The sequence below is a fragment of the Archocentrus centrarchus genome, unplaced genomic scaffold (assembly GCF_007364275.1).
Source record: "Archocentrus centrarchus isolate MPI-CPG fArcCen1 unplaced genomic scaffold, fArcCen1 scaffold_57_ctg1, whole genome shotgun sequence".
NCBI classification, from domain to species: Eukaryota; Metazoa; Chordata; class Actinopteri; order Cichliformes; family Cichlidae; genus Archocentrus; species Archocentrus centrarchus.
The window spans coordinates 1453445-1597623 of NW_022060278.1; the positions used below are offsets into that span (position 1 = coordinate 1453445).

Sequence of the window (144179 nt, forward strand, 5' to 3'; positions counted from 1 at the left end):
ATAATGAAACTGTACTCAGTGACTCTGAATGAGACCAGCTTCTCTGCACAATGAAAACATGAGGAGTGAGTGAGTGAGTGAGTGAGCTAGTGAGTAATTAGAATTTTACGGCATATGTGAATAACATGCAGACACAGATCGATCACTCTGCATATTAAAGAGTTTATAAGTTTATCCTGAAGCGTCAGTGCATTAAAACCCAAGAGAAACAGATCAAGAGCTGCATGAATGAATGGGTGGCTTTCAGGCAGGCAAAAATAGCCTCAGTAAATAGTGCAGCTGCTGCTGTGGGTGTGAAACAATATGGCTGCCGTCTGTGGGTCATTTGTCACAGTTGATGATGTCACAGGTTGGTTCGTTTTATGTTTTGTGCGCTGACTCAACCTTTGACCAGCTGCCAGGGAGTCAGAGAGGAACAAACCATCCAAATGCAGATTTTTGTTGTTGCTGTAGTTTGTGTTTGTGTTGTGGAACAGATAAAGGAACAGGGAACATACATGATGATGTAACTGCCTGTTTATTGCTTATTTGTTGCTTATTTACTGCTTATACAAGTTTCAGTACCTATTAACATTCAGGTGGTGGTTGTGATTCTTCAAGATATGGAACCTAAAAAACCTGAAAACATACAGAAACTTTTGAAATGTCTGTTTTTCTACAGATGCTTAAAGGCAGCTGCATTTCAGTGTGTGACGTATTTTCACAGCTTCACAGGATGTCACTTTCTTTCTTTAGTCCAGCATGTGTCATCACCACAGTGACTCTACTTGTGTCTGTGTTCACACAGTGTCACATATACTTTAATGCAGCAGTGATAATTATTACTATTATTCCAGGACAGGCAGATCATATAAAGTGTGTGATGCACACAGAGAGCAAAGTGAAATTCTCACTGTGTTCTTTGTGTTCTTGTCAAATCTCTGCTGTTTGCTGATAACAGAAAATAAGACATCTGCTAAATGGAGACTTTTGGCTGAAACCACAGGCTGCATTTCCTCTGTTCTAGGTGGTTCACACAGAAACAGTGAGGTCTGTCAGTGGATCAAAATAAACCTGTGGCAGCACAGACAGTAACCAACAACAGCCTTTCACACACATGTAGGTGTAACAGAGAGAGAGAGGACCTTTACAAAAGGGTGGACAGCAGCTAAAAGAGGGATGGCAGCAAAGAAGTACAGAGACCAAAGTAACTGTTAAGAAAATGTCATTTATTTACAATAGATGAAATTCATAAACTCTAAAACATGTCTGAGGCTGGATCCAAAGAAACAGCTCCATGTCTGTCCTGCTGTGCTGAACCCCGTGTTGGCCTCCTGTATCCATTTCTTTAAAATGGGGTTTCAGGGCAGGTGGACCTCAATGTGTTCACTGGAGAACAAACATGCAGAGTATAAAATAAAGTTTACTAATAAGAGCCACAGCATAAAAACACAGGGGAAACCATAGAAGTTATTATTCCTCCTTGATGAAAATGTATTTATTGGATTTTTGTGTTTTAAAGTTTTGCATCTATTAGAAAGTAAACAACATTTCCATCTGCAAAGAAGTTTATTCAAAGACACAAACAGGTCAAAAATGATCTGATCTGCTGCTCAGCAGCTCTGAAGTTATCAAACCTTCAACTGAGCTTGTTGAGTTTGACTGAACGCTGCGTATTCTGACACATGATGGCAGCACTGCCAAAAAAAGAAAAAACAGCAGTGAGAAGACTATACACACACACACACACACACACACACACACACACACACACAGTGAAAACTACCAATGATTCAATCATTAATTTAACTTTATTGAACTGAATTATTGCTGAGACAAAATGAGACAAACACACAGAGTAATTACAGTAAACTGTGAAGAGCTGCACACATGAAAACTTCAGACAGCAGTGAGTTCATATCAACAGTAAATATTTCTGTCATTCAACACATCATCTGCAATCATTGCAATATTTGATTATTATTTTAAAAACATTCATTTAGTTCCAGCTTCATCTTTAAGCATCATGTTACTAAAGAGTCAAAGTGAACAACTGTGTGCAACACAGACACACAAAATGCCAGCTCACATCCTCTGATGTCAGAGCTGAGACTTTTCTAGTGTCCATATGTAAACACAAACTCTCATGAGCTATTTTAGCTGCTTTAGCCTGCCTGCAGCTGCTGTGCATCTGAAATCACCTTTCAGCCCACCTCCACCATCTCTGAGTTTGTGCAGAATCTGCAAATCAGCACAGAAGCCTGATGTGATAAGATTTCATTTTGTGTAAACCACAAGAAACAAGCTGATATGTTTGCAGCTGACTGCAGTTTGTAGCTGTATGAGCTGAGTTTGAAAGGAAGGAAGAACAGAGGCTAAAGAAATATTACTCTTGCAACAGAGAGCTCCATTAATGAGCATCCCACTGCCCCCTACTGACCATTCTTGGTATTACCAGAAGAAATATCACCACATTACGTGTGTGTGTGTGTGTGTGTGTGTGTGTGTGTGTGTGTGTGTGTGTGTGTGTTTTGCTCCCTCTCAAAGAAAACTGTCTCACAACATCACACACTAGCTTGGTTCTACATTTATGTTCAATTGTGAGTCCTCAGTTTCCCACAGACACTAAAAACATGTTTTCCCTCCTCTGATACACACGCCTTCATTTTATACTCATGGCCACCTTTTACTGTCACAGACAGGTTGATACTTTCTGTGGATGAATGAAACTGCTGTGAAGAGCCACAAACACACTTTGCACAGTGATGTTGGAGCTCACACAGTACAATCCATAACCATTCTGTAAGGATTCACTGATACTCTGTCAAAATAATACTTCCTCCTCCTTCACTTCATAGACTCATCACACTTTGATTTGTATCTGAACTTGTTCTTTAGGCACAGTTTCAGCTACATTTACAACAGACAGGGATTTTTAGCTTCTGCAACACACCAAGACAAATCATAGTCTCTGAAGTCAAAGTCTTTATTCTTTATTATCACAGCTCTGGGAAATATTTAACACCCAGCCAAGCAGATGAATTCATAACAATTAATGAAAAATGGCGAAATTGTGCCCTCTGCTGGCTGCCAGCTCTAAACACAACCCAGTGATTCCAGTCCACATCTTATCAGAACTGTTAGCTGAAGGGGGAGTTTGAGTCAGCCCCACAGTAGCCCCGCCCCCCCCCTCGCCTCCGCGGGCTTCCTCCGTCCCTGCCCCTCCCCACCCTGGTGCTCCTATGCTATATGCGCTTACTGCAGGGGTTTTTAACCTCATACGCTGCCCCCTACTGGGCAGAATATGAGATGCTTTTTTTCCTCACCTGTCCTATCGTATTTTGCTTTGTTTCCCTCTTTTGTAACAGCAGCGCCTCTCGGTGATGGCAGCAAGGCCGCAGACACTTATCTCCCTGGGTTTGTCTGGTTGTTTGTCTTTTCTTGGATGGGTGTTCTGTTAACTATAATTTCCCCATTGTGGGATCAATAAAGTATCATTCATTCATTCATTCATTATATTTGAGTAGTTTTCTCTGTGAGAAATGTGATCTGATGGTTGCATGAAGAAAAAATTCATTCACGTGTGATTTTGTGGGTAGAGAGAGTGACAGATTCTCTAATAATTTCAATGTTACAGAAACATTTACAGCGTGTTCATGCAAGACCTTAAACAATGACCTGAAGTCTCTGTGAGACTAAATACTCGTAATAAATAACTTCACATGTTCTTTAACTCATCGGGGAGCAAACAAAGTGAACACAGAAGGACTAAATGAGAACATCATAAATCAACAATCAGGAAAAACTAAAAGTACAGTGTTCTCCATTTGCAGCCACTTCAGAGTGAATTTACAAACACACAAAAATCACCTGCATTCCCACTAGTACTGCACACACAGGAGTTTAAAGATGCTATCATTAAGATTACTTTGCATATTAATATTCAAAGTCATTTTAATGATGATTTCACTGGCAGCCTATAACAGCGCTCAAAACATGTCAGCCGTCTCTCTCTTGTTGCTAAGAACATCTCGTGAACCCACAATGACCCACAATTCAGTGCTGATTAATTTTGCTAAGAATTATCTCCTGTGACATGTGACTCATTTTGCCAGATCGGGTCACATATGTGATCATCCTAACAGATGAGGTTAGTGATCCAGCAGAGGGCGCTGCTGAGGAGACAAACACAATGAAATACAGGGAATTCCAACAATCCTGCATGTTGAGGATCTCACATGCTTAGTGTATTGTTTTGTGTACTCTGTGGATCATAAAGTATCCTTTTTGTGTTACCTCTAGGAGTTGTAATTATCAGAATCTAAATATAAAGATGTGACAAATCCAAGTTAAGACAAGATGATCTGAACATGTTGAGACACAATGAAGCCCCAGAACATGTGAAGTTCCCCTTTGCAGTGATTCTACTAGTTTGTGAAAGTGTTTTGATGTGAGGGAAACCACAATGTAAGAATGAAGAGCACTGCTGATTCTAATGTCAGAAAGACTGAGCCACCATGAATGGAGGAGAGCAGATACAGAGCCTCAGAAACAGCTTCACTGCTTTGTGACAAAATATTTTCCATCAGTTTGTCTTTTAAGAGACATCAGTAACAGGTGATCAATCAAAGGCCTGATCACATGGATTGTTCTACTATTAGAGTTTATTCTTGCTTTGAAAAATCTGCAGCTGGCAGATCTGACCATGTTCATGTTTGATCACATGCTGCCAGCACTGCAGTGGGACACACCTGCCACAGTGGCTGAGAAAAAGAGGGTTAAGATCCTGTTGGATTTCAAGCTCCAGACTGACAAGCAGCTGCTGACTAACCAGCCACACACAGTGGTGACTGACAAGGAGCACAAGACAGCAGCTGTGACAGATGTGACGTTCCTGGATAACAGGAACATCAGAAAGAAGTAAACCAGCAGCTTGATGAAGTATTGATGAAGTATTGATGAAGTAGGATTTTTACTTCAAAAAACAAACGTTTTTTTGGGCTTGTTTTTTTGTTTTTGAACGTGAAGTTGCTTATTTGGGATTGACTTTCTTTCAGAGTGAAACTCCTTGAACTCCATACTAAAGCAATTATGGGGCGGTAGTTTGTCTCTTCCAAGCCCCCGTTTCCTGTTTATCCCTCCCGCCCAAGTTGACCGGGTGCACAACCAACCAAACACTCATAACATCCCAGAGTGAGGAGGCAGCATAATGAGTTCCTGTAAGTGGGGAAAATATAGAAAAAATCGAATAAAGAGTGGGAGAAAAAGAGCGAACTAAAGAATGGATCTGAGCTCGGATGGGAGTCTGGCGTGAAAAGTGGATATGCATTATGCAATGCATAGGAGCGCCTCACAAGAGGTATATGTGTCCGCAAAAACCTCAGAAAGTAGCTGCAGTCCTGATGGGAGACGTATGAAAGGCACTCTGCAGATTTTGCAAGTGTGAATTATGTGCTCACCATGCTGATTTAATTCAACATGCTAATACTGAGAAGCACACACACAAAACCTGTGCACCCTTCTCTTCTATGAGGCTAAGAAACATGGCTTTCACTGCTCCAAAACACACAGACAAAACAATAAAATGAGCTATACTGCTATAGAGCTATACTGTTTAAAAGCGGCCTCAGTTTTACACGATGTGGTGGGTTGCCAGTTGGGCTTTTTTTGGGCTTGTTTCTATTGCAAGATCTGGCAACACTGGTGACAAATTAAATCTGTATTACATGAAAGTACAGGCCGGACCTCCCTGAGAAAACTGGGAAAACACAGTAAAAAGGCGTGATGAGCATAACGTCAGAGCAGCTGTTACTTCCCATCATGTTGATAATTTTAGTTCATTTTAGAACATTGTGAGCTGTTTAACAATGAGTGCCTTTAAATGAACGCTCTCTTTCAGTGGATTCATGCACAACACTGAACAGCTGTGAATGTACTCACTCTGACACACAACAACAACACACTTTATTTATAGAACACTTTTCTTAACAAAGATACAAAGTGCTTATTTGCAAAATCAAAGAAATAGTTAAAACATAAAAACAGATCTACAGCACATTAAAATGCATTAAAATTATGATCGACAGCAGGAGTGTCCAAACTTGTCTCATGGAGGATTTGACAATGTGAAAGTGCCCGAGGGCCAACAGTCCCTGATGACGTTATTTTAAAGAATCAAAGATGCTTATAAATAGTGTTATTTAATACTTTCATTTCCATTCAGCAAACAAACATGAAGTAACCAAATGTAGAGCATAAAGCTCTGAATTTCCAACTGAAAATTAAAACATACAGAAACTGTAAAAAACTGCTGTGTAATCCTGATAACAGAGCAACAGGTAAGATACTGACACTACTGTGAAGGACACACAGGTACACAGCGCAGGTCTGACTCCAGAGCAGTGGTAGATGTGTGTAAAATGTCACGTAGGTGGAGTCACTCAGTCTGGATCTCAAGCAGTTCTTGTTTAAGTTCAGAACAGAGAAAATCTGCATTCACAAACATGTGGAGCCAAACAAGACGAACATTTTCTATGCAAATGTTCATCTCTGGAAACTTGATCTTATCCAGCTGCTGGTGTTGTGCCAAAAAGTGATGTTTTTATGTTTTTGATGTATAATATCTCTGCTTAAATTGGTAATTAGACTGTAGTCAAGAGAATTTATGAAGGCCTTATGAATAAAATAAAGAAATGCCCCATTTTGCAAGCATCTTTATGACTGTGTTACTGTAGCTACAATATAATCAAGCTGCTCCTTTTTGTCCTCTTCAACTATCTTTATAGAACCGTGATTTTATATGTGTTGTAACTTCTGCTGCCCCCTTGGCCAGATCTCTATGAAAAAATTACTTTTTCTTTCCTGATAAATAAATCAATTTATTTATTTAACACATTTAAGCAGAATAAACCAAAGTAAAATGATCAAAGAAACAATACAAATGATTTAACAATAAAAAGTAATGATTTAATAAATAATACAGTAATAAAAAAATATGAAAATAGTAAATTATAATAAAAAGTAAAATAATGATAATAAATGAGATACACTGACACAATAAACAGAAAGTAATCTGAAGCTGAAAAGTTGATGAGAAGAAGCTTGTTTTCCACTGGGATCTGAAGAAAAGGAGGACGATGACCTAATCCAGAGTTTCAGAGCTGTGAGTCAGAATGAGTGGTCACCTACGAGCCAATCAGCAATTAGGAATAACTAGAAGCTGCTGATCGATGGAGCTAAGTGAGCAGCACAGGACAGGATTATAGAAGATCTGATTGATAACCTGGAGCAAACCCATGCAAGCACTTCCTGTCATTCACAGAATGAAAAACATGATCAAGCTCCCAGATACCTGTCAGGAGGCCAGCAGCAGCATTTGGATCCATCTGCAACTGTGATATTACTGTTATGGTCAGTCCAACATATAATGAACTGCAGCAGTCTGGATGTAATAAAAGCATGAATGACTTTCTGTGATAGAAAGACCTGGTTTAACTTTAGTTAAAAGTCTTAATTGAAGAAAGCCTGATTTGATCTGTGAGTCAAATTTAATATCAATATTTTTTATTTGAGGTTTAACAAATGATGTCTGGGCTCAGGATCTGAGGGGCTCATTGAAAGTATAATTGCCTAAAAATTAAGTTTAAGTTGCTGCAAAACTTGGCCTCGCATGCTTTTTAATAACAGACCAGTACAAGGAGCTCCAGGATGGAAGAGGTTAAGTTCAGGTCACAAAAAGCTTCCCTAAACCAAACCTTCATCACAGTAAGGAAAAATATGGGGTTTTTTGGTGCCATGTTTTCATTCTTGATAATGAAGCTCTTCACATGTTCAACAAGCAGCTGACTAAATTAGATTATTATATTCATTTTTATATGAGGCTGCTGTAGCAGTGAGGTGTGGTTTGAGCACAGCTGCAGGAGGAGAGGTGGAGCAGAGTAGTTCATGGAGCTGCTGAAGGGATATTCATGGTATATGCCACATATATATCTTATGTACATTTACTTCCCTGACAAATTTGTCTGGAAAATAAACATAACTGATTAAAAATACAGACGCTTATAGTGTTCCATGTTATCATGAACTTTGTGTTCTGACTGTACAATGAGCCACACTGATGGAGACTACACAATGATAGAAATGGAGACTTTGAGGTCACCCTGTTGTTGAAATTCTCTGTTTTCCACATTCTGTTTTGTATAATGATGTAACCAAGACTGATAAGCTGTGACTATATGACACTGTAAGCTGAATTACTATGTGCCAGTACTTCATGCCATCTCACATGGGTATGGCATGCAGTCTGACCCAGATTAATCTGTAAACTCTTTGAAATGGTTCTCTGGCTGATGAACTCAACATCTTTGCGCGCTTTGAGTCGGGAAGCCGACAGCCCGCTGCGCTCCGTCCCTCACTGTGACGGAGCGCGACGTGAGGAGGGCGTTTAGACGTGTAAACACCAGGAAAGCGGCTGGACCAGACGGTATTAGTGGACGTGTCCTTAAGACCTGCGCTGACCAGCTGGCACCTGTGTTTACACTGATATTCAACCTCTCACTGAAACTGTGTGTGATTCCCACCTGCTTTAAAAAGTCCATCATAGTCCCTGTCCCAAAGAAACCACACCCCAGCAGCCCCATTGACTTCAGGCCCATAGCACTCACCTCTGTGGTGATGAAGTGTTTTGAGAGACTCATCAAGACATTCATCACCTCCTCACTGCCCACCACCCTCGACCCACTACAGTTTGCATACCGGCCAGACAGATCCACAGATGACGCCATATCCTTCCTCCTCCACAAGACCCTTTCACACAGTGACACTGGTAAGGGGAACTATGTGAGAGTGCTGTTTGTAGATTACAGCTCAGCATTCAACACCATAGTTCCCTCCAGGCTGGTCTCTAAGCTGCTGGACCTGGGCCTGGGCCCATCCCTGTGCAGGTGGGTTCACAGCTTCCTGACCAGCAGACCACAGGTGGTACGAGTGGGTCACCTCACCTCATCCTCCCTCACCCTCAACACTGGATCCCCCCAAGGCTGTGTGCTCAGCCCTCTGCTGTACTCACTGTACACCCATGACTGCGAGGCCATGTCAGAGTCCAACGTCATCATCAAGTTTGCTGACGACACTGCTGTTGTGGGACTAATCTCTCACAATGAGGAGACAGCCTACAGGAGAGAGGTCTCCCGCCTGGAGAACTGGTGCCAGGAGAACCACCTCCTGCTCAACGTCAGCAAAACAAAGGAACTTCAGCAGGAAGCAGCAGAGGGACTACCATCCACTTGTCATCAGTGGTGCTGAGGTGGAAAGAGTGGACACCTTCAAATACCTGGGAGTGACCATCTCACAGGACCTGTCCTGGACTCATCACATAAACATCACTGTGAAGAAGGCCAGACAGCGTCTCTACCTCCTCAGGCGGCTGAGAGACTTCAAGCTCCCACTCAAGGTGCTCAGGAACTTTTACACCTGCACCATCGAGAGCATCATGCGTGGGAGCATCACCACCTGGATGGGAAACTGCACCAAGCAGGACTCATGGCCCTAAAAAGGGTGGTTCGTTCAGCTGAACGGACCATCAGAACCACCCTCCCCAACCTGCAGGACATTTACACCAAGCAGTGCAGGCTGAGGGCCATGAAGATCCTAAAACAGCCCAGCCACCCCGGACACTCTCTCTTCTCCCTGCTCCCATCAGGCCGGTGTTACCGCTGCCTGAGGGCTAAGACTGAAAGGTTGAAGAAGAGTTTTTACCCACAAGCCATCCGTCTGCTCAACTCTGAGCCCTAACTGGACCATTATTGCACAGTGTAAATATTATATTTTAAAAAGTGTGTATAGTGTATAGTATATAGAGTATAGTGTATAGTGTGAATTACTTTTTTTTATTTTTATTCTTCTTATTTATATGTGTGTGTATATAAGGTTGCAGGTACAAAATACATTTCACTGTGCATTGTACTGTGTATAACTGTGCATGTGACAAATAAACACTATCTTATCTTATTATCTTATCTTATCTTATTAAATTTAATAATTGGACTCCTTATTCCATTGTTTTGTGTCATTCCTGGTTGATAAACGAACATGCAGAAACCTAAAGGCTTAAGCAGCAGGCACTCTTGTTATTTAAATTACTTCACTGTGCACAGTGCAGGTAAAATGGTGCTTTAGTGAGATGCCTAAAATTGTCAGAAATTCACATTTTTTTTCTGTGTAGCATCATAGATTTACTTTACATACAGCAAAGCTGGGACTAATGCTCATGTGATGTCTAAATCACTAAAATGTAAGAAGAAAATGTATAATAACATACCCTGTAGAGTGATGTTGACTGCACTGCTGAACTCTCCTGATCCAGACTCACACCAGTACACTGCAGTATCTGACTGTGATGTGTTGATGTTACATGTGGATCCAGTCATTGTCCTACAGTCAGAGTTCAGTCGGCCGTCCTCAGTGAACTTCTTCACTCTCCACTCAGTGAAGTTTCCCTCACAGGTCAGTGAGACAGAGTCAGAGGTGAAGTGTTGCACTCTGTCAGGACTCACTGTGAGAGACGCTGCTGAATGAACATCTGGAAACATGCAGGGAGGAGACAAAGCTCAGAGATGTTAGGATTAAAATATCACAGTGAAAATGTTCATTTGCTTCCTGAAGATCAGAGCTAATATTTCAACAAACTGCAAAACTTGCTTGAAAACCAAATAACATTATTTTGTCCATCCATTCACTTATCCTGTTCAGGGTCACAGGGGGGCTGGAGCCTATCCCAGCTGTCATAGGGCGAGAGGCAGGGTACACCCTGAACAGGTTGCCAGCCTGTCACAGGGCTAACACAGAGAGACAGACAACCTTTCACACTCACATTCACACCTATGGGCAATTTAGAGTAGCCAGTTAACCTAACCCCAGTAAGTGCATGTCTTTGGAATGTGGGAGGAAACCCACGCAAGCACAGGGAGAACATGCAAACTCCACACAGAGAGAGGGAGAGGCCTGGGCCAAGGTGGAATCAAACCCTTCCAGATGGTATTCTAACTGTGAGGCAGCAGTGCTAACCACCGCGCCACCGTGGTGCCCAACATTATTTTTTGTATTGTTTAAAATTTTTTGTACATTCTAAATAAACAATTTTATGATCTGTTATTTGTTAAATGAGAATCCATTATCTTTTTACCTTTGTCAGCTTTTTGAAAGGACAGAGAGAAACAAACTGAGCTGCAGAGCAGACAAACTTTGGTTCACTGTGATCAGTGTGATACTCTGGGTCTCCTCTTCCAGCTCTACAGCAGGGTTATTATAGTTAATGAAAACGAATGAAATAACGAAAACTGAAATTGAAAAAACATTGTCGTTAACTGAAATAAATAAAAACTATAATTAAAAGGAAAAAACGATAACTAATTAAAACTGAATTGTGAGTTTACAAAACTAACTAAAACTAACTGAAGTTATCGATAAACTGACTTTCATTTACTTTTTTTTTTTTTTTTTTTTTTTTTTAAGTCTTGTGGATTGATATGAAATCATTTTTTCCGCTCTCCGAGTTTAAGCTGGGAGTGCCATCGGACAACTGTGTGAGTGCGCATGTGCGTGCTCACCGCGCTGGTCCGTAAAGTAATGGCTGCGGTCTGCCGAGAAAGAGTCCCGTATGGAGGTTCTTTGAGTACAAGAGCACAGATAGAATCGAAAGTCTTGTTGTGGATGATGAAAAATGTGTGGAACATTTCTCAGTCAGGAAAAACCAGCAACATCAAAATCCAGCTGAGAAGCACAACGGCTACAGAAACTGCTCTGATCCTACGAGGTAACCTGGCCTGCGCCTCTGGAGAAACGGGACTGCTTGTCGGGTCCATGCAGCCCAGAACGTTGTGACTAAACTGTTGCGTCCTTGTGCGTTTCGGGCTACTTTATCAGTGAGAGAATAACAATCAGGAATAATAATCAAAGCATCAATATAAGGACTCACAACTGTCAGCAAATTCCTGGTAGGAGACTGCTGAAACTATCGAAATGGACGTGAAGGAATGAAGAAATTGAAAAAAACAGGGACAAATATGTTTGCAGCCAAAAAACTGAGCACAAAGAGCGAGGACCGAAAAAGAAGCCCCAGCCTGAGCCGCATATAAAACACCTGCACACAACCACAAGGTAATTAACACACACAATCCAGCTACACAAGCATAAATGCGGACATGAGGTCGGCAACTTCCACATGTAGCTGTTGTTAATCTGCTGCACTGATGCTGAACTTTATTGTGGAGTTTATTGTAGAATTTATTGAGTTTGGGAATTCATGTTTTTCTTTGTTTCTCCCTGTTGATGTTCATGTGTGTCCTTAATATTACACACATTTAGCATGTCTTGGTTGTTGAATATATTTCTTTAAACGGTATCTTTTGTCAAGTTTGCATTACACAATAGTCACTTTTGCGCCTTGAATCTTGCACCCGATTAGGTATGAAAATACTAAACTAATACTGAAACTAACTGAAACTAAGCATGAAACCAAAAATAAAAACTAATAAAAATGAGAAAAACCACTCTGAAAACTAACTAAAACTAACTGAATTAGAGAAAAAAAGTAAAAACTAACTAAAGCTGAACTATAATGTAAAATCCAAAACTATTATAACCCTGCTCTACACACATATCCTGCTGTGTGTATATGTCCATCAATGATGTAGGAGTCCTGTGCAGTCCCATCAGGTAGCAGCTCATAACTGTAGGATTTCTCTGATAGATCAGGAACAGCTTTATACCAGTAGAAGCTCCATCCTGCAGACGGATGTTCAACCTCACAGTTCAGAGTTACTGAGGCTCCAGGACTCAGCCATGATGGAGACACAGTGACGACAGGTTCTGTTGGAAAGTAATTAATTGTTCACTCTCATTATTTTCTCGCTGCTCTTTTCATTGGTTGTTGTTTCTATTTGAAGACTTTTATTGATTCTATTATATTTTAACCTGGTGTTGCAAAACAATTTTATGAAATAAAAAAAGATTTTTTTGCAAACAGTTTTGGTAACTATTAACTAGTGATTGATTACTACTAGGAACAGTACCTGTCCCCAGTATAACCATTTATAATCAGATCTAATCTCAGCCTTCACTGGTTGATGATGGCTCTCTTACAGCTATAGCAGAGAAGCTTTGCTGAGTTACTGTTAATAGTCACAGCTCAGTAATAATAATTGTTTCACATGTAACTCCAAGAATGCAGAGCAGCTTTCTGGGTCTGTAATGAATGTAATGTTTTACCAGGCAAACGTGTTAAAAGAAATATTTTCTAGAGCTGGTCGGTTCCTGAATCACCAAAGTTAATGAGTCAAATCTTCCTGAATGTGAATCATGAATCATGAGTTGCCATTGTTCCCAATTGCTTCCACTTTGTCATAATACCACTAACAGCTGACTGTAAAATATTTAGTAGTGAGGAAATTTCATGACTGAATGTATTGCATCCTACCACACTGCCACGCTAGAATTCACTGAGCTCCTGAGAGCGACCCATTCTTTCACAAATGTTTGTAGACGCAGTCTGCATGCCTAGGTGCTGGTTTTATACACCTGTGACCATGGAAGTGACTGGAACACCTGGATTTAATGAGCTGGATGGGTGAGTGAGTACTTTTGGCAATAACGTGTATTTCTGAGGGTAAGCATCATACCTAGTGGGAGGAGCAACTGGTTTAAAGGGAGGCTGTTACAGCAAGGGTAATTTGTGTATGGCCACTAAAAGGCTGCTGAGTTATGAAGGAACTCAGTTCAGTAACTTTGACCTTCTATATAGAGTATATATAGTGTTTTTCCCCACTTTTAGTTTTTGTCAATTTTTATTTATTTATTTATTTATTTGTAAATACTCCTTGTTTTACACTGAGAGGTGACAAAATAAATGACATGCTAAGAACATCGTCTGTGCCTTCATTCTTTGCTTCACCTGTTGGGAGAAGTTTAAGAAAGAACCCTGCAGCATCCACACTGGATCAAAATTATACATACAGCCCCAAATACATACACAGCCACTAAAATTTGGTTAAATGCCCCTTAGTGAGTTGCACCCTCAACCAGACACTTTTGGTAGCCAGCAAGAAGCTTCAGGCACAATTCTGGATAGACTCTTGTCATTGTGGCCAAATAGCTCAATCTTTCTCATCTGAACATAAGATCTGACCATCTTTAGAAAGCATTTGGCTCGTCCATGTGAGCCGCTGCTAATGTCAGTCAAGCTTGAAGGTGTTGATTTTGAAGCAGGAGCTTCTTTCTTGATCAGCACCCTCCCAGTCCATGGTGATGTAAAACTCACTTCACTGAGGGCAGTGATGCTGGTGTTCCAGCAGATGAGCATTGGTGGTTCTTGGGTTGTTCCTACATCCTAAACAAATTTCCTCTCAATTTGGGTTTTCTTCCAAAGCTTGGCAAAGTGGAACTACCAGTTGGAGTCAATCATGATCACTAATGAGAAGTTAATAGGCCTTGGCCAGTTCAAAGAAATTGTTAAAGCCGCCAAACTACCATGGCATTCATGCCCATGAGGAGTGATGAAACCTTTTGATCACAATTGTAAGCTTTCATAGAGCTATCTAAGGCTGCAACAATTTATCGAGTAACTCAATTATAATAGTTTAATGCACAACTCTGTAGAGCTCACCATGTAAACATGAGTCTTTTACATACATTAGTGACTAAAAAATGAGCTGCAATAATGTATTCAGGGACATGCGCATGAATAAAGAGTATTACAACATTAAGCCCATGCAGCCTCCAGTTTTCCCAACCAAACAACCGATAACACAACAGCAGTAGTGAAAATGCTGTTATAGTTTAACGTGGAGTCTGTTTACACACAGACGGTGAAGAGCAAAGATGTGAGCTCAGGTGGAGTGATCTAGTGTCCAAAACAGCAGTGCCTGTTCCTGTAATCACCATTAAAACCTTTACTGGGGGGTTGCCAGGTTGGCTCAGCGGAGGACCATGCATGCCACATGCCAGTGGTGCCTGCGGCCCAGGTTTGTGTCTGACCTGTGGCCCTTTCCTGCATCTGTATGTCTCTCCCAACATTCCTGTTTAATTTTAATTTTAAAAATTCAAAGTTTAAAGTCTTCCTCAGCTTAGCAGTTAGCACAAATCACATAATGATCATCAGAAATATAAGAATAAAACTCACCAGTTTCTTCCACAGTGATTTCATTGCTGTCCACAGAGAAGAAAGCTGGATCTCCTCTCCCTCCTCTGCAGTGGTACAGACCTCCTTGTGAGACTCTAATATCTCTGTTTGCTTCATTTCCTCTCAAGAGCTGAGCTTCAGAAGAGACTGAATCACGTCTGAACCAGTCAAACTTCCAGCCAGCAGAGCCCTCCACAGAGCAGCTCAGTGTCACGCTGCCCCCTGCTGGTATGATTGAGCTTTGTGCTGTCAGTGTGGCTCTGGGTTTACCTGCTGCTGTTGAGTTGAAAGGAAAAAGGTGATTAGATTGTCACTTGGATGGAGGACTGCATCATATTTACACCTGCCCTACGTGCACACATCATTTTTAACTTTGTCCATCACAGATTTTTTGCTGCACAGCAGAGAAGTTGCTCTGACTTGTTTTGCTCTCTTCACTGTGAATAAAAAGCTCTTCTTAAGGTTAAGTTGTTGCCAGAATTAAAACAAAATAGTTTACCAAGCAACAAAAAAAGAAAAACTACAAAGTTGTAATAAGTGGCCTTATTTAGATAATTGGGATGAAAAATCTCCAACTTACACGATACAGTCAGTGTGATGGTATCACTCCACTCACAGAGTACACAGAGTCTTAATACCATGTAAACAACTTAAAGTTGTAGGCCTTCATAAAATGCTCTCATATTAAATATTGTTTTTATTTCTCTTCTATAAATGACTCATTTTTTTGGGAGTGAACTAATCTGATACTTTTATGACTTTCTGGAAAGTGGATCCTCTGTTCAAAGAGGCTCACTGAGTTCAACTTTAAATAAAGTGTATCAAACCGAAACAGAGTGAGGATGTGATTTAGAGTGGTACAGGAGACGGGAAATTAGAGAACAATATTATACATATTTTATAAAAAGAAAGCACAGAGAAAAAAATCCTCACCTTTATCATTTCCATAGCAGAGTGTACTGAGCACTGAAACAAAGATTGAAACCTCATCTGAGATTATCAGAGATGAACTAAAACATCTTTTATAAATGAATAGTTCATGCTCATAAAAAAATGTCACTGCATATGTATTATAATTTGGTGGATAGGCTGAAACATGAAAACAAATATTAATGATAAATTTATTAATCATAAAAATCACAAAGACGCTCAGATGAAGGTCAAACAGGTGATGCTCTGAAAGTCTCACAAAGGAGAAACATGTTCATGAATCAGTGCCATTCAAACCATGGCAGGAATCTACTTACTCAATAACCCCGTCATGCAGAGCAAAGAGTGCCCCATCCTCACATCCACCCTGCTGCTCTCTGATCTCAGTGTTCTACTTTGCATAAATAATAAAAGGTGAACAAAGACGAGCTGCATTTCTTCTTCTTCTGTCTGTATTCTCTCTCTTCTTCTTTTCCTTTCACGCCCACCTCAAACAGCTCCTGTGGCTCTGACCGCAGCAGCTGGGTGATGTTTTTACCTTTCCTGTTTATTGCAAGCATAAATGTTGTTACCGTTCTCTATAATATACAAAGGTGTTTTCAGGTCACAGTTTTCAGTTTTCTTCTTTAGAAACTCTTGTGTGATTTTTGAAGTGTCCTGTGAATCATTATCATGCTGCAATATTCCTCTTCGGCAGGCTTTGGGAGTTCTGGTATATCCACAGGCATTCATGGTGCCATCTATAAATGTCATCTCCCCAACACTCAGCTCCTTGTACCTCCACTTATGGTCCTGTTCTGGACCCCAGCTGAACAAATTAATTTTGGTCTCATCTGATCAAAGTGTGCTCAACGTTCTTTTCATCTTCTTCAGTAAAGCTCAGTGTTACAGGTTTATTTGTTCTTTGTGTGACCTGTCCAAGAAACACTTTTGCTTCCATCAGGCTGCATAAAAACATGTAGGCTTGTATTTTATGTGACTGTTCGCTCAAATATTATCATGCAGTACCATCATATGTAACATACTTTACATGTCTGGCATTTAATTTTCAAATGTTTTGTCTTCCATCCTTTTCTCAACTAAAATAAATAAATACATACTTAAATAAACAAACAAGATTTACAGCCTAATATTTTAATTATTGGAACATCTTCTAAGTTTAAACATTTGATGTTTTCTGTGTTCTGTTGTGAATAAGATTTGGGTCTATGACATTTGCAAATCATTGCACTCTGTTTTTATTGACATTTTAAACAGCGTGCTGATATTTTCTGAATTGTGTTTGTATTTTGATGCAAACATTTGCACATCAGCAGGAATGTGGCACTACATGCTCCAAAAATAATAATAATCCAATTAAAGAATTTTGTTACTAAATTGAATCAATAATCATGTCCTCACTCCATCCATCCATTCTCTTCCACTTATCCCAGCATATTGCCCTGTGACAGCATTATCCCAGCTGTCACAGGGCAATAGGCAGGGTACACCCTGTACAGGTCGCCAGCCTGTCACAGGGCCAACACAGAGAGACCGACAACCATTCACACCTGTGGGCAATTTAGAATGACCAGTTAACCTAACCCCAGTAACTGCATGTCTTTGGACTGTGGAAGGAAACTGGAGTACCTGGAGAAAACCCACACAGACATGTGGAGAACATGCAAACTCCACACAGAAAGGCCCGGGCCAAGGTGGATTCAAACCTAGACCTTCTATCTGTGAAGCAGCATTGCTTAACCACCAGGCTACCGTGCTGCCCCATGTTCTCAATATAAACCAAAATAAATGTAATAATCAATTTTTAAGTTTTGGTTTTTTTTAACCATAATCATGCAGCTCTCATTAATGGTGAGTATAGCAATTAAAGTACAATTCATATAACACAGTACCCACCCCAAATCTTCTATGTGCCAATTCTACGCTGGAGTAGATACCACAGAGAGTTATCATACTCCATCATAAATTACTAGATCAGAAAAACTTGATATTTTATTGTTTTTTAAAAACTGTAAAAGATGATTTTATATTTATTTTAAAAATTAGATTCACAGAAACAGATCATATAATCTGGATATATTTTATTCAGTTTATGTACTCTGATAGCATCCACTATAAAAAAAATGGAAAAAAAAGAAAAACATTTGAAGAAATATGAATTATATGTGATTTTTTTTTTGTTTGTTTGCAAATGCTGAAATACTATGAATGCCACAAACATAGCAAATAGTGTGAATAGCACAACTTTACATGGGGATGAGAAGAAATAAGGGAAGTATCTCCATGTTGTCAGCAGAAGCAATGCCAGGCTACAGCACACGACAAGCTAACTGATTTGACAGTAAGATGCATTAACCTGCCTATCAGATCATTGTGGCCCAATATAACCCCAACCTTGTGTGTGTGTGTGTGTGTGTGTGTGTGTGTGTGTGTGTGTGTGTGTGTGTGTGTGTGTGTGTGTGTGTGTGTGTGTGTGTGTATGTGTGTGTCAGTTGCTGCCAATATGAACCAAAATCTCTGAGGACTGTTTCCAGCTCCTTGTTGAATGTATGACATGGAGAATTAAGGCAATACTGAAGGTAAAAGTGGGTCCAACCAGTGAGCAAAGTGTACTTACTAAAGTGTCTGATGAGTGTGTGTAAATAAACCTGAAATATAAAAGATAAACAAAACTTAAAGCATGTTAAACAAGGCTGCGACATTCATGTTCATCTCGCTCTCTGACTGCAGAGCTGGGAGGCTTTCACACCTGATTTCAGGCTGAATTTAAAATAATTAACGGTGCTGCTCTCTGATACTCTGAATTCCACAAACCAGCTGCCTTAACACAAACAGTTTGTCCAACACTGAAGTTTAACATCAGCCTCCTCCAGTGGAAGCTCTTGTTCACCTCGAGCCAACGCGTGTTGTTACAAACTGTTTCAGTGGCTGTGATGTTGGTTTGTGGATCATTTTATACAGCAAACCAAAATCAGCCACAAACATAAAACGTTCAAATGTTAAAAAATGAAACTTTCCACCAAACTACAGATGTGTAAAGTGGTTAAAAAACACGCAAAAAACATTAAACATATTCATCAGCTTGCATATTACAGTAATTATCATGTTCCTTTTTACCTAATGGAAATCTTTAGACAGATACAGTAAAACTATTTGCTGGTATTCATACTAGTACTTCCTCACTTTGGTCTCACTGCTGTTGGAACAGGATACACTCAAAGTTTTAAAATAGAATAGTAAATCTAGATGACATTATCCTCTAAGTATAAAACAAATGTGTAGCCATCATCAAATTAAAAATGAACTAATATTTTTTCATGAAATATTAAAATATCTCAGTTTAATCATTGGATATGTTTTTATGTTCTCTTGTGAATAAAATATGAGTTTATGAGATTTGAAAATCATTGTTTTTGTTTACAATTTGCACAGCATCCAAACATTTACAGAATTGAAGCTGTATTTATATTGATTTTGTAAAAATAACAATTGTGAAAACAGCTGCTGATGAAATTCTCACTGTGCTCCTTGAATTCCTTGTTTCCTCTCTGCTGTTTGCTGAGAACATAAAACATCTGCTGAACAGAAGACTCAAACATACATATAAAATACAAAAAATACAAAAGCTTTAACAATGACATAGAAAAACAACTGACTGTAGAACATGGATTTCAAATTCTATAAGAGTACTAAGTCTATATGATTATTTAATATTATCTTCTAACCATAAAACAAACAAAACGCAAATTTCGTTATATGTTTACATATAATGACAATAAAGTCTTTTTGAATCTTGAACAAACAAAACAAAACAAAAAGATGATGTCTGATATTTGTGGAGCAGAGGAGCCAGAGCGGCTTCATCAAATGCTTCTTTTGGCTTTTCTGCTGCAGCTCTCCTCACTGACCTGTAAGACAACCACAAACAGACAAAGTGATTTCCAGCATGTAAAGATATTCTGGGCTGAAGCCGTTTAATAATGTGAAGAATAAATCAGCCTGCATGGCAGCATAATTACAGAGAGAGCTTCCTGATTGGACTTCAGAATAAACGTCTGCATCAGCTGCAGGACTCGATGTTCCTGTGAATGAAAAGATCATTTAAAACAACTGACTGTAAGATCATAATTAAACACAATAATATAATTATCCAGGAGGAGGACGACTGATGTCTCCACTAATGCAGCGCAAAGGACACTCAGCAGATCACATCACAAACTTTCTATGTGATGGTACTACACTGCAATAGATACCAGTCAGATGAATTATGAATACATAAAAAGAAACTACAAAATAAACATACTGATAAGTATTCAGTGGAGGTGATGCAGACTTTACTCACCTGTTTTCTTGTTGTTCTTTTGTTTTTTGTTGACCTCAGCATACATCAGCCTGTCCTCTAAAAGAGAAGATCAGACCTCAGGACACATTTGTTCAGCAGGTTTATGACACAAAGCTGTTGATGCTTCTGGACTTAGAGGTGGATTCAAACTTTTTACAACAACAACACAGTGAAAGGAATGAAAATGACAATCAGTTGTTACACTGACGCCTCAGCTTATGTGTCTGATGTGCATGTGTGTGTTTTGTGACTGTGGTTTGGGTCCGAATCTGTGGATGATGTGATTCAGTAAATCCAGCTAAACAATTGCAGGCAGATATCACCAACTTAAAGACTCACCAAAAACCTAAATGATTGCAACACTTGGACAAACAATACCATCCTGTACAACAACAACAATATTCTGTATATAAAGCAGACAAACTCACACAAAACTCTCAATGGGCCTCGATGTGTGTAAGATTCAGCTCTGCTGATGTGCAGTGGTCCTATGTAGTAGCTAAGATTGATAAGTAACTAAACTCCATGTTGACCTATAATTACCTGCAACTGTCATATGTGTATGTGTGGCAGGCAGAGTTGGACCCAAATGCAGGAAGTATGAAGCAGAGCTGGACTCAAAACAGCTTTAATGCTGAAATCTTCTCACAAGATACAAAAACTCCAAATACAATAACTAATCTCAACCAAGGCTGTACTGACATCAAAATAATGAGCCTGGGTGAAAAAAGGGGAAATCACTAAACAGGGGAACACACAGCTGAGTGAGCACAGACAACAACACAACAAAGATTTAAACACTGAGACTTTAAATACACACACGCACACACTAGGTAATCAGGGAAAGAGAGAGACAGCTGCACAGGAGAACAAAATGACACTAATGACACGAGGAAGCAAAACTAAACACAAAGCACAGGGCTGTCAAAATAAAACAGGAAGTGACCAACAAAGACACAAATGCAGACTTGACACATGAGGAGGAGAGCATACTGTGTTTTCTGTGTTACTTTTCTGTGTTGCATGTGTTTTGCACACTCACTCTTCTTTCCAAAGTTTTTCAGTTCAATCAGAGAGTATGTGACACTCTGGGGTTCATCTGCACCTGAAATGTAACATTTGTAGTTACAGGATTGTAAACAGATCACCTGCAGTCAGTCTCATTAAATCAAAAAAGCTCTCGAACAGCTCAAAATATATACTGTACAATTTACACTTTCATTCATAGAGTTTAATGAAAATAAAAAAACAAATAAACCAGGATTAGTGTAATTATTTTAATTCTATCAAAATATCAAATTTTTCAAAAATAAGAGCAAAAAAAATCTGAAACTGAACCTGAGAAATTTCAGAGTTAATGCAGACTGAATGAAGAGTCAATATTAATAATGATAATAAAGATCAGTTTAAGTGCTGACCAGGATGAAGAGAGTCGTATTCATGAGTTTCATCCTGGTTGACTCCATGATTTGTGGTGGAGCTCGAACTGTGACTCTCAGACTGGATCGACCTGAAACATGAAAGAAACACAATAAATTCAAAATAACTGATGCAGGTTTAAAATAATAATAATAAAAGGTTTTATACCAACCTGGTGAAGCATGAATCTGTGAAAGAGACACATGTTATTACACAATGACATCAGAATGATGTTTATGTCTGAATAATTAAAGTGTGTGTAGTAAATAAAATATCTGATCCAGCATCAAAAGAAGAGGCTCTCACACTTGGACTGTCTGCAGCGATACAACAAGAGCAGGAGAATAATGAGGAGAGAGACTCCACAAACCAGTCCAACAATCAGCCACACAGCTGCTGACACAGTTACTGTAACAACACACAATTATTAATAAACTGTAATTATATTGGATATTTTCCTTCTCAGTCATCAAAATCATTTCCAAATATTCATCAAATCTTTGATCCTGCTCACCTTTAACTAACATCCAGCTCTGTGGTGACTCTCTTCCTGAGTATTCACACTTGTAGAAACCTTCATCAGACTTTGACACTGCAGAGATCTTCAGCTCCTCTCGGGTATCATTTTGAATAAGTTTGTCATTGTGGTAGAAAAACACATTGGAAAGTATTTTTTGTGTCCTCAAACTGCAGCTCAGACTAACAGAAGCTCCTTCAGTCACAGGATGAACAGGACTCACCAGGATAGGAGCATCAGGATCATCTGTGACACAATCAAACACAATTGTTTCAGTCACATCAGCTGGTGCAGACTTTTAGAAAAAGCTGACACACAATATTAAGAACAGATTGAACAAATGCTTTTCACCATTAAGATCTAATATCTAATCTTGTATATTTAAAAACTTCTGTATGTGTCCTATTGTTATCAAATAATTTCTATAGTACTTGTTTTAAGTTGTGACATGAAACCTTCTCCTCTTAAGGTCTGGGTTATTGTTGTTGCAACAGGAATGAAGCACAACAAATGCTCCATTCATTAAGTCACAGTAGTGCTATACAGCCTCCTCAGTAAATGTGCTGCACTCAGCAACCTGCAAAAACTGGCCTCACGTGCTTTTTAATAATAGACCAGTACAAGGAGCTCCAGGATCGAAGAGGTTAAGGTCATATCACAAAAAAATTCCGAAAACCAAATCTTCATCACAATAAGGAAAAATATGTCACTGAGTTCTCTTTGGAAACTGTGATGGTGGAAGTTTTCACTGGGAAGATGATGATGATGATGATGACGATGATGATGTAATGCAACCACATTTAAAATTTTGGTTTCTGCAAACTAAAAAGTTACCCAAGCTAAAACTATTTAAATGATTCCCCAGATTATTCAAGTTTGCTGAGATCTGAGCTACATAGAACAAAAAGGTGTAAGACAGATACAGTACAGAGTGCAGATACACAGTAGAATAAATACAAAAATGCACACTACAATATATACGGAAGAGTTGCCATTTCAATTCCTGTATGTATGTGTGTATCAGAGTCCGCCGTAAGTGTGTGTGTGTGTGTGTGTGTGTGTGTGTGTGTGTGTGTGTGTGTGTGTGTGTGTGTGTGTTTGTGTGTCTATCACTTCAGGTTGGAGTTCAGGAGCCTGATGTCTTGTGGAATGAAGCTGTTGCACAGTCTGATTGTATTTGTGTGGTAGCTGCAGTACCTCCTCCCAGAGGGCAGAAGAGTAAGAACTCCATGTGATGGATGAGATGGGTCAAATACAGCATAACCTTTAATACAACTGCACCTTTTTACATGATACATTTTGATGACATCTTGAGCTACTTTGTGATATAAAATATGCATTTGATAGTTTTTGGTAAATCTCTTTAAGAAAAAATGACTAAAATGATAACAAAAACTAAGAATATTATGTTGTTTTATGAGATGCATAAAATTGTCAGAAACTCTCATCTTTACTTGTTTTGCTTCATAGAATTACTCCACATGATATCCAAATCATTAAAATGTAAGAAGAAAATGTATAATAACATACCCTGTACAGTGATGTTGACTGCACTGCTGAACTCTCCTGATCCAGACTCACACCAGTACACTGCAGTACCTGACTGTGATGTGTTGATGTTACATGTGGATCCAGTCATTGTCCTACAGTCAGAGTTCAGTCGGCCGTCCTCAGTGAACTTCTTCACTCTCCACTCAGCAGAGTTTCCCTCACAGGTCAGTGAAACAGAGTCAGAGGTGAAGTGTTGCACTCTGTCAGGACTCACTGTGAGAGACGCTGCTGAATGAACATCTGGAAACATGCAGGGAGGAGACAAAGCTCACAGATGTTAGGATTAAAAACAGCATGTTAGAAATATTTTTCTACTTTAATGTTTATTTTGTTTCCATTTCTGAAGATCAGTATTAACATTATTTAGAATAAACTAATTTCAGCTGCTCTTTTTCCACAAGGGGGCGCCACATGCTCCACATGTTTGATTTGGCAGTTTTATGCAGGATGTTCTTCCTGACACAACCCCAAAGAGGATTTGTTCCTTTGAACTGGAATCAAACCAGCGACCTTTCATTTGCTAACCACTACACCACTGAAGGGATCTTTAAGTTTATTTTATATACAACTAATTAATAAACACCCTTTTTCTCCTTAATGGGAAACCAAATACTTTATAACCTGCCATCTGTAGTTGCTGCTCTCGAGCTGTTGCTTCATCTTTTTCAATAACCTGCCTGCTGACATCTTTGAGTTTTTAGTTTCATGTTTTGACTGTTTTATCTTTACTGACTCTAAGCTGAGACTCTTAGACCTGCATAAGTAAAGATAATTAATACAAGCAGCAACATGAAGAAAGAGATTTACTGCAACAGAAAACATTTGAAATCTGACATCATGTTTGTTTTAGTTATCAGTGCAGTGTGTCTCAGTATGAATAAAAATGATGACATAACATCAGCTTATTGAAAGGATAGAAACAAACTGACCTGCAGACCAGACAAACTTTGGTTCACTGTGATCAGTGTGATACTCTGGGTCTCCTCTTCCAGCTCTACACACATATCCTGCTGTGTGTGTCTGTCCATCAATGATGTAGGAGTCCTGTGCAGTCCCACTGCCATCAGGTAGCAGCTCATAACTGTAGGATTTCTCTGATAGATCAGGAACAGCTTTATACCAGTAGAAGCTCCATCCTGCAGACGGATGTTCAACCTCACAGTTCAGAGTTACTGAGGCTCCGGGACTCAGCCATGATGGAGACACAGTGAGGACAGGACGGGGTTCATCTGTTCAATAAAGATTTTATCTCAATGTTTATTCTCTGAATACTGAATTCAATTTTGCAGCAATATTGAATCCCAAATATTTAATATGAACTTTAAGAGTGAGACTACCTAAGCATCTAAAATCTCTCTAATCTCAACATGTACTAACAAAAACACATTTTTACAGCCTGACATCAAAATCAATTTCAACAATTTTAATAAAACATTGATCACACAACAAACATGACTTACTTGTTACTGACAGTGTGAAGGCTTCACTCCACTCTGTTGAAGAATATGAGTCATCTCTGCGTCGACTCTTACACATGTAGTCTCCACTGCTGGACTCAGAAACTCTGAATGTCAAAGAATTATTGTGTGTCCACTGTGTGGTTTGCCTGGGTCCTCTCCATCCATAATACCACTCAGTGGGTTCACCTCCTTCCTGCACCTCACATGTCAGAGTGATCGTCTCACCGCTGAATATCTGAGGCCAGTTGTGTTGTTGTTGTTTTACAGCAACTTTATTGGAAACTGTTTACAGATGTTAACAGTTGAGATACAAACAGAAACATGAAATCAACAGAGAAAACTTAACATTGTATGTTTGCTAATCATGAGTGAATGTTTCAAACTAAATTACTGAACTCACAGGTTATCTCAATGATGAGGTCAGCGCTTATATAAGTGTAGTAAACTGAGTTTCCTCTTCTTCCTCTGCATCTGTAGATTCCTCCTTGAGATACTCTGATAACGCTGTTTTGTTGATCATCTCTTCTGATTGGAACTTCAGTGGTTCTTTGGGTGCGTCTGAACCACTCATATTTCCACTCAGCAGAGCTCCCCACAGAGCAGGTCAGTGTCACACTGCCCCCTACTGGTATGATTGTTGTTCCTGCTGTCAGTGTGGCCCTGGGTTTATCTGCTGTTATGAAAGAGAGGGAAAAAATGCACACAGGATTAACTATGAATCCAAAAATTATTCAACAATTAAAATTTAAAGTATGTTTTAATGTTATGCAACTTCCCATTTGCAGCAAATCTAAACATTTCTTTACTTTTTGTTTGTTTTTTCTCTGCAGTTTGAGATCATTTGAATTTCTATCTCAACATGGTGACAGAACTACAGTAACTCAGGTTGTAGATCTGTAAATAAACCCAGTTTAACTGTTTGTCCATTCTCTGACCTGAAGAAGTCACACTGAATGTAAACTAATACAGTTCACTGAAGGACACACAATAGTGGGTTAAGGGGGCTCTGTGTGGATAACAGAAACTTCAGTCACCTAAAATTTTATGAAGATTTTGATGTTTCCTCTTTTCTTCTTCTTTACTTATTAATTTAATTTTATCCACAGTTGTTGTTTTACATTAAAACACACACATGTAGTAATGATGATCACAGAGTCTGAGTGTTTTAGTGCTGTGTACACTGTGAGCAAAGTAACAGGTAAAATACAGACGTCCTGGTTAAAGTTTCACAGCATCAGAAAAAAGTTTCCATGACAACATTAATTTTTTTTTCTCTGTGTTTATAATTCAGATTCAGAGAATTTGAACAGAGATCATAAATTTATACTATTGGCACTGAGGACTGATACAGTTACAGAGACAATGTTACTGCTCTCTGTATAATTTGAGCCCTTCCAGTTACCAAAGCACTGATATTCACAACTGTAACCTGTAGATGTAATTTCTAATCTGTAGTATTTGTGTTTGTTGTAGGGGACAAATTCTCGACCATCCTTGTTGAGTTTGTAATACCAGTCAGTGTCTGCTCCTTCATTCATGTCACACATGAAGGTAACAAACTCTCCAATGAAAAAACTGGAGCAGTTGGGTTCAATAGTTAACACAGCATCTAGAATCCAACACAACCACACCATTAACAATCTAACACACTATTATGCACTATAGGAGGCAACATCTGTGTTTATACTGTATTTTCAAATATTAAATAATATTTAATGCAGCAGGCTGAGATGAATCTTTATTACTAAATAAAAAGAAAGAAATGAAAAAGTGAAAGTGTTCAGTCACCTTGAGCGTGTCCAGTGCAGAGGGGCGTACAGAGCACTACAATAAAAGCAGAAACTTCAGACATCATCAAACTAAAGACACACTCAAATATGGCAGAAATAAAACACTTGGGCTTTTAGCAGTGGCTGCTGTGATTGGCTGCATTTTAGATTAAGGTGCATTAAAATGCATCAAATGATCACAGATGCAGAAACAAACCTTTCTTAGATAAACTAAAGCAGCTCCACTCTAATCTGAGTCAGTGCACTAAAATCTAATCCAGGCTACAAACAACCATGTTGATAACAAACATGAGAGTCCTCTGTTCAAATGAACTGAAATGCTCCAAATGACTGATACTCTGTTCTTCTCACTGAAACATGTTTATCAGTCAGTATGAATCAAACTATAGAAGTCAGTGATGTACTCACAGAATAGGCCCAGCTCACAGAGCAAAGTGGGTCCCATCCTCACATCCAGCAGCGACACGTCTGAAGACTTCCTGTAAAGAGAAAGAGTGAAGCAGCAGCTACGAGAAGTAGAAGCAGAAAAAGAAGCTGCGTTTAATACAGACAAGATCAGAGTTTGTCTCAGACTTCTTCTTCTGGCTGCAGCCTCTCTGTGCTTCCTTCCTTTTACACCCTCAAACAGCTCCTGTAGCTTTGACCGCAGCAGTTGGTGACGTGTTTACATTTCCTGTCCACTGCAAACATGTAAGCTTCTTTCTGTGTGTTGTGTTCCTACTTTTCTCTATGATATGCAAAGGAGTTGTGCTACTTCAAGTCAGGTGACATATTTTCCAGGTCATAATTGTTTCCTCATTTTTCTTTAGAAACTTGTAAGTTATTTTTAAACTGTTCTGTGGATCAGGATCATGCTGCAGGGTTCAATTTAAGGTGATTTTATTCATGGTTTGAAATGACTGTAAGGTCGGCTGCATGTCCTGTCCTCCTCTTATCTTGCTCATAAAGTGTGATGGCAGTATTACAATCATTTATCTTCACTCCTGTTCACGGTGTGTGGCCAGCTCTTTATTTCTGACACCTGCAGAGGAAGCAGATGTCCTACAACCTGTGGATGGTCCTCCTTGGTCCTCTAGTGACTGTTCTGAGCACACAGCAGGGAGGACTGATTGAGGTCACTTGTGGGTGTGTGTGGTGGAAAACTGGCAAGACAAGGCATCAGGTTTTACATTTCAAGATTCTGGGCAATAAGTAATGACAAACCTGAATCTTTCAAAGAAGGGACCATCGTGCTTGGCGAAAGTTGAGTCATTCGGCTGACTGCAAGTATTCAAGGTTCTTATGATCGGTCCAAATCATGATGGTTGTTCTGCTCTCTTCAGCCAGTGCCTCCATTCTTCTAGGGTTAGCTTCACTGCCAGCAGTTTTCCATATCGTACTTGCATTCTGCAAAAGAGAAACGACCAAATTAAAAAGGCACATGTATGCATTTTGTTATTAACTACCCAGGACAAGATGGTGCCCACCTCATAGTCTGATGCATCTATTTCTACAATGTTTTCTAGAAGAACGTGCCAACTTGTTCTTCATTTTTTTTCCACAAAGAACAACTTGGCACCAACTGGAGAAGAGGGAGGTCTGATTATCCTGGTGGCTCGGGAATCTGAGATGTAATTTTCCATTGCTTCTGTTTCAGGACTAGTGGGCACTGTGGCTGCTGGAAGTAAATCTATAGCACAAAGGAGAGCAAAGAGCTTCAAAAACAACAAACTGTATTAATTCATGTTGATTTCCAGAAAGGACAAGGTCAGCTGGAGAAGTTTGGTGTGTTGGCATTCAGTGCAGAGACAAGAAGAGCTTCAGAGAGACTTTCTACTAGGATATTAAGCTGTGAATAAGCCTAGAATCAATAAATTGAGGCTGTGGTGCAATTACCTTCTGCTGCAGCTGCCTCTGAACTCCTGCGATCCAGAAGTGGTTGTGGAAAGCAGAGTCCTGAGGCGTGCTGCAATCTTGGGTTTTGCTCCCTCCTCCCACAACCTGTTATCTAGTTTGATGGGAATCAGTGGTGTTAGTGTATTTTGAGGCTAACTCATTGTTCAACTGTTCACTCAAACTCTGACAGAATGACTCTTACTGGGCCTCATCTTCTGACACTGTCCCTGATGTAATGTTGTAGGGGGCAGAAGCATTGTCAGGTTTTAGAGAGTGATCACAAACTGCTTTGAACTACAAAATCATTGGCGGTAATAAAATGCTAATTAATTGTTTAAAAATCATACAATGTGATTTTCTGGATTTGTTTTAGATTCTGTGTCTCACAGTTGAAGTGCACCTACGATGAAATTACAGAGCTCTCCATTCTTTGTAGGTGAGGAAACCTGCAAAGTCAGCAGCGTATCAAATACTTCTTCTCCCCACAGTATGACTGCACATCTACTGAGTATGAAATTGAATGTCTACTAAAAACACATTAGCTGTGGTGTGTACGAAGCCTTGTTATTGCTGCCACATCTCTGCATGTGTAAAGGGGAACTGGACATTTGCTCTGCTTGCTATAATACATGTTTTTGTAGTGCTTTCTTTTTTCTCAGCATGCATTCAATTTACTGTGGAAACATGGGTAGATATAAAGAGATGATAATAAAATGACTGGCTTGCATGAGGAAGTTGCTGATCAGTAGTGTTTCATGTCTGCAGCAGCAGCAAAGAGCTGATCTCTCTCTCTGCTGTCAGCTATCAGAGCTAAACTCTGTTCTCTGGAAGGCAGCACACATTTAGTTTCGGTTGATCATCCTTATTTTAGTTCAGCAGTTCATGAGATCATGTTTCATTTCTTTATTTTTAGTGAAGAGATGGTACAGATAAGCCTGTAGCTAAGAGGTAACTTAAAGTTATACCATACTAAAATATCAGTGCTGTTTTTTTGAGAAATGACCCACAGGTCGTGAATGGTTGTCTGCCTCTCTGTGTTTGCCCTTTGACAGACTGGTGACCTGTCCAGTGTGTACCCTGCCTGTCGCCCTATGACAGCTGGCCTTCAAGGGGTGGCTGTAGCTCAGGATGTAGAGCAACCCACCTACTAATAGCAAGGTTGCTGGTTTGATCCCTGACTGCTCCAGTCTGCAAGTAGTTTGTGTCTTAACACATGAGCATAATTTAAATGAACAGGTGCAGTTATTTTGTCGTATACTGCAGCTTTGAGTATTCTAGAAAACTGTTCCTAAAGTGTAAACACTGAGTACATAAATATGTTATGTTCTTTCTAAAAATATTTTTGTTTGGTTTTGGTTATTTGGTTAAATTAATTCATCAAACTAATAACAAACTTAATTATGGTATTTATTGACTTATTACATAGTTATACTACAGTAGCTCCACCTTGGATGGCATTTATGCTACATCACTGCAATATTGGTTGCATCTCCTCCACCACAAAAACCAGCATCAAGTTCATTAATTTGGTGGCACCTTCATCCAAACTAACATTAAAAGCTGCTCTTTGTGGTTTCAGAGCTGCAGCAGCTGCATCATTGTCCTCCTGTGAGAGCATGGCCTCTGCTGCAGAGACACTTCAGATCAGCCAGGCTCAGTTTACATCTCACTGGGATGTTTTTGTCCTCCTCAAATACAAATTCAAACTGATGGTTCATTGACTTAAAGGCTGCTGTTATTGCTATAATGTTAGCTGAGCCACAGTGACACACAGAATATAAACCAAATGTAACCCACAACAGAGGTAGACCAAATGATATGCAATGGAAAATAAGTTAATATTATAACTGTACGCAGAAGAACTGTCCTTTGTGGAGCCTGAATGGTGTGAACAATGAATCACTCAAGGAAACAAGATGTTACTGTGATCACAGATGTAATTTTGTAGACCAACAACAAAACAAAACAACAAAGACACACAATAAACAGTTCACATTGGACATATCTTCATTCTCATTCAGATGTTGGAATCACTTTAGTCCATCTCAGTTCAGTGTGTGCACCTTTGCAAAGTGCGAGTGGAGTCAGTTCAGTTCAAGGTTCTCTTATTAGAAAGACAGGGAACAAAGTCCAAATCCCAAAGGAAATACAAATATTCCTACCAGCACGCCATCCAATTTTCCCCACTTGAGCTGTGTCTTGAAGCATGCCCAAAAAAACCTGACCACTGAGTATTTGCACAATGATTCTGCAGTTGAGTTTCCACGTCAGACAACAGAGTGCACCAGCCACAGCAGGAGCCAAAAACCCAAACGTAGACCTCCCTGCTAGATCTTAGCGTGCCGCTCAGCAGTGACAGCAAAACAGGAGAGCCAACCGTTTCAGCTGAGGTGTGTTATGTGCTGCGTAATCATGTCAGCTGAAGTGTGCCATGTGCTGCGTAATCATGACAGCTGAGGTGTGCCATGTGCTGCGTTCAAGGTAACAAGGGTTACATGCCCCCCCCCTATCTCAGGTGCGTCCCTGCACCTGACAATGGTTGCTGCTGTACTACAGGCTGCCTAGTAACACTAGCTAGACACACATCATCTTCCCCTAAAATGGGAACAACGGCCATGGCTAGACCATGAAACAAGGACTGTATACTTCTTAGAAGGGGTTCCCCCAGGTTACCATATTGTAATCGATCTGGTGGCTTTCTAACCCGGGTGGACCTACGCACAGGTGATTCAAGGTGAGAATTCGAGGTATCTGGGGTGCCAGATTGCTCAGAGGAGAGGGAACCAGGAGATTCCAAATTGGCACCAACATCACTGGTTTGATCAACAGCTAAGGATGTACTCTCTGGTAACTCGGCCTCAGGCATATCATTGATCTCAGATCCAGAGTTAGAAAATCTCTCCAGGGTCACACCCACCCCGGGCAGGGGCTCCCCTTGCTCAGATTCAGAAAATTGAGCCACAGGTGGTCTTTTCACAGCGGCTGGAACGACTGTCGCTGGACTGGGAAAATCAACAATTGTAGTTACCCTGGCAGGTTCTATAGCAGGTAAATCATACCAGTGATATGGGATCAGGTCATCATCATCATCTTCACCTGAGCAAGGCTGTGCACAATCCTCACCCGGAGAAATGAATGATGCAACTTCCGGTGCTTTCCCCTTCTTTTCAGGTGTTGATGGTACAGGTAGGTATCCACATGGTAGCAAGAGATTACGATGTAATGTTCGGACTGGTTTGGCTTTATTTTCTGGACGTACCATGTACACTGGTAGGGTTCCAGCTTGCTTGATCACAACATAGGCATCTGGTTCCCATTTATCTGAAAGCTTGTGCTTGCCCCGAAGCTTCACATTACGAACCAATACTCTGTCACCGATGTTGAGTTTAGATGGAACTACATGCTGATCAAACCGCATTTTGTTTTTCCCCATCACTTTCTGTGCATTCTCACTGGCGATCCTGTAACTCTTTTCCAAGATGGATTTAAGGTTTTGAACATACTGTGAATGACTCAAGGTACCGTTGTTCACAGGTAGTCCAAAAGCCAAGTCAATGGGGAGACGAGGTTGCCGCCCAAACATGAGCTCATATGGTGAATATCCAGTGACTTCGTTGCGGGTGCAGTTATAAGCATGAACCAATGGTTTAACAAAATCTTTCCAGTGGCTTTTGTCTTCAGTAGATAATGTTCCCAGCATATCCAAGAGTGTTCTGTTAAATCGCTCTACCGGATTACCTTGTGGATGGTAAGGAGTTGTTCTGGTCTTCTGTATGCCTGTCATCTTACAGAGTTCTTTAATGAGTCTGGATTCAAAATCTGGCCCTTGATCACTATGTAGTTTCTCAGGCATGCCATAATGGACCAGAAAACTGTCCCAGAGACATTTTGCAACAGTTTTAGCCCTTTGGTTGGAAGTAGGGACTGCAACGGCATACTTTTTAAAATGATCAGTTATCACCAAGATGTCTTTGGTGTTACTCCTATCTGGTTCTAATGACAGAAAATCCATGCACACAAGTTCAAGCGGCCGCGCGGTACAAATGTTGATGAGTAGCGCTGCTCTTTCAGGAAGAGCCTTGCGTTTTATGCATCTCTCACAGGTTTTTATTTTCTTCTGAATGTCAACAGCCATTTTTGGCCAATAAAACCTGCGACGCACCAAATCCAGTGTGCGCTCAGTGCCCAGATGTCCCATATGGTCATGCAGGTTTGTCAATACTTCATCTCGGAATTCCTGAGGTAAAACAAGCTGATGAAAGATTTGGTCCCCAACTATCCTCCTCCTCATGAGAATGCCATTTTGGAGCTCCAACCGATTTGTTCTTGAAGGAGAAAGGGCAGTTCAGGAAGCTCAGTCCTTGAGGTGGATGGTGGGGTGTCCCCAGTTTCTAGCAGAGCTATGACATACCTCAGGGCCTGATCTTGTCTTTGTTTATCAGCCAGTTCAGCAGTAGATAATTGAGTGATCCAGGGAGAAGCAAATTGAGCTTCATTTACAAAACTATCAGGCAAACACTCGGCCCGTACTGAAAGCGAATGGACAAATGCAGTGATAGACATTCTATCATGATTGCTGTAAACAAGCTGGTGGTCACAAATCGCCTTTACGGTTTGCTGATCAATGGCAGCGACAGATGCATCATCCAGGTGATGTTAAACGAACTTCAGGATTCTCTCCTTTTCTTTTTGAGACATTGGGTCATTAGTCAAGTCGCCGTGTGGCCTGCGTGAGAGAGCATCAGCATCAACGTTGTGTCTTCCATTTCGATATAATAATTTTGAACGAAAAAGTAGACAAAGCTGACAACCATCTATAACTTGTGGCATCCAGTTTAGCTGAAGTTAACAAGTATGTTAATGGATTGCTGTCAGTAATCACGGTAAAAGGGATTCCATATAAGTAATCATGGAATTTATCAGTGACTGCCCACTTAAGGGCCAAAAATTCCAGTTTATGTGCAGGATACTTAGACTCACTCTTGGAAAGACCACGACTTGCATACGCGATAACTCTGTTTTGCCCTTGTTGCTCTTGGTACAAGACAGCACCTAAACCAGTGGAACTTGCATCAGTGTGCAAAATGTATGGCTTATGAGGGTCAGCAAAGGCAAGAACTGGGGTAGAAGTGAGCTTGTCTATAACAGATTCAAAAGCTTTTTGACAAGCGTCAGACCAACGACTCGCAAATGGCTCCTTGGGATTGTGATAGCGTTTCCAACTGACAACAGAGTGGCTCTTCTTTTGCAATGGCGGATACCCCGCAGTAAGGTCATGTAGAGGCTTAACGATTGAAGAATAGCCCTGTATAAATCGACGGTAATATCCAGCAAAGCCTAGAAATGAGCGCAACTCTTTCAAGTTCTTTGGGACAGGCCACGATTTGAGGGTCTCGATCTTATCAGGGTCTGTTTGCACGCCATCTTTCGACACAACATGTCCCAAATATTTCACAGATTTCTGAAAGAACACGCATTTTTCTATGGACAGCTTAAGGCCAAACTCTTTTAAGCGATGCAAAACTTTTAGTAGCCTTTCCTCATGTTCTTCTAGTGTGGGTACAAACACTATGAGGTCATCAATGAAAACTAAGACTTCTCTTAAATTCATGTCCCCCACACACTTCTCCATAAGCCTTTGAAAGGTACTGGGTGCGTTGGTAACTCCCTGTGGCATTCTGCTAAATTCCCAAAATCCTAAGGGACACACAAAAGCTGTTTTGCATTTATCTGCCTCATCCACTTCAATCTGATAATATCCAGATTTAAGATCAAGAACAGAGAACCATTCCGAACCAGAAAGAGCAGTGAAAGTGTCCTCCAACTTTGGCAGTGCATATGCATCTTGATGGTTTGTAGATTCAGTTTCCGATAGTCAATACAGAGCCGCACACTTCCATTTTTTTTCCTCACAACAACAATCGGAGATGCAAAAGGCGACTCAGATTCTCTGATGACACCAGCCTCAAGAAGCTCCCTCAGATGTTGCCTCACTGCATCCAGATCTTGGGGATGAATTGGTCTAGGACGCTGCTTAAAAGGGGTGGGATCTGAGAGTTTAATCTAATGTTTCACTTTGTCAGTTTTTCCAAAATCAAGGTCATGCCTGGCAAAGACTTCTGGGATGTTATTCAACCTCTCACTTATCCAAAACTTCCACTCTGGTGATAAAGGAGACTCCCCAAAATTAAAGTTAAGTCTGGGAGTTGGAGATTCAGAGGACAAAGCGTCAGGTATGCTCTGTTCCTTGCACTGAATGGACTGAATTGCACTAATCTCAGCAATGGCAGCCCTAGCTCCAATGGGCACATCATGGTCGGATTGATTAGTAATAACAACAGGCAAGCAATATGGTGAGTGGCGAGGAAAATACACTACACAAGCCTGGACTAACAAACCCCCTGGCAACGGAAAACTGGATGGATGCTCAATAAGAACTGATGTTTCTGGCTGGAGGAGACGTGTAACGGCTAAACCCTCCAAAGCAACAGTCTGCCCAGCTGGTATAACCTGCGGTGTTTCAGCATGCAACTTCACTGTGCCATGAAAATCATCAGTTGCCAGTTTATGTCTCAGTTCCAGTATCTTGCATACAGACTTATAGCCATAAGGGGCAGGGCAAAACGACTGATTGTTTGCAACATGGCTGTCATACACAAGATCGAGGGTGTTTGTGTATGGATGGTTCTGATGCTCTTATGTCAGGTACTACTAGAGCAAGTGTGTCAATGTCAATACAACTCCCCAGAAAAGCAGGTGGAAAGGCAATATTGACTTCCACATAGCCCAGATAAGGGACAGCCTGACCATTTGCCCCTTCTATTTGTAGAAGATCATTAAGGGGATGTATTACTTGGTCTGATAAGTAATCACTATAAAAAGAGTGTGATATAGTGGTAACTTGAGAGCCAGTATCCAACAAACAGTTGAATTGAGTTCCTTTAATTGTAACTTGGGCTGTGCTTTTGGCACCAATCAGTCCTTTTGGCAATGAACTGGAATATGGGTGGAAGGATCTTGTCATGTCCTGGGCCGTTGGCCCAGCGTTTTGTGTTAATTTATTTCCTGAGTTTGTCCTCCCTGTATGTTTGTCATGTTCCCAGTGTTGTGACTTGTCTGCGTGTTCCTTGGTTTATCACTTCCTGTTTTATTTTGCCAATGTGATTTCCTTGTGCTTTGTGTTTAGCTTTGCTTCCCCTGTGTAATTAGTTTCATTTGCCTCACCTGTTGTTCCCTGCTGTTTCCTCTTGCCCTGATTACCCATTGTGTATTTAAGCCCTCAGTTTTCATTTGTTCTCTGTCGCGTCGTTGATGTTTTGTGCCCGCATGTTCCTGTGTTCCCTGTGCCTGCCCTTCGTCTCCCTGTGCCTCCCTTCCAAGGTTTTTGTATTTGTGTTTCCCCGTTGAAATAAATCCCCTTTTTTAGTTATGTTTGCTTCTGGAGTCCTTCATGTGAGTCCTTCCTCGTCCGTTTCCTCCCCGGCCATGACAGAACGACGCGACCATTACAAAACCCCCTCCGGCTCCAATTTTTTCGACGGCACTCGTCTAGCGCTGGGGGGCCCGGCGTCTTTGAACAGTCCCCGTCATCGTCACTCACCTGCCTCCCCTTTCGCTGATCCCTCCCTTCCTCGGCAGCCGCGGAGGAGAGGGAGTTCCCGGCAGCAACGGCGGAAGGCACCCCGAGACCCGAGCGGTATAACGCCGCGGACCGCTTCACCACTTCACACCCAATCCTCCGTTTCCGTGAGTAACACTGGCTTCAACGCTACTATGCCTGCGGACAATTATTCCCGTCACCCCCCTGCCTTTCCCCTCCCTGAGGTGGCAAAGCAGACCATTATCTGTTGGGTGGATTCACTGGTTATGGACCTTCTGGCTGACCCATGTGAGCAGGAACAGCAACAGCTCACGGCCCAGCTGCAAGGGCTAGTCGATGATTACCCTTGGTTATTTGGCTCTCTGCATGGGTTAGTGCAGGATTTCTTAACCTCCACCCTTCACCTACAGCAGTCCCCAGTGTCAGCTCATTCTCAGTCCCCAGTGTCAGCGCATTCTCAGTGCCCGGTGTCAGCTGTGTCTCAGTCTCCCCAGTCAGCTGTGCCTCAGGCTGCTTCCACGCAGTCAGCTCCTCTCCCTAGCTCACAGTCAGTCTCCTCGCAGTCAGTCTCCTCGCAGTCAGTCTCCTCGCAGTCAGTCTCCTCGCAGTCAGTCTCCTCGCAGTCAGTCTCCTCGCAGTCAGCTCTAACGCCCTTAGCTCCTGCTCTCTCTAGCTCGCAGTCTGCTCTTTCTGTCTCCCGGCCTGCTTCCACGCGGCCAGTTTTGACGTACTCAGGCCCCTCTAGCCTTCAGTCGGTTTCCCTAATGTCTGTTCACCCTAGCACTCTGTCAGTTCCTCCAGTGTCAGTTCCTCCAGTGTCAGCTCCTCCTCAGTCGCAGTGTTCCCAGTCAGCTGTAGCTCCAGCTCCTCCTCAGTCGCAGTGTTCCCAGTCAGCTGTAGCTCCAGCTCCTCCTCAGTCGCAGTGTTCCCAGTCAGCTGTAGCTCCAGCTCCTCCTCAGTCGCAGTGTTCCCAGTCAGCTGTAGCTCCAGCTCCTCCTCAGTCGCAGTGTTCCCAGTCAGCTGTAGCTCCAGCTCCTCCTCAGTCGCAGTCTCAGACCCCTCAGTTAGCTCCAGCTCCCTCTGCTCACCCTGCTCCCGCTCCCTTGGCTCCAGCTCCCCCTGCACCCGTACCTGTTCCGCGGGTGGGGGCAGCCACGGACGGGCTGACCTCTGCACCCGTACCTGTTCCGCGGGTGGGGGCAGCCACGGACGGGCTGACCTCTGCACCCGTTCCTGTTCCGCGGGTGGGGGCAACCAGGTCCAAGCCTTCGCATCGGTTTTCTGTGTTAGCTGCAGCAGCAGGGTCTCAGTCAGCTCTAGCTCCAGTCGCTCTCCCTCGCCTTCAGTCAGCTCCAGTAACTCTTCCTCGGTCCCCAGTGTCAGCTGTTTCAGTGCCCTCTCAGTCAGTTCCCTCAGCCCCTGTCTTAGTTCCTTCGGTTTTGGTCCCAGTTCCCTCAGCTCCTGCTCCTTCTGTAGCTCCAGTAGTGTCAGCTCCCTCTCAGGCCCCAGTGTCAGCGAGCTCTCGGTCTGTCTCCACGCAGCCAGATCTCCCTAGCTCTCGGTCTGTCTCCACGCAGCCAGATCTCCCTAGCTCTCGGTCTGTTTCCACGCAGCCAGATCTCCCTAGCTCTCGGTCTGTTTCCACGCAGCCAGATCTCCCTAGCTCTCGGTCTGTTTCCACGCAGCCAGATCTCCCTAGCTCTCGGTCTGTTTCCACGCAGCCAGATCTCCCTAGCTCTCGGTCTGTTTCCACGCAGCCAGATCTCCCTAGCTCTCGGTCTGTTTCCACGCAGCCAGATCTCCCTAGCTCACAGCCCGCTCTCTCTGGCTCCCGGCCTGCTTCCACGCAGCCAGTCGTCTCCCGGCCTGCTTCCACGCAGCCAGTCGTCTCCCGGCCTGCTTCCACGCAGCCAGTCGTCTCCCGGCCTGCTTCCACGCAGCCAGTCGTCTCCCGGCCTGCTTCCACGCAGCCAGTCGTCTCCCGGCCTGCTTCCACGCAGCCAGTCGTCTCCCGGCCTGCTTCCACGCAGCCAGTCGTCTCCCGGCCTGCTTCCCCGCAGTCCCCTGCACCTCTGCTATTCCTCGAGCAGCCCCTGCTGCTCAATAAAGCAGCAGTGTGCCCGGTTCCGCGGTCCCCGCCTACGCATCCGGTGCCTCACTATGTAGCCCCGTTCAGCCCATGGGCTCAGCTCACTCCAAGCCGATGGGGGTCTCCGCTCATTCCGAGCCGATGGGGGTCTCCGCTCAGTCCGAGCACTCCGCGCCAGAGGGCCCCGCTCAGTCCGAGCCGATGGGGGTCTCCGCTCAGTCCGAGCCAGGGGGTCCCGCTCAGTCCGAGCCGATGGGGGTCTCCGCTCAGGCCGAGCGCGCCGCGCCAGAGGGGCCCGCTCAGGCCGAGCGCTCCGCGCCAGAGGGTCCCGCTCAGTCCGAGCCGATGGGGGTCTCCGCTCAGTCCGAGCGCTCCGCGCCAGAGGGTCCCGCTCAGTCCGAGCCGATGGGGGTCTCCGCTCAGTCCGAGCCAGGGGGTCCCGCTCAGTCCGAGCACTCCGCGCCAGAGGGTCCCGCTCAGTCCGAGCCGATGGGGGTCTCCGCTCAGTCCGAGCGCTCCGCGCACGAGGGTCCCGCTCAGTCCGAGCCGATGGGGGTCTCCGCTCAGTCCGAGCGCTCCGAGCCAGGGGGTCCCGCTCAGTCCGAGCCGGTGGGGGTCTCTGCTCAGTCCGAGCGCTCCACGTCACCCGAGGGTTCCCCACCAGAGCCCGGGGTCGCCCTTCTCCGCCGCCGCATGCCCCGCGGTCGGCCTCCAGTGTCTGCTCCCCGTCGCCGCCGCCGCACGCCCCGCGGTCGGCCTCCGGTGACCCCTCCTCGTCGCCGCCGCCGCTGGGAGCGCGGTCGGCCTCCAGTGACTCCCCCTCGTCGTCGCCGCCGCCGCTGGGAGCGCGGTCGGCCTCCAGTGACTCCCCCTCGTCGTCGCCGCCGCCGCTGGGAGCGCGGTCGGCCTCCAGTGACTCCCCCTCGTCCTCGTCGCCGCCGCCGCTGGGAGCGCGGTCGGCCTCCAGTGATTCCTTCTCGTCCTCGTCGCCGCCGCCGCTGGGAGCGCGGTCGGCCTCCAGTGATTCCTTCTCGTCCTCGTCGCCGCCGCCGCTGGGAGCGCGGTCGGCCTCCAGTGATTCCTTCTCGTCCTCGTCGCCGCCGCCGCTGGGAGCGCGGTCGGCCTCCAGTGATTCCTTCTCGTCCTCGTCGCCGCCGCCGCTGGGAGCGCGGTCGGCCTCCCTCGTTGGGATTTTGCTTTGTGGCCCCTTGGCCTCTGCGGCCTCCTGAACTGTGTGTTTTTTGTTTTTGGATTTCCCACTGACTCCCCTGAACTGTGGACTGTTTTTTCCCCTGCTGTTTTTTGTTTTGTCATAGCTCCTGGACTGTTCCTTGTTTCGGCCCCCTGTTTTGGACATTGGAGCTCTCCGGCCTTGTGCCGTCGCTTTTTGTTTCATCCGGTTGTTTTTTTTTTTGCTTCTCGTCCCCGTGTTTTGTTCTTGTTTGGACTGTGTTGCCTCTGCTCTGCCTCATTTTGATGCCCCCTGTTGGACTGTCTCCGGCCTTGTGCCGTCGCCTTTTGTTCTGGTCCTGTGTTTTGTTTTCTTCCTGTCCGGGTTTGATTTGTTTTGTTCACACCCTGTGGTTTCTGTTTTGCTCCCTGTCTTTGTTTTTGTTTCGGGCCCTCCCTCCTGGTCCCCCGCCTCCCGCCCTTGTCTGGTTTTGTTTCTGGTTTTGGCCGTCGGGAGCCGGCCTTGAGGGGGGGGTACTGTCATGTCCTGGGCCGTTGGCCCAGCGTTTTGTGTTAATTTATTTCCTGAGTTTGTCCTCCCTGTATGTTTGTCATGTTCCCAGTGTTGTGACTTGTCTGCGTGTTCCTTGGTTATCACTTCCTGTTTTATTTTGCCAATGTGATTTCCTTGTGCTTTGTGTTTAGCTTTGCTTCCCCTGTGTAATTAGTTTCATTTGCCTCACCTGTTGTTCCCTGCTGTTTCCTCTTGCCCTGATTACCCATTGTGTATTTAAGCCCTCAGTTTTCATTTGTTCTCTGTCGCGTCGTTGATGTTTTGTGCCCGCATGTTCCTGTGTTCCCTGTGCCTGCCCTTCGTCTCCCTGTGCCTCCCTTCCAAGGTTTTTGTATTTGTGTTTCCCCCGTTGAAATAAATCCCCTTTTTAGTTATGTTTGCTTCTGGAGTCCTTCATGTGAGTCCTTCCTCGTCCGTTTCCTCCCCGGCCATGACAGATCTAGGTATGGGACATGGTTCAATTGCAGCCCCTGTATGTCCCCCTGCAGAGACTGCTTCTAGTTTGAATGTTTCGAATTATTCACGTCCCATGCTTGCTGTCTTTGCTGCAACAGTTTCCTTTTTTTCAGAACGAGGGCAGGATTAGGTGGGTTACTGCAGCCTGCCGACACATGGCCATCATTTCCACAATTAAAACAATAGCCTGGTCTGGGTCTTGTAGTGTCAGTATTTCTGCTGCCGGATTGTGATTTGAGTTGTCGCGGCTGGGGTTTCTGGGAGAGCAGAGCTGACATTTGTCGCTGAAGTTTGTCCATTTGGTCTTTACGTTCATTTATGGCTTTAAGCTCAGAGTGACCACAAGCGCACATGCTTTGGGAGTGAACATCAATACGTTGCTTGCTTGAGGTTAAATGCTTTTTCATAAGGCACTCCTTAGCTAGCTGCCGATCCTCCTCACTGCGGAGCAGCAGAAGTAAATCAGGGAATGCTGGCGGATTATTTTTTTTTGTTCTAACTGCAGTTTAGATATAACAGCATTATCCCAGCAACCTCTGCAAAATTGTTTTAACAAATGTTTATCAATATCTTGAGCCGAGACAATACCTCTTTTGACCACACCACTCAACGTGAAGTGTAACCGCTGTAAATAAGCAGATGGCTTTTCACCCGGATTCTGTAATGTGTTCAAAAACTGAGCAAACAGCTCATCCCCATCGTGGACTGTGGCAAAAGCTGAGTCCAGGACTCTTAGATAAACTAAAGGCAAAGTATCTGGGCCCAGTCATTTTACTACATCGGCTGCAGGGGACAATAGACTCTCCAAAATACGGTGGGTTATGTTCAGAGGTGATAAATTTGGGTCTGCCAGCAGCAGTTCAATGTGTGATCTCCAGGTTTCATAGTCTGTTTCATTACTAGGTCTAGGAAATTTTCCAGAAAAAAGGAAAAAGCCTAAATGAAGGGGAAGCATGAGAAGTCAAGTCACTTGTTTTTACGATATGTTCCACAACTACTTTTTGTACCTCTGGGGGGTGTAGGTCATTATGAGACAGGGAGACTCTCTGCAATGTCCCAGGTGACCTCTGCTGATCAGCTACAGAAATTACAGGAGTTGTATCTAGTTCATCCTGAGACCCCCACTGGCCAGGTAGGGTGCCTACAGGATCTCCTATCTGTACTGAGGCTTTCTCATCTTTTGCGTCATTACATTGCCCCATTAACAGCAACTGCTTGCTTATTTCTCCCATCATGTCTTTTAAAACCTCCCCAAAACTCGTCCCACTAGATTCAGCAACCTGCTTCAACTCACTAATATAGTCAGAAGGGCTTAGAACTCCTACCGTGGCTGGGCACTCTGCAGCCAGTGCTTTCACACTAAAACTCAACCCAGGACAATTCACTGACTGAAAAACGTACGGTAAAAACTGACTGAGAGCATTTGCGCAGAATAGCTCGTGTACTCAACGATCAGGTTTTTATATAGAGGACTATCTGAATCATCAACCAGAATTATTTTTTTTTTAGAGACCCATATCTGGCTCCACAATGCCCCCACCTCTCGTCTCCTTCTGCATCCCCTCCCGCCCTGACCTCACCTACCGCCGCTGTCCTTGCTTTACATGTGCAAATGCTTTGCTAAGGTGGTTTTTTTGGACCCTGGTATAGTGCTCTTTTTGAGCACTGTACCAGATGACTTTTTTTTTAACCTAACTTCCCCATGATGTGTTGTTTTCTCCTCCTGCCAAAGGTAGCGCCGTAAGAAACGGCTGCATGACCCAAGGACACATATCCCCCTATGTGTGTTGTGTTTGTGTATTTGGATGGTGTTCTGTAACTGCAATTTCCAATGTGTGAACTTGTTCACCCACATGGCAATAAAACTTCATTCATTCATTCATTCATTCATCTTTTTAACCAGTCAATTATTTCTTCATCCTTCTCAGTACTCGTCACACCCGACACAACAACAGCATGCAAAATGTTAATCCCATTCTTCACAATAAATTCCATGTTTCACAAAGCATTCAACCCTCACACACAGCACCAGGCTCCTGGCTGGCTCGCCACTTTGTAACCCACAACAGAGGTAGACCAAATGATATGCAATGGAAAATAAGTTAATATTATAACTGTACGCAGAAGAACTGTCCTTTGTGGAGCCTGAATGGTGTGAACAATGAATCACTCAAGGAAACAAGATGTTACTGTGATCACAGATGTAATTTTGTAGACCAACAACAAAACAAAACAACAAAGACACACAATAAACAGTTCACATTGGACATATCTTCATTCTCATTCAGATGTTGGAATCACTTTAGTCCATCTCAGTTCAGTGTGTGCACCTTTGCAAAGTGCGAGTGGAGTCAGTTCAGTTCAAGGTTCTCTTATTAGAAAGACAGGGAACAAAGTCCAAATCCCAAAGGAAATACAAATATTCCTACCAGCACGCCATCCAATTTTCCCCACTTGAGCTGTGTCTTGAAGCATGCCCAAAAAAACCTGACCGCTGAGTATTTGCACAATGATTCTGCAGTTGAGTTTCCGCGTCAGACAACAGAGTGCACCAGCCACAGCAGGAGCCAAAAACCCAAACGTAGACCTCCCTGCTAGATCTTAGCGTGCCGCTCAGCAGTGACAGCAAAACAGGAGAGCCAACCGTTTCAGCTGAGGTGTGTTATGTGCTGCGTAATCATGTCAGCTGAGGTGTGCCATGTGCTGCGTAATCATGACAGCTGAGGTGTGCCATGTGCTGCGTTCAAGGTAACAAGGGTTACACAAACACCAAACTGAGCGTCGCTTTGGGTGATTCTGAGTGACTTCATTTGCCGAAGTGTCGCCATCTTACTTTGCTCCCAAAGGTATTGTTGTTCTGATCATGAAATCTGATCACGTTCTGATTGATGAAATATTCTGATCTGGAGAAAAACAGAGAAATCAAAACCAACCTGCCAGGATAAACACTAATATACAAGTGTTTATCCTTATCCCAGACACAGAGACGTGTGCATACACACATTATTCCATTCTTTCAAATTATTTCAGAAATTCATACAGAAAGGACATGGAAAATGATACATTTTGTTACCTAAATGGAATGAAATCTAACTTTGACATCAGAGCAGTCTGAGCTTAATGAACTACTTTATGATCAAGAAACCATAATGAAACTGTACTCAGTGACTCTGAATGAGACCAGCTTCTCTGCACAATGAAAACATGAGGAGTGAGTGAGTGAGTGCAACTGCTGGATACTCAGTAAAGATATTAAAATTAATAATCAATGTCATAAGTACATCCTAATTTAATTTTATGGCATGTGTGAAAAACATACAGACACTCAGATCGATCACTCTGCATATTAAAGAGTTTATAAGTTTATCCTGAAGCGTCAGTGCATTAAAACCCAAGAGAAACAGATCAAGAGCTGCATGAATGAATGGGTGGCTTTCAGGCAGGCAAAAATGGCCTCATAAAATAGTGCAGCTGCTGCTGTGGGTGTGAAACAATATGGCTGCCGTCTGTGGGTCATTTGTAACACTTGGTAATGTCACAGGTGTCACGGTCTGGGCCGTTTGCCAGCATTTTGTGTTTTGGGGTTTTGTATTTCCTGAGGTTTTGTCCCCAGTATGTTTTGATTCTTGTTCCCTTTGTCCCTGTCTCCCCCCCGTATCTATGGTCTTGTGTCTGTATGTCAGTTCCCCTGTTGAGTCAGCATGTACCTTGGTTTGTCACTTCCTGTTTTATTTTGACAGTCTGGTTTTCCCTGTGCTTTGTGTTTAGGTTTGCTTCCCCTGTGTAATTAGTTTCATTTGCCTCACCTGCTGTGCCCTGCTGTTTCCCCTTGCCCTGATTATCCATTGTGTATTTAAGCCCTCAGTTTGTATTTGTTCTTTGTTGTGTTGCTGATGTTTCTGCGTCTAGTGTTCCTGTGCTGTGTCCCTCCCATGTTCCTCAGTGTTTCCCTTTTTATCCTGGTTTTCTGTGCTGGTTTAGTTCCTGGTTCCATTCTGCACCACATCCAATAAAGTCTGTTTTTCCACCTACCTCGTCTGCCTTGGGGTTCCCTTCCTGCCCGTTACACAGCGGATCCGTGACAACAGGTGGGTTTGTTTCATGTTTTGTGTGCTGAAACAACCTTTGACCAGCTGCCAGGGAGTCAGAGAGGAACAAACCATCCAAATGCAGATTTTTGTTGTTGCTGTAGTGTGTTTGTGTTGTGGAACAGATTAAGGAACAGGGAAAATACACAATGATGTAACTGCTTGTTTATTGCTTATTTGTTGCTTATTTACTGCTTATACAAGTTTCAATATCTATTAACATTCAAGTGGTGATTGTGATTCTTTTGAAATGTCTGGTTTTCTACAGACGCTTAAAGGCAGCTGCATTTCAGTGTGTGACGTATTTTCACAGCTTCACAGGATGTTACTTTCTTTCTTTAGTCCAGCATGTGTCATCACCACAGTGACTCTACTTGTATCTGTGGTCACACAGTGTCACGCATACTTTAATGCAGCAGTGATAATTATTATTATTATTCCAGGACAGGCAGATCATATAAAGTGTGTGATGCACACAGAGAGCAAAGTGAAATTCTCACTGTGCTCTTTGTGTTCTTGTCAAATCTCTGCTGTTTGCTGATAACAGAAAACAAGACATCTGCTAAATGGAGACTTTTGGCTGAAACCACAGGCTGCATTTCCTCTGTTCTAGGTGGTTCACACAGAAACAGTGAGGTCTGTCAGTGGATCAAAATAAACCTGTGGCAGCACAGACAGTAACCAACAACAGCCTTTCACACACATGTAGGTGTAACAGAGAGAGAGAGGACCTTTACAAAAGGGTGGACAGCAGCTAAAAGAGGGATGGCAGCAAAGAAGTACAGAGACCAAAGTAACTGTTAATAAAATGTCATTTATTTACAATAGATGAAATTCATAAACTCTAAAACATGTCTGAGGCTGGATCCAAAGAAACAGCTCCATGTCTGTCCTGCTGTGCTGAACCCTGTGTTGGCCTCCTGTATCCATCTCTTTAAAATGGGGTTTCAGGGCAGGTGGACCTCAATGTGTTCACTGGGGAACAAACACGCAGAGTATAAAATAAAGTTTCCTAATAAGAGCCACAGCATAAAAACACAGGGTAAATTATAGAAATGATTCTTCCTTGAATGAAAATATATTTATTGGATTTTTGTGTTTAAAATTTTGCATCTATCAGAAAGTAAACAACATTTCCATCTGCAAAGAAGTTTATTCAAAGACACAAACAGGTCAAAAATGATCTGATCTGCTGCTCAGCAGCTCTGAAGTTATCAAACCTTCAACTGAGCTTGTTGAGTTTGACTGAACGCTGCGTATTCTGACACATGATGGCAGCACTGCCAAAAAAAGAAAAAACAGCAGTGAGAAGACTACACACACACAAACACACATATATACATACACACACACACACACACACACACACACAGACAAACACAGACAAACAGTGAAATCTACCAATGATTCAATCATTAATTTAACTTTATTGAACTGGATTATTGCTGAGACAAAATGAGACAAACACACAGAGTAATTACAGTAAACTGTGAAGAGCTGCACACATGAAAACTTCAGACAGCAGTGAGTTCATATCAACAGTAAATATTTCTGTCATTCAACACATCATCTGCAATCATTGCAATATTTGATTATTTTAAAAACATTTAAGCATCGTGATACTAAAGAGTCAGAGTGAACAACCGTGTGCAACACAGACACACAAAATGCCAGCTCACATCCTCTGATGTCAGAGCTGAGACTTTTCTCGTGTCCATATATAGACACAAACTCTCATGAGCTATTTTAGCTGCTTTAGCCTGCCTGCAGCTGCTGTGCATCTGAAATCACCTTTCAGCCCACCTCCACCATCTCTGAGTTTGTGCAGAATCTGCAAATAAGCACAGAAGCCTGATGTGATAAGATTTCATTTTGTGTAAACCACAACCTCAGCCCCAAAGTCTTCACTGTATACACCCACGACTGTGTATCCAACATGGACAATACCATCATCACAAACACGCTGATGACACCACCATCCTGGGCCTCATCAAGGGTGGGGACGAGACCGGGTACACGGCGGTGGTCGACAGCACACTTTCTTATGGAGAGGAAAACGACCTCATCTTCAACATAGAAAAGACTACAGAGATCATCACTGACTTCAGGAAGAAAGCCCCTCCACTGTACCCCCTCACCATCAGGGGCACTGACGTGCAGAGAGTGGACAGCCACAAGTTCCTCGGCCTTCATCATCTGCCCTGAGCTGGTCTACAAACACTGCAGCCACTGTGAAAAAGGCTCAGAAGCGACTTCACTTCATGAGGCTGCTAAAGAAGGCTGGGCTGAGCTGTACCATACCAGACCCACACCACCCTGCCCACTTTCTCCTCAGGCCCAAACACACAACATACAGCCTGAGGAAAAGTAGAGCAGACAGCATCATCACACACAGGACTAGATTCTGTAAAAGCTTCTTCCCTGCCACAGTCAGACTGATGGCAGAGTAAAGGTCTGTTCACAGCCAAAATCCACTGTGCACTACTCCTCACACAGCTAAAACCTGATGTGCAACATTTTCTTTATTCAGTTATTAAAATAACTCTTGTTGGTGCAATATCTGTCTACATGTGCAATTTATACTGTGTTCTTTGTAACACTAAGTGTGCAATAACTGCTGTTCAGTATCCATCAACCTTCCATCTTAAGCAACTGTTTTTGTATTTTTGTATGTGTGTATATACATATATATTTATGTAAATATTTACATATTTTATTCTATACTTTTTTTTTATTATATTTTATTTTATTTTATTTTTTTTTTCTACACTCCTACCCGAAAGCTCTGCACAAGAATTCCTATGTACCCAAACCTTGCGTGTGAGTACAAATGGCAAATAAAGTCTTGAAGTCTTGAAGAAACAAGCTGATATGTTTGCAGCTGGCTGCAGTTTGTAGCTGTATGAGCTGAGTTTGAAAGGAAGGAAGAACAGAGGCTAAACTAAAGAAATATTACTATTGCAACAGAGAGCTCCATTAATGAGCATCCCACTGCCCCCTACTGATCATTCTTGGCATTACTACAAGAAATATCACATGACGTGTGTGTGTGTGTGTGTGTGTGTGTGTGTGTGTGTGTGTGTGTGTGTGTGTGTGTGTGTGTGTGTGTGTGTGCCTCCCTCTCAAAGAAAACTCTAACATCGCACACAAGATTAAGAGATTAAGATTAAGATTAAGATAGTGTTTATTTGTCACATGCACAGTTATACACAGTACAATGCACAGTGAAATGTATTTTGTACCTGCAACCATATATACACACACATATAAATAAGAAGAATAAAAATAAAAAAAAAGTAATTCACACTATACACTATACTCTATATACTATACACTATACACACTTTTATAAATTATAATATTTACATTGTGCAATAATGGTCCAGTTAGGGCTCAGAGTTGAGCAGACGGATGGCTTGTGGGTAAAAACTCTTCTTCAACCCCTCAGGCAGCGGTAACGCCGGCCTGATGGGAGCAGGGAGAAGAGAGAGTGTCCGGGGTGGCTGGGCTGTTTTAGGATCTTCATGGCCCTCAGCCTGCACTGCTTGGTGTAAATGTCCTGCAGGTTGGGGAGGGTGGTTCTGATGGTCCGTTCAGCTGAACGAACCACCCTTTTTAGGGCCATGAAGTCCTGCTTGGTGCAGTTTCCCATCCAGGTGGTGATGCTCCCACGCATGATGCTCTCGATGGTGCAGGTGTAAAAGTTCCTGAGCACCTTGAGTGGGAGCTTGAAGTCTCTCAGCCGCCTGAGGAGGTAGAGACGCTGTCTGGCCTTCTTCACAGTGATGTTTATGTGATGAGTCCAGGACAGGTCCTGTGAGATGGTCACTCCCAGGTATTTGAAAGTGTCCACTCTTTCCACCTCAGGACCACTGATGACAAGTGGATGGTAGTCCCTCTGCTGCTTCCTGCTGAAGTCCACGATCAGTTCCTTTGTTTTGCTGACGTTGAGCAGGAGGTGGTTCTCCTGGCACCAGTTCTCCAGGCGGGAGACCTCTCTCCTGTAGGCTGTCTCCTCATTGTGAGAGATTAGTCCCACAACAGCAGTGTCGTCAGCAAACTTGATGATGATGTTGGACTCTGATGTGGCCTCGCAGTCATGGGTGTACAGTGAGTACAGCAGAGGGCTGAGCACACAGCCTTGGGGGGATCCAGTGTTGAGGGTGAGGGAGGATGAGGTGAGGTGACCCACTCGTACCACCTGTGGTCTGCTGGTCAGGAAGCTGTGAACCCACCTGCACAGGGATGGGCCCAGGCCCAGGTCCAGCAGCTTAGAGACCAGCCTGGAGGGAACTATGGTGTTGAATGCTGAGCTGTAATCTACAAACAGCACTCTCACATAGTTCCCCTTACCAGTGTCTATGTGTGAAAGGGTCTTGTGGAGGAGGAAGGATATGGCGTCATCTGTGGATCTGTCTGGCCGGTATGCAAACTGTAGTGGGTCGAGGGTGGTGGGCAGTGAGGAGGTGATGAATGTCTTGATGAGTCTCTCAAAACACTTCATCACCACAGAGGTGAGTGCTATGGGCCTGAAGTCATTTGGGCTGCTGGGGTGTGGTTTCTTTGGGACAGGGACTATGATGGACTTTTTAAAGCAGGTGGGAATCACACACAGTTTCAGTGAGAGGTTGAATATCAGTGTAAACACAGGTGCCAGCTGGTCAGCGCAGGTCTTAAGGACACGTCCACTAATACCGTCTGGTCCAGCCGCTTTCCTGGTGTTTACACGTCTAAACGCCCTCCTCACGTCACGCTCCGTCACAGTGAGTGTCTCCACCCCTCCGGCCGGGAGCGCAGCGGGCTGTCGGCTTCCCGACTCAAAGCGCGCAAAGAAGATGTTGAGTTCATCAGCCAGAGAAGCGTCGGCACTCACCGGGTGTGTGTGTGGTGCTTTGTAGTCTGTGATGGTGCGTAGTCCCTGCCACAGTCCCCTGGAGTCAGACTGTTGTAGTTGCTGTTCCAGTCTGCGGCCGTAGCGATGTTTAGCCTCTTTCACCGCTCTGCGGACGTTGTATGATGCAACCTTGTAGTCCTCCATGTTCCCAGAGGCGAGGCCGGAGTTGTAGGCAACGGTGCGGGACCTCAGGGCGTCGCGAACAGATTTATCCACCCACGGCTTCTGGTTGGGAAAAGTCCTGATGGTCCTCCTAAGTGAAGTGTCATCAACAACTTTCCCAATAAATCCCACAACAGTTTCCGTAAACTCCTCGATGTCTCCGCCCGCGCTGCTGCGAAACATGTCCCAGTCGGTTGAATCCAACGCACCCTGCAGAGCGGCCTCTGTTTGATCAGACCACCGTGTCACTTCTCTCACAGCAGGGGGTTCCTGCCTGAGCCGTTGTTTGTATTTCGGCATGAGAAGTACAGAGGTGTGGTCAGACTTCCCAAAAGGCGGAAGAGGCTTTGCTTTGTAGCCATCTTTGAATGGAGAATAGCAGTGGTCTAGGGTCCTCTCTCCTCTGGTGGGGCAGTCGATGTGTTGAATCAATTCTGGTATCACCTTTTTCTTTTTTTTTTTTTTTTTTTTATTTATTTATCTTTTTATTTAGTTATTCATGCCAAGTCTGACAGGCAACAAGGAAAGGGCAAGAACAAGAGGTGGGGGGGAGAAAAGGGGGGGGGGGGGAGAAAAGGAAGAAAGGAGATAGAAAAAAATATATAAATAAATAAATAAATAAAAGGGGTTGATATACTCACACACACACACTAGTGTTGTAGTACTCGAGATTGGTCTTGGTCTCGAGACCGGTCTCGAGACCGCTTTTTGATGGTCTCGGTCTTGTCATGGACTCGACCGCATTTGGTCTCGGTCTTGTCATGGACTCGGACCTTGCGGACTCGGGATTTTATTTCAAGACCAGTCAAGACCACAGCTGTGGAAATATCACTAAATTGCCAGAATACTGTCCAATTTATTTGTTAACATCTTTGCTTTTATTGGATGCAAAACGTACTGATTCAAATCCCACAACGATTGCGCTCCTCTGCCTCTCAAAGGAGCGCACCTCACAGACTCCGCCCCGGCTAGGTCGCTGCTATTATCGCTGCTTACGTCTGTATCATTTCGCCGCAGTTTGCAATCTACCACAGAGCACGGACAGTTTCATTCACAATGTGTATGTTTGATCTCACTATGGTCACGCGTGTGCTGCATAAATCGAAATAACCGCATGAACACGAAGAGAAGTAAGAGGGAAAATGAAGATCAAAGGAAAATTTCAGGCTTCCGATTCAACAAAAAATCCCAGCATGAAAGGTAAATACCAACCTTCATGTATTTTGATACACAAACTAAAAATTTAATGCAAGTTTTAGGGCTGCAACGATTCTTGGAATAACACAATTCGATTATTAAAAATCCTCGACACAAATTTGTTGCTTTGATGTTTGGTTTCAGCTCTGCAGCTCAGGTGTCTCTGTGTAAGCGGAGCATTTCCAAAAAAACAAAAACAACCCTTTAACACGAGTGGATCGCTGAGATGTTTTTTCACGCCCCTACTTCTCTGTGCTGTGAGTGCGCATGTTTGAATGTGCGCGCGTGTTGTGCAGAGGATGTCAGCTGTTATTTTTTTCTTTACGTCAGCTGTAGCCACCAGAACAGATCTATAACCACAGTGTACTGGGGAAAGGGGGGCTGCCATTAGCACTAGCAATCGTTCGGTGCCCCCTCCACCACCATCAGTACAGAGGGGCTCCTTCAAAATGTTTTTATCAACCACCTGATCAGCAACATGAAGAACAGAGAACTTTGTAGCTGCTCCATCCACCCTGTTTGTTTCACACAGAGAAACATCTGCAGTACGGAAGTTAAAATATGCTGATGAATTGTTAAAATGAAAAATTATTTCTTATCCAATTACTTGATTAATTGACGGAGTAATCAATTAAATACTTGATTACTAAAATAATTGATAGTTTATGCTCACAATATGGTGGCTGATATTCAAATGTAGGAAATGCTATTAGCAGCCGAGGAATCTGGATTATGTTTTTGTTGTGTATTTTTTTATGTGATTTCTGCAAACACAGTGGAAGGAAACGGCACTCTGGGACACATTAAATGCGTGATGTATAAACGTAACTTTTCTGGATTATATGTAAAAATGATCATTCTATCAATCTAATAAGGCCTGATTTAGAGTTCTGCATTGATCCTTTGTGTATAACTGAAAATCCTCTCTGAAGCAAACCTGACATGCACCTCGAGAAATGTAACTACACGTCCAAAAAAACTGATTACTGCTTTCTGGTTATGTCTTAGGCCCCATCACTCAATTAACAAGTGGGAGCGGCATTTAGTGGTTAGTATTAGCTTACTAATTAGCATTAGCATTAGTGCTGGGGTGAGAAATATTTCTTGCTAGAACCCGGAAGTTACCATGGCCACCACCAATGGTAACAGCAGAGAAGTAAGTAAGTTGTTTCTCCGCCATTAGTACATTGAGCTAGTGGTGGGCAGATTGATCCTGATATCGATAATATGGATGCCAACGTTGTATTGGTATTGATCAATATCAGTGTGATGAGATCGATACTTTGGCTTCAGTTTCTCTCCTGTATGCAGTGCTGCGGTTTCATCAAAGATGCGAGCTGACTGTCTAAGTGTCGCTCCTGTCACAGCACAGAGCACTTTGCTCCTCCCCTCCCCACAGTGTTTTGTTATACTGTCATGTGATGCATAACATATTTTATTTGGGAAAAAAAAGGATTTTGCTATGAAACATTTAAATCAAATTTAAATGTAAATTTGTAGAAAATTAGTGAATGAAGGAACATTTTTTATAAAATTTTTTTATTATACTTTCTGAAAAATCTACCTGGAAAAAAGTTTGCATTTGTTCTTGAGTGATGATTTTGTACACTTAATTTATGAAAAAAAATTCCAGACATCAATGTATGGGGAAAATTGTTTTATTCTATTGTTTCAGAACAATAACTTTTATTTTGATAAAGTATTTTCTACTTACATATAAACTTTGCCCAATTCTATCCTGGGTTTTAACTAATTAATGATCCAAAGGAAAAAAATCTCAAACCAGTTAAACTTCATGGAAATTCTTCATAATTATTAAAAAGTATTGGTATCAGTATCGGTGATAATGGCCCTGTGGCATAGGATCGATACCAAATTATGAAGTGTTGCACACAACTACATTGAGCAGCATACACCAGGAGTGATTGACAGTGCTAAGACCCTCCTCCTGGCTCTGACTGGTTGTTTTTGACTGGGAGCGGTTCAGGGAGGAGGTGGAGGAGCTCCATTTTTTTCGCAGATTATCGGTCTCATACTGTCTGACATGGTGACAGTTTTAACAAATATGTAAAAACCAGATTTTTTATAAAAGTTACATCCTGCAGCTTTAATCTGTATAAGATTAAAGGCTTTAGTTCTTACTGTCGATGAGTGTTTGCCATTTTTTCAGTTTTACACATTTAGCTATGTGGTTTTGAAAAAGCACCCATTTTTACAAAGGTTGTTGGTTTAAAAACAACACAACTTTATGCATAGTTTATGAAAGGCAGAGAATAGTTAAGACTATTGTGATGAACTATGAATAATTGTTTTACATTCTGTGATAAATGATCTTTATTTAATACCCAGGAGTATTAAATAAAGATGGTTATATTTATTTGAGCTGTGAGTTTTTAATATCAGGGTAATTTTATGGGAATGCGGATCTTTCAGATCAATTTGAGAAGTGATTTTGATCATTTTTCACATTTTATTGTGTCATGTAGTGTCAGGCACTGGTCTTGGTCTTGTCTCGGTCTCGCCCCCCCTCGGTCTTGGTCTCGACTGGTCTCGGACCCTAAAAGTCTTGGTCTTGTCTCGGTCTCGATACCCTCTGGTCTTGGTCTTGTCTCGGTCTCGGGTTAGGTGGTCTTGACTACAACACTAACACACACACACATCCATACACACACCCATATGCACCTACATATACACACACACACACACACAAGTTTATTGTTTGTATTAATGTGTGTGTATGCGCCTTTGTCATGCAATGTATTCGATAATGAGGGCGAGAAACTGCAACCATGCCCCCCGCGATCCAGAGGCAGATAGGGAAGGACCCAGGGAACCCAGGCCATCCACAGCACAGGAGCTCAGAAGACTTGGGGCCACACATCCCGATGGCAACCGCGTACACTCCCCAGAAGAGGAAGGAGGGAGGCTACAGACGGAACCCCCACAATCCAGGGGCTAGAGTCCAGAGAGCCAGAGGTGACGGGCAGCCCACCCCCCCCGGCAGGCCGGCACCCCCAGCACGGGCCAGGCATGCGGCCCCCGAGGCCCCAAACGCCCGAGAGCAGCCCGACACCCGGCAGAGCCCCCCCACGCGCCAAAGAGGCCCAAGCCACCCCCAGGCCACGGCCGCCAAGGGAGCAGGCCAAAAACCATGCCGAGACATCCGGCCACACACCCCGGGACCCACGGGCACCCACACCCCAGGGGCGGCAGTGATGACCAGCGAGGAGCAGCGTGGAGCGGTAGGGAGGGGTAACTCCCACCCTCCGTGTCCCACAGGTGCCAAGGCTTGGCAAGCCACCAACCCAGGCCCAGCTGTCCACACACACACACTCTCACTAGCACGCACGTACACACACACACACACACACGTACCAGTCATTCCCTCATGTACACACACGCACATACACACGCACGCACATTCGCATGCACCAGTCACACACTCATGCATACGCACATGTGACATACCTGGACACCTAATGTGGGAGAGCGGGTACCAGCACCAAGCCAGCGGCAACCCAGGGAAGCAGCCAACCCAGCCCCGAACAATGAGCCAGTCCCCATCCCTGGCGGGGTGCATGGAACTGGGGTGTGAGAAGGCCTGCCCGCCCCCTCCTCCCACTCAGCGTGTTGGGGGGGTGATGTGAGTGTATGTACTGAGAAGAATGTGTATGGCTGTGTGAAAACTACAGTGCTTTTAAAATTGGAGGGACAGATGTAATATGAGCACTGAATAACAGCGCCCATCCACACTGTCCCCCCAAGGCCCTCAATGTCTAAAATGTAAATAAAATTGAGGTGCAGGCAGCAGTGAACAGACAAGCGGGGCCACCTCAGCAGTGCCACCCACTAACCACTGTGTGACACACCTGCCCCCCAAGGCCCTATATGTACTATGATGTGTTGTGAGCTGTATAATGCAATTAAAAAAGGAGGAGTGGGACATCACGCAGCACAGCGAGCAGAGCCGAGGTGATGGCCCTACTCACTGCAGCACTAGCCCCCCTCCCCCGAGAACCTATGTGTGCATAATGTGATGTTAAACTGAGTGGGAGGAGGGGAGGGGCCAGGATAAATATGACCGGGAGGCAGAGGACTACCCCCCGGAGGAAGAGAGCCAGCTAGCTACTGGCTCACTAGGCACCCCAGTTCCCTACACCCCCCCGCAGCCCAGGGAAGGCAGGTCCAGGGCCTGAAGTGACCGCACCCCCAGGACGCCACCGTACTCCAGGCCGGCACCCACTGCCCCCCACTGCGAACAGGACACAACACACACCCCACATGCATACAAAGGACAACAAATATCGCACACACACACACACGCACGTACGCACACATACACACGCACGCACACACACGCACACACACCCAGACACACACCCCCACACACATACTCACACATACACACACACGCACACAGTGGTCCTGAGTCAGAACCAACCGGCCCCGTGTGGGGCAACTGCTGCTCCCTCACCTGAGCGCCCCACCACCCCATGGGGGAGGGCACCCAAAACTCCCGCAATGCCAGCCAGACACCCCGACGCAGCCAACCCACCCCACATGGCGGCGCGCCCAAGGGGGCACAGACCCCTCCAGCGCAGGGAGGGGCCCAGCCAGGAAACGGGCAGCCCCGGGCACCAGGGCCCCGACCCCCACACCCCGGCCCCCACAGAGGAAGCTGGCCACCCGGACGGGGCCAGCACCGCCACCACGGGACCCCGAGCCCCACACCCCACGACCATAAGAGCACCATCCAAGTCCCCACCACCAACAACCAGGGCCCGGACACAGAAACCACAAAACGGTAGCCACCGCCTCCAGGCCAGAGCCATCAGACACCCAGGCCCCCCCGGCCCACCCCCAGCCACCTACCGGGTGCGCCGCGAAACTAGACCACAGCTCGTCACCCCCATCATGCGATGGAGCTGATCAGTGGGGACCAGAGAGATTCAAATTTTGCCAGTTGATTTTTAGAGGTGGCAGACATTCTTTCCAAACTAATGTGGTCTAAAAGTAGATTCTTATAGTGAGTAATGCATAAATCATTTTTTGATTTCCAATTCATGAGGATAGTTTTCTTAGCGATGCATAAGGTAGTAAGAACTATGTGTGATATATTTGTTTCCATGTTTAATTCACTTAAATCACCTAGAATGCACAGTTTTGGTGATGTTGGGATATCGCAATTAAAACATGTGGATAATTCCTCACATATCCTCTGCCAGAACCTCTGAACAGGTGTACAAGACCAAACTGCATGCATATAGTTTTCAGTATGGTTGCCTGAACAGTGGATGCATATATTTGTGTCTCTGAGGCCCATTTGGAACATCCTGTGTCCTGTATAATGTATTCTATGGAGAGTTTTATATTGTATAAGTTGTAAATTCGGACTTGTAGTCATTTTGAAAGTGTTTAAACATATCTGTGTCCAGAAGTTTTCCTCTGGGTTAATGGAAAGATCTCGCTCCCATTTTGTAGTTGGGAGGGATACTGAATCATTAGAAGAAGAAGAAGAAGAAGAAACAGCCTTTATTGTCCCACAGAGGGGAAATTTGGGTGTAACAGCAGCCGCAGTTATTATAAATATAAATAAAGATATAATAATTCACACTATTAAGAAAAGAATATATATAAAATCAACAAACAATATTAACCTTAATACTACTAATAATAATAACACTATATACAATGTGCATGATGTGCCGGACTATTTACAGTATATTATATATTATCCTACATTGTGTAGGCTATTGTGGTTTTTGTTGGGAGCAGTGATGGTTATAAAGTCTTACAGCTGCTGGGAGGAAGGATCTGCGGTAACGCTCCTTTGTGCATTTAGGATGCAGCAGTCTGTCACTGAAGGAGCTCTCCAGCTCAGCAACAGTTTCATGCATGGGATGGGAGACCTTGTCCATCAGTGATGTTATTTTGGTCAGAGTCCTTCTGTCTCCCACCACCTGCACTGAGTCGAGAGGACATCCTAGGACAGAGCTGGCTTTCCTGATGAGCTTGTCTATCCTCTTCCTCTCAGCTGTAGACAAGCTGCTGCTCCAACATACTGCTGCATAGAAGATGGCTGATGCCACCACAGAGTCATAGAAGGTCTTCAGGAGTGTCCCCTGCACTCCAAAAGACCTCAGCCTTCTCAGCAGGTAGAGTCTGCTCTGACCCTTCCTGTAGAGCGCATCAGTGTTATGAGTCCAGTCCAGTTTATTGTTTAGGTGAACACCCAGGTACTTATAAGAGTCCACTATCTCAATGTCCACTCCCTGGATGTTCACCGGTGTCCGTGTGGTGGGTCTGCGCCTGCGGAAATCCACCACCAGCTCCTTGGTTTTAGCGGCGTTGATCAGGAGGTGGTTCCGCTGGCACCAGTCCACAAAGTCCTGAGTCCACTGTCTGTACTCTGAGTCATCCTCACCTGTGATGAGGCCAACTATGGCAGAGTCGTCAGAGAACTTCTGCAGATGGCAGCGTGGGGAGTTGATGGAGAAGTCTGCAGTGTAGAGGGTGAAGAGGAACGGTGCCAGCACAGTTCCCTGTGGGGCCCCCGTACTGCAGACCAGCCTGTCAGAGACACAGCCCTGTGTCCTCACGTACTGTGGGCGGTCAGTGAGGTAGTCCAGTATCCACTCGGAGATGTGGTGGTCCACTCCTGACAGTTCCAGCTTGTCTCTCAGAAGTCCTGGCTGGATGGTGTTAAAAGCACTGGAGAAATCAAAGAACATGATCCTCACAGTGCTTCCAGGCTTCTCCAGGTGGGTCAGAGCTCGGTGCAGGAGGTAGATGATGGTGATGATGATGATGATTAATTTTTAATAATAACTTATATATTTTTGATAATAATTTAGGGGTATAAAGATTTTGAAATTCTGTTACCAGTACAGGGGTTTCTAATTTTAAATTATTTAAATTAAACCTTGCCTGTATGATAGACCTCAACTGCTGGTATTCGAGAAATTTGCTATTGCTAATTTCATATTTGGAAATAAGTTCTTCAAATGAAATAAAGGTCCCATCGTGAATAACATGTTCTAAATTCTTTATTCCTTTCTCTTGCCATGTTGAGAAGTTCAGTACTGTCTTTTTCTGACATATATCTGGATTGTTCCAAATGGGTGTCAGTTCACATGGGATAAGTGAAGACTTTGTTATCTTTAAGAATTCCCACCAGGCTGTCAGAGAGGTATTTATGTTAAGACTTTTAAAACCGCTATGATGTTTAATACTGACGCTAATGAAAGGTAAGTCAGAGATTTTCACTTTTCCACAGAGTTTGTTCTAAATCCAGCCATGGGCTGTCTAAAGGGTTTGATTTGATCCATCTTGAAATATACTGTAATCTATTGGCTAAGAAATAGTGATAAAAGTTTGGGAGTTCTAGACCACCACTGCATTTTAGCTTTTGTAAAGTTTTTAAACTTATTCTTGAGGTTTTATTTTTCCACAAAAATTTTGAAATGTTTGAGTCCAGAGATTTAAACCAGGCAACAGAAGGTTTATTAGGGATCAGTGAAAACAAATAATTGATTTTAGGCGAAATCATCATTTTTACTGTGGCAACTCTCCCCATGATAGATATAGGTAGAGAGTTCCAACGTGTGAGATCATCCTCTACTGCTTTTAATAGAGGAATATGATTCAACCGTACCAGGTCTGACAGCCTGGGGGAAAAATTAACACCTAAATATTTAATATTGCCAGATTGTAGTGAGGTGGTCGTGGTGTTCTGAAAATTACAATTTAGAGGTAAAACGTTTGATTTACTCCAATTGATGGAGTAGTCTGATATAGATGAGAACTTATCTATAAGTGTGATTGTTTTTAGAAGAGAAGTTTGTGAGTTCTCAAGGAAAAGTAATACATCATCAGCATAAAGGCTTATCTTATGGTCTGTGTTTTCTGTTTGAATTCCTTTAATATCTACATTTTGTCGGATTGTTGCTGCTAGTGGTTCAATGAAAATGACAAAGAGTGAAGGAGAAAGTGGGCAGCCCTGTCTGGTGCCTCTCTGCAGACTGAAGCTTTGGGAAATAAGATCATTTGTTCTAACACATGCATTTGGAAAGCTGTATAATGTTCTGATCCAGTTTTGAAGGATGAACCAAATCCAAATTTGTGTAGAACTGCTAACAGAAATTTCCAATTTACCCTATCAAATGCCTTCTCTGCATCCAAAGAGACAACTGTGGTTTCTAATTTATTAATAGAACAGTAATCTATTATATTTATCAGTCTGCGTGTATTATTGGCAGAGTGCCGACCCTTGATAAAACCTGTTTGGTCTGGATGTATAATAGATGGAGTGATTTTTTCTAACCTTCTGGCAAGGACTTTGCAAATTATTTTAAGGTCTACATTAATCAGAGAGATTGGCCTGTAGCTGGATGGGAGTGTGGGGTCTTTGCCTGGTTTAAGAAGTAGACTAATGTTAGCAGAGTTCATGTTTGGAGAGACCGCATGATTGCTCTGAATCTGAGCCACCATTCTGAGAAAAGAGGGTCTTAGCACAGACCAAAATTCTTTATAAAACTCTGCTGGAAAACCATCTGGGCCTGGGGCTTTATTATTTGGGAGATGCTGTATTGCTTCGTAAAATTCAGATGATGAAAGAGGCGAATCAAGAGTCGCGGCCTGTTCATCATTTAGTTTAGGTAAATTAATGTTATTAAGATATTCTTCAATTTCAGCATCAGATGGATTAATCTGCGATGAGTATAAGGCTTCATAGAAGTCTCTAAAAGAGTTATTTATTTGTTGTGGGTCGTGGGTAATATTACCAGTTGAGACTTTAATAGAATAAATGGCTGTTTTTTCTTTATTTAGTTTTAACTGGTTAGCCAAAAATTTTCCAGATTTATTTCCATGTTCGAAGTTTTCTAAACGCAACCTCTGCAACATGAATTGTGTCCTTTTATCAATTATTTCATTTAACTCCAGTTTTAGTTTCCTCATGTTGTTAATTATATGTTCTTGTGGTGAAGCAGCATAGGCAGTTTCTAAAGATTTAATTTTCTGTTCTAATTCTAACACAAGTGTTTTTTCTTTATTTTTCTTATGTGAGCAGTAAGATATTATTTTGCCCCTCATTACTGCTTTTCCTGCTTCCCAAAGAACACATGGTGATATTCCAGGAAGATCATTATTTTCTAAATATGCTGACCACTCCTTTTTGAAATAATTAATGAAATCTTGTTCTTTAAGTAATGATGTATTAAATCTCCAGTTCCTGATTGGTGGTGTGACTCTTTTCTGTGTCAGAGACATAGACACCGGTGCATGATCACTGATAGTGATAGGATGAATCTGAGTGTCTGTGATATCCATCATCATGGAGCTGCTAACTAAAAAGTAATCTAAGCGGGAGTGAGACTTGTGTACTGGTGAGAAAAAACTATAATCTTTCAGAGTGGGGTGATGTGAACGCCAAGCATCACAAAGACCAAAATCCTTCATGTACTGTTTAAGAATGTCTGCAGACTGCCAGTTCCTTTGACTCACTGCTGTACTGAGCCTGTCAATATCTGCATTAAGTACCAGGTTGAAGTCTCCTCCTATTATAAGTGTGGTGTCAGAGTGATCGGACAGTAAAGTGAAGCAGGTATGAAAGAAGGAGGGGTCATCAACATTTGGCCCATATATACTAGCAATGCATAAATCTATATTTTGAATAGTTAAATTGAGTATTATAAATCTACCTTCTGGGTCTGATGTAGTATTTCTAATGATGCAGTTTATCTTTTTGTTAATCAATATGGCTACACCTGTTTGTTTGGAGTTGTAGCAGGCTGAGTACATGTGAGGGAACTGTGGAGAGGAGAGTGTGTGCGCAGATGTTCTGGACACATGTGTCTCCTGTAGAAACACAACGTCAGCCTGTAAATCATTTAACCGATTAATAATTTTCACTCTCTTTTCCCTTGAACCAACTCCGCGTACATTCCATGAGACAAACTTGAGTGTGCTCATGTTTAGATTAACCGGTGAAGTGTTGTGTGTTTACTAAAGATGTGTGCGCGCGTCCTCACATGTGTCCTCCATGACCTTGTGTGCGCATGTGTACGTGTCCTGCATGACTGTGTATCCTGTATGGCAGTGTGTGTGCTGTATGTCCGTGTGGCAAACATGTTGGGTGCAAAAAAAGAAGAAGAAAAAGGAGTGTAAAGTGAGAGAGAAATGAAACAGTGCAAACACCAAAGAGCCAAGCATAAAAAAAGAAAAAAAACAACATGATAACAAAACAAAGCGCTGTGCATTAATTGTTATATACAGACCTGTAGACCGGCCGCGGTTTAAGTTTACCTCTTATCTAATCAATTACATGCTTTAAATTAACATGAAGTTGCTCCTAATAAAGCCATGGGGTAACCTCCCGGTCCCTGTACAGCTGACCGTTAACATAAAGCTTATCTACAGCTACCGTAGCTCTGACGCCCTCAGTGATGTATTTCTTCCTTATTGGAAATAATACTCGCCTCCGATCGAGAATCTCTTTTGGAAATTGTTCATTAACACTGTAGTGTGTTCCACGCAGCTCTCTGCCCCGACTCCTGACCTGCTCTTTTTGCTTGTAATGCTCAAATTTAGCTACAATTGGCCGAGGCCGTTTGTTATCGGGCTTCTTACCTCCGAGCCGGTGAACACGATGGAAAGTTATATTTTTTACCGCTTCACTCGGGAGTTTCAGCTGATGCTGGAGGAATTCGCGAACCGAGGCTTCGGCATCCTCCTCTGCTTGCTCTGGGATCCCGGAGAAGATGAGGTTGTCCCGCATGCTCCGAGCCTGGATGTCCAGAATGGTCTCCCTCATTTTCTTGTTTTCCCCGGTCAGCTGTGTCATCCCATCGGTGAGTTGTTTCACGGTATCCCTCAGCGTTTGGTTCTCGACAGCGAGCGACGCCACCTGCTCTTGGCTAAACTCCAACGACACCCTCAATTGCTGGAATTCCTTGTGGAGAACCTCCACCAAGGCAAGTCGGGCATCTAGGCTAGTTAGCTTCTTGTCGATGGAGTCCAGGACATCAGTGAAGCTTTTCTCTGGGGATAATGTGGATGTGCTTGTTGAGCACTCGGAACGAGTGCGTTTAGAAGTTGGTGTGGCCGTGGTAGCGGGATTTTTTTGAGGTTTGCCCATCACGAAGTTAACAAAGCACTCGTCGACGTAGCTCTCCAGGCTGTCCAATGTTTCCTCGTCCAGTTTGTTATATTGAAAGAATTAATAGGCAGAGGTTAGTATTAGGAATAATACTATTTTGGTATAAATATATTGGTTTGATTTACCTGAGTTGCACCGGTTTGTTTAATATACCGCCATATTACTTACGCACAGCTCTCGCGTGATCTCAGCAGTGACGCATCTCGACTTCCTCTCTGAAAGCTTCCTTAACCCCTTAACTGGCAGCAAAAAAATCACCTGACAAAAACTACATAACGCCTTCTGGTCACTATTGGCTCTGAACAACCCATTTCATAGCCTATTAATCGGCTGCGTCTGGTCCGCGGGCCGAATGAAGTGCATTTATATGGCAGGCTAGACCCGCCCATTTTGACTGACACCTCATTCGGCCAATCATGTTAAGAAATGGGTTTCCCAGAGCCAATAATACTCAGAGGGCGTCACGTAGCTTTGTCAGGTGATTTGGTGCAGCCAGTTACATGATTGGCCGAATGACGTGTCAATAAAAATGGGAGGGTCTAGCCTGCCATATAAAAGGGACTACAAACGGCCCGTCACCGGGCCCTTGCCAGTTAAGGGGCTACAGTGACAAAAAAAAAAGGTATCACCTTTTTCAAGTTTGCACTGTTAAAGTCCCCGGCTACGATGAGAGCCGCATCACGCTGGTTAGCCTGATAGGTGGAAATCGCCTCATGTAGCTCGGATAGTGCAGTGTTTGTGTCCGCCTGAGGTGGAATATAGACGGCGCTGAAGATGACCGAAGTGAACTCGCGGGGCAGGTAGTGGGGACGGCATTTCAGGGTTAGGAGCTCCAGGTTAGGTGAACATGATTGTTTCAGAAGGACAACATTCCTACTGTCACACCAGTTGTTATTAATCATTAGGCACACACCTCCTCCTCTTGATTTTCCAGACTCACTCGTTCTGTCCGTGCGATGAACACTGAAGAACTCCGACGGCTGTACGGCGTGGTCCGGTATGAGGGGGGTCAGCCATGTCTCCGTGAGACAGATGATGTTGCAGTCCCTTATGTCCCTCTGAAACTGTATCCTGGCCCTGAGTTCGTCCAGCTTGTTATCCAGTGACTGGACATTAGCCAACAGGATGCTCGGCAGTGGCGTTTGGTGCGCTCTGCACCTCAGCCTCTCTCTTACGCCGGCTCTTTTCCCTCGGGGCCTTGTCCGTGACCTGGGTCCTTTGTTTGAGCTGGCCCACTGGAAACGCAGTATTTCCTGAGGCCAAGTCGGGTCGGGAGAAAAAGGTGTCAGAATACAGCCAGAGTGCTGTATTCTGATATTAAAAAGAGTCTGTCTGTCATACGTGATATGACACAGAGCAGGCGGAATTATAAAGTCCAAAATTAGAGCTAAACCTAATATAAACAAACAAAGCGTAGGAGCAGGTACGACGGCTGCTGACCTCACCGGCGCCATCATCACAAGCTTGGGTCTACATTTATGTTATAAATAAAACTGCTGTGAAGAGCTACAAACACACTTTGCACAGTGATGTTGGAGCTCACACAGTACAATCCATAACCATTCTGTAAGTATTCACTGATACTCTGTCAAAATAATACTTCCTCCTCCTTCACTTCATAGACTCATCACACTTTGATTTGTATCTGAACTTGTTCTTTAGGCACAGTTTCAGCTACATTTACAACAGACAGGGATCTTTAGCTTCTGCAACACCATGACAAATAATAGACTCTGAAGTCAAAATTTTTATTCTTTATCATCACAGCTCTGGAAATATTTAACACCCAGCCAAGCAGATGAATTCATTACAATCAATGAAAAATGGCGAAATTGTGCCCTCTGCTGGCTGCCAGCTCTAAACACAACCCAGTGATTATATTTGAGTAAAGTGTTCTCTGTGAGAAATGTGATCTGATGGTTGCATGAAGAAAAAATTCATTCACGTGTGATTTTGTGGGTAGAGAGAGGGACAGATTCTCTAATGATTTCAATGTTACAGAAACATTTACAGCGTGTTCATGCAAGACCTTACACAATGACCTGAAGTCTCTGTGAGACTAAATACTCATAATAAATAACTTCAAATGTTCCTTAACTCATCGGGGAGCAAACAAAGTGAACACAGAAGGACTAAATGAGAACATCATAAATCAACAATCAGGAAAAACTAAAAGTACAGTGTTCTCCATTTGCAGCCACTTCAGAGTGAATTTTCAAACACACAAAAATCACCTGCATCCCCACTAGTACTGCACACACAGGAGTTTAAAGATGCTATCATTAAATTACTTTGCATATTACATATTCAAAGTCATGTTAATGATGATTTCACTGGTAGCCTATAATAGTCCTCAAAACATGTCAGCCGTCTCTCTCTTGTTGCTAAGAACATCTTGTGAACCCACAATGACCCACAATTCAGTGCTGATTAATTTTCTTAAGAATTATCTCCTGTCACTTGTGACTCATTTTGCCAGAGTGGGTCACATATGTGATTGTCTTGTGTACTCTGTGGATCATAAAGTACCTTTTTTGTAATTATCAGAATCTAAACATAAAGATCTGACAAATCCAAGTTAAGACCAAGATGATCTGAACATGTTGAGACACAATGAAGCACCAGAACATGTGAAGTTCCCCTTTGCAGTGATTCTACTAGTTTGTGAAAGTGTTTTGGTGTGAGGGAAACCACAATGTAAGAATGAAGAGCACTGCTGATTCTAATGTCAGAAAGACTGAGCCACCATGAATGGAGGAGAGCAGACACAGAAACAGCTTCACTGCTTTGTGACAAAATATTTTCCATCAGTTTGTGTTTGAATTATAATAGTTTAGACTACAGGCCGTCTAACATGTCACTAACTTACAGGAGTTAAAGCTGAAGGCACTCTGGCAGCATCCAGCACAACCAGTGTGACACTGAGCTGTTATATGAAGGACTCTGCTGGCTGAGAGTATCAGAGGTTCAGAAACAGCTCATCTTAAGAGACATCAGTAACAGGTGATCAATCAAAGGCCTGATCACATGGATTGTTCTATTAGAGTTTATTCTTGCTTTGAAAAATCTGCAGCTGGCAGATCTGACCATGTTCATGTTTGATCACATGCTGCCAGCACTGCAGTGGGACACACCTGCCACAGTGGCTGAGAAAAAGAGGGTTAAGATCCTGTTGTATTTCAAGCTCCAGACTGACAAGCAGCTGCTGACTAACCAGCCACACACAGTGGTGACTGACAAGGAGCACAAGACAGCAGCTGTGACAGATGTGACGTTCCTGGCTAACAGGAACATCAGAAAGAAGTAAACCTGCAGCTTGATGAAGTATTGATGAAGTACTGATGAAGCAGGATTTTTACTTCAAAAAACAAACATTTTTTTGGGCTTGTTTTTTTGTTTTTGAAAGTGAAGTTGCTTATTTGGGATTGACTTTCTTTCCGAGTGAAACTCATTGAACTCCATACTAAAGCAATTATGGGGCGGTAGTTTGTCCCTTCCAAGCCCCCGTTTCCTGTTTATCCCTCCCGCCCAAGTTGACCGGGTGCACAACCAACCAAACACTCATAACATCCCAGAGTGAGGAGGCAGCATAATGAGTTCCTGTAAGTGGGGAAAATATAGAAAAAATCTAATAAAGAGTGGCAGAAAGAGAGCGAACTAAAGAATGGATCTGAGCTCGGATGGGAGTCTGGCGTGAAAAGTGGATATGCATTATGCAATGCATAGGAGCGCCTCACAAGAGGTATATGTGTCCGCAAAAACCTCAGAAAGTAGCTGCAGTCCTGATGGGAGACGTATGAAAGGCACTCTGCAGATTTTGCAAGTGTGAATTATGTGCTCACCATGCTGATTGAACTCAACATGCTAATACTCAGAAGCACACACACAAAAAAACTGTGCACCCTTCTCTTCTATGAGGCTAAGAAACATGACTTTCACTGCTCCAAAACACACAGACAAAACAATAAAATGAGCTATACTGCTATAAAGCTATACTGTTTAAAAGCGGCCTCAGTTTTACACGATGTGGTGGGTTGCCAGTTGGGCTTTTTTTGGCCTTGTTTCTATCGCAAGATCTGGCAACACTGGTGACAAATTAAATCTGTATTACATGAAAGTACAGGCCGGACCTCCCTGAGAAAACTGGGAAAACACAGTAAAAAGGCGTGATGAGCATAACGTCAGAGCAGCTGTTACTTCCCATCATGTTGATAATTTTAGTTTATTTTAGAACATTGTGAACTGTTTAACAATGAGTGCCTTTAAATGAACGCTCTCTTTCAGTGGATTCATGCACAACACTGAACAGCTGTGTATGTACTCACTCTGACACACAACAACAACAAACTTTATTTATAGAACACTTTTCTTAACAAAGGTACAAAGTACTTATATGCAAAATCAAAGAAATAGTTAAAAACATAAAAACAGATCTACAGCACATTTAAATGCATTAAAATTATGATCGACAGCAGGAGTGTCCAAACTTGTCTCATGGAGGATTTGACAATGTGAAAGTGCCCGAGGGCCAACAGTCCCTGATGACGTTATTTTAAAGAATCAAAGATGCTTATAAATAGTGTTATTTAATACTTTCATTTCCATTCAGCAAACAAACATGAAGTAACCAAATGTAGAGCATAAAGCTCTGAATTACCAACTGAAATTTAAAACATACAGAAACTGTAAAATACTGCTGTGTAATCCTGATAACAGAGCAACAGGTAAGATACTGACACTACTGTGGAGGACACACAGGTACACAGCGCAGGTCTGACTCCAGAGCAGTGGTAGATGTGTGTAAAATGTCACGTAGGTGGAGTCACTCAGTCTGGATCTCAAGCAGTTCTTCTTTAAGTTCAGAACAGAGAAAAATCTGCATTCACAAACATGTGGAGCCAAACAAGATGAACATTTTCTATGCAAATGTTCATCTCTGGAAACTTGATCTTATCCAGCTGCTGGTGTTGTACCAAAAAGTGATGTTTTTATGTTTTTGATGTATAATATCTCTGCTTAAATTGGTAATTAGACTGTAGTCAAGAGAATTTATGAAGGCCTTATGAATAAAATAAAGAAATGACCTGTTTTGCAAGTATCTTTATGACTATGTTACTGTATCTACATTATAATCAAGCTGCTCCTTTCTGTCCTCTTCAACTATCTTTATAGAACCGTGATTTTATATGTGTTGTAACTTCTGCTGCCCCCTTGACCAGATCTCTATGAAAAAAATGAAATTTTTCCTGATAAATAAAAATATATAAAAGCTGCTTAGCCAAAATTTAATTGCAGCTTCTACCTGTGACAGGATTTGTTCTCACTCAGAATGAATTGATATCATTCATGATGACGATGATACTTTATTGATCCCACAATAGGGAAATTACAGAATGACATATGTTTGACAGATTGGAGCCAAAAAGTCATTTACACCAGTTTAAATACATCGTTTTTTGTTTTTTATTGGCACTTTCCAAAAATCACTTTTTGGAATTACATGCTGAGTTGAATTCATTGCTTGGGCCGATGGGCCAAAAATAACATGTATGGACAAGATGCATGGGCCATAAAAAAATCTGAGCATGGGCCATGTTTGGCCCGTGAGCCATAGTTTGGACTCCTCTGATTTAAAGGAAGATAAACGAGCGAAACACACTGAGGGATTCTTTCTGAAGGAAATATAAACTCAGGCTATCAGGATCATTGCTTTGAATGAAAAATCTGCTCCTTTTCACTCAAAGTGACGTCAAGTTTTTAAGTTCCTTTAAAGAGAAAAAGATAAAAACAGCTAAAGAGCTGCTGTTAAGATTTTAGAGCTGTGGCTGAATTTGGATTCACATTATAGTAGTCAGAGCTCTCCTCTGGGTCACCACGTTGTCCTGTTGAGGTGATCAAATGAAAACATTTAAAAACAAACACCCTCTGTTTGCATTTATTATCAGTCAGAATAATTAACAATGTAGATTTTACATTTCAAATCTCAGAGTTTGTGCACTCACTCGTCTTGTTAATGACTTTGAGCTGAATCACAGATATAATAATCATCTTATTGACTTTAATGTTAAACACAGTTATTGTATAATCATCCAGCTTCCACAAACTCTGTATTAATGAAAGTGTGTACTTTACCATTTTCAGTGTTTTCAGAGCCTCTGATTGTCTCATAGACACAACAATCACCTACAGGTCAGAGAAAATCAGTCACCTCATGTCTGTGATACTAATTTAAACACAGTTTCAAACAAGTATTCTTGTTTCCTTCAACAGAGTTCAAACTGCAGCAGATGTAATAATTACAGTCTGGATGCAAAGAGCATCAGAATATTTTAAAGTAGATGAAAAACTAACCATGAAGAAGAGAGGAGTACACTTGCTGCTGATGTTCATCCTGATTCACCGTCTGCTCATTAGCAGGACCTTTATTAAAAATGGAAAGAAGACATTTGCTTTCACAGACCTCATGATGCATTTGTGTATCTGAATGAATGAAGAGTTTGTAGTAAGTAAAGGAAAAGTTCTCACTGTTGGTCGTTCTGCAGCGATACAACAAGAGCAGGAGAATAATGAGGAGAGAGACTCCACAAACCAGTCCAACAATCAGCCACACAGGAGCTGAAGAGCTGTCAGCTGCTGACACAGTTAGTGTAACAACACACAATTATTAATAAACTGTAATTATATTGGATATTTTCCTTCTCAGTCATCAAAATATTTCCAAATATTCATCAAATGCTTTGATCCTGCTCACCTTTAACTAACATCCAGCTCTGTGGTGACTCTCTTCCTGAGTATTCACACTTGTAGAAACCTTCATCAGACTTTGACACTGCAGAGATCTTCAGCTCCTCTCGGGTATCACTTTGAATAAGTTTGTCATTGTGGTAGAAAAACACATTGGAAAGTATTTTTTGTGTCCTCAAACTGCAGCTCAGATTAACAGAAGCTCCTTCAGTCACAGGATGAACAGGACTCACCAGGATAGGAGCATCAGGATCATCTGTGACACAATCAAACACAATTGTTTCAGTCAGATCAGCTGGTGCAGACTTTTAGAAAAAGCTGACAAACAGTCAGATCAATTTATTTATTTAACACATTTAAGCAGAATAAACCAAAGTAAAATTATCAAAGAAACAATACAAATGATTTAACAATAAAAAGTAATGATTTAATAAATAATACAGTATTAAAAAAATATGAAAATAGTAAATAATAATAAAAATAAAATAATGATAGTAAATGAGATACACTGACACAACAAACAGAAAGTAATCTGAAGCTGAAAAGTTGATGAGAAGAACCTTGTTTTCCACTGGGATCTGAAGAAAAGGAGGACGATGACCTAATCCAGAGTTTCAGAGCTGTGACTCAGAATGAGTGGTCACCTACGAGCCAATCAGCAATTAGGAATAACTAGAAGCTGCTGATATTTGCAGCTAAGTGAGCAGCATGGGACGGGATTGGAGAAGATCTGACTGATAACCTGGAGCAAACTGAAGGAATTTAAAATACTATGAAGAGTGTGTGTGCTGTTGTTGCTTTTAAGTAGTGTTGTAGTCAAGACCACCTAACCCGAGACCGAGACAAGACCAAGACCAGAGGGTATCGAGACCGAGACAAGACCAAGACTTTTAGGGTCCGAGACCAGTCGAGACCAAGACCGAGGGGGGGCGAGACCGAGACAAGACCAAGACCAGTGCCTGACACTACATGACACAATAAAATGTGAAAAATGATCAAAATCACTTCTCAAATTGATCTGAAAGATCCGCATTCCCATAAAATTACCCTGATATTAAAAACTCACAGCTCAAATAAATATAACCATCTTTATTTAATACTCCTGGGTATTAAATAAAGATCATTTATCACAGAATGTAAAACAATTATTCATAGTTCATCACAATAGTCTTAACTATTCTCTGCCTTTCATAAACTATGCATAAAGTTGTGTTGTTTTTAAACCAACAACCTTTGTAAAAATGGGTGCTTTTTCAAAACCACATAGCTAAATGTGTAAAACTGAAAAAATGGCAAACACTCATCGACAGTAAGAACTAAAGCCTTTAATCTTATACAGATTAAAGCTGCAGGATGTAACTTTTATAAAAAATCTGGTTTTTACATATTTGTTAAAACTGTCACCATGTCAGACAGTATGAGACCGATAATCTGCGAAAAAAATGGAGCTCCTCCACCTCCTCCCTGAACCGCTCCCAGTCAAAAACAACCAGTCAGAGCCAGGAGGAGGGTCTTAGCACTGTCAATCACTCCTGGTGTATGCTGCTCAATGTAGTTGTGTGCAACACTTCATAATTTGGTATCGATCCTATGCCACAGGGCCATTATCACCGATACTGATACCAATACTTTTTAATAATTATGAAGAATTTCCATGAAGTTTAACTGGTTTGAGATTTTTTTCCTTTGGATCATTAATTAGTTAAAACCCAGGATAGAATTGGGCAAAGTTTATATGTAAGTAGAAAATACTTTATCAAAATAAAAGTTATTGTTCTGAAACAATAGAATAAAACAATTTTCCCCATACATTGATGTCTGGAATTTTTTTTCATAAATTAAGTGTACAAAATCATCACTCAAGAACAAATGCAAACTTTTTTCCAGGTAGATTTTTCAGAAAGTATAATAAAAAAATTTTATAAAAAATGTTCCTTCATTCACTAATTTTCTACAAATTTACATTTAAATTTGATTTAAATGTTTCATAGCAAAATCCTTTTTTTTCCCAAATAAAATATGTTATGCATCACATGACAGTATAACAAAACACTGTGGGGAGGGGAGGAGCAAAGTGCTCTGTGCTGTGACAGGAGCGACACTTAGACAGTCAGCTCGCATCTTTGATGAAACCGCAGCACTGCATACAGGAGAGAAACTGAAGCCAAAGTATCGATCTCATCACACTGATATTGATCAATACCAATACAACGTTGGCATCCATATTATCGATATCAGGATCAATCTGCCCACCACTAGCTCAATGTACTAATGGCGGAGAAACAACTTACTTACTTCTCTGCTGTTACCATTGGTGGTGGCCATGGTAACTTCCGGGTTCTAGCAAGAAATATTTCTCACCCCAGCACTAATGCTAATGCTAATTAGTAAGCTAATACTAACCACTAAATGCCGCTCCCACTTGTTAATTGAGTGATGGGGCCTAAGACATAACCAGAAAGCAGTAATCAGTTTTTTTGGACGTGTAGTTACATTTCTCGAGGTGCATGTCAGGTTTGCTTCAGAGAGGATTTTCAGTTATACACAAAGGATCAATGCAGAACTCTAAATCAGGCCTTATTAGATTGATAGAATGATCATTTTTACATATAATCCAGAAAAGTTACGTTTATACATCACGCATTTAATGTGTCCCAGAGTGCCGTTTCCTTCCACTGTGTTTGCAGAAATCACATAAAAAAATACACAACAAAAACATAATCCAGATTCCTCGGCTGCTAATAGCATTTCCTACATTTGAATATCAGCCACCATATTGTGAGCATAAACTATCAATTATTTTAGTAATCAAGTATTTAATTGATTACTCCGTCAATTAATCAAGTAATTGGATAAGAAATAATTTTTCATTTTAACAATTCATCAGCATATTTTAACTTCCGTACTGCAGATGTTTCTCTGTGTGAAACAAACAGGGTGGATGGAGCAGCTACAAAGTTCTCTGTTCTTCATGTTGCTGATCAGGTGGTTGATAAAAACATTTTGAAGGAGCCCCTCTGTACTGATGGTGGTGGAGGGGGCACCGAACGATTGCTAGTGCTAATGGCAGCCCCCCTTTCCCCAGTACACTGTGGTTATAGATCTGTTCTGGTGGCTACAGCTGACGTAAAGAAAAAAATAACAGCTGACATCCTCTGCACAACACGCGCGCACATTCAAACATGCGCACTCACAGCACAGAGAAGTAGGGGCGTGAAAAAACATCTCAGCGATCCACTCGTGTTAAAGGGTTGTTTTTGTTTTTTTGGAAATGCTCCGCTTACACAGAGACACCTGAGCTGCAGAGCTGAAACCAAACATCAAAGCAACAAATTTGTGTCGAGGATTTTTAATAATCGAATTGTGTTATTCCAAGAATCGTTGCAGCCCTAAAACTTGCATTAAATTTTTAGTTTGTGTATCAAAATACATGAAGGTTGGTATTTACCTTTCATGCTGGGATTTTTTGTTGAATCGGAAGCCTGAAATTTTCCTTTGATCTTCATTTTCCCTCTTACTTCTCTTCGTGTTCATGCGGTTATTTCGATTTATGCAGCACACGCGTGACCATAGTGAGATCAAACATACACATTGTGAATGAAACTGTCCGTGCTCTGTGGTAGATTGCAAACTGCGGCGAAATGATACAGACGTAAGCAGCGATAATAGCAGCGACCTAGCCGGGGCGGAGTCTGTGAGGTGCGCTCCTTTGAGAGGCAGAGGAGCGCAATCGTTGTGGGATTTGAATCAGTACGTTTTGCATCCAATAAAAGCAAAGATGTTAACAAATAAATTGGACAGTATTCTGGCAATTTAGTGATATTTCCACAGCTGTGGTCTTGACTGGTCTTGAAATAAAATCCCGAGTCCGCAAGGTCCGAGTCCATGACAAGACCGAGACCAAATGCGGTCGAGTCCATGACAAGACCGAGACCATCAAAAAGCGGTCTCGAGACCGGTCTCGAGACCAAGACCAATCTCGAGTACTACAACACTAGGTAGCACATTATTGTGGACTATTGAGTTTTATATATCCACATTATTCCTGACTTCGTGCCATTACCCATAATTCATAGCAGAAGCCGGTAGTTTACTTACTTTTGCGCTGTTGTTTACGGTTACGGGCTTACACACTTGCCGTTCATTTGAACATTTTGACACTGCAGTTTCTTTTACCTGGCCTAAATGGTACCACATCGGAGGTGGATACATTGCAAGGATGTTTTAAACAGCAGCGAGGTAACAGTGCCTCACCCGTCACGTGTGTAGATGACATGAAATTATGGCCCCAAGTCAGCTACATCGGCATTATCAGTTACCTTGTTTTTTCCGAAGGCGTTGATGGCGAGGAATCCCGTAATTATAAGAGCAGCAGATTACCTTCAAAGCAATAAAATCAATAAAGTAATGCTCAACAAACAAGGCAACATTATTTCCCTTAAAGCAGCTGTAGAGCCGATACAGAGCATCGGCCAAGATAAGCGCTTAGCATGGGTCATGCTAAGGGAAAGTGGAGCGGTGGAGACAGTCAGCTGTTCCTGTATCGCTGATTAGGGTAATCATGTAGTGATGCTGCAGCTATTCTGTGGAAGGTATATCACTGATCTGGATATCAGAGTGTTCAGATCACTGAAACAGAAACACTGGACTGGCTGAAGGCTGTGATCGGGGAGACACGCAGCTGTCATCTTGCTAACTGCTACGTGTTTACATGAAGGCACGCATTGTAGTGTCACACTATAAGTAAAATAACGTAAAAAAAATAAGAGGCTGTACAGTAAAGGAAAACTTAAAACATAAGGAAAAAATACGGTAATAGGATGTGCAACTGGGTAGTATAATTTTGGGGAAAAAGAACAAATTTACAGAATAAAATAATTTGAAAAAATGTACAGACTGATGCAGTGACAACCGACAACAGCACAAGTTGAATCCGAGCTCATGTTCCAACTAATAAAGCCGCCCGTTACAGCACAAAGTAACACAATTTTGTCATTAACTCTGGCTCTAACTTTGGGTAACCGGAAGTATAAAACCGTACAGCGGAAGTAGCAGTCTGTCATGGCAGCCTACGTACGATATGCTTAAACTGTTAGCAGACCTGAGGGAAGAAATATTGTTTAAATGTGTGTTTCTAATTAAACTGGGGAAATTATTATTTTAAACCTTAAAGTGTGTGTGATATTATAACATGTACAGCAATACCCTTGAGTTCCTAAATCACAAAGTAAGTAATCATTACTGTTTCATAAAGAACTCAGGGCCCATTCATACAGCAAGGTAGTATGTGGGCTACATGCAGTTAGAGAGACAGTAACTAATCAAAATCTAACAAAACATGTTAGTAAAACAGACGTGTCCGTTATTTCTTTACATTTAGACACACGCGCACACACACACACACACACACACACACACACACACACACACACACACACACACACACACACACACAGGTAAATCTTCAATATTTGGTAGGTGCAGCCCACACGTTCTGTCCACTGATTTCCTCCCACAGAAATGACCTCAGCTTCTTCTTACAGTAATAATCAAGTATCAGACCAAATCTGTCGTCCTTAATAAACTGGCCGCTCCTCAGGGTGTGGGAGTGGGTTTGAAAGGGATCAATCCTCCTGCTAGAGCTGTCTGCAGGTGGTGAGGGTGGCAGCAATAACAACAGTACCATTATTTCGATGTTTTTCTTTCCCTCCCTCGATTCTCCTCCATCTGCTGCTTTGCTCTGATGTCTTTTTTAGGGTGAAGCTGCTGTGACTTCAGCCTTGAATATTTTCAGCAAAGCTCCAAATCTCATTGTTCATCACTGCTTTTTGTATTAAACCCAGTCATGGTGAATCAGACAGTTTGTCTTTCTGTGGGTTTTTTTTATTTTAACATATGGCTGTATTTACATGAGATGAAAGGCCAGGATGACTTTCAGTCTTTTTTTTTTTTTTTTTTATATAAATTGCAGCTTTGTTTTTATTTGTTGAGGAAGTTTGAAAAAGAATCAAATGATTTCATTGTTGTGCTCAAGTGATGGAGCAACAGATCAGCATCGTCCTCCCTGAAAATTCATGACACAAAGTGTCTGACAAACTGTCTACAATGAGCTGCTACCAGCTGCAGCTCTGAATAAAATGTAACATACTTTGTAGACCATTGTGACATTTGTAAAACATTGATCACACAACAAACATGACTTACTTGTTACTGACAGTGTGAAGGCTTCACTCCACTCTGTTGAAGAATATGAGTCATCTCTGCGTCGACTCTTACACATGTAGTCTCCACTGCTGGACTCAGAAACTCTGAATGTCCAATAATTATTGTGTGTCCACTGTGTGGTTTGTCTGGGTCCTCTCCATTGATACTCCCACTCAGTGGGTTCACCTCCTTCCTGCACCTCACATGTCAGAGTGATCGTCTCACCGCTGAATATCTGAGTCCAGTTGTGTTGTTGTTTTACAGCAACTTTATTGGAAACTGTTTACAGATGTTAACAGTTGAGATACAAACAGAAATATGAAATCAACAGAGAAAACTTAACATTGTATGTTTGCTAATCATAAGTGAATGTTTCAAACTAAACTAGAAAAAGCATTTCCTGAAGAAAATGCACTGTGAATGCTGTAAACTGAAAGATTGCAGCTGAAATGCTAAGAAATGCTTCAAAGAACTAAAACTTTATTTGCTGAATGAGCTTCAACTGCTGAACTGCTGAATTGCTGAACTGCTGAACAGCTGGATAGCTGAAAGGCTTGGCTTTATTTTAAAACCTAAATGGTGTCTCTAGCTGAAATGCTCCAAAGAGCTTAAATCTGGCTGAAAGAGTGTAAGCTGGTGAATGAATGTTCAATGGAAAATTTTTAAAGTTTGGAGTAAAGCAGGACTTGAACCTGCTCTGTCTGCTTCTTGTGCATTCATGGTCCCCTTTTCTACCACTGAGCCAACAGTAGTGTCACACAAGCAGTGAGGTTTGCAAGCATACATATTGGAGAGCTCTGCCAAGCTGAATGCTTGTAAATGCACCAATTGAAAACACCTGCCAGGTGCACTGCTTACCCGCTGAAATGCATATACTCTGTCAAATTTGCCTCGGCGCACCTGTCAAATAACTGCTTCTAAGTCAAAAACCGTAGCTCCTATCAAAATCATTTTTGAACTGTGAGCGTCACAAGGACCTGCTCTAAACAGTGGTGTAATTTTTCTTTTCCTGGGTTCAAAAGTGTGGCCGGGGGAGCAGTTTAAAAAAGGTGCTCATTTCTGCTTTGGAGAAAATCACCTCTCTGAAATTACTATGGAGGTTAATGAAGGACTTGGAAGGTACTCCCTCTGTTTGAACGCTTACAGTTTAAAAAGTGTACATTTGACAGGGTTTAGAGACACATTGTTTGAAATTAGAGAAGCAGTTCTACATTTTGAGCATCAAATGATCGCTGTAGCGCAAAGAGTGTGGACACAGTGGCAGTTTAAAATACATTTTCCACCTGAAAGTTTTGAAGTCTCCCACTCTACTAATCAGGCTCCCACTCTAGCAAACGCAATACACAACCATTATAAACGCTGAAACGGCTGAAAAAACACCTTAAACTTAAATGCTCACTGTGCTTAAACCGTAAAAGATTTTGAAACACCAAGTAATAGCTGAATAGCTGAAAGGCTTGGCTTCATTTTAAAGCTTAAATGGTTTTTCTAGCTGAAAGTATGCTGAAGTTATTAGCTTTTAAAGCCTGAAAGGATTTGAAAAGGATTTGAAACTTCCCCATTTATTTTGAATGGCAAAAATGAAGATTATAAAAAGTTCAATATCTTTTATAAAGGTTACAAAAACGAAAAGTAATAGCACAAATCTCCAGAACAGGCTGAACGTTTTGATACCAGAACGGTGTCTGTAGCCCAAACGCTGCTTGAGTTTTTAGCGACCAAAGGTTTTTGGAGTACAAGAACAATACTGTGAATGCTTTGCAGCATTCACAGTAATGAATGAACTCACAGGTTATCTCAATGATGAGGTCAGCACTTATATCAGTGTAGTAATCTGGGTCTCTTCCTCTTCCTCCTCTGCATCTGTAGATTCCTCCTTGAGATACTCTGATAACTCTGTTTGGTTGATCATCTCTTCTGATTTGAACTTCAGTGGTGTTTTGGGTGTGTCTGAACCACTCATATTTCCACTCAGCAGAGGTCCCCACAGAGCAGGTCAGTGTCACACTGCCCCCTACTGGTATGATTGTTGTTCCTGCTGTCAGTGTGGCCCTGGGTTTATCTGCTGTTATGAAAGAGAAGGGAAAATATGCACACAGAATTAACTATGAATCCAAAAATTATTCAACAATTAAAATTTAAAGTATGTTTTAATGTTATGCAGCTTCCCATTTGCAGCAAATCTAAACATTTCTTTACTTTTTGTTTGTTTTTTCTCTGCAGTTTGAGATCATTTTAATTTCTATCTCAACATGGTGACAGAACTACAGTAACTCAGGTTGTAGATCTGTAAATAAACCCAGTTTAACTGTTTGTCCATTCTCTGACCTGAAGAAGTCACACTGAATGTAACTAATACAGTTCACTGAAGGACACACAATAGTGGGTTAAGGGGGCTCTGTCTGGATTTGGTTTAGATAACACAAACATCAGTCACCTTAAATTTTAAGATTTTGATGTTTCCTCTTTTGTTCTTTTTTTATTTTAATTTAATTTTATCCAAAGTTGTTGTTTTACATTAAAACACACGCATGTAGTAATGATGATCACAGAGTCTGAGTATTTTAGTGCTGTGTACACTGTGAGCAAAGTAACAGGTAAAATACAGACGTCCTGGTTAAAGTTTCACAGCATCAGAAAAAGTTTCCATGACAACAATAATTAAATAAACTCTGTGTTTATAATTCAGATTCAGAGTATTTGAACAGAGATCATAAATTTATGCTATTGGTCACTGAGGACTTACCTGATGCAGTTACAGAGACAGTGTTACTGCTCTTTGTATAATTTGAGCTCTTCCTGCGACCAGAACACTGATATTCACCACTGTAATCTGAATATATTATTGGTAATCTGTAGTCTTTGTGTGTGTTGTAGAGGACAAATTCTTGACCATCCTTGTTGAGTTTGTATTCCCAGTCAGTGTCTGCTCCTTCATTCATGTCACACATGAAGGTAACAAACTCTCCAATGAAAAAACTGGACCAGTTGGGTTCAATAGTTAACACAGCATCTAGAATCCAACACAACCACAGCATTAACAATCTAACACACTTTTATGCACTATAGGAGGAAACATCTGTGTTTATACTGTATGTTCATATATTGACAAATAATAAGATTGATGCAGCAGGCTGAGATGAATCTTTATTAATAAAAAGAAAGAAATGAAAAAGTGAAAGTGTTCAGTCACCTTGAGCGTGTCCAGTGCAGAGGAGCGTACAGAGCACTACAATAAAGGCAGAAACTTCAGACATCATCAAACTAAAGACACACTCAAAGATGGCAGAAATAAAACACTTGGGCTTTTAGCAGTGGCTGCTGTGATTGGCTGCATTTTAGATTAAGGTGCATTAAAATGCATCAAATGATCACAGATGAAGAAACAAACCTTTCTTAGATAAACTAAAGCAGCTCCACTCTAATCTGAGTCAGTGCACTAAAATCTAATCCAGGCTACAAACAACCATGTTGATAACAAACATGAGAGTCCTCTGTTCAAATGAACTGAAATGCTCCAAATGACTGATACTCTGTTCTTCTCACTGAAACATGTTTATCAGTCAGTATGAATCAAACTATAGAAGTCAGTGATGTACTCACAGAATAGGCCCAGCTCACAGAGCAAAGTGGGTCCCATCCTCACATCCAGCAGCGACACGTCTGAAAACTTCCTGTAAAGAGAAAGAGTGAAGCAGCAGCTACGAGAAGTAGAAGCAGAAAAAGAAGCTGCATTTAATACACACAAGATCAGAGTTTGTCTCAGACTTCTTCTTCTGGCTGCAGCCTCTCTGTGCTTCCTTCCTTTTACACCCTCAAACAGCTCCTGTAGCTTTGACCGCAGCAGTTGGTGACGTGTTTACATTTCCTGTCCACTGCAAACATGTAAGCTTCTTTCTTGTGTGTTGTATTCCTACCTTTCTCTATGATATGCAAAGGAGTTGTGCTACTTCAAGTCAGGTGACATATTTTCCAGGTCATAATTGTTTCCTCATTTTTCTTTAGATACTTGTAAGTTATTTTTAAAGTGTCCTGTGGATCAGGATCATGCTGCAGGGTTCAATTTAAGGTGATTTTTATTCAGGGTTTGAAATGACTGTAAGGTCGGCTGCATGTCCTGTCCTCCTCTTATCTTGCTCATAAAGTGTGATGGCAGTATTACAATCATTTATCTTCACTCCTGTTCCCGGTGTGTGGTCAGCTCTTTGTTTCTGACACCTGCAGAGGAAGCAGATGTCCTACAACCTGTGGATGGTCCGCCTTGGTCCTCTAGTGACTGTTCTGAGCACACAGCAGGGAGGACTGATTGAGGTCACTTGTGGGTGTGTGTGGTGGAAAACTGGCAAGACAAGGCATCAGGTTTTACATTTCAAGATTCTGGGCAATAAGTAATGACAAACCTGAATCTTTCAAAGAAGGGACCATCGTGCTTGGAGAGAGTCGAGTCATTTGGCTGACTGCAAGTATTCAAGGTTCTCATGATCGGTCCAAATCATGATGGTTGTTCTGCTCTCTTCAGCCAGTGCCTCCATTCTTCTAGGGCTAGTTTCACTGCCAGCAGTTTTCCATATCGTACTTGCATTCTGCAAAAGAGAAACGACCAAATTAAAAAGGCACATGTATGCGTTTTGTTATTAACTACCCAGGACAAGATGGTGCCCACCTCATAGGCTGATGCATCTATTTCTACAATGTTTTCTAGAAGAACGTGACAACTTGTTCTTCATTTTTTTCCATGAAGAACAAGTTGGCACCAACTGGAGAAGAGGGAGGTCTGATTATCCTGGTGGCTCGGGAATCTGAGATGTAATTTTCCATTGCTTCTGTTTCAGGACTAGTGGGCACTGTGGCTGCTGGAAGTAAATCTATAGCACAGAGGAGAGCAAAGAGCTTCAAAAACAACAAACTGTATTAATTCATGTTGATTTCCAGAAAGGACAAGGTCAGCTGGAGAAGTTTGGTGTGTTGGCATTCAGTGCAGAGACAAGAAGAGCTTCAGAGAGACTTTCTACTAGGATATTAAGCTGTGAATAAGCCTAGAATCAATAAACTGAGGCTGTGGTGCAATTACCTTCTGCTGCAGCTGCCTCTGAACTCCTGCGATCCAGAAGTGGTTGTGGAAAGCAGAGTCCTGAGGCGTGCTGCAATCTTGAGTTTTGCTCCCTCCTCCCACAACCTGTTATCTAGTTTGATGGGAATCAGTGGTGTTAGTGTATTTTGAGGCTAACTCATTGATCAACTGTTCACTCAAACTCTGACAGAATGACTCTTACTGGGCCTCATCTTCTGACACTGTCCCTGATGTAATGTTGTAGGGGGCAGAAGCATTGTCAGGTTTTAGAGAGTGATCACAAACTGCTTTGAACTACAAAATCATTGGCAGTAATAAAATGCTAATAATTGTTTAGAAATCATACAATGTGATTTTCTGGATTTGTTTCAGATTCTGTGTCTCACAGTTGAAGTGCACCTACGATAAAATTACAGAGCTCTCCATTCTTTGTAGGTGAGGAAACCTGCAAAATCAGCAGCGTATCAAATACTTCTTCTCCCCACAGTATGACTGCACATCTACTGAGTATGAAACTGAATGTCTACTAAAAACACATTAGCTGTGGTGTGACTGAAGCCTTGTTATTGCTGCCACATCTCTGCATGTGTAAAGGGGAACTGGACATTTGCTCTGCTTGCTATAATACATGTTTTTGTAGTGCTTTCTTTTTTTCTCAGCATGCATTCAATTTACTGTGGAAACATGGGTAGATATAAAGAGATGCAGCCCTATATTGAATATAGCACAATTTCTATAACTCAGTGTTTTAACAAAATGACTGGCTTGCATGAGGAAACTGCTGATCAGTAGTGTTTCATGTCTGCAGCAGCAGCAAAGAGCTGATCTCTCTCTCTGCTGTCAGCTATCAGAGCTAAAATCTGTTCTCTGGAAGGCAGCACACATTTAGCTTCAGTCACTCTTCCTCATTTTAGTTCTGCAGTTCATGAGATCATGTTTCATTTATTTATTTTTAGTGAAGAGATGGTACAGATAAGCCTGTAGCTAAGAGTTAACTTAAAGTTATACCATACTAAAATATCAGTGCTGTGTCTTTTTTTGAGAAATGACCCACAGGTCGTGAATGGTTGTCTGCCTCTCTGTGTTTGACCTTTGACAGACTCAAGGGGTGGCTGTAGCTCAGGATGTAGAGCAACTCACCTACTAATTGCAAGGTTGCTGGTTTGATCCCTGACTGCTCCAGTCTGCAAGTAGTTAGTGTCTTAACACATGAGCATAATTTAAATGAACAGGTGCTGTTATTTTGTCATATACTGCAGCTTTGAGTATTCTAGAAAACTGTTCCTAAAGTGTAAACACTGAGTACAAAAATATGTTATTTTCTTTCTAAAAATATTTTTGTTTGATTTTGGTTATTTGGTTTAATTAATTCATCAAACTAATAACAAACTTAATTATGGTATTTATTGATCTATTACATAATTATACTACTGTAGCTCCACCTTGGATGGCATTTATGCTACATCACTGCAATATTGGTTGCATCTCCTCCACCACAAAAACCAGCATCAAGTTCATTAATTTGGTGGCACCTTCATCCAAACTAACATTAAAAGCTGCTCTTTGTGGTTTCAGAGCTGCAGCAGCTGCATCATTGCCCTCCTGTGAGAGCATGGCCTCTGCTGCAGAGACACTTCAGATCAGCCAGGCTCAGTTTGCATTTCACTGGGATGTTTTTGTCCTCCTCAAATACAAATTCAAATTGATGGTTCATTGACTTAAAGGCTGCTGTTACTGCTATAATGTTAGCTGAGCCACAGTGACACACAGAATATAAACCAAACACCAAACTGGGCGTCACTTTGGGTGATTGTGAGTGACTTCATTTGCTGAAGTGTCGCCATCTTACTTTGCTCCCAGAGGTATTGTTGTTCTGATCATGAAATCTGATCATGTTCTGTTTGATGAAATATTCTGATCTGGAGAAAAACAGAGAAATCAAAACCAACCTGCCAGGATAAACGCTCCTACAAGTGTTTATCCTTATCCCAGAGACAGAGACGTGTGCATACACACATTATTCCATTCTTTCAAATTATTTCTGAAATTCATGCAGAAAGGACGTAGAAAATGATACATTTTGTTACCTAAATGGAATGAAATCTAACTTTGACATCAGAGCAGTCTGAGCTTAATGAACTACTTTATGATCAAGAAACCATAATGAAACTGTACTCAGTGACTCTGAATGAGACCAGCTTCTCTGCACAATGAAAACATGAGGAGTGAGTGAGTGAGTGAGTGAGTGAGTGAGCTAGTGAGTAATTAGAATTTTACGGCATGTGTGAATAACATGCAGACACAGATCGATCACTCTGCATATTAAAGAGTTTATAAGTTTATCCTGAAGCGTCAGTGCATTAAAACCCAAGAGAAACAGATCAAGAGCTGCATGAATGAATGGGTGGCTTTCAGGCAGGCAAAAATAGCCTCATTAAATAGTGCAGCTGCTGCTGTGGGTGTGAAACAATATGGCTGCCGTCTGTGGGTCATTTGTCACAGTTGATGTCACAGGTTGGTTCGTTTTATGTTTTGTGCGCTGACTCAACCTTTGACCAGCTGCCAGGGAGTCAGAGAGGAACAAACCATCCAAATGCAGATTTTGTTGTTGCTGTAGTTTGTGTTTGTGTTGTGGAACAGATAAAGGAACAGGGAACATACATGATGATGTAACTGCCTGTTTATTGCTTATTTACTGCTTATACAAGTTTCAATACCTATTAACATTCAGGTGGTGGTTGTGATTCTTCAAGATATGGAACCTAAAAATACCTGAAAACATACAGAAACCTTTGAAATGTCTGTTTTTCTACAGACGCTTAAAGGCAGCTGCATTTCAGTGTGTGACGTATTTTCACAGCTTCACAGGATGTCACTTTCTTTCTTTAGTCCAGCATGTGTCATCACCACAGTGACTCTACTTGTGTCTGTGTTCACACAGTGTCACACATACTTTAATGCAGCAGTGATAATTATTACTATTATTCCAGGACAGGCAGATCATATAAAGTGTGTGATGCACACAGAGAGCAAAGTGAAATTCTCACTGTGCTCTTTGTGTTCTTGTCAAATCTCTGCTGTTTGCTGATAACAGAAAACAAGACATCTGCTAAATGGAGACTTTTGGCTGAAACCACAGGCTGCATTTCCTCTGTTCTAGGTGGTTCACACAGAAACAGTGAGGTCTGTCAGTGGATCAAAATAAACCTGTGGCAGCACAGACAGTAACCAACAACAGCCTTTCACACACATGTAGGTGTAACAGAGAGAGAGAGGACCTTTACAAAAGGGTGGACAGCAGCTAAAAGAGGGATGGCAGCAAAGAAGTACAGAGACCAAAGTAACTGTTAAGAAAATGTCCTTTATTTACAATAGATGAAATTCATAAACTCTAAAACATGTCTGAGGCTGGATCCAAAGAAACAGCTCCATGTCTGTCCTGCTGTGCTGAACCCTGTGTTGGCCTCCTGTATCCATCTCTTTAAAATGGGGTTTCAGGGCAGGTGGACCTCAGTGTGTTCACTGGGGAACAAACATGCAGAGTATAAAATAAAGTTTACTAATAAGAGCCACAGCATAAAAACACAGGGAAACCATAGAAGTTATTATTCCTCCTTGATGAAAATGTATTTATTGGATTTTTGTGTTTTAAAGTTTTGCATCTATCAGAAAGTAAACAACATTTCCATCTGCAAAGAAGTTTATTCAAAGACACAAACAGGTCAAAAATGATCTGATCTGCTGCTCAGCAGCTCTGAAGTTATCAAACCTTCAACTGAGCTTGTTGAGTTTGACTGAACGCTGCGTATTCTGACACATGATGGCAGCACTGCCAAAAAAAGAAAAACCAGCAGTGAGAAGACCACACACACACACACACACCCACACACACACACACACACACACACACACACACACACACACACACACACACACAGTGAAATCTACCCATGATTCAATCATTAATTTAACTTTATTGAACTGAATTATTGCTGAGACAAAATGAGACAAACACACAGAGTAATTACAGTAAACTGTGAAGAGCTGCACACATGAAAACTTCAGACAGCAGTGAGTTCATATCAACAGTAAATATTTCTGTCATTCAACACATCATCTGCAATCATTGCAATATTTGATTATTGATTATTTAAAAACATTCATTTAGTTCCAGCTTCATCTTTAAGCATCATGATACTAAAGAGTCTGAGAGAACAACTGTGTGCAACACAGACACACAAAATGCCAGCTCACATCCTCTGATGTCAGAGCTGAGACTTTTCTAGTGTCCATATCTAAACACAAACTCTCATGAGCTATTTTAGCTGCTTTAGCCTGCCTGCAGCTGCTGTGCATCTGAAATCACCTTTCAGCCCACCTCCACCATCTCTGAGTCTGTGCAGAATCTGCAAATCAGCACAGAAGCCTGATGTGATAAGATTTCATTTTGTGTAAACCACAAGAAACAAGCTGATATGTTTGCAGCTGACTGCAGTTTGTAGCTGTATGAGCTGAGTTTGAAAGGAAGGAAGAACAGAGGCTAAAGAAATATTACTCTTGCAACAGAGAGCTCCATTAATGAGCATCCCACTGCCCCCTACTGACCATTCTTGGTATTACTAGAAGAAATATCACCACATTACGTGTGTGTGTGTGTGTGTGTGTGTGTGTGTTCAGCTCCCTGTTGGGTTTGCTGCAGCTTCTTCCATGTTGTAAATGATCACACACTTCTTAGTCTCTTGACTCCTTTATTCTCAACTTCATCACAGCTCTGGAAATGTGCTCAGTAGCCATGGTTGTAAAACGTTTTACACTTGTCGTAAAACAAAGTAAAAAAACACAATAGTTTCTGCAGGAAGTTCCATTCGCCACACAGGATATATCAAAATAAAAGTTCTCACCAAAATTAAACAGTGTCTAACAGAAGAATTTGAGAACAGAACTTAACACCCCCCCTTGTTCTCATCATTGTAACCCAGATACTTAATTTCCAAAGAACCACATTTTGAATTTAACAAGTTTTGCTTTGGTTGCGGGTTTTGTCAGTATGTCAGCAGCCATGTTTTCTGTTGGGCAATAGATGACATCTATTTTTCCCTGGCTGAATGCTTCACGAATGAAGTGGTACTTTACATCAATGTGTTTAGATCTTTGTCTGCTCACTGGGTTCTTACTCAGTGCAATGGCTCCCTGATTGTCTCCGTGAATCACTGTGCATTTGTACCCTCTTTTATCCATACCATTTAACAGCTGAGTTAGATACATGCTTTCCTGAGTGGTGCTTGCTAAACCAATGTATTCAGCTTCACAAGTTGACAAAGCCACTGTTGGTTGTTTCTTTGATTTCCACGAAATGGCTGGACCTTGTTTAGTAAGGCTGAAACAATACCCTGTAGTGCTGCGTCTGTCTTCCATTGAAGATGCCCAATCAGAATCACTGAATGCGATTAAGTTCAAGTCCTCCTCACTTTTCTTGAAACTCAGTTCATAGTCACTTGTCCCTTTCAGATATCTCAGTGCATGTTTTGCAGCCACCAAGTTTTCTGCTTTTGGCTTTGCCAGTGTCTGTGAGAGCCTGCTCACAATCCAACTGATATCTGGTCTGGTGCAGGTCATGGCATAGATAAGGCTGCCTATTATCTCACGGTACTCTTTTGAGTTGACAACCTCCTCTGTATCCTCCTGCTCATTTTTAAGGTCATCCTGTTTTTGCTCACTTGGTGTAGACCTGGCTTTACACTCAGACATCTTAAATCTTTCAAGCATTTTTAGGATGTATTCTTTCTGACTCATTTTGATTTCTCCTTCTTTTTGTTCAAATCGTATGCCCAGAAAACATGATATTTTTCCCATATCTTTCATGTTAAACTTGGTCTTCATGGCTCCCTTAAAACTGTCAAGTAGGTCATTATTGCTGGCTGCTATGACTAAATCATCCACCCAAATGAGTACAATAATGATATCATCTTTGACCTGCTTGCGATACACACAGTGGTCAGACAGGTTTCGCACGAAGTTGTCCTGTTCAAGGTGATCATTTAGAAGCTTGTACCAGTTTCTCCCAGACTGTTTTAAACCATAGAGGGATTTCTTTAACTTGTACACTAACTTCTCCCCTGTTTCTGACGTTTCTTCAAATCCTTCTGGTTGCTCCAAGAAAATTTCTTCATCTATTGGAGCATGTAGGTATGCTGTCTTAACATCCATTTGATGAATGGTAAGATTGTTTTGTACTGCTACCTGCATCAGCACCCTTACAGATGTAATGTTTGCTGTTGGGGCAAAAGTCTCGTGATAGTCTATACCTTCTGTTTGGCTGTAGCCCTTTGCTACGTATCTGGCCTTAAAGATCTGCCCCTTTTCTGTGTTTTCTTTGAGTGCATACACCCACTTTCCTCCTACTGTGTTTTTACCTTCTGGTAGAAGGTTCAGTTCAAAAGTGTCATTTTCTTTAAGCGAGCTGATCTCTTCTCTCATGGCCTGTTCCCATCTGTGTGCATCGGGTGACATCTTGGCTTCACTATAAGTTTGGGGGATTCCACACACTGCCTTGTAGCAACAGTCTACAGTGGTTTGAGTTACATCATTATTTTCAAAATCTGGTAGGTAGTCCTTCAAGTGTTTTGGAGGCTTCCTTTCTCTTCGTGGGTAATGATTCTGATTTTGTTCACTTTTTGCATCTGTACTTTGTCCATCTTGTGCTATAATTTCTATATTTTCCTCATCTTGTAGCTGTTCTGTAACACCTGTGTTCACACTTTCATCATTCTCGCACTGAGATTGGTTTCCTGCATCAGTCTGACTCTGCTGTACATCTATGCCATTTTTGTCACTGGGGTTTCTTCTGTTATATCCCTGGATTTCTGGGTCACACTCATCTGTCTGTGTCTGTTGTTCAATACTGTTCCTTTTAATGAACCTCACCAGTCTGTGTTTTAACACTTTTTCTGTCTGTGGATTATAGACCAGATATGCTGGGCTGTTCCTACTGTACCCTACAAATATTCCTTTCTCACATCTGGGGTCCAGTTTCTTTTGATCATGTTTGTATGCATAACACTCTGATCCAAACACCCACATTTTTGAGAGATCTGGCTTTCTTCCTATTAGCATGAAGTATGGTGTGTTTTTAGTTCTGTCGTTGTAACATCTGTTACGAATGTGAGCAGCATTTTGAACAGGATAAGGCCATAGTACTTTTGGTAGCCTCTTTTCTAGTAATAGACACCTTCCCATCTCAAAAAGGGTTCTCCATTGCCGTTCAGCAGTGCCATTTTGGTGAGGAGAATAAGGGGATGATGTCTCGTGTCTTATCCCTTTGTTCCTTAGCAGTGACTGAAAAGCACCGCTCATGTATTCTGTGCCATTATCTGACCTGATACATTTTACCTCACCGTATGGTGCGCTGTCTGCTAGGAACTTCTCCGTCGCTAAAGTTGCCTCACCTTTATTTTTAAGGAAGTAAACTGACACGGCACCTGAGAAATCATCTGTGAATGAAATGGCATATTTATGTCCCTCTAACCCAGTAGGCTCAATAGGGCCTGCTAAATCAGTGTGAACCAACTCTAGGGGCATCTTAGCCTTTGCATCTGGTTTCTTGTTTCTACTGTTGGTAAACTTTCCCTCTGTGCAGACATTACACTCTATCATTGAGTTACCTGTGATTTTCATGCCCTCAACCACATCTGGCAGTTTTAGTACATCATCTACATTGCAGTGTCCCAATATTTCATGCCATGTCTTGACATCGTAGGCTGCATTCACTTTGTCACCTGACATGTCATTTACCTGACCTTCAATGTACTGCTTGTAGTTGTTTGCCGTTTTCAGGTAGTAGAGTCTCTCATGTTCCCTGATGTGGAAGTGTGTCCCATCTTTTGTTATGAGTTTATTCTGTCTCTCTCTGAAAGTTACTGTGGCTCCATCAGCCGTGGCTGCCTTCACTGAGAATATACTCTGTGGGTAAGTTGGGATGAGCAGGGCTCCTCTCAGTGTGACCACGACGTCTCTCCCCTCTGAATCCTTTAAAAGCACCTCTGCATCTCCTCGCTTTAGTGCCACGTTGTTCATCCTGCTTCCATCTGCTAGCTCCATGTAGTGTTCATCTGGGTCAAAAGTATCATCAAATCTCACAAACTTGTTTTCCTCTCTGATGATGTGAGATGTGGCTCCACAATCTACCATTATTCTATTTTCTTTAAAGTTGTTTGGTAGAAAACACTGACTGACTTTGAATACAAATGTCTGTTGTTCCTCTTTGTTTTCTCGTCTCTCTGCAGTTTGCTTTGCATCATCTTTGTGCTTGATTTTGCTCCTGCATGTCTCATCGCTGTGTGTCGCGCTCCTGTGGTAGCTGCACCACTTTGGTACTCCCTTCTGCCGGCAGTCCCTCGCAATGTGGCCACGGTTACCACAGCTGTAACACGTCACCGATGTCATGTCCACTTTCATCACGTTGTCTGATCTTGGTTTAATGTCAAACTTTTCTGTTTCTTCATAGCTTCGGAGTTTGCTTTTGAACACTGTAAATGTTAACTCCTCGCTGCTCTGCGTCGTGTGAATGGCGAAGGGTTTGTACGACTCCGGGAGGCCCTTCAGAATCATAGCGATTGTCAGTCCGTCACTTACCACTTCTTTGGCGTTTCTCAGGGCGGTTACTGCTTTTTCAGCGCGTATGATATAGTCTGTCACTGTCTCGTCTGGCTTCTTTCTGAGGGACGTTAGCTCTGTATACAGGGCGATGATTCTTGGCTTACCCTGACTGGCGTAATGGCTGCGTAGAATTTGTAGCGCCTTTTTGCCATCATCCGCAGCGTCTCTCATCACCAACGACAGACTTTTGTCATCAAGAAATTGAATTAGTTCCGCGTAGCATTCTGCATTCTTTCTTGGATCTGGATTACCAGTAGATAGGATTGTGTCCTTTAAGCCTATTATTCTCATGTGGCCGAGGAACTTTACCTCCCAAAGTTCGTAGTTGTTTTCATCGCCATCAAAAGTTAATCTCTGCCATCTTCCTTCTGTGTTGCGCCTGGGCCCATAACCTGTTGGGTTTGCTGCAGCTTCTTCCATGTCGTAAATGATCACACACTTCTTAGTCTCTTGACTCCTTTATTCTCAACTTCATCACAGCTCTGGAAATGTGCTCAGTAGCCATGGTTGTAAAACGTTTACACTTGTCGTAAAACAAAGTAAAAAAAACACAATAGTTTCTGCAGGAAGTTCCATTCGCCACACAGGATATATCAAAATAAAAGTTCTCACCAAAATAAAACAGTGTCTAACAGAAGAATTTGAGAACAGAACTTAACACTCCCTCTCAAAGAAAACTCTCACAACATTGTACTCAAGCTTGGTTCTACATTTATGTTCAATTGTGAGTCCTCAGTTTCCCACAGACACTAAAAACATGTTTTCCCTCCTCTGATACACACGCCTTCATTTTATACTCATGGCCACCTTTTACTGTCACAGAGGGGTTGATACTTTCTGTGGATGAATAAAACTGCTGTGAAGAGCTACAAACACACTTTGCACAGTGATGTTGGTGCTCACACAGTACAATCATAACCATTCTGTAAGGATTCACTGATACTCTGTCAAAATAATACTTCCTCCTCCTTCACTTCATAGACTCATCACACTTTGATTTGTATCTGAACTTGTTTTTTAAGCACAGTTTCAGCTACATTTACAACAGACAGGGATTTTTAGCTTCTGCAACACACCAAGACAAATAATAGACTGAAGTCAAAGTCTTTATTCTTTATTATCACAGCTCTGGGAAATATTTAACACCCAGCCAAGCAGATGAATTCATTACTATCAATGAAAAATGGCGAAATTGCGCTCTCTGCTGGCTACCAGCTCTAAACACAACACAGTGATTATATTTATAAGATAAGATAAGATAAAACTTTAATGATCCCACGACGGGGAAATTTGTGCATTACAGCAGCTCAATACAGAGAAAAAATGAAAAGGATGAGTAAGAACAAATAACTAAACTAAAAACTAAAACTAAAATTCAATAGAATAAAATAAAATAGCAAAAAACTATACACATATACATAAGCACTATATACATAAATATATATATATATATATATATATATATATATATATATATATATATATATATATATATATATATTTACATATACACACATATACACACACGTCAAACACGATATACAGATATCAAAATATTATATACATTTGTAGCCGGTAAGGTACACAGCATACACGGTATGCATTATATGGGTGAGTGTAATAAATAAAATGTATCTGACTGTATGGATAAAGTGATGGCAGTGTAGGTAAAGTGTCCAAGTGACTCAAGACATTATGATGTGTTATACAGTCTAACTACTGTTGGGATGAATGACCTGCGAAAGCGCTCCTTCCTGCAGCGAGGATGTTTCAGTCTCTGACTGAAGGAGCTGCTCAGTTCACCCACGGTCTCATGAAGAGGGTGATGGGGGTTGTTCATGATGGATGTCAGCTTTGCTAACATCCTCCTCTCACCCACCACCATCACAGACTCCAGAGGACATCCCAACACAGAGCTAGACCTCCGCACCAGTTTGTCGATCCTGCTCCTGTCCCTTTCGGTGCATCCACCCCCCCAGCAGGCCACTGCATAGAAAAGGGCAGATGCTACCACTGTGTCATAAAAAGTCTTTAACAGAGTCCTGCAGACACCAAAGGACCTCAGTCTTCTCAGCAGGTGTAGTCGACTCTGGCCCTTCTTATACAGGACGTCTGTGTTTGTACTCCAGTCCAGCTTGTTATTGAGATGAACACCCAGGTACTTGTAGGAGACCACTGTCTCAATGTCCTTTCCCTGGATGTTCACCAGTGCTGTAGGGGGTGGCTTCCTCCTGAAGTCTATAACCATCTCCTTCGTCTTGCTGGCGTTGATTTGGAGTGCGTTGTTCTCACACCAGCCGACAAAGTCACTGATGACCCCCCTGCATTCCTGGTCGTTCCCATCTGATACGCATCCGATGATGGCCGTATCATCTGAGAACTTCTGTAGGTGGCAATGGTCTGAATTGTACCTGAAATCTGAGGTGTACAGACTGAACAGGAAGGGTGAGAGGACAGTGCCCTGAGAGGAGTGTTTTCTGTGAGAAATGTGATCTGACCTGTTGCATGAAGAAAAAATATAAACAGATGTGATTTTGTGGGTATAGAGAGTGACAGATTCTCTAAAATTTTCTTAATGTGTGTGTGTGTGTGTGCGCATGAGCATATGTGGGTGTGTGTGTGTGCGTACGTGTGTGCATGGCTGGACCTGAATCTGGGCCTGTCTCTGTGGTATGTCGGGCGGTTCTTGGGCACCTGGGCCCTGGGGCCCTGCCGCCGGCCTTCACGGGGGGCTGGTCTCTGGGGGGGCCGGTTTCCTGTTGCCTCGAATTCCCTGGGGCGCTTGCTCCTCGACTGGAGGGGCTCCATCTGGGACATCCATCTCCCCTCTGCTGGGGCGGGCATGCGGTTGTCACTGGAATGTCCGGCCGCGGGTTTTCGTGGCTCTTGATGGGCTGCGGATAGCTCCGATTTCCTGGGTCCCTCTCTACCTGCCTCTGGCTCCTTGTGGGTGGAGCGGCGGCTTTCCGCCCTCGTTGGTAAGTGCACTTCATGACACAGACACTAATGCAATCACAGCATAAAAAAAATGTTGTCCTTATACAATCATGCTTCGTTTTGTTGTGCCTTTTCCACATATTTTGTTTTGTTTTGGTATGTTGTCTTTTTTCTTTCTTTTGTAGTTGCAGCATTTGAATTGTTTTGGTTAGTTTAGTGGTGCTCTGTCCTCTTTTTCTGTCTTCTCCCCTTTCTCTCTCTCTTTGTTTTTCTTTCTTTCTTTCACTTTTTTTTCCTCAGCCTGTCAACTGGAATTAAATGTACATGTACACAAATAAATAAGTAAAATAAAAACACAAACATTAACAAGAAAAGTTTATAGAGACTCTATAGAGCTTATCTTGGAAGAATAAATATGTTTGGCACAACAGTGCATTCAGATCACAATTCTGCTTGCAAACACTGCCAGACATGACAGGTTTATAAAAAATAAAAAATAAAAAAATTCTTAATTCACTTTTACAGAAACATTTACAGCGTGTTCATGCAAGACCTTAAACAATGAACTGAAGTCTCTGTGAGACTAAATACTCATAATAAATAACTTCACATGTTCTTTAACACATCGGGGAGCAAACAAAGTGAACACAGAAGGACTAAATGAGAACATCATAAATCAACAATCAGGAAAAACTAAAAGTACAGTGTTCTCCATTTGCAGCCACTTCAGAGTGAATTTTCAAACACAGAAAAATCACCTGCATCCCCACTAGTACTGCACACACACAGGAGTGTAATGATGCTATCATTAAAATTACTTTGCATATTAATATTCAAAGTCATTTTAATGATGATTTCACTGGCAGCCTTGTTGCTAAGAACATCTCGTGAACCCAGAAATGACCCACAATTCAGTGCTGATTAATTTTCTTAAGAATTATCTCCTGCCACTTGTGACTCATTTTGCCAGATCGGGTCACATATGTGATCATCCTAACAGATCAGGTTAGTGATCCAGCAGAGGGCGCTGCTGAGGAGACAAACACAATCAGACACAGTGAATTCCAACAATCCTGCATGTTGAGGATCTCACATGCTTAGTGTATTGTTTTGTGTACTCTGTGGATCATAAAGTATCCTTTTTGTGTTACCTCTAGGAGTTGTAATTATCAGAATCTAAATATAAAGATGTGACAAATCCAAGTTAAGACAAGATGATCTGAACATGTCGAGACACAATGAAGCCCCAGAACATGTGAAGTTCCCCTTTGCAGTGATTCTACTAGTTTGTGAAAGTGTTTTGGTGTGAGGGAAACCACAATGTAAGAATGAAGAGCACTGCTGATTCTAATGTCAGACAGACTGAGCCACCATGAATGGAGGAGAGCAGATACAGAAACAGCTTCATTGCTTTGTGACAAAATATTTTCCATCAGTTTGTGTTTGAATTATAATAGTTTAGACTACAGGCCGTCTAACATGTCACTAACTTACAGGAGTTAAAGCTGAAGGCACTCTGGCAGCATCCAGCACAACCAGTGTGACACTGAGCTGTTATATGAAGGACTCTGCTGGCTGAGAGTTTCAGAGGTTCAGAAACAGCTCATCTTAAGAGACATCAGTAACAGGTGATCAATCAAAGGCCTGATCACATGGATTGATCTACTATTAGAGTTTATTCTGGCTTTGAAAAATCTGCAGCTGGCAGATCTCGGATCTCGGAATACCACCCTCCCTCTGCCGCTGGGTCTTGGACTTCCTTACAGACAGACCTCAGGCAGTCAGAGTTGGTACCAGGACATCAGAAACAAAGACAGTGAGCACTGGGACCCCACAAGGCTGTGTGCTCAGTCCTCTCCTGTACACCCTCTTCACCTACGACTGCATCCCCTCCCAAAGCAACACCTCCATCGTCAAGTTTGCTGATGACACCACCGTCATTGGGCTGATTACTGGGGGAGAGGAAGCAGCTTACAGGGAAGAGGTGGCCCAGCTGGTGTCCTGGTGCCAGGAAAATAATCTCTCCTTAAATACAGAGAAGACTAAGGAGATGATTATTGACCCGAGGAAGAGAAGAGACCAGCATGCTCCATTATTCATCAACGGGACTCAGGTGGAGAGAGTGAAGACCTTCAAATTCCTTGGCACCCACATCAGTGAAGACCTCACCTGGACCTACAACACAGCACAGACTGTCAAGAAAGCTCAGCAGAGACTCTTCTTCTTGAGGAAACTGAGGAAATTCGGATTATCCCCCAAGCTCCTCAGCAACTTTTACAGATGCACTGTGGAGAGCATCCTGACAAACTCCATCACAGTGTGGTATGGAAACTGCACCAGTCAGGACAGGAAGGCTCTCCAGCGTGTCATCAAAACAGCACAATTCATCTGTGACCAAAATAACATCACTGATGGACAAGGTCTCCCATCCCATGCATGAAACTGTTGCTGAGCTGGAGAGCTCCTTCAGTGACAGACTGCTGCATCCTAAATGCACAAAGGAGCGTTACCGCAGATCCTTCCTCCCAGCGGCTGTAAGACTTTATAACCATCACTGCTCCCAACAAAAACCACAATAGCCTACACAATGTAGGATAATATATAATATACTGTAAATAGTCCGGCCTGTTAAGGTTCAACACACAGGCACATCATGTACATTGTATATAGTGTTATTATTAGTAGTAGTATTAGGTTAATATTGTTTGTTGATTTTATATATATTCTTTTCTTAATAGTGTGAATTATTATATCTTTATTTATATTTATAATAACTGCGGCTGCTGTTACACCCAAATTTCCCCTCTGTGGGACAATAAAGGCTGTTTCTTCTTCTTCTTCTTCTTCTTCTGTGGAGCTGCCTTCCCATCACTACAGGACACTTATAATACCCGGGTAATAAAGAGGGCACACAACATCATCAAGGACCGTACCCACCCACAGCACACACTGTTCACACTCCTGCCGTCTGGCAGACGTTACAGGAGTGTAAAAGCAAGAACAACCAGACTAAAAAACAGTTTCTATCCACAGGCCATCAGGCTACTGAACCACTGACTGATTACCAAACTGTGATTACCTGCCTTTCTTTCATCTGTATATATCTGTATATATTGCACTTGCTTTATTATTTATTTATTTTTATTTTCTACTTTTACTTTCCTAATATACTAGTTCTTAAATTTTATTTTAACTTAGTTGCTTATTTCAATTGTTTGTAAAGCAGTCGCAAGTAAGAATTTCATTGCTCAGCATAACCACAGTGTTTTGCGGTGTACATGACAATAAACTTCTTGAATCTTGAATCTTGAATCTTGAACCTGACCATGTTCATGTTTGATCACATGCTGCCAGCACTGCAGTGGGACACACCTGCCACAGTGGCTGAGAAAAAGAGGGTTAAGATCCTGTTGGATTTCAAGCTCCAGACTGACAAGCAGCTGCTGACTAACCAGCCACACACAGTGGTGATTGACAAGGAGCACAAGACAGCAGCTGTGACAGATGTGACGTTCCTGGATAACAGGAACATCAGAAAGAAGTAAACCAGCAGCTTGATGAAGTATTGATGAAGTATTGATGAAGTAGGATTTTTACTTCAAAAAACAAACATTTTTTTTGGGCTTGTTTTTTTGTTTTTGAACGTGAAGTTGCTTATTTGGGATTGACTTTCTTTCCGAGTGAAACTCCTTGAACTCCATACTAAAGCAATTATGGGGCGGTAGTTTGTCCCTTCCAAGCCCCCGTTTCCTGTTTATCCCTCCCGCCCAAGTTGACCGGGTGCACAACCAACCAAACACTCATAACATCCCAGAGTGAGGAGGCAGCATAATGAGTTCCTGTAAGTGGGGAAAATATAGAAAAAATCTAATAAAGAGTGGGAGAAAAAGAGCGAACTAAAGAATGGATCTGAGCTCGGATGGGAGTCTGGCCTGAAAAGTGGATATGCATTATGCAATGCATAGGAGCGCCTCACAAGAGGTATATGTGTCCGCAAAAACCTCAGAAAGTAGCTGCAGTCCTGATGGGAGACGTATGAAAGGCACTCTGCAGATTTTGCAAGTGTGAATTATGTGCTCACCATGCTGATTTAATTCAACATGCTAATACTGAGAAGCACACACAAAAAAACTGTGCACCGTTCTCTTCTATGAGGCTAAGAAACATGGCTTTCACTGCTCCAAAACACACAGACAAAACAATAAAATGAGCTATACTGCTATAGAGCTATACTGTTTAAAAGCGGCCTCAGTTTTACACGATGTGGTGGGTTGCCAGTTGGGCTTTTTTTGGGCTTGTTTCTATCGCAGGATCTGGCAACACTGGTGACAAATTAAATCTGTGTTACATGAAAGTACAGGCCGGACCTCCCTGAGAAAACTGGGAAAACACAGTAAAAAGGCGTGATGAGCATAACGTCAGAGCAGCTGTTACTTCCCATCATGTTGATAATTTTAGTTCATTTTAGAACATTGTGAGCTATTTAACAATGAGTGCCTTTAAATGAACGCTCTCTTTCAGTGGATTCATGCACACTGAACAGCTGTGAATGTACTCACTCTGACACACAACAACAACACACTTTATTTATAGAACACTTTTCTTAACAAAGATACAAAGTGCTTATTTGCAAAATCAAAGAAAAAGTTAAAAACATAAAAACAGATCTACAGCACATTAAAATGCATTAAAATTATGATCGACAGCAGGAGTGTACAAACTTGTCTCATGGAGGATTTGACAATGTGAAAGTGCCCGAGGGCCAACAGTCCCTGATGACGTTATTTTAAAGAATCAAAGATCCTTATAAATAGTGTTATTTAATACTTTCATTTCCATTCAGCAAACAAACATGAAGTAACCAAATGTAGAGCATAAAGCTCTGAATTTCCAACTGAAATTTAAAACATACAGAAACTGTAAAAAACTGCTGTGTAATCCTGATAACAGAGCAACAGGTAAGATACTGACACTACTGTGAAGGACACACAGGTACACAGCGCAGGTCTGACTCCAGAGCAGTGGTAGATGTGTGTAAAATGTCACGTAGGTGGAGTCACTCAGTCTGGATCTCAAGCAGTTCTTGTTTAAGTTCAGAACAGAGAAAATCTGCATTCACAAACATGTGGAGCCAAACAAGATGAACATTTTCTATGCAAATGTTCATCTCTGGAAACTTGATCTTATCCAGCTGCTGGTGTTGTGCCAAAAAGTGATGTTTTTATGTTTTTGATGTATAATATCTCTGCTTAAATTGGTAATTAGACTGTAGTCAAGAGAATTTATGAAGGCCTTATGAATAAAATAAAGAAATGACCCATTTTGCAAGCATCTTTATGACTGTGTTACTGTAGCTACATTATAATCAAGCTGCTCCTTTTTGTCCTCTTCAACTATCTTTATAGAACTGTGATTTTATATGTGTTGTAACTTCTGCTGCCCCCTTGACCAGATCTCTATGAAAAAAATGAAATTTTTCCTGATAAATAAAAAAATACATAAAAGCTGCTTTGCCAAAATGTAATTGCAGCTTCTACCTGTGACAGGATTTGTTCTCACTCAGAATGAATTGATATCATTCATGATGACGATGATGATACTTTATTGATCCCACAATAGGGAAATTACAGAATGACAGATATGTTTGACCGATTGGAGCCAAAAAGTCATTTACACCAGTTTAAATACATCGTTTTTTGTTTTTTATTGGCACTTTCCAAAAATCACTTTTTGGAATTACATGCTGAGTTGAATTCATTGCTTGGGCCGGTGGGCCAAAAATAACATGTATGGACAAGATGCATGGGCCATAAAAAAATCTGAGCATGGGCCATGTTTGGCCCGTGAGCCATAGTTTGGACTCCTCTGATTTAAAGGAAGATAAACGAGCGAAACACACTGAGGGATTCTTTCTGAAGGAAATATAAACTCAGGCTATCAGGATCATTGCTTTGAATGAAAAATCTGCTCCTTTTCACTCAAAGTGACGTCAAGTTTTTAAGTTCCTTTAAAGAGAAAAAGATAAAAACAGCTAAAGAGCTGCTGTTAAGATTTTAGAGCTGTGGCTGAATTTGGATTCACATTATAGTAGTCAGAGCTCTCCTCTGGGTCACCACGTTGTCCTGTTGAGGTGATCAAATGAAAGCATTTAAAAACAAACACCCTCTGTTTGCATTTATTATCAGTCAGAATAATTAACAATGTAGATTTTACATTTCAAATCTCAGAGTTTGTGCACTCACTCGTCTTGTTAATGACTTTGAGCTGAATCACAGATATAATAATCATCTTATTGACTTTAATGTTAAACACAGTTATTGTATAATCATCCAGCTTCCACAAACTCTGTATTAATGAAAGTGTGTACTTTACCATTTTCAGTGTTTTCAGAGCCTCTGATTGTCTCATAGACACAACGATCACCTACAGGTCAGAGAAAATCAGTCACCTCATGTCTGTGATACTAATTTAAACACAGTTTCAAACAAGTATTCTTGTTTCCTTCAACAGAGTTCAAACTGCAGCAGATGTAATAATTACAGTCTGGATGCAAAGAGCATCAGAATATTTTAAAGTAGATGAAAAACTAACCATGAAGAAGAGAGGAGTACACTTGCTGCTGATGTTCATCCTGATTCACCGTCTGCTCATTAGCAGGACCTTTATTAAAAATGTAAAGAAGACATTTGCTTTCACACGGACCTCATGATGCATTTGTGTATCTGAATGAGTGAAGAGTTTGTAGTAAGTAAAGGAAAAGTTCTCACTGTTGGTCGTTCTGCAGCGATACAACAAGAGCAGGAGAATAATGAGGAGAGAGACTCCACAAACCAGTCCAACAATCAGCCACACAGGAGCTGAAGAGCTGTCAGCTGCTGACACAGTTAGTGTAACAACACACAATTATTAATAAACTGTAATTATATTGGATATTTTCCTTCTCGGTCATCAAAATCAGTTACAAAAAATGCATCAAGTGTTTTGATCCTGCTCACCTTTAACTAACATCCAGCTCTGTGGTGACTCTCTTCCTGAGTATTCACACTTGTAGAAACCTTCATCAGACTTTGACACTGCAGAGATCTTCAGCTCCTCTCGGGTATCACTTTGAATAAGTTTGTCATTGTGGTAGAAAAACACATTGGAAAGTATTTTTTGTGTCCTCAAACTGCAGCTCAGACTAACAGAAGCTCCTTCAGTCACAGGATGAACAGGACTCACCAGGATAGGACCATCAGGATCATCTGTGACACAATCAAACACAATTGTTTCAGTCAGATCAGCTGGTGCAGACTTTTAGAAAAAGCTGACACACAATAATAAGAACAGATTGAACAAATGCTTTTCATCATGAAGATCTAATATCTGAGCTTGAATATTTAAAAACTTCTGTATGTGTCCTATTATTATGAAAAAATTTCTATAGTACTTGTTTTGAATTGTGACATGAAACCTTCTCCTCTTAAGGTCTGGGTTATTGTTGCTGCAACAGGAATGAAGCATAACAAATGCTCCATTCATTAAGTCACAGTAGTGCTATACAGCCTCCTCAGTAAATGTGCTGCACTCAGCAACCTGCAAAAACTGGCCTCACTTGCTTTTTAACCCTATATCGCCATTTGTATCATATTTGCTACTCAAGATTCTGTGACCTCTATTTTTTCAATGTGATCAATTTGTACCTCAAAAACCTGTTGTATATCATTTGAGACCTGTGTTCTCCCGTCTAGTGGATTATCAATGTACTGCAAGCAGTGGAAGTGCTTTTTTTTGCCGTTTCAAAATGTCTCCACAGATTTTTTTCAGGAAAATCTTTGCTAATTTTGGAGAAGTAGTGGTAAGGATAATATCGATATTGTTAGCAATTTTTAAAAATAAATACTTCCTGTGCTGAAGCAATGCATAATTACTTTAAAAATATTTTTTAATATTACAGTTAAACCGTGTTAAAAATGTGTGTATCAAACTTGATACTGCAGGTATATAAGGTACTCCAGTCCTGAACTGTAATGTGATATTTTAGTAATTTAATCTACAGCATTCCTGCCACAATACAACCACACACTATTTTTGATGATTGACATAAACTGGTTAATCACTGAAATGCCATTTGAACATAAATTTTGGTGATTTTCAAAGGGGTTCCTTTGAAATTATACTCTCTACGCTGTGCTGACCAATTATTTATGTGTGTATTTTTAGATGTCAAAGAGAATTGAGGGAGAGAAAAAGAAAGTACATTGAAAATGTCATCAATATGATAATAGATGGCAATTCAAGTGACCACTGTGCTTGAACAAGGACAGAAACTGTTTTTGTGCCTACCACAAATTGAAATAAATGGCTGTAAAAAGTTTAATGTAAAAAAAACAAAGAAGTAAACTGCCTAGAGTGTTCTAAACTTGTTAAATGTTATGGGCAAAACAGTCTTTTGATTCTTAAATTAACATTGTTGTGAGCAAAATGTTACCAAAAGAGCCCAGTGTATCAGATGTGATACAAACAAAATATCATAATTAAAGTGATATGGCACAAATTTTTGGGGGGATTTTGTTTAAAGGCCTAATAAACATGTCAGTTCTAAAAAATTAGAATTTTCTGACTATTTTTTGATGGGTCAGGCTTTAAAGGGTAACAGACCAGTACAAGGAGCTCCAGGATGGAAGAGGTTAAGGTCATATCACAAAAAACTTCCCTAAACCTGAGTTCTCTTTGGAAACTGTGATCGTGGAAGTTTTCACTGGGACTATGATGATGATGATGATGATGATGATGTAATGCAGCCACATTTAAAATTTTGGTTGCTGCAAACCAAATAGTTACCCAAACTAAAATTATTTAAATGATTCCCCAGATTATTCAAGTTTGCTGAGATCTGAGCTACATAGACCAAAAAGGTGCAAGACAGATACAGTACAGAGTGCAGATACACAGTAGAATAAATACAAAAATACACACTACAATATATGCAGAAAAGTTGCCATTTCAATTCCTATATGTATGTGTGTATCAGAGTCCGCTGTGTATGTGTGTGTGTGTGTGTGTGTGTGTGTGTGTGTGTGTGTGTGTGTGTGTCCGAATCTGTCACTTCAGGTTGGAGTTCAGGGGCCTGATGTCTTCTGGAATGAAGCTGTTGTATTTGTGTGGTAGCTGCAGTACCTCCTCCCAGATGGCAGGAGAGTAAAAACTCCATGTGATGGATGAGATGGATCAAATACAGCATAACCTTTAATACAACTGCACCTTTTTACATGATACACTTTGATGACACACATCTTGAGCTACTTTGTGGTTTATTAAAAAAATATATATATATAAAATATGCATTTGATAGTTTTGGTAAATCTGTTTAAGAAAAAAAATGACTAAAATGATAACAAAACCTAAGAATATTATGCTGTTTTGTGAGATGCATAAAATTGTCAGAAACTCTCATCTTTACTTGTTTTGCCTCAGAGAATTACTCCACATCATATCCAAATCATTAAAATGCAAGAAAAAATTATAATAACATACCCTGTACAGTGATGTTGACTGCACTGCTGAACTCTCCTGATCCAGACTCACACCAGTACACTGCAGTATCTGACTGTGATGTGTTGATGTTACATGTGGATCCAGTCATTGTCCTACAGTCAGAGTTCAGTCGGCCGTCCTCAGTGAACTTCTTCACTCTCCACTCAGCAGAGTTTCCCTCACAGGTCAGTGAGACAGAGTCAGAGGTGAAGTGTTGCACTCTGTCAGGACTCACTGTGAGAGACGCTGCTGAATGAACATCTGGAAACATGCAGGGAGGAGACAAAGCTCAGAGATGTTAGGATTAAAATATCACAGTGAAAATATTCATTTGCTTCCTGCAGATCAGAGCTAATATTTCAACAAACTACAAAACTCGCTTGAAAACCAAATAACATTTTTTGTGTTGTTTTAAATTTTTTGTACATTCTAAATAAACAATTTTATCATCTGTTATTTGTTAAATGAGAATCCATTATCTTTTTACCTTTGTCAGAGCTGTTAGCCTGCATTCTGAGTTAGATTTTAATGAGATGAATTTTAGTGAAAACTTGATGGATAAAAATTATGACATAACATCAGCTTATTGAAAGGACAGAGAGAAACAAACTGACCTGCAGACCAGACAAACTTTGGTTCACTGTGATCAGTGTGATACTCTGGGTCTCCTCTTCCAGCTCTACACACATATCCTGCTGTGTGTGTCTGTCCATCAATGATGTAGGAGTCCTGTGCAGTCCCACTGCCATCAGGTAGCAGCTCATAACTGTAGGATTTCTCTGATAGATCAGGAACAGCTTTATACCAGTAGAAGCTCCATCCTGCAGACGGATGTTCAACCTCACAGTTCAGAGTTACTGAGGCTCCAGGACTCAGCCATGATGGAGACACAGTGAGGACAGGACGGGGTTCTAGTGGGAAAACAGTTTTCTCAGAAAGCACCTGCACAGTATTGTCTCCAAATGTCTCACAAAATTTAAGACTGAAACTGTTAGAATAGATAAATGTTTAACTGTTTTTCTATGTATCACAATGTGTTCATCATAAACATGCACATGACCATCAGATTGTAAGCACAAAACATGCTCACGCACACCCGGACCCTCCAGGTGAGTGTCGGGTTTTTTTTGCGGCTCTCTCCCCCTGTTGCTCTTACCAGGCGGAGGGGAGACCAATGGGAGCAAATGCACCTTGAGAAAAGCTCCACACTTCACAGAAACTCACTGGAGATGAGCAGGTTTCGTTTCCAGGATTTACTGAAGCACAAAGTTAAACAAAGTACAAGATAGCAAAAAGTTAAACAAAATGCAAGAAAGCAAAAAGCCTCCCGAGAGTGAGTGCCTTGTGCTGTTACAAGGTGGTAGAAAAGCAAAGAAATAAACGTCCAGAGTTTAACAGAGTATAAAAAACAGAAACCCTCTCGGGAGTGAGAGCCTGCAGCCGCTGCAAACACAGGAGCGAGGAAGAGCAAGGAAGAGCGCTCCCTCCCAACTTTGCCTCTGCCTTTTATAGACCAACCTCACACCTCCTCCAGCTGTTATCAGGCGGAGGGGACATATTAAGATGCTCTTTAGGCAACAGTTCTATGAATTGTTCTCGGGGGCTAGCAAGACACCCAACTTTCCCACGGAAGGAGTCCAGGTGCGCCTCTGCCCCTCCCTTCCAGGACACACTCCGGCTACTCACCCTCCCCTCGGGAGAAGCTGGGTCAAAAGTGCACTGTGTAAAAGGTGAAGCTCCTCACAAAGGTGGGGGCTAGCATTACTTAATGGAAAAATCCCAGGTCGCGGCAGAGCAGGCCTCAGCATTTTTACCTGTCTACAGCATGCAGAGCTTCAGTGTGTGCGTGACAATATAGGTGACAAATAATATATAATGTGACCATTAATTAGAGTGTGTGATTAATATATATAACAATACATGATATAAAAATATTGATAGAAAATACTGATGTCATCAAGATAAAAATACACGACATGAGGAAAGCAGGTAACGCCTGTTTCCTGACGTCACACACACATACACACACCCCCACACACTCACGTGACGCTAAAATAAAAGAGCCGGCAGGAAGAAGGAAGTCAGACTCTCTTTCAGACACGCACACGAGTGTGCGCTAACTGAGACTCCCTGCAGGTTAAAAGATAACTACGGGTTTCTGTGTCTTTCTTTACTCATCGGTGGTCCAAACCCAACATTTTTTGGTCCTTCGAGAGCCGGGCGTGCAGTGAGGAGGTTTTTCCTAACGCCAGCGGAGCGACGCCGGCAGACTGTCCGGACAGCCAGCTGCGATAGAGGCGCTGTGCAAAGACCCGAGACGTGAATTCGTCGTCAGGCCCGGCTTCATAGGTTTCTCCGCGGTCGCTGGGAACGCTTTCCTCGAGACCCGATCCACCAACGTGAAGACGACAGAAACTAGGTAGGACAAATCGTAGACTACTGAGTCGGACCGGGTCCGATTGCCAGGATAACCTTAAGGGAAAGTTGGCTTTTCAGGGAAAACTGTAGTATACGTCCTCCGAACCGGGTTCGTGAGGTAACCGGCCATTGTAACTTTCAGGGAAAGTTCGCTGTTCAGGGAAAAGCGCCCTCAGAACAGGGTTCACGAAGGGCACCGGCCGAAGTAACTTTCAGGGAAAGTTAGCTTTTCAGGGAAAAGCATAGAAAAATAAAATATAAAACGGTACGTAGGTGTTCTCGCCGAAAGGAGAAAGTAAATTGGTAATTTGGCCTTAATTAGGAATTTTGGTGTTCTCACCGTAAACAAAGATTTAAAATAGGCGCCATAAATTCGCGTATGTGTGTGTGTGAATGTGAGTGACTGAGAGAGTGAAAGCCGCCATTTAAGTGGAAGCAGCAGCATGAAGAAAATCTAACGGTTTTCAACTTCATGGTCTGTTGGAGTACACAGTGAAGGGCGGATTTGGGTTTAGGTCTCAATAAAGACACGTGGTCTGTACGAGACAAAGCACAGGCTGATTGTACGTCGGGAACAATGGGTAAGTCCTCTCAAAATGCGAGGCCGCCGTATTAGAGGGCGATGTAAAATTTATGGAATGGCGTAAACAAGGGTCAACTCAATATATAAATAAATGTAAGAAAAAATATGGGTTTAAGGGAAACTTGGTAGTGACAGAATGTGAAAACTTAGTAACACAGCTGCAACAAAAAGCAGCATTTTGCAAGAAGGCGCACTTGGAACTGCAGTGTGCAAAGTTGTAGCTGTTACAAGCTAAACGCCGACAGGAACAGCGGAACGCAAAAGCCACAGCGGCAAAACCACCCACACACGTGCATGCAGCTGTAATAAAGGCAGATGAAGAAACTCACATTGTATGTAGACCCCAGCAAGACCGTAGGGGGGCCTGACCCTGCAGCACCCGGAGCTGCGCCATGTTTAGAGGGGGGAGGGGCTAGTGGGACAAAACAACATGTGACCCAAGCAAGGGAAGAAGGGAAGGCTTAACAGCTGTTTCTCCCGCAGCTTTTTCTCCCATTGCCAGCAGCACCAGAAATGGAGAACTTTTGATGATGTGCATGCCACACCTAAGCCAGCAGCTTATCCCATTTTATCAGAGTACGGGCATGAAAGGGATTGTTTCAATTGTGGAGGGCCCCCACCTGCACTGGAACAAGTGGCACAAACCTTCCCCATGCTCCAAGTCGCGAACCCAAACACAGGGACAGCAAGCACCCCTCAACCTCCCACTATTTTGGTTTACCGACCTTGGACTGAAACTGAAATGCAAGAGGCCGTTAAAGGCTTAACCCCACACAAAACTGACATAGAACAATGGGCGACAGATGTGAGGGGATTACAAATTTTGTTTAACCTGAATGGAGATGAAATGTTCCGTGTGTTTCGCAACCATTTTAAACACGAGTGGGGAAGAGTAAGGGACACCTTCACAGGAAGAGATGAGGGTGGCAACATTTTAAGGCATAATTCAGAAATCTTACGGCAAGGGATGGACGGGGTAATTTTGAGAACAAAACAGACCCTAGTGCCACCCCCAAATTATGACAAAATTAACCAATGCAGACAAAAAGAGGGCGAAGATGTGTACGAGTACCAAGGTCACCTGGAAGCAGTTTTTAAAGCCCACAGCGGCATTCCTGAAAGTGCAGAATCAAGCAACCCCCACCTCAACCACCTTTTCCAGCTCAACCACCTCCCCCGCAGCTACAGGGGGCAGTTGGTGGTTCACCCAACATAAACAATTTACACATCTAAAATATCTGTAATCTCAACATGTACTAACAAAAACACATTTTTACAGCCTGTTTATATTCTCAGGTTAAAGGAGCTTTGACTCTACTTACTGTCAGAAACTGTCAGTGTGACTGAATCACTCCACTCTGTTGTTTTATTCTGTGAACTTTTCATTCGGCCCTTACAGCGGTAGTTTCCACTGTTGGATGATGAAGCAGATCTAATCCTGTATTCATTTTGATTTGGAGGTTTTGTGTATCTGTTTGTTTCCCATTCATAATCCCACTCAGTGTCTCCTCCATGGATCTCACATCTGACAGTGATCGTCTCTCCTCTGTATATCTCAGTCCAGTTTGGATGCAGAGTCACAACAGCTTTGTTTGACACTGTTAACGTTCAAGAAAGAACAACAAGAACACATGAATGACAAAAGGTTTGATTTAAGACCAGACATCATATTCCTACATCATAATAGTTAACACTGTGTTAAATGTAAACTCACCAGTTTTCCCAATCCTAATTGACTGACTGTACTCTGTGTAGTAAACTGGGTCTCCTCTTCCTCCTCTGCACCTGTAGAGTCCTTCCTGTGAGACTCTGATTTGTCCATTTGAGAGGATCTTGTGTGCATCTTGTGTGGTCAGAGGTTCAGAGTGTTTCTCATCTCTGTACCAGTAGTATTTCCATCCAGATGATGATGATGATGATGATGGGTTCACAGAGCAGGTCAGAGTCACACTGCCCCCTACTGGAACAGCTGTGTTATCAGCTCTCAGTTGGGCCTTTGGTTGACCTGTTGAGATTGGAATAAACTACAATCACAGTTCAGAGCACAGATCAGAATGGGGTGGGAAGTAATGATGCATGCGTGTGTGTGTGTGTGTGTGTGTGTGTGTGTGTACCACTCACACTCACATTCACACCTTTGGGTAATTTAGAATCACCAGTTAACCTAACTCCAGTAACTGCATGTCTTTGGACTGTGGACAAACTCCACAGAAGGGCCGAGGTGGATTCAAAGCCAACCTTTCTAGCTGTGAGGCAACAGTGCTAACCACCACGCCCCCAATCAGCATGTTGCTATTGAATTGATTACTTTTTAATGTCCTGCAGCCTGGCGTTACTTCCAGTGACAGCATATAGATACCAGCTAAGTAATAAGAAAATATTAACATTATAAAAAAGTAAAGTGGCAGGTAATTTCAAAGCACAGTAGGATGTCTGGTACCATTTGCTATTAGTTCCTGCATGTGTTTACATTACACTTCTCATTCTATGTTCACAACCACAGAAACACTAAAATGTTGTTACTCAGTGAAGATTCCTGTCAGCCTAACAGTCTCCCACCTGCAACCAAATGCTTTCTATCAGATCTCATTTCTATTTTGTTTTTGACATTTTCTCATCTTTTTGTCCAGGTTATTGTTCATTTTAGGGTTTTAATAGTTCATGTAATGCATGCTGGTGTCCTTGTGATCCTAGTTTGAATGAGCTCACTTTCTTTTGTCTGTCCTAATAAGATTTTTACCCTTTAGTCAAAGAACAGGTTTGTTAGAACGAGCTGTTTCTACTTTTTCTTTCAGTGTTTCATTTTGAATAAGCCAGTGCATAATTTAATGTCATTTATGATTAGTTTGATATTATATAAACTGTCTGTCTTTTTGTAACAACCATAACTTTGAAGCAGCCTTGAAATACAAAGAAGTGAAGGTGTAGGCAGTGAGGCATTCAGCACGGAGAGTGATGTTTCTGTTTGAGGACATTCTTGGATCGACCCCTGATCCCAAATAGGATTTTTAGAGGAAAAGAAATCAGCTTCAAGAGTTTCTTAAAGTCCACAAACTACTACAATTTTTTTGTTTATTTTCTGTGTACTGTATGAGAGCTGCAGTGAGGAGGTCAGGGTGTGTGGTGGGTGTAGAAAGGTCAGAGGAAACATTAAATGTAGTGTGAAATCAAAGTTACCTAAACATAAAGTACGCACTTGTTGGCAGGAGATCAAAAAGAAAACTAAATAAATGAGTTAACAGCACATTTCACAGGCTGAGTTTGAAAGTTATAAAAATGAGATCTTCAGACTTTATATTCCAGGTTATAAACATTATGCTGACAAACTTAATCAGAATCCTTTTATTTAGTTTTATTTGAAGCAGACAGGCTGTCAGTTTGACCTGTGGTTGCTTTTGTTTTGACAAAGACGTATCAGATTGAGTTTGAACTGAAACTCCAATCACTGCATTTCTTGACATCAGCTAGAATACCATACTAACACACAAACACACAATCACATGAATGCAGCAGCTACAACTTTCTACTACAAATACCTTTCACTGTCATGGTCGCTGCGTCTTGGACCCAGAGTTTTGAGTTATCTTGTGATTGTAGCAGGGCGGCAATATCTTACGCTCACAAGAGCTCTAAAATTTCCGACAACGCCACCGGGGGAAAAGATCCCTCCAGAATAATAAATAAATTACTACAAAGATTATAAGGTTCACAAGTTCGAAATGCACCCGGCCAAAGAAGAGGGATCTCTCTTAATAATCCAATAAAATACTTTATTTAAAACAAAAGAAAAACACACAATGAGCAATAAAACCAACATACAGTTAATAAAACAAAAATACTCAGCTGAACAAAACACTTTAAAACCCTCCCAGACTCGGCCACAACAACTACTAGGCCACAGAAAAGAATTTATTAAAAAACAACAATTATAATGGGAGATATAAACGTGTGGACTCACCAATGGCTGGGCTGGATCCGGACCAAAACACACACGCACACACACACTACACACAAGGGCGCACAGCGCCACAACGTCACCCAGTGCTCCACACTGCAGATGTGCCACACCAAACTTCCCACCACCAGGCACGGACCCCTCGACCACTGGCTGGCCCACACTAAAACAAAAGATAAGAACACAATTAAAACCCACAAGATCAGCTGAGTTCAAATTAAAAAGAAAACACCACACAGAGCTCACAGGCTCACGCTATAACAGGTGTCTCAGAACTTTAAGCGCCCAAATAAAACTGTCCGAGGAGTGCGACACTGCCACAACTTCACATTTCTGGGTTATCCTTGCTGGTCCCTGAAGTAGCCAGCTTGAACCCGTAGCCGCATGCCGCTCCCAGCAACAGCTTAACAGTGCTCCTCACATACTTTATTCTTATAAGACAAAAACAATCCTTATTGGGCGAACACTCCTCACAAGCCCGTAGGCAAAACGAGCCGGTAGGCAAAACAAACCCGTAGGCAAAACAAACCCGTAGGCAAAACAAACCCGTAGGCGAAACAAACCCGTAGGCAAAACAGCAGACTGGTAGGGAAGAAATCCCATATAAAGTGGTAGCCACCAATTGACCCAGGGACACAAAACCTAAAAGAGATACAAACTAGATTTAGTATATCTATAGCGGTTAGGGAGAGAGAGAAGGCACAACACCATGAAGCTTACTCACCGTGACGGAATAGCCACGGGCACGCTCTCAAATTGGTCACTAGCGGCGCCGACGTGCCACAGTTAGCCTAACGTGCTAAAAACAAACAGGAATAAGCAACTTCTAGACTTATAGCGGCCCAATCCGCCAACAGCAGTGACTTACCGTGATCACGCAGTGAATCACTTAGACTCCAGCGCAGCTACAGTTGCTGCTGAACACCCAACTGGCAGAGGAAAAAGAGGACTGCTGCAAGGCTGAATCCCAGCCCTTTTATGCTACCACGACACTACACCATAATCAGCCACAGGTGTGTCGCAACAGGCGGAAATAGAATGAGAGCCACCGGAAGGGAAGTACCACTAAACTAAAGCCTCACCCGGCCACATCTACCCCCGCCATTTTACATCGTCGACCCGACGATGGGACTTTCCAGAATTTAACACCATGGCCTGAAAATGGCCGTACGGGCATGAGCCGTCAAACCTGAGATGGTGGATGCATTGGGCCGTGATTCACTAGGACGCGGGAGGCGATGGATGTTAGAGTGGTGACCTGCAGTAGCACGAACTGATCGCCTCAACGGCACTTCGCCCATCTCTACCTGTTCTTCCGAGGATTCTGCAGTGGCTGACGGATGGAGTGTCACCTGCCCCGTCGGTGCTTCCAATGTGGACACCGGCCCAACCGAGACCACTGAAGGTGCCAGACAGTCCCGGGGCTCACATGCAGACCTGTTAGGTGGCGGGGAAATCCCTGACACGAGCAGCCACAATTCGTCCTCGCTAAGGGAATCCTGCTCCCCTTGAGTCACTGCTACCGAGGACGGGGCCTCAGCACCCAACACCGAAGGTCCTGGACCTACATGTGCCTTCAACATGTCTCGATGGACATGTCGTGTTTTGTCTAGGTCTCCTACCAGGGCAACAGTGTACACAGCACCTTCACCTTGGGGTGCTCTCAAGACCTCGTGCCCCACAATCTCGCAAATACACCAGCTCACCCACTGCCAGAGGTGCGACACGGACCTTCCGGTCATGCCTCTCCTTTCGCCGAGCGGCGGCAGCCGCCAACCGTTCACGAGCTCCAGAGAAAGCAACCTTTAACCTAGCTTGATGTTCGACCATCCAATCCTGTATTTCTCCAGGCACAGGATCCGGCACTTGTCCCAACAAGAAGTCTACAGGTAGCCGAGGTTCTTGGCCGAACATCAAGAAGAAGGGTGACTCACCAGTACCTGGGTGAGGGGTGCTGTTATAGGAAAACAGCACATGTGGCAGACATGAGGCCCAATCGTGCTTCCGAGAGAATGGCAATGTACGCAAGAGGTTATAGAGGGTTCGGTTGAACCTTTCGCACTGGCCATTACCAGCTGGGTGGTACGGGGTGGTGCGAGACTTAGCCACCTGGTACAGTGTACACAGCTGCTGGATCAAAGAACTCTCAAAGTTGCGACCTTGATCAGAATGGATCCGACTAGGAATCCCAAACTTGAAAAACCATTCAGTCATGAGGGCATGGGCCACTGTTGGGCCCCGCTGATCCCGAGTAGGGACCGCGATAGTGTACTTACTGAACACATCTGTGATCACTAAGATGTGTTCCAACCCATTACGGGATGGTTCCAACGTGGCGAAGTCAATGGCCAAAACCTCATTCGGTTTGGATGCCGACAGGTGGCCCATATAACTATGAGACCCTGTCCCCGAGTTCTTAGCCACCTGACAGCGCCCGCACTTCTGAACCCAATGTTTAATATCGGCAAACATACCTGGCCAATAGCAACGCTGCCGCACCAACTCTGTCGTGCGCTCAACACCCTGGTGGCCATGCTCCTCATGTAACCATCGCAAAACCTGGGGCCGGAGGGTTTCAGGGAGGAGCAGCTGCAACGCTTCTTCTCCCCCGTCAGGTCGGAAGGCCCGACGGTAAGGCACTCCATCCTTCTCAAGCAACCGGTCCCACTGGCGCAACAACACAGCCACCGACTTTGAAACCCGGTGCTTGTCATCCACAGAAGGTGGTGCTTGCCTTTTCCAGAAGACTAAAAAGTCTTGCAACACAGAATCAGCCTCCTGAAGAGCCCGTATCTCAGCTCCAGAGCAAAAAGGGAATGCGGATATGGCCACCTGGGTTACCGGGGGTCCGAGAGTCCCAACCTGAGCCTGCTGGATGGAGGTAGGGACCATTGATCCTGGGAGTATGTGCTTTACCAGATCATTTGCCGACACACACTGTCGGGAGAGGGCATCCGCATTCTTGTTGCTACGACCTGACCGATACCTGATCTCAAAATCAAATGCCGCCAGCTGTGCTGCCCACCGCTGTTCAGTGGCACCCAGCTTAGCTGACTGAAGATAGCTCAGGGGATTGTTGTCCGTAAACACTACGCATTTATGTCCTAACAAATATTCCCTGAACTTCTCAGTCATAGCCCATTTCAGCGCCAAGAACTCGAGCTTCATCGAGCTGTAGTTGGTCATATTACGCTCGGTAGGCCGCAGTCCTCGGCTGGCATAGGCCACTGGTCTGACCCCACTCTCGGTCTCCTGGGAGAGAACAGCGCCAAGGCCGCTGTAACTTGCATCAACCTCTAGAATAAAGGGACGCGTAAAATCAGCATACGCCAACACAGGAGCCGATACCAATCGGGCTTTCAGCGCCTCAAAGCTTGCTTCGCACTGCGGAGTCCAAACCTCACCCAGGGCCTGTCCTGAGCCCCTCCTGGTCTTAGTACCATGCAGGGTGGCTACCACTTTATGTAGAGGGGCAGCCAACGTGGCAGAGGAAAAAGAGGACTGCTGCAAGGCTGAATCCCAGCCCTCTTATGCTACCGCGACACTACACCATAATCAGCCACAGGTGTGTCGCAACAGGCGGAAATAGAATGAGAGCCACCGGAAGGGAAGTACCACTAAACTAAAGCCTCACCCGGCCACATTATGATTCCTGGTTTTTATTCTTTATGTTAATATTTCAGGGTTCTTATCTGGTTCTGCTCAGTTATGTTATGTTCCCTTAATCTCTGTATTCCTGTCTCTCTTGTATTTCCATGTCTGGTTGAGTTCTAGTCTCGTCTCTCTCTGTTGTGTCTCTGGTATTGTGTCACTCACAAAGCCACAAAGGCGCTCATGCAGTATGCTACACAAATTGCCAATGATGTATTCTTGTGACTTTCCCAAATGTGGGTCTAATAAAAACTATTTAATCTTATCAACAGCAGGATGAGATGCAGAGCAGCTGAGCAGAAAACTTCAACATGGATCTTAAACACGAGCAGAGACACTCTTAAAGTAGGAAGTCTCAGTTTTTAACTTCTAGCTGCCATTAAAAATGAATTTAATTATTTGCTTATTGAAACTGATGCACATTATCAACCAAATATGAACTGCCCAGCAACACACTGTAGCACAAAAAGTGCACAGTTTAGTATTCATGAAACACACAAAGATGAGAAACTCAAGCCTGAACACACTCACAAAACATTATATAGCATGTTGTGTGTGTGTGTGTGTGTGTGTGTGTGTGTGTGTGTGTGTGTGTGTGTGTGTGTGTGTGTGTGTGTGTGTGTGTGTGTGTGACTACAAAATCGCTGCAAGAAAAAAACGTTGGATTCAAAAAATTGGTTAGCTGGAAGTCCATGACCTTCTTTAGCAGCTCCACAGCAAATACTGTGACGTAAGAGGAAAGAAAACGTAACAGGGAAAACTGAACAGAGTGAAAAATATGACCCAAAAAGAATATAAAGATATCTATGCAGCACCGGGAAAGAATAAATTCAAATTTTCTGACCTCCTAGACACTCAAAGTACACAAAAAAAATTTTTAAGAGCTAAAAAAGTGGATTTTGTATATGTCCCTTTGAACAAAGTGAAAAACTACAATGAGCTGCTATCAGCTGCAGCTCTCTGACTAAAACTGTAACATGCTTTCATTCTTCCTGTGCTGACCATTGTGACGTGTGTAAAATGTAGATCACACAACAAACATGACTTACTTGTTACTGACAGTGTGAAGGCTTCACTCCACTCTGTTGAAGAATATGAGTCATCTCTGCGTCGACTCTTACACATGTAGTCTCCACTGCTGGACTCAAAAACTCTGAATGTCCAGTAAATACTCTGTGTCCACTGTGTGGTTTGCCTGGGTACTCTCCATCCATAATACCACTCAGTGGGTTCACCTCCTTCCTGCACCTCACATGTCAGAGTGATCGTCTCACCGCTGAATATCTGAGTCCAGTTGTGTTGTTGTTGTTTTACAGCAACTTTATTGGAAACTGTTTACAGATGTTAACAGTTGAGATACAAACAGAAACATGAAATCAACAGAGAAAACTTAACATTGTATGTTTGCTAATCATGAGTGAATGTTTCAAACTAAATTACTGAACTCACAGGTTATCTTAATGCTGACTTCATCACTTATATCAGTGTAGTAAACTGGGTTTCCTCTTCTTCCTCTGCAGCTGTAGATTCCTCCTTGAGATACTCTGATAACTCTGTTTGGTTGATCATCTCTTCTGATTTGAACTTCAGTGGTTCTTTGGGTGCGTCTGAACCACTCATATTTCCACTCAGCAGAGCTCCCCACAGAGCAGGTCAGTGTCACACTGCCCCCTACTGGTATGATTGTTGTTCCTGCAGTCAGTGTGGCCCTGGATTTATCTGCAGTTATGAAAGAAGGAAAAGATATGCACACAGGATTTATTATAAAGCAAAAAAACATACAAAAGTTAAAAAGCAGGATTAACTATGAAGCCAAAAATCAGACAAAACGTTAACATTTAAAGTGTGTTTTAATGTTATGTAACTTCCCATTTACAGCAAATCTAAACATTTCTTTACTTTTTGTTTGTTTTTTCTCTGCAGTTTGAGATCATTTTAATTTCTATCTCAACATGGTGACAGAACTACAGTAACTCAGGTTGTAGATCTGTAAATAAACCCAGTTTAACTGTTTGTCCATTCTCTGACCTGAAGAAGTCACACTGAATGTAAACTAATACAGTTCACTGAAGGACACACAATAGTGGGTTAAGGGGGCTCTGTCTGGATAACAGAAACTTCAGTCACCTTAAATTTTATGAAGTTTCTGATGTTTCATCTTTTCTTCTTCTTTACTTATTAATTAAATTTTATCCACAGTTGTTGTTTGACATTAAAACACACACATGTAGTAATGATGATCACAGAGTCTGTGAGTATTTTAGTGCTGTGTACACTGTGAGCAAAGTAACAGGTAAAATACAGACGTCCTGGTTAAAGTTTCACAGCATCAGAAAAAAGTTTCCATGACAACAATAATTAAATGTATTTTATCATTGAGGTGAGTATTTGAACAGAGATCATAAATTTATGCTATTGGTCACTGAGGACTTACCTGATACAGTTACAGAGACAATGTTACTGCGCTTTGTATAAAATGAGCTCTTCCTGTTACCAGAACACTGATATTTCCCACTGTAACCTGTAGATGTGAATTTTAATCTGTAGTATTTGTGTTTGTTGTAGCGGACAAATTCTCGACCATCCTTGTTGAGTTTGTAATACCAGTCAGTGTCTGCTCCTTCATTCATGCCACGCATGATGGTAACAAACTCTCCAATGAAAAAACTGGACCAGTTGGGTTCAATAGTTAACACAGCATCTAGAATCCAACACAACCACACAATCTAACACACTTTTATGCACTATAGGAGGCAACATCTGTGTCTATACTGTATGTTCAAATATTAAATTAGATTGATGCAGCAGGCTGAGATGAATGTTTATTACTAAATAAAAAGAAAGAAATGAAAAAGTGTTCAGTCACCTTGAGCGTGTCCAGTGCAGAGGAGCGTACAGAGCACTACAATAAAGGCAGAAACTTCAGACATCATCAAACTAAAGACACACTCAAATATGGCAGAAATAAAACACTTGGGCTTTTAGCAGTGGCTGCTGTGATTGGCTGCATTTTAGATTAAGATATAAAATGCATCAAATGATCACAGATGCAGAAACAAACCTTTCTTAGATAAACTAAAGCAGCTCCACTCTAATCTGAGTCAGTGCACTAAAATCTAATCCAGGCTACAAACAACCATGTTGATAACAAACATGAGAGTCCTCTGTTCAAATGAACTGAAATGCTCCAAATGACTGATACTCTGTTCTTCTCACTGAAACATGTTTATCAGTCAGTATGAATCAAACTATAGAAGTCAGTGATGTACTCACAGAATAGGCCCAGCTCACAGAGCAAAGTGGGTCCCATCCTCACATCCAGCAGAGACACGTCTGAAAACTTCCTGTAAAGAGAAAGAGTGAAGCAGCAGCTACGAGAAGTAGAAGCAGGAAAAGAAGCTGCATTTAATACAGACAAGATCAGAGTTTGTCTCAGACTTCTTCTTCTGGCTGCAGCCTCTCTGTGCTTCCTTCCTTTTACACCCTCAAACAGCTCCTGTAGCTTTGACCGCAGCAGTTGGTGACGTGTTTACATTTCCTGTCCACTGCAAACATATAAGCTTCTTTCTTGTGTGTTGTGTTCCTACCTTTCTCTATTATATGCAAAGGAGTTGTGCTGCTTCAAGTCAGGTGACATATTTCCCAGGTCATAATTGTTTCCTCATTTTTCTTTAGATACTTGTAAGTTATTTTTAAAGTGTCCTGTGGATCAGGATCATGCTGCAGGGTTCAATTTAAGGTGATTTTATTCATGGCTTGAAACGACTGTAAGGTCAGCTGCATGTCCTGTCCTCCTCTTATCTTGCTCATAAAGTGTGATGGCAGTATTACAATCATTTATCTTCACTCCTGTTCACGGTGTGTGGTCAGCTCTTTATTTCTGACACCTGCAGAGGAACCAGATGTCCTACAACCTGTGGATGGTCCTCCTTGGTCCTCTAGTGACTGTTCTGAGCACACAGCAGGGAGGACTGATTGAGGTCACTTGTGGGTGTGTGTGGTGGAAAACTGGCAAGACAACGTACTTGCATTCTGCAAAAGAGAAATGAGGAAATTAAAAAGGCACATGTATGCATTTTGTTATTAACTACCCAGGACATGATGGTGCCCACCTCATAGACTGATGCATCTATTTCTACAATGTTTTCTAGAAGAACGTGCCAACTTGTTCTTCATTTTTTCCCACAAAGAACAAGTTGGCACCAACTGGAGAAGAGGGAGGTCTGAATATCCTGGTGGCTCGGGAATCTGAGATGTAATTTTCCATTGCTTCTGTTTCAGGACTAGTGGGCACTGTGGCTGCTGGAAGTAAATCTATAGCACAGAGGAGAGCAAAGAGCTTCAAAAACAACAAACTGTATTAATTCATGTTGATTTCCAGAAAGGACAAGGGCAGCTGGAGAAGTTTGGTGTGTTGGCATTCAGTGCAGAGACAAGAAGAGCTTCAGAGAGACTTTCTACTAGGATATTAAGCTGTGAGTCAGCCTAGAATCAATAAACTGAGGCTGTGGTGCAATTACCTCCTGCTGCTGCTGCCTCTGAACTCCTGCGATCCAGAAGTGGTTGTGGAAAGCAGAGTCCTGAGGCGTGCTGCAATCTTGAGTTTTGCTCCCTCCTCCCACAACCTGTTAGCTAGTTTGATGGGAATCAGTGGTGTTAGTGTATTTTGAGGCTAACTCATTGATCAACTGTTCACTCAAACTCTGACAGAATGACTCTTACTGGGCCTCATCTTCTGACACTGTCCCTGATGTAATGTTGTAGGGGGCAGAAGCATTGTCAGGTTTTAGAGAGTGATCACAAACTGCTTTGAACTACAAAATCATTGGCAGTAATAAAATGCTAATTAATTGTTTAGATTTTCTGGATTTGTTTTAGATTCTATGTCTCACAGTTGAAGTGCACCTACGATGAAATTACAGAGCTCTCCATTCTTTGTAGGTGAGGAAACCTGCAAAATCAGCAGCATATCAAATACTTCTTCTCCCCACAGTATGACTGCACATCTACTGAGTATGAAATTGAATGTCTACTAAAAACACATTAGCTGTGGTGTGACTGAAGCCTTGTTATTGCTGCCACATCTCTGCATGTGTAAAGGGGAGCTGGACATTTGCTCTGCTTGCTATAATACATGTTTTTGTAGTGCTTTCTTTTTTCTCAGCATGCATTCAATTTACTGTGGAAACATGGGTAGATATAAAGAGATGCAGCCCTATATTGAATATAGCACAATGTCTATAACACAGCGCTTTAATAAAATGACTGGCTTGCATGAGGAAACTGCTGATCAGTAGTGTTTCATGTCTGCAGCAGCAGCAAAGAGCTGATCTCTCTCTCTGCTGTCAGCTATCAGAGCTAAAATCTGTTCTCTGGAAGGCAGCACACATTTAGCTTCAGTCACTCTTCCTCATTTTAGTTCTGCAGTTCATGAGATCATGTTTCATTTCTTTATTTTTAGTGAAGAGATGGTACAGATAAGCCTGTAGCTAAGAGGTAACTTAAAGTTATACCATACTAAAATATCAGTGCTGTGTCTTTTTTTTGAGAAATGACCCACAGGTCGTGAATGGTTGTCTGCCTCTCTGTGTTTGACCTTTGACAGACTCAAGGGGTGGCTGTAGCTCAGGATGTAGAGCAACTCACCTACTAATTGCAAGGTTGCTGGTTTGATCCCTGACTGCTCCAGTCTGCAAGTAGTTAGTGTCTTAACACATGAGCATAATTTAAATGAACAGGTGCTGTTATTTTGTCGTATACTGCAGCTTTGAGTATTCTAGAAAACTGTTCCTAAAGTGTAAACACTGAGTACATAAATATGTTATTTTCTTTCTAAAAATATTTTTGTTTGATTTTGGTTATTTGGTTTAATTAATTCATCAAACTACCGTATTTTCCGGACTATAGAGCGCACCATACTATAAGCCGCACCTACAAATTTTTTGGAAAAAACTGGAAACGTACATATATAAGCCGCACCGGGCTATAAGCCGCTGGTATCTCCGCCGCTCTCGGTTTTCCACAATTACTCGGCACTCAGCAGAGGGGGACAGACAACCCCAAATTTGAGTTATAACAAGTCAATTCACCATTGATTCGTTCACGCCGAGCTTACGTGCAGCGGCTCTATTTCCCTCCTGTAGTGCCAGGTCGATAGCCCTCAACTTAAAAGCGGCATCATAGGAAGTTCTTTTTGTGGTTTCCATGATGAGGGAGTTTGAAAAAAATCTCTTTTGTGCCTGCTGCTAGCACTTGTTGGCGCTTTCTTCTTTGATTTCCAACTTTGACGTCCCATGATTCATATCCTGCTAAAGAGCCCCCTGGTGGTTAAAGAAAAATCCACAGAAACGCCGCACCGGGCTATAAGCCGCATGGTTCAAAACGTGGGAAAAAAGTAGCGGCTTATAGTCCGAAAAATACGGTAATAACAAACTTAATTATGGTATTTATTGACTTATTACATAATTATACTACTGTAGCTCCACCTTGGATGGCATTTATGCTGCATCACTGCAATATTGGTTGCATCTCCTCCACCACAAAAACCAGCATCAAGTTCATTAATTTGGTGGCACCTTCATCCAAACTAACATTAAAAGCTGCTCTTTGTGGTTTCAGAGCTGCAGCAGCTGCATCATTGTCCTCCTGTGAGAGCATGGCCTCTGCTGCAGAGACACTTCAGATCAGCCAGGCTCAGTTTGCATCTCACTGGGATTTTTTATTCCTTCTCAAATACAAATTCAAATTGATGGTTCATTGACTTAAAGGCTGCTGTTACTGCTATAATGTTAGCTGAGCCACAGTGACACACAGAATATAAACCAAACACCAAACTGAGCGTTGCTTTGGGTGATTGTGAGTGACTTCATTTGCTGAAGTGTCGCCATCTTACTTTGCTCCCAGAGGTATTGTTGTTCTGATCATGAAATCTGATCACGTTCTGATTGATGAAACATTCTGATCTGGAGAAAAACAGAGAAATCAAAACCAACCTGCCAGGATAAACGCTCCTACAAGTGTTTATCCTTATCCCAGAGACAGAGACGTGTGCATACACACATTATTCCATTCTTTCAAATTATTTCTGAAATTCATGCAGAAAGGACGTAGAAAATGATACATTTTGTTACCTAAATGGAATGAAATCTAACTTTGACATCAGAGCAGTCTGAGCATTAATGAACTACTTTATGATCAAGAAACCATAATGAAACTGTACTCAGTGACTCTGAATGAGACCAGCTTCTCTGCACAATGAAAACATGAGGAGTGAGTGAGTGAGTGCAACTGCTGGATACTCAGTAAAGATATTAAAATTAATAATCAATGTCATAAGTACATCCTAATTTAATTTTATGGCATGTGTGAATAACATGCAGACACAGATCGATCACTCTGCATATTAAAGAGTTTATAAGTTTATCCTGAAGCGTCAGTGCATTAAAACCCAAGAGAAACAGATCAAGAGCTGCATGAATGAATGGGTGGCTTTCAGGCAGGCAAAAATAGCCTCATTAAATAGTGCAGCTGCTGCTGTGGGTGTGAAACAATATGGCTGCCGTCTGTGGGTCATTTGTCACAGTTGATGATGTCACAGGTTGGTTTGTTTTATGTTTTGTGCGCTGACACAACCTTTGACCAGCTGCCAGGGAGTCAGAGAGGAACAAACCATCCAAATGCAGATTTTTGTTGTTGCTGTAGTTTGTGTTTGTGTTGTGGAACAGATAAAGGAACAGGGAACATACATGATGATGTAACTGCCTGTTTATTGCTTATTTGTTGCTTATTTACTGCTTATACAAGTTTCAGTACCTATTAACATTCAGGTGGTGGTTGTGATTCTTCAAGATATGGAACCTAAAAATACCTGAAAACATGCAGAAACTTTTGAAATGTCTGTTTTTCTACAGATGCTTAAAGGCAGCTGCATTTCAGTGTGTGACGTATTTTCACAGCTTCACAGGATGTCACTTTCTTTCTTTAGTCCAGCATGTGTCATCATCACCACAGTGACTCTACTTGTATCTGTGTTCACACAGTGTCACACATACTTTAATGCAGCAGTGATAATTATTACTATTATTCCAGGACAGGCAGATCATATAAAGTGTGTGATGCACACAGAGAGCAAAGTGAAATTCTCACTGTGCTCTTTGTGTTCTTGTCAAATCTCTGCTGTTTGCTGATAACAGAAAACAAGACATCTGCTAAATGGAGACTTTTGGCTGAAACCACAGGCTGCATTTCCTCTGTTCTAGGTGGTTCACACAGAAACAGTGAGGTCTGTCAGTGGATCAAAATAAACCTGTGGCAGCACAGACAGTAACCAACAACAGCCTTTCACACACATGTAGGTGTAACAGAGAGAGAGAGGACCTTTACAAAAGGGTGGACAGCAGCTAAAAGAGGGATGGCAGCAAAGAAGTACAGAGACCAAAGTAACTGTTAAGAAAATGTCATTTATTTACAATAGATGAAATTCATAAACTCTAAAACATGTCTGAGGCTGGATCCAAAGAAACAGCTCCATGTCTGTCCTGCTGTGCTGAACCCCGTGTTGGCCTCCTGTATCCATCTCTTTAAAATGGGGTTTCAGGGCAGGTGGACCTCAATGTGTTCACTGGGGAACAAACATGCAGAGTATAAAATAAAGTTTACTAATAAGAGCCACAGCATAAAAACACAGGGAAAACATAGAAGTTATTATTCCTCCTTGATGAAAATGTATTTATTGGATTTTTGTGTTTTAAAGTTTTGCATCTATCAGAAAGTAAACAACATTTCCATCTGCAAAGAAGTTTATTCAAAGACACAAACAGGTCAAAAATGATCTGATCTGCTGCTCAGCAGCTCTGAAGTTATCAAACCTTCAACTGAGCTTGTTGAGTTTGACTGAACGCTGCGTATTCTGACACATGATGGCAGCACTGCCAAAAAAAGAAAAACCAGCAGTGAGAAGACCACACACACACACACACACACACAGCGAAATCTACCAATGATTCAATCATTAATTTAACTTTATTGAACTGAATTATTGCTGAGACAAAATGAGACAAACACACAGAGTAATTACAGTAAACTGTGAAGAGCTGCACACATGAAAACTTCAGACAGCAGTGAGTTCATATCAACAGTAAATATTTCTGTCATTCAACACATCATCTGCAATCATTGCAATATTTGATTATTGATTATTTTAAAAACATTCATTTAGTTCCAGCTTCATCTTTAAGCATCATGTTACTAAAGAGTCAGAGTGAACAACTGTGTGCAACACAGACACACAAAATGCCAGCTCACATCCTCTGATGTCAGAGCTGAGACTTTTCTAGTGTCCATATCTAAACACAAACTCTCATGAGCTATTTTAGCTGCTTTAGCCTGCCTGCAGCTGCTGTGCATCTGAAATCACCTTTCAGCCCACCTCCACCATCTCTGAGTTTGTGCAGAATCTGCAAATCAGCACAGAAGCCTGATGTGATAAGATTTCATTTTGTGTAAACCACAAGAAACAAGCTGATATGTTTGCAGCTGACTGCAGTTTGTAGCTGTATGAGCTGAGTTTGAAAGGAAGGAAGAACAGAGGCTAAAGAAATATTACTCTTGCAACAGAGAGCTCCATTAATGAGCATCCCACTGCCCCCTAATGACCATTCTTTGTATTACCAGAAGAAATATCATCATATTACGTGTGTGTGTGTGTGTGTGTGTGTCTGTGTGTGTGTGTGTTCTGCTCCCTCTCAAATAAAACTGTCTCACAACATCACACACTAGCTTGGTTCTACGTTTATGTTCAATTGTGAGTCCTCAGTTTCCCACAGACACTAAAAACATGTTTTCCCTCCTCTGATACACACGCCTTCATTTTATACTCATGGCCACCTTTTACTGTCACAGAGGAGTTGATACTTTCTGTGGATGAATAAAACTGCTGTGAAGAGCTACAAACACACTTTGCACAGTGATGTTGGAGCTCACACAGTACAATCATAACCATTCTGTAAGGATTCACTGATACTCTGTCAAAATAATACTTCCTCCTCCTTCACTTCATAGACTCATCACACTTTGATTTGTATCTGAACTTGTTCTTTAGGCACAGTTTCAGCTACATTTACAACAGACAGGGATTTTTAGCTTCTGCAACACACCAAGACAAATAATAGACTGAAGTCAAAGTCTTTATTCTTTATTATCACAGCTCTGGAAATATTTAACACCCAGCCAAGCAGATGAATTCATAACAATTAATGAAAAATGGCGAAATTGTGCCCTCTGCTGGCTGCCAGCTCTAAACACAACCCAGTGATTCCAGTCCACATCTTATCAGAACTGTTAGCTGAAGGGGGAGTTTGAGTCAGCCCCACAGTAGCCCGACCCCCCCTCTCGCCTCCGCGGGCTTCCTCCGTCCCTGCCCCTCCCCACCCTGGTGCTCCTATGCTATATGCGCTTACTGCAGGGGTTTTTAACCTCATACGCTGCCCCCTACTGGGCAGAATATGAGATGCTTTTTTTCCTCACCTGTCCTATCGTATTTTGCTTTGTTTCCCTCTTTTGTAACAGCAGCGCCTCTCGGTGATGGCAGCAAGGCCGCAGACACTTATCTCCCTGTGTTTGTCTGGTTGTTTGTCTTTTCTTGGATGGGTGTTCTGTTAACTATAATTTCCCCATTGTGGGATCAATAAAGTATCATTCATTCATTCATTCATTCATTATATTTGAGTAGAGTTTTCTCTGTGAGAAATGTGATCTGATGGTTGCATGAAGAAAAAATTCATTCACGTGTGATTTTGTGGGTAGAGAGAGTGACAGATTCTCTAATAATTTCAATGTTAACGAAACATTTACAGCGTGTTCATGCAAGACCTTAAACAATGACATGAAGTCTCTGTGAGACTAAATACTCGTAATAAATAACTTCACATGTTCTTTAACTCATCGGGGAGCAAACAAAGTGAACACAGAAGGACTAAATGAGAACATCATAAATCAACAATCAGGAAACCTAAAAGTACAGTGTTCTCCATTTGCAGCCACTTCAGAGTGAATTTTCAAACACACAAAAATCACCTGCATTCCCACTAGTACTGCACACACAGGAGTGTAATGATGCTATCATTAAAATTATTTTGCATATTAATATTCAAAGTCATTTTAATGATGATTTCACTGGCAGCCTATAACAGAGCTCAAAACATGAGCGCTGTTATAGGCTCTCTCTTGTTGCTAAGAACATCTTGTGAACCCAGAAAAGACCCACAATTCAGTGCTGATTAATTTTCTTAAGAATTATCTCCTGCAAGTCATTTTGCCAGATCGGGTCACATATGTGATCATCCTAACAGATCAGGTTAGTGATCCAGCAGAGGGCGCTGCTGAGGAGACAAACACAATCAGATACAGTGAATTCCAACAATCCTGCATGTTGAGGATCTCACATGCTTAGTGTATTGTCTTGTGTACTCTGTGGATCATAAAGTATCTTTTGTGTTACCTCTAGGAGTTGTAATTATCAGACTCTAAACATAAAGATGTGACAAATCCAAGTTAAGACCAAGATGATCCGAACATGTCGAGACACAATGAAGCCCCAGAACATGTGAAGTTCCCCTTTGCAGTGATTCTACTAGTTTGTGAAAGTGTTTTGGTGTGAGGGAAACCACAATGTAAGAATGAAGAGCACTGCTGATTCTAATGTCAGACAGACTGAGCCACCATGAATGGAGGAGAGCAGACACAGAGCCTCAGAAACAGCTTCACTGCTTTGTGACAAAATATTTTCCATCAGTTTGTCTTTTAAGAGACATCAGTAACAGGTGATCAATCACAAGGCCTGATCACATGGATTGTTCTACTATTAGAGTTTATTCTTGCTTTGAAAAATCTGCAGCTGGCAGATCTGACCATGTTCATGTTTGATCACATGCTGCCAGCACTGCAGTGGGACACACCTGCCACAGTGGCTGAGAAAAAGAGGGTTAAGATCCTGTTGGATTTCAAGCTCCAGACTGACAAGCAGCTGCTGACTAACCAGCCACACACAGTGGTGACTGACAAGGAGCACAAGACAGCAGCTGTGACAGATGTGACGTTCCTGGATAACAGGAACATCAGAAAGAAGTAAACCAGCAGCTTGATGAAGTATTGATGAAGTATTGATGAAGTAGGATTTTTACTTCAAAAAACAAACATTTTTTTTGGGCTTGTTTTTTTGTTTTTGAACGTGAAGTTGCTTATTTGGGATTGACTTTCTTTCCGAGTGAAACTCCTTGAACTCCATACTAAAGCAATTATGGGGCGGTAGTTTGTCCCTTCCAAGCCCCCGTTTCCTGTTTATCCCTCCCGCCCAAGTTGACCGGGTGCACAACCAACCAAACACTCATAACATCCCAGAGTGAGGAGGCAGCATAATGAGTTCCTCTAAGTGGGGAAAATATAGAAAAAATCTAATAAAGAGTGGGAGAAAAAGAGCGAACTAAAGAATGGATCTGAGCTCGGATGGGAGTCTGGCGTGAAAAGTGGATATGCATTATGCAATGCATAGGAGCGCCTCACAAGAGGTATATGTGTCCACAAAAACCTCAGAAAGTAGCTGCAGTCCTGATGGGAGACGTATGAAAGGCACTCTGCAGATTTTGCAAGTGTGAATTATGTGCTCACCATGCTGATTTAATTCAACATGCTAATACTGAGAAGCACACACACAAAACCTGTGCACCCTTCTCTTCTATGAGGCTAAGAAACATGGCTTTCACTGCTCCAAAACACACAGACAAAACAATAAAATGAGCTATACTGCTATAGAGCTATACTGTTTAAAAGCGGCCTCAGTTTTACACGATGTGGTGGGTTGCCAGTTGGGCTTTTTTGGGCTTGTTTCTATTGCAAGATCTGGCAACACTGGTGACAAATTAAATCTGTATTACATGAAAGTACAGGCCGGACCTCCCTGAGAAAACTGGGAAAACACAGTAAAAAGGCTTGATGAGCATAACGTCAGAGCGGCTGTTACTTCGCATCATGTTGATAATTTTAGTTCATTTTAAAACATTGTGAGCTGTTTAACAATGAGTGCCTTTAAATGAACGCTCTCTTTCAGTGGATTCATGCACAACACTGAACAGCTGTGAATGTACTCACTGACACACAACAACAACACACTTTATTTATAGAACACTTTTTTTAAAGATACAAAGTGCTTATTTGCAAAATCAAAGAAATAGTTAAAAACATAAAAACAGATCTACAGCACATTAAAGTGCATTAAAATTATGATCGACAGCAGGAGTGTCCAAACTTGTTTCAAGGAGGATTTGATAATGTGAAAGTGCCCGAGGGCCAACAGTCCCTGATGACGTTATTTTAAAGAATCAAAGATGCTTATAAACAGTGTTATTTAATACTTTAATTTCCATGCAGCAAACAAACATGAAGTAACCAAATGTAGAGCATAAAGCTCTGAATTTCCAACTGAAAATTAAAACATACAGAAACTGTAAAATACTGCTGTGTAATCCTGATAACAGAGCAACAGGTAAGATACTGACACTACTGTGAAGCACACACAGGTACACAGCGCAGGTCTGACTCCAGAGCAGTGGTAGATGTGTGTAAAATGTCACGTAGGTGGAGTCACTCAGTCTGGATCTCAAGCAGTTCTTGTTTAAGTTCAGAACAGAGAAAATCTGCATTCACAAACATGTGGAGCCAAACAAGACGAACATTTTCTATGCAAATGTTCATCTCTGGAAACTTGATCTTATCCAGCTGCTGGTGTTGTACCAAAAAGTGATGTTTTTGTGTTTTTGATGTATAATATCTCTGCTTAAATTGGTAATTAGAATGTAGTCAAGAGAATTTATGAAGGCCTTATGAATAAAATAAAGAAATGCCCATGTTTGCAAGCATCTTTATGACTGTGTTACTGTAGCTACATTATAATCAACCTGCTCCTTTTTGTCCTCTTCAAATATCTTTATAGAACCGTGATTTTATATGTGTTGTAACTTCTGCTGCCCCCTTGGCCAGATCTCTATGAAAAAATTACTTTTTCTTTCCTGATATATAAATCAATTTATTTATTTAACACATTTAAGCAGAATAAACCAAAGTAAAATGATCAAAGAAACAATACAAATGATTTAACAATAAAAAGTAATGATTTAATAAATAATACAGTAATAAAAAAATATGAAAATAGTAAATTATAATAAAAAGTAAAATAATGATAATAAATGAGATACACTGACACAATAAACAGAAAGTAATCTGAAGCTGAAAAGTTGATGAGAAGAAGCTTGTTTTCCACTGGGATCTGAAGAAAAGGAGGACGATGACCTAATCCAGAGTTTCAGAGCTGTGACTCAGAATGAGTGGTCACCTACGAGCCAATCAGCAATTAGGAATAACTAGAAGCTGCTGATCGATGGAGCTAAGTGAGCAGCACAGGACAGGATTATAGAAGATCTGATTGATAACCTGGAGCAAACCCATGCAAGCACTTCCTGTCATTCACAGAATGAAAAACATGATCAAGCTCCCAGATACCTGTCAGGAGGCCAGCAGCAGCATTTGGATCCATCTGCAACTGTGATATTACTGTTATGGTCAGTCCAACATATAATGAACTGCAGCAGTCTGGATGTAATAAAAGCATGAATGACTTTCTGTGATAGAAAGACCTGGTTTAACTTTAGTTAAAAGTCTTAATTGAAGAAAGCCTGATTTGATCTGTGAGTCAAATTTAATATCAATATTTTTTATTTGAGGTTTAACAAATGATGTCTGGGCTCAGGATCTGAGGGGCTCATTGAAAGTATAATTGCCTAAGAATTAAGTTTAAGTTACTGCAAAACTTGGCCTCGTGTGCTTTTTAATAACAGACCAGTTCAAGGAGCTCCAGGATGGAAGAGGTTAAGTTCAGGTCACAAAAAGCTTCCCTAAACCAAACCTTCATCACAGTAAGGAAAAATATGGGTTTTTTTGGTGCCATGTTTTCATTCTTGATAATGAAGCTCTTCACATGTTCAACAAGCAGCTGACTAAATTAGATTATTATATTCATTTTTATATGAGGCTGCTGTAGCAGTGAGGTGTGGTTTGAGCACAGCTGCAGGAGGAGAGGTGGAGCAGAGTAGTTCATGGAGCTGCTGAAGGGATATTCATGGTATATGCCACATATATATCTTATGTACATTTACTTCCCTGACAAATTTGTCTGGAAAATAAACATAACTGATTAAAAATACAGACGCTTATAGTGTTCCATGTTATCATGAACTTTGTGTTCTGACTGTACAATGAGCCACACTGATGGAGACTACACAATGATAGAAATGGAGACTTTGAGGTCACCCTGTTGTTGAAATTCTCTGTTTTCCACATTCTGTTTTGTATAATGATGTAACCAAGACTGATAAGCTGTGACTATATGACACTGTAAGCTGAATTACTATGTGCCAGTACTTCATGCCATCTCACATGGGTATGGCATGCAGTCTGACCCAGATTAATCTGTAAACTCTTTGAAATGGTTCTCTGGCTGATGAACTCAACATCTTTGCGCGCTTTGAGTCGGGAAGCCGACAGCCCGCTGTGCTCCGTCCCTCACTGTGACGGAGCGGGACGTGAGGAGGGCGTTTAGACGTGTAAACACCAGGAAAGCGGCTGGACCAGACGGTATTAGTGGACGTGTCCTTAAGACCTGCGCTGACCAGCTGGCACCTGTGTTTACACTGATATTCAACCTCTCACTGAAACTGTGTGTGATTCCCACCTGCTTTAAAAAGTCCATCATAGTCCCTGTCCCAAAGAAACCACACCCCAGCAGCCCCAATGACTTCAGGCCCATAGCGCTCACCTCTGTGGTGATGAAGTGTTTTGAGAGACTCATCAAGACATTCATCACCTCCTCACTGCCCACCACCCTCGACCCACTACAGTTTGCATACCGGCCAGACAGATCCACAGACGACGCCATATCCTTCCTCCTCCACAAGACCCTTTCACACATAGACACTGGTAAGGGGAACTATGTGAGAGTGCTGTTTGTAGATTACAGCTCAGCATTCAACACCATAGTTCCCTCCAGGCTGGTCTCTAAGCTGCTGGACCTGGGCCTGGGCCCATCCCTGTGCAGGTGGGTTCACAGCTTCCTGACCAGCAGACCACAGGTGGTACGAGTGGGTCACCTTACCTCATCCTCCCTCACCCTCAACACTGGATCCCCCCAAGGCTGTGTGCTCAGCCCTCTGCTGTACTCACTGTACACCCATGACTGCGAGGCCATGTCAGAGTCCAACGTCATCATCAAGTTTGCTGACGACACTGCTGTTGTGGGACTAATCTCTCACAATGAGGAGACAGCCTACAGGAGAGAGGTCTCCCGCCTGGAGAACTGGTGCCAGGAGAACCACCTCCTGCTCAACGTCAGCAAAACGAAGGAACTGATCGTGGACTTCAGCAGGAAGCAGCAGAGGGACTACCATCCACTTGTCATCAGTGGTGCTGAGGTGGAAAGAGTGGACACCTTCAAATACCTGGGAGTGACCATCTCACAGGACCTGTCCTGGACTCATCACATAAACATCACTGTGAAGAAGGCCAGACAGCGTCTCTACCTCCTCAGGCGGCTGAGAGACTTCAAGCTCCCACTCAAGGTGCTCAGGAACTTTTACACCTGCACCATCGAGAGCATCATGCGTGGGAGCATCACCACCTGGATGGGAAACTGCACCAAGCAGGACTTCATGGCCCTAAAAAGGGTGGTTCGTTCAGCTGAACGGACCATCAGAACCACCCTCCCCAACCTGCAGGACATTTACACCAAGCAGTGCAGGCTGAGGGCCATGAAGATCCTAAAACAGCCCAGCCACCCCGGACACTCTCTCTTCTCCCTGCTCCCATCAGGCCGGCGTTACCGCTGCCTGAGGACTAAGACTGAAAGGTTGAAGAAGAGTTTTTACCCACAAGCCATCCGTCTGCTCAACTCTGAGCCCTAACTGGACCATTATTGCACAATGTAAATATTATAATTTAAAAAGTGTGTATAGTGTATAGTATATAGAGTATAGTGTATAGTGTGAATTACTTTTTTTTATTTTTATTCTTCTTATTTATATGTGTGTGTATATAAGGTTGCAGGTACAAAATACATTTCACTGTGCATTGTACTGTGTATAACTGTGCATGTGACAAATAAACACTATCTTATCTTATTATCTTATCTTATCTTATTAAATTTAATAATTGGACTCCTTATTCCATTGTTTTGTGTCATTCCTGGTTGATAAACGAACATGCAGAAACCTAAAGGCTTAAGCAGCAGACACTCTTCTTATTTAAATTACTTCACTGTGCACAGTGCAGGTAAAATGGTGCTTTAGTGAGATGCCTAAAATTGTCAGAAATTCACATTTTTTTTCTGTGTAGCATCATAGATTTACTTTACATACAGCAAAGCTGGGACTAATGCTCATGTGATGTCTAAATCACTAAAATGTAAGAAGAAAATGTATAATAACATACCCTGTAGAGTGATGTTGACTGCACTGCTGAACTCTCCTGATCCAGACTCACACCAGTACACTGCAGTATCTGACTGTGATGTGTTGATGTTACATGTGGATCCAGTCATTGTCCTACAGTCAGAGTTCAGTCGGCCGTCCTCAGTGAACTTCTTCACTCTCCACTCAGCAGAGTTTCCCTCACAGGTCAGTGAGACAGAGTCAGAGGTGAAGTGTTGCACTCTGTCAGGACTCACTGTGAGAGACGCTGCTGAATGAACATCTGGAAACATGCAGGGAGGAGACAAAGCTCACAGATGTTAGGATTAAAATATCACAGTGAAAATGTTCATTTGCTTCCTGAAGATCAGAGCTAATATTTCAACAAACTGCAAAACTTGCTTGAAAACCAAATAACATTATTTTGTCCATCCATTCACTTATCCTGTTCAGGGTCACAGGGGGGCTGGAGCCTATCCCAGCTGTCATAGGGCGAGAGGCAGGGTACACCCTGAACAGGTCGCCAGCCTGTCACAGGGCTAACACAGAGAGACAGACAACCTTTCACACTCACATTCACACCTATGGGTAATTTAGAGTAGCCAGTTAACCTAACCCCAGTAAGTGCATGTCTTTGGAATGTGGGAGGAAACCCACACAAGCACAGGGAGAACATGCAAACTCCACACAGAGAGAGGGAGAGGCCTGGGCCAAGGTGGAATCAAACCCTTCCAGATGGTATTCTAACTGTGAGGCAGCAGTGCTAACCACCGCGCCACCGTGGTGCCCAACATTATTTTTTGTATTGTTTAAATTTTTTGTACATTCTAAATAAACAATTTTATGATCTGTTATTTGTTAAATGAGAATCCATTATCTTTTTACCTTTGTCAGCTTTTTGAAAGGACAGAGAGAAACAAACTGAGCTGCAGAGCAGACAAACTTTGGTTCACTGTGATCAGTGTGATACTCTGGGTCTCCTCTTCCAGCTCTACAGCAGGGTTATTATAGTTAACGAAAACGAATGAAATAACGAAAACTGAAATTGAAAAAACATTGTCGTTAACTGAAATAAATAAAAACTATAATTAAAAGGAAAAAACGATAACTAATTAAAACTGAATTGTGAGTTTACAAAACTAACTAAAACTAACTGAAATTATTGATAAACTGACTTTCATTTACTTTTTTTTTTTTTTTTTTTTTTTTTTAAGTCTTGTGGATTGATATGAAATCATTTTTTCCGCTCTCCGAGTTTAAGCTGGGAGCGCCATCAGACAACTGTGTGAGTGCGTGTGCATGTGCGTGCTCACCGCGCTGGTCCGTAAAGTAATGGCTGCGGTCTGCCGAGAAAGAGTCCCGTATGGAGGTTCTTTGAGTACAAGAGCACAGATAGAATCGAAAGTCTTGTTGTGGATGATGAAAAATGTGCGGAACATTTCTCAGTCAGGAAAAACCAGCAACATCAAAATCCACCTGAGAAGCACAACGGCTACAGAAACTGCTCTGATCCTACGAGGTAACCTGGCCTGCGCCTCTGGAGAAACGGGACTGCTTGTCGGGTCCATGCAGCCCAGAATGTTCTGACTAAACTGTTGCGTCCTTGTGCGTTTCCGGCTACTTTATCAGTGACAGAATAACAATCAGGAATAATAATTAAAGCATCAATATAAGGACTCACAACTGTCAGCAAATTCCTGGTAGGAGACTGCTGAAACTATCAGAATGGACATGAAGGAATGAAGAAAGTGAAAAAAACAGGGACAAATATGTTTGCAGCCAAAAAACTGAGCACAAAGAGCGAGGACCGAAAAAGAAGCCCCAGCCTGAGCCGCATATAAAACACCTGCACACAACCACAAGGTAATTAACACACACAATCCAGCTACACAAGCATAAATGCGGACATGAGGTCGGCAACTTCCACATGTAGCTGTTGTTAATCTGCTGCACTGATGCTGAACTTTATTGTGGAGTTTATTGTAGAATTTATTGAGTTTGGGAATTCATGTTTTTCTTTGTTTCTCCCTGTTGATGTTCATGTGTGTCCTTAATATTACACACATTTAGCATGTCTTGGTTGTTGAATATATTTCTTTAAACGGTATCTTTTGTCAAGTTTGCATTACACAATAGTCACTTTTGCGCCTTGAATCTTGCACCTGATTAGGTATGAAAATACTAAAACTAATACTGAAACTAACTGAATTAGAGAAAAAAAGTAAAAACTAACTAAAACTAAACGATAATGTAAAATCCAAAACTATTATAACCCTGCTCTACACGCATATCCTGCTGTGTGTGTCTGTCCATCAATGATGTAGGAGTCCTGTGCAGTCCCACTGCCATCAGGTAGCAGCTCATAACTGTAGGATTTCTCTGATAGATCAGGAACAGCTTTATACCAGTAGAAGCTCCATCCTGCAGACGGATGTTCAACCTCACAGTTCAGAGTTACTGAGGCTCCAGGACTCAGCCATGATGGAGACACAGTGACGACAGGTTCTGTTGGAAAGTAATTAATTGTTCACTCTCATTATTTTCTCGCTGCTCTTTTCATTGGTTGTTGTTTCTATTTGAAGACTTTTATTGATTCTATTATATTTTAACCTGGTGTTGCAAAACAATTTTATGAAATAAAAAATGATTTTTTTGCAAACAGTTTTGTTAACTATTAACTAGTGATTGATTACTACTAGGAACAGTACCTGTCCCCAGTATAACCATTTATAATCAGATCTAATCTCAGCCTTCACTGGTTGATGATGGCTCTCTTACAGCTATAGCAGAGAAGCTTTGCTGAGTTACTGTTAATAGTCACAGCTCAGTAATAATAATTGTTTCACATGTAACTCCAAGAATGCAGAGCAGCTTTCTGGGTCTGTAATGAATGTAATGTTTTACCAGGCAAACGTGTTAAAAGAAATATTTTCTAGTGCTGGTCGGTTCCTGAATCACCAAAGTTAATGAGTCAAATCTTCCTGAATGTGAATCATGAATCATGAGTTGCCATTGTTCCCAATTGCTTCCACTTTGTTATAATACCACTAACAGCTGACTGTAAAATATTTAGTAGTGAGGAAATTTCATGACTGAATGTATTGCATCCTACCACACTGCCACGCTAGAATTCACTGAGCTCCTGAGAGCGACCCATTCTTTCACAAATGTTTGTAGACGCAGTCTGCATGCCTAGGTGCTGGTTTTATACACCTGTGACCATGGAAGTGACTGGAACACCTGGATTTAATGAGCTGGATGGGTGAGTGAGTACTTTTGGCAATAACGTGTATTTCTGAGGGTAAGCATCATATCTAGTGGGAGGAGCAACTGGTTTAAAGGGAGGCTGTTACAGCAAGGGTAATTTGTGTATGGCCACTAAGGCTGCTGAGTTATGAAGGAACTCAGTTCAGTAACTTTGACCTTCTATATAGAGTATATATAGTGTTTTTCCCCACTTTTAGTTTTTGTCAATTTTATTATTTATTTATTTGTAAATACTCCTTGTTTTACACTGAGAGGTGACAAAATAAATGACATGCTAAGAACATCGTCTGTGCCTTCATTCTTTGCTTCACCTGTTGGGAGAAGTTTAAGAAAGAACCCTGCAGCATCCACACTGGATCAAAATTATACATACAGCCCCAAATACATACACAGCCACTAAAATTTGGTTAAATGCCTCTTTGTGAGCTGCACCTCAACCAGACACTTTTGGTAGCCAGCAAGAAGCTTCAGGCACAATTCTGGATAGACTCTTGTCATTGTGGCCAAATAGCTCAATCTTTCTCATCTGAACATAAGATCTGACCATCTTTAGAAAGCATTTGGCTCGTCCATGTGAGCCGCTACTAATGTCAGTCAAGCTTGAAGGTGTTGATTTTGAAGCAGGAGCTTCTTTCTTGATCAGCACCCTCCCAGTCCATGGTGATGTAAAACTCACTTCACTGAGGGCAGTGATGCTGGTGTTCCAGCAGATGAGCATTGGTGGTTCTTGGGTTGTTCCTACATCCTAAACAAATTTCCTCTCAATTTGGGTTTTCTTCCAAAGCTTGGCAAAGTGGAACTCCCAGTTGGAGTCAATCATGATCACTAATGAGAAGTTAATAGGCCTTGGCCAGTTCAAAGAAATTGTTAAAGCCGCCAAACTACCATGGCATTCATGCCCATGAGGAGTGATGAAACCTTTTGATCACAATTGTAAGCTTTCATAGAGCTATCTAAGGCTGCAACAATTTATCGAGTAACTCAATTATAATAGTTTAATGCACAACTCTGTAGAGCTCACCATGTAAACATGAGTCTTTTACATACATTAGTGACTAAAAAATGAGCTGCAATAATGTATTCAGGGACATGTGCATGAATAGAGTATTACAACATTAAGCCCATGCAGCCTCCAGTTTTCCCAACCAAACAACCGATAACACAACAGCAGTAGTGAAAATGCTGTTATAGTTTAACGTGGAGTCTGTTTACACACAAAAGAGCAAAGATGTGAGCTCAGGTGGAGTGATCTAGTGTCCAAAACAGCAGTGCTTGTTCCTGTAATCACCATTAAAACCTTTACTGGGGGGTTGCCAGGTTGGCTCAGCGGATGAGCAGGGGACCATGCATGCCACATGCCAGTGGTGCCTGCGGCCCAGGTTTGTGTCTGACCTGTGGCCCTTTCCTGCATCTGTATGTCTCTCCCAACATTCCTGTTTAATTTTAATTTTAAAAATTCAAAGTTTAAAGTCATCTCAGGTTAGCAGTTAGCACAGATCACATAATGATCATCAGAAATATAAGAATGAAACTCACGAGTTTCCTCCACAGTGACTTCATTGCTGTCCTCAGAGCAGAAAGCTGGATCTCCTCTCCCTCCTCTGCAGTGGTACAGACCTCCTTGTGAGACTCTAATATCTCTGTTTGCTTCATTTCCTCTCATGAGCTGAGCTTCAGAAGAGACTGAATCACGTCTGAACCAGTAAAACTTCCAGCCAGCAGAGCCCTCCACAGAGCAGCTCAGTGTCACGCTGCCCCCTGCTGGTATGATTGAGCTTTGTGCTGTCAGTGTGGCTCTGGGTTTACCTGCTGCTGTTGAGTTGAAAGGAAAAAGGTGATTAGATTGTCACTTGGATGGAGGACTGCATCATATTTACACCTGCCCTACGTGCACACATCATTTTTAACTTTGTCCATCACAGATTTTTTGCTGCACAGCAGAGAAGTTGCTCTGACTTGTTTTGCTCTCTTCACTGTGAATAAAAAGCTCTTCTTAAGGTTAAGTTGTTGCCAGAATTAAAACAAAATAGTTTACCAAGCAACAACAAAAAAGAAAAACTACAAAGTTGTAATAAGTGGCCTTATTTAGATAATTGGGATGAAAAGTCTCCAACTTACACGATACAGTCAGTGTGATGGTATCACTCCACTCACAGAGTACACAGAGTCTTAATACCATGTAAACAACTTAAAGTTGTAGGCCTTCATAAAATGCTCTCATATTAAATATTGTTTTTATTTCTTTTCTATAAATGACTCATTTTTTTGGGAGTTGGCTTAAGTCTGCTTTGCTTTCATGAAGATGCTGACTTTGAGTTGAACAAGCACATCAGCAGAGAGAAAAACAAAGTCAGTGAGTGTAATTAAAACAAAATCTGAAACACTTTTTAAAGCTCAGACTCAGCATTTATTTTCCACACAGAAACAGATCTAAACATATATACATATATATATATATATATATATATATATATATATATATATATATAATCTATCTCATTGTATATATCATATATATATGTGTGTGTGTGTGTGTGTGTGTGTGTGTGTGTGTGTGTGTGTGTCCAACACAAGCCAACATTTTCCTTTATTAATCATAAAAATTACAAAGACGCTCAGATGAAGGTCAAACAGGTGATGCTCTGAAAGTCTCACAAAGGAGAAACATGTTCATGAATCAGTGCCATTCAAACCATGGCAGGAATCTACTTACTCAATAACCCCGTCATGCAGAGCAAAGAGTGCCCCATCCTCACATCCACCCTGCTGCTCTCTGATCTCAAAGTGTTCTACCATCCATCCATCCATCCATCCATTTTCTTCCGCTTATCCGGGGCCGGGTCGCGGGGGCAGAAGCCTAAGCAGAGAAGCCCAAGCTTCCCGCTCCCCAGCCACCTCCTCCAGCTCATCCGGAGGGACCCCAAGGCGTTCCCAGGCCAGCCGAGATACATAATCTCTCCAGCGTGTCCTGGGTCTACCACGGGGCCTCTTCCCGGTGGGACATGCCCGGAACACCTCACCCAGGAGGCGGCCAGGAGGCATCCTAATCAGATGCCCGAGCCACCTCAACTGGCTCCTTTCGATGTGGAGGAGCAGCGGCTCTACTCTGAGCCCCTCCCGGATGGCCGCACTCCTCACCTTATCTCTAAGGGAGAGGCCAGCCACCCTTCGAAGGAAACTCATTTCTGCCGCTTGTATTCGCGATCTTATTCTTTCGGTCACTACCCAAAGCTCGTGACCATAGGTGAGGGTAGGAACGTAGATCGACCGGTAAATCGAGAGCTTCGCTTTTACGCTAAGCTCCCTCTTCACCACGACGGACCGGTGCAGCGTCCGCATCACTGCAGAAGCAGCCCCAATCCGCCTGTCGATCTCCCGTTCCCTTCGCCCATCACTCGTGAACAAGACCCCGAGATACTTAAACTCCTCCACTTGAGGCAAGAACTCGTTCCTGAGCCGGAGATGGCACTCCACCCTTTTCCGGCTGAGGACCATGGCCTCAGACTTAGAGGTGCTGATTCTCATGCCAGCCGCTTCACACTCGGCTGCGAACCGTTCCACTGCGAGCTGGAGGCCCCCCCCTGATGAAGCCAACAGAACCGCATCATCTGCAAAAAGCAGAGATGAGACTCTGAGGCCACCAAGGAAGAAGCCTTCCGCCACCTGGCTACGCCTAGAAATTCTGTCCATAAAAATTATGAACAGAATCGGTGACAAAGGGCAGCCCTGACGGAGTCCAACACCCACAGGAAACAAATCCGACTTATTACCGGCTATACGGACCAAGCTCTCACTGTGGTTGTACAAGGACTGAATGGCCCGCAACAATGGGCCAGACACCCCATACTCCCGCAGAACCTCCCAAAGAACACCCCGAGGGACCCGGTCGAATGCCTTCTCCAAGTCCACAAAGCACATGTAGACTGGTTGGGCAAACTCCCACGCACACTCGAATATCCTTGAGAGGATAAAGAGCTGGTCCAGCGTTCCACGACCAGGACGAAAACCGCATTGTTCCTCCTGAATCCGAGGTTCGACTAACGGACGCACCCTCCTTTCCAGCACCCTGGCATAGACCTTACCGGGGAGGCTGAGGAGTGTGATCCCCCGAAAGTTGGAGCACACCCTCCGGTCTCCCTTCTTAAAGATGGGGACCACCACCCCGGTCTGCCAATCCAATGGCACTGCCCCAGATCTCCACGCGATGTTGCAGAGGCGTGTCAACCAAGACAGCCCTACAACATCCAGAGCCTTCAGGAACTCAGGGCGAATCTCGTCCACCCCAGGGGCTCTGCCACCAAGGAGTTGTTTAACTACCTCAGTGACCTCACCCCCAGTGATGGTCAAGTCATCCCCGTCATCCCCAGACTCTGCTTCCACTACAGAAGGCGTGTCAGTGGGATTCAGAAGGTCCTCGAAGTATTCCTTCCACCGTCCGACTATAGCCTCAGTTGAAGTCAGCAGCACCCCCCCCCGCACTATAAACAGTGTGAGTGAAGCACTGCTTTCCCCTCCTGAGTCGCCTGACGGTTTGCCAGAATCGCTTCGATGCCGTCCGAAAGTCTTTTTCCATAGCCTCACCGAACTCCTCCCACACCCGAGTTTTTGCTTTGGCCACTACCCGAGCTGCATTCCGCTTGGCCTGTCGATACCTGTCAGCTGCCTCCGGAGTCCCACAGGCTAACCAAGCCCGATAGGACTCTTTCTTCAGCTTGATGGCTCCCTTCACCTCCGGTGACCACCCTCTGGTTCGGGGGTTACCACCACGACAGGCACCCACCACCTTGCAGCCACAGCTCTGAGCAGCAGCCTCAACAATGGAGGTGCGGAACATGGTCCATTCGGACTCAATGTCCTCAGCCTCCCTCGGAATGCTGTCGAAGTTCTGCCGGAGGTGGGAGTTGAAGATCTCCCGGACTGGGGCTTCTGCCAGGCGTTCCCAGCGCACCCTCACAATACGTTTAGGTGTGCCAGGTCTGTCCAGCATCTTCCCCCGCCACCTGATCCAACTCACCACCAGGTGGTGATCAGTTGACAGCTCAGCTCCTCTCTTCACCCGAGTGTCCAGAACATACGGCCGCAGATCTGATGATACGATTACAAAATCGATCATCGACCTGCGACCTAGGGTGTCCTGGTGCCATGTGCACTTATGGACATCCTTGTGTTCGAACACGGTGTTTGTTATGGACAAACTGTGGTTTGCACAGAAGTCCAATAACAAAACACCATTCGGGTTCAGATCGGGCAGGCCGTTCCTCCCAATCACGCCCCTCCAGGTCTCACTGTCATTGCCCACGTGAGCGTTGAAGTCTCCCAGCAAGACTATGGAGTCACCAGATGGAGCACTCTCCAGCACCCCACCCAGCAACTCCAAAAAGGGTGGGTACGCTGAACTGTCATTCGGCGCATAAGCGCAAACAACAGTCAGGACCCGTTCCCCAGCCCGAAGGCGCAGGGAAACTACCCTCTCGTCCACCGGTGAAAACTCCGACGTACAGGCAGCAAGCCGGGGGGATACAAGAATACCCACCCCAGCTCGCCGCCTCTCACCGAGGGCAACTCCAGACTGGAACAGAGTCCAGCCCTTCTCCAGGAGACTGGTTCCAGAGCCCAGGCCATGCGTTGAGGTGAGCCCAACTATGTCTAGCTGGTATCTCTCAACCTCACGCACTAGCTCAGGCTCATTATGTAAAGTGTTCTACTTTACATAAATAATAAAAGGCGAACAAAGACGAGCTGCATTTCTTCTTCTTCTGTCTGTATTCTCTCTCTTCTTCTTTTCCTTTCACGCCCACCTCAAACAGCTCCTGTGGCTCTGACCGCAGCAGCTGGGTGATGTTTTTACCTTTCCTGTTTATTGCAAGCATAAATGTTGTTACCGTTCCCTATAATATACAAAGGTGTTTGCAGGTCACAGTTTTCAGTTTTCTTCTTTAGAAACTCTTGTGTGATTTTTGAAGTGTCCTGAGAATCATTATCATGCTGCAATATTCCTCTTCGGCAGGCTTTAGGAGTTCTGGTATATCCACAGGCATTCATGGTGCCATCTATAAATGTCATCTCCCCAACACTCAGCTCCTTGTACCTCCACTTATGGTCCTGTTCTGGACCCCAGCTGAACAAATTAATTTTGGTCTCATCTGATCAAAGTGTGCTCAACGTTCTTTTCATCTTCTTCAGTAAAGCTCAGTGTTACAGGTTTATTTGTTCTTTGTGTGACCTGTCCAAGAAACACCCTTTTTTTTTGTCTCTTTCACTGTGATGGTTCATTAGTGATGGTCTGGTTCGTTCTGTACCACCTGATTAGCACTGCAGATGTATTGTTAGCTGATCACAGATCTTCCTCTTCTTTTTCCATCTTTCCATCAGCGAATCATCAACACGGCTCAAAAGATCATAGGCTGTCCCCTGCCCTCCCTCCAGGAACTGTTCAATGCCCGCTGCCAGAGGAGGGCACAGAACATCCTGTTCCTCAGTCCTCACACCCTGGACACTCCTTGTTTCAGCTACTGCCATCAGGCAGACGTTTCAGGACAATGAAGGCCAGAACAAACAGACTGAGGAACAGCTTTTATGCCAGGGCTATCATTGAACTGAACTCTGTGTGGTTTGGACAGTGATGTGGGGTGGTAGTGCTGACTGTGTGCGTGCGTTGGTGTGTGAATTGGGGCTAGATTCGTCTTAATTTACTATTGTGCACTGTATTTTAGTAATCATTTTTATCACTCATATTTTTATTATTTTATTATTTATTGTCTGAGGCACCTAGAAAGGAATGCATTTTAAATTTCGTTGTGCAACTTCTGTGTACAATGACAATAAAGATTCTGATCCTGATTTCTGAAATGTTTCATTCTTTTCCATCAGAGTCATAATGCAGACATGCAGTTAGATGGAGCCATTAGGTATTATAATAAAAGCTCATAACATTCATTAGACTGAGTTTCTACTTTGGAGTCTTTTGAATGCATTTGTTTTTCATTTTCATTGTTTATAAGAGGAAGTGTGTTAAGATGCTTCCATCAGGCTGCATAAAAACACGTAGGCTTGTATTTTATGTGACTGTTAGCACAAGTATTATCATGCAGAACCATCATGAAAAGGCTCCTTTAATCTTAGCATTGATCTGTAAATGTGCTCGTGCTGTGGTGGAGTTCCTGTTTTACAGTTTGGTCACAGCAAACACAGGAAATTACTATTTGTGTGGTTGAAATAAAAAAAAAGACCTGCACATTTCACAAACTGAAGACAACATTTAAATTTATATTTACATTTATTGTCTCAGTTATTGTCTGATAGCAAATCAAAGGACAGTAGTGTTGACATGTTTACTCTGAGGACAACCTGAACATCTGATTAAATGTAAAAAAATGAAATGAAAACAAATTAGATGATGAGAAGCAAAAACTGAGACACTTAATTATGACTTTGTTAAAAACTACATGTTGTCAATCAATTTTATGTAACTCATCCATATGATTTCTTCAAATATGTAACATACTTTACATGTCTTGCATTTAATTTTCAAATGTTTTATCTTCCATCCTTTTCTCAACTAAAATAAATAAATACATACTTAAATAAACAAACAAGATTTACAGCCTAATATTCTTTTTTTTATTGGAACATCTTCTAAGTTTAAATATTTGATGTTTTCTGTGTTCTGTTGTGAATAAGATTTGGGTCTATGACATTTACAAATCATTGCACTCTGTTTTTATTGACATTTTAAACAGCGTGCTGATATTTTCTAAATTTTGTTTGCATTTTTATGCAAACATTTGCACATCAGCAGGAATGTGGGACTACATGCTCCAAAAATAATAATAATCCAATTAAAGAATTTTGTTACTAAATTGAATCAATAATCATGTCCTCACTCCATCCATCCATTCTCTTCCACTTATCCCAGCATATTGCCCTGTGACAGCATTATCCCAGCTGTCACAGGGCAATAGGCAGGGTACACCCTGTACAGGTCGCCAGCCTGTCACAGGGCCAACACAGAGAGACCGACAACCATTCACACCTGTGGGCAATTCAGAGTGACCAGTTAACCTAACCCCAGTAACTGCATGTCTTTGGACTGTGGGAGGAAACTAGAGTACCTGGAGAAAACCCACACAGACATGTGGAGAACATGCAAACCACCATGCTACCGTGCTGCCCCATGTTCTCAATATAAACCAAAATAATTGGTGATAATCAATTTTTAAGTTTTTTTTTTAACCATAATCATGCAGCTCTCATTAATGGTGAGTATAGCAATTAAAGTACAATTCATATAACACAGTACTTTTAATAAAAATGACTGGCTTCCATGAGGAAATGGATTATCAGTAAAGTTTTGTGTCTGCAGTAACATCAGAACAGCAAGCTGAGCTCCCTCTGCTCTCAGATATCAGGGCTAGTCAGCATTTAGATTAAATGGTTCCTCCTCATCTTACTTCTGCAAGCTGAAGATAAAAACAGAAAAAGAAAATGAGATCTTTTTTGTTTTTATTTTGAAGGAATCATACAGGGATGGTACAGAAGAGATGTAGCTATGTGGTTATTTTTCAGTTATCCACATAAAAATGTTCACAGTAGTCTGACAGCACGTTAAGAGGACTTACAGAATACACAGAACACAAATAGATTTGAAATTATTGTTTCATTCAAAGCTGCATCATTTTTCATCAGCAGAGGGTGACTCCTCTGCCAGTGCTCATTTGATTTATGACACCAGTAAATACTTATGGATATGTTTATAATGTCATTTCAAACCTTACCCACAGACCTTAATTTAGTCAGTTGTGCCCCTCATGAGAGTGTAAAAGGACTATAAAACATACTCTGCACTGTATGTTTTAGGGTGTGGGCTCCTTGTGATCAAGTCCTTTTCTTGTGAGCATGCAGCGCCTCAGTTTCTGCTTGTAACCAAGCAACAATCTGTGTGACACACACACACGTTTTTTTTTTTTTTTTTTCCATATCTACCAGGCTCAGTTTGCATATCGCTGCGATGCTGTTGAATATAAATCTAAACCCTAAATCTATGGGAGCATAGAGCTGGAGAGAAACAGGAACAATCCAAATGCAGATTGTTTGCTGTAGTTTGAGTTTTTTTTTGTGGAGTAAAATAAACTAGAATTAAATTAATTAAATTAAATTAAATTAACTTTCTGCTGTTTGCTGGTAACATGAAACAATGCATCTGCTAGACGGAAGACTTTAGGCTGAAGCCACAGGCTGCATTTCCTCTTTGCTGGCCCAGACAGAAACCATGAACTCTTTGTATAGATAAAATAAACCTGAGGCAGAATAGACAGTAAACAAGTCTGTTACACACATATAGGCATTGCACACATGGGTCAAAACAATCTGCTCAAAAGCTCTAAAGTTTGTTGTTTTTTTTTCTGTTTTTGTTCCTAAATATTATCACACATGAAATCATCACAGTTGAGCCGCATAAATCTTATAATCAGCTTTATCAGATTTTACATGAATGTCTTTTAATTTCACTGTAATTTTAAGAATATAAGATAAAGTCTCTTTACTGTATTTACATCATGAACAGTTGGTGAAAGGTAAAATAATTAAAATTATCTTCATCTGGTGGCTGATCATGAAGCAGAGATGAGTAAAGCTGAGGATGTGGTTGAATATTGTGTAGCAGAGCCTTGATTGACGTGCAGACTGAGTGAGCCTAAAATATGAAGGAAATACTGTCAGTTTAATGAGGAAAATGTAACGTGTAATTATAGTGTTCAAAAGGAGGGATGAGTGCTGTAGGTAAATCATGGATCTGTAAAAAAGCTAATATAATTAAAATGAAACAGTTTGCATCTGTCTGAATACAACATAAGGATGAGCTTTTGGGCCTTCGTCAAAGATCAAATTCATATGTGATTATGCAAATGATAAATCAGATTGAAATGAAGTTGTGTTTAAACTGAATAACAAAATGTGATCAATGTAACCAAAGCAATAAAATGAATGTAAGAGCTCTGCTAGATTTGAATAGAGTGAGTTTAGCCTGCACTGGACTTATGTGGAAAGTTTCTGAGTGAAGTCAACAGGATGTGACTCATAGGGTGTTCGCTACTCTCGCACCAAGGAGAGAGCGAGAGAGAAGTGGGGGAGGTAGTGTTTGTCCAAAAAGAGAATATAAAAGTGAAGAACTGGACTCTGTGGTGTGAAGATTCAACAAGGAACACAAGAGGATAACCAACAACTTAAGATTTGGGATTCTGATTTTTGGCTGTTTTTCTGTTTGCTTTCGCTGTGTTGGATTAACCTGAATGGAGCTGAAGGATTCTCTGGATTATTTGGATTATTTTGGGTACGGCCAGCAGGGAACTAAGTGGTGGGTACAGGTGTAACACCTCCACTCTTTCATTTTAGAACAGTATTTAGAAATCAGCATTAGCCCAGGATTGATTAGTTAATGACAAGAACTGAATAGATTAATGTTTAAATTCATATTATCTGATTGATGTGCATGCTTACCCCTGATAAATTGCTTAAATAAAGTGTCTGCATTTAAGTCTAAATTGAGGACATTCAGTTTTAACTTTGTGGTAAAGTTGAAAACAGTAAAGGTAAAAAGTAGTGTATGAGTACTATATCTTTGAATGTTCATATCCTTTGTTCTAGTCCTTAAAATTAATAAATCACTGGTGCCTATTAGTACAAGCTAACATTTACCAAGTGCAACAGATCATGTGGAACGAGAAGGTTGTTTAAGCCCGTACTACCAGCTTAAATAGTATCTGTACATTTCTAATACTTCTAGTTTTAGAAATTCAGACGCATTATTTGGAGATCTGGCTCCAGACTTCCACACGTGGATAAAACTGGGATCTGACACTTCACAGTATGTACGTGTTATTCTATATTTCCACACACCACATGAGAGGCACTGTGGGCACAGTGCAGAATCTGCAAACAACCACAGAAGCCTGATGTGATATGATTTAATTTGTGTAAACTTCTGTACAACAAACACTGATATGTTTGCAGTGAACAACTGACGGCAGTTTGCAGCTGTCTGAGCTGAGTTTGAAAGGATGGAAGAACAGAGCGGCTGGACTAAAAAAAGATCTTAGTCTTGTAAAAGAGAGCTCCATTAATGAGCATCCTACTGCCTCCTACTGACTATTCGTGGTATTGCACAAATAAAAAAATCCCCACATTACTCTTGTGGGTTCAACTCCCTCACAATGAAAACTGTCGCACAACATCGCACACAAGCTTGGTT

The 144179-nt window shown here is 42.1% G+C and overlaps 2 protein-coding genes across 2 annotated transcripts; both read right to left on the minus strand.

Annotated features, from left to right (window-relative positions):
- Window positions 1–19984: 19984 nt before the first annotated feature.
- LOC115777562 (Fc receptor-like protein 5) lies at window positions 19985–79097 on the minus strand. The gene is made up of 13 exons (XM_030725492.1): window positions 78978–79097; window positions 78568–78603; window positions 78121–78387; window positions 77164–77436; window positions 75375–75653; window positions 25774–26043; window positions 25365–25655; window positions 22152–22241; window positions 22018–22033; window positions 21845–21936; window positions 21469–21531; window positions 20427–20483; window positions 19985–19992 (listed from the first exon to the last, which is right to left on the minus strand). The coding sequence occupies exons 1-13, from the start codon at window positions 79012–79014 to the stop codon at window positions 19985–19987; spliced, it is 1779 nt and encodes a 592-aa protein (XP_030581352.1). The 5' UTR covers window positions 79015–79097.
- A 26771-nt stretch (window positions 79098–105868) lies between these two features.
- LOC115777563 (uncharacterized) lies at window positions 105869–114799 on the minus strand. The gene is made up of 4 exons (XM_030725493.1): window positions 114655–114799; window positions 113210–113458; window positions 106269–106559; window positions 105869–106152 (listed from the first exon to the last, which is right to left on the minus strand). The coding sequence occupies exons 1-4, from the start codon at window positions 114797–114799 to the stop codon at window positions 105869–105871; spliced, it is 969 nt and encodes a 322-aa protein (XP_030581353.1).
- Window positions 114800–144179: the final 29380 nt, after the last annotated feature.

Bases quoted from the DNA above. Each gene is read 5' to 3' on its own strand.
- LOC115777562 (XM_030725492.1), bottom strand. From the start codon at position 79,014: ATGGGACCCACTTTGCTCTGTGAGCTGGGCCTATTCT. The intron at 78,388-78,567 runs GTGACTGAACAC...GTTGGATTCTAG, and splicing joins CTGCACTGGACACGCTCAAG to ATGCTGTGTTAACTATTGAA. The intron at 26,044-75,374 runs GTAAGTCATGTT...TCATAACAGCAG, and splicing joins CTTCACACTGTCAGTAACAA to ATAAACCCAGGGCCACACTG.
- LOC115777563 (XM_030725493.1), bottom strand. From the start codon at position 114,799: ATGCGTGGCATGAATGAAGGAGCAGACACTGACTGGTATTACAAACTC. The intron at 113,459-114,654 runs GTAACAGGAAGA...AACAACAACAAC, and splicing joins TGGGAAATATCAGTGTTCTG to ACAACTGGACTCAGATATTC. The intron at 106,153-106,268 runs GTGAGTTTACAT...GAACGTTAACAG, and splicing joins AATTAGGATTGGGAAAACTG to TGTCAAACAAAGCTGTTGTG.